The 115,263-nt window shown below is 43.5% G+C and overlaps 5 protein-coding genes across 9 annotated transcripts; 3 read left to right on the forward strand and 2 right to left on the reverse strand.

Moving 5' to 3' along the window:
• The first annotated feature begins 3,663 nt into the window (after positions 1-3,663).
• On the forward strand, positions 3,664-44,074 carry fryb (furry homolog b). 5 transcript variants are annotated; one of them, XM_084565397.1, is made up of 65 exons: positions 3,664-4,579; positions 14,747-14,940; positions 15,647-15,700; positions 15,850-15,989; positions 16,176-16,266; positions 16,661-16,740; positions 16,888-16,968; positions 18,292-18,460; positions 18,678-18,770; positions 19,193-19,291; positions 21,226-21,327; positions 21,761-21,864; positions 22,079-22,187; positions 22,580-22,666; positions 23,037-23,208; positions 23,291-23,423; positions 23,625-23,732; positions 23,858-23,984; positions 24,109-24,222; positions 24,363-24,527; positions 24,792-24,878; positions 24,974-25,233; positions 25,342-25,531; positions 25,818-25,942; positions 26,733-26,790; positions 27,040-27,131; positions 27,305-27,477; positions 27,619-27,779; positions 27,875-27,985; positions 28,125-28,279; positions 28,538-28,637; positions 28,731-28,902; positions 29,198-29,448; positions 29,537-29,683; positions 29,766-29,934; positions 30,077-30,167; positions 30,412-30,485; positions 31,363-31,513; positions 32,008-32,111; positions 32,915-33,006; positions 33,171-33,264; positions 33,359-33,578; positions 33,769-33,890; positions 33,997-34,184; positions 34,282-34,376; positions 34,605-34,803; positions 34,893-35,114; positions 35,275-35,473; positions 35,568-35,665; positions 35,792-35,962; positions 36,128-36,268; positions 36,360-36,545; positions 36,653-36,817; positions 36,939-37,013; positions 37,143-37,313; positions 37,905-38,099; positions 38,245-38,382; positions 38,482-38,696; positions 38,892-39,096; positions 39,194-39,343; positions 39,434-39,532; positions 39,640-39,723; positions 40,269-40,379; positions 40,490-40,725; positions 40,915-44,074. In XM_084565397.1, exons 1-65 carry the CDS (start codon positions 4,297-4,299, stop codon positions 41,171-41,173), a joined length of 9,306 nt encoding a protein of 3,101 aa, XP_084421523.1. In that variant the 5' UTR covers positions 3,664-4,296; the 3' UTR covers positions 41,174-44,074. The 5 variants fall into 5 exon arrangements, 4 of the variants coding, with proteins under 4 accessions (XP_084421523.1, XP_084421520.1, XP_084421521.1 ...); XR_014699563.1 differs by lacking the exons at positions 38,482-38,696; positions 38,892-39,096; positions 39,194-39,343; ... (3 more) ...; positions 40,490-40,725; positions 40,915-44,074 and having other exon boundaries at positions 33,739-33,890; positions 37,514-38,160; positions 38,245-38,365; XM_084565394.1 differs by lacking the exons at positions 37,905-38,099; positions 38,245-38,382; positions 38,482-38,696; ... (5 more) ...; positions 40,490-40,725; positions 40,915-44,074 and having other exon boundaries at positions 30,020-30,167; positions 33,739-33,890; positions 37,143-37,462.
• A 683-nt stretch (positions 44,075-44,757) lies between these two features.
• Positions 44,758-46,633, reverse strand: zar1l (zygote arrest 1-like). Its single transcript, XM_084565351.1, has 4 exons — positions 46,043-46,633; positions 45,438-45,530; positions 45,273-45,347; positions 44,758-45,119 (listed from the first exon to the last, which is right to left on the reverse strand). Exons 1-4 carry the CDS (start codon positions 46,616-46,618, stop codon positions 44,976-44,978), a joined length of 888 nt encoding a protein of 295 aa, XP_084421477.1. The 5' UTR covers positions 46,619-46,633; the 3' UTR covers positions 44,758-44,975.
• Positions 46,634-48,009: 1,376 nt separating this feature from the next.
• On the forward strand, positions 48,010-76,901 carry pds5b (PDS5 cohesin associated factor B). Its single transcript, XM_084564100.1, has 35 exons — positions 48,010-48,076; positions 55,331-55,458; positions 55,837-56,040; positions 56,468-56,554; positions 58,842-58,939; positions 59,854-59,980; positions 60,411-60,491; positions 60,901-61,041; positions 61,872-61,987; positions 62,350-62,444; positions 62,659-62,804; positions 65,070-65,221; positions 66,760-66,873; positions 67,008-67,089; positions 67,183-67,231; positions 67,396-67,535; positions 68,183-68,298; positions 68,396-68,501; positions 68,831-68,991; positions 69,140-69,263; positions 69,550-69,708; positions 69,844-69,912; positions 70,092-70,228; positions 70,471-70,594; positions 70,806-71,010; positions 71,241-71,355; positions 71,580-71,712; positions 71,836-71,955; positions 72,289-72,351; positions 72,454-72,599; positions 72,859-72,931; positions 73,848-74,281; positions 74,374-74,454; positions 75,871-75,967; positions 76,058-76,901. Exons 2-35 carry the CDS (start codon positions 55,351-55,353, stop codon positions 76,088-76,090), a joined length of 4,236 nt encoding a protein of 1,411 aa, XP_084420226.1. The 5' UTR covers positions 48,010-48,076; positions 55,331-55,350; the 3' UTR covers positions 76,091-76,901.
• A 2,427-nt stretch (positions 76,902-79,328) lies between these two features.
• Positions 79,329-85,814, forward strand: kl (klotho; the record flags this gene model as incomplete). Its single annotated transcript, XM_084565558.1, has 13 exons — positions 79,329-80,054; positions 80,547-80,977; positions 81,066-81,145; positions 81,298-81,460; positions 81,690-81,795; positions 82,389-82,538; positions 82,700-82,935; positions 83,464-83,659; positions 83,872-84,050; positions 84,329-84,436; positions 84,545-84,650; positions 84,767-84,893; positions 85,480-85,814. The coding sequence occupies 13 exons, from the start codon at positions 79,329-79,331 to the stop codon at positions 85,812-85,814; spliced, it is 2,943 nt and encodes a 980-aa protein (XP_084421684.1).
• Positions 85,815-87,136: 1,322 nt separating this feature from the next.
• rfc3 (replication factor C (activator 1) 3) lies at positions 87,137-90,102 on the reverse strand. Its single transcript, XM_084564170.1, has 9 exons — positions 89,934-90,102; positions 89,239-89,376; positions 88,822-88,889; positions 88,623-88,720; positions 88,322-88,503; positions 88,102-88,238; positions 87,911-88,009; positions 87,628-87,697; positions 87,137-87,527 (listed from the first exon to the last, which is right to left on the reverse strand). Exons 1-9 carry the CDS (start codon positions 90,018-90,020, stop codon positions 87,336-87,338), a joined length of 1,071 nt encoding a protein of 356 aa, XP_084420296.1. The 5' UTR covers positions 90,021-90,102; the 3' UTR covers positions 87,137-87,335.
• Between the last annotated feature and the right edge of the window lie 25,161 nt (positions 90,103-115,263).

The raw sequence follows: 115,263 nt of genomic DNA on the forward strand, positions 1-115,263 counted from the left end.
AGATTTTTAAAGTAATATGTATCAGTAATAAAACACGATTAAAGAGTGCTAAACAAAAGGTTGCACATTGGTACTTGCAACATGTTCAATCAGCAAAGCCACAAAGATGTCACACTAAAAATAGTCATCTTATTTTTATTGTTACTGGTGTTGACAAGCACTCAAAATGTCTACTTGATCATATGTTCTCAGAATAAATCAGGCTCCAACTGGGAACAAGTATGCTTGTGAAGCAGAGCTGCATTGTTTGTCAAAAAGAGATGGATTCTTGTGGGGTGGCGCCGCCATCATTAATTTGATCCTTCATCCCAGTGAACCCCTGAACTGGCGTCTTACATCGGCGCATAAGCCTAAAGTAAACTTGTTTATCCCCTCGGTTCTCCTGTTAGACCGGGTTGCTGAGCGTCCGGGGCGGTCTGGGCAACTGTTAACATGGAGACATATTTGAGTGACAGGAGAAATAACAGGTTTTCCATTGTAGCTGAGGGTGCAATTTAAATGATGAAGATGGAGTGGTGGGATGATGATCAGAGAATAAAAGTTCTTTTATGAGCTGAGGTTGAGTCAAAGACACATAGACCAAAAAAAAAAAGGTGTAAATCATCAGTTAACCATAACAACTTAATCTGTAAAGTCAATAATCAGTGAAGCAGAAAAAAAATCTTTGAGAAGCATGATAATGATCATATAAAGCTGCCAAAAAGCGATCGTGGCACATTCCTTGCAGCTTCCTTCAACCTTTTCTGTGTGGGAGAGATAATAGTTTTATATTTCAGACAGTATGTGAGACTGGATGGCAGCACTCTGTCACCCTCCTCTTAGCTCTGGCTTCAACTCTCCATTAACACGGACCCAATTCTGTTTGTTAAAGAAAGGCGCACAAAAAAAAGGGTGATTGGTGGAATAAGAGGAAAAGCTTCAAGAACTACATAAAATGCCACAAATAGAATAACACGGGTGAAAGAAAGGGTGCAGAGGCAGCGGAGGAGCCATTAAGACGTTGTGGCTGACTGTTTACTCAGCATTTCAGGCTAAAAACAGGCCGTGACCCTGTGGTTTGTGTCTCTGTCTGGGTGTGTTTAGTCACCCCAGCCAACCAAACCATATCCATACAGTGAGGAGAAGGCCTCACGTGGCTCATAATTCATGTTCGGCTTGATTAGTGTGCAAAAATCTGCTTATTAATTCGTAAAGTTAAGATAATAAAATGGAAATAATTATTGTATGCCTTGGGTTAATGTGTGTGTTTGAATAAAAAATAGGAATGGACGGGACTTCCTGTGCTTATATACAAATGAACTCGTGTATTTGAATGTTGTGACTTATTTCACCTATCTGAGCACAAATCTTATCCACATCCTACTCAACTCATGTAAAACAATCAAGGGACTACTTTACATGAAAAAGCTCAGGAGGCAGACTAGTCTATGTGTATGAGGCACTGAGATTGGCAGTGTTTGACCAAGTGAGTACAAACACGACTGACTAATCAGGTCATGCAAACAAGAGAGAGACAAACCTGAGTAGCTTGTCTGGGAGCCATTATCATCCATCAACCTCTGTGGACCTACCAGGGCCAAGTTTTAAATGATAGCGATAAATAGATTTGTAGATTTCTTTTTTTAATTGTAACCACTTCCTCATCACACCCCTTTGTCTCGTCCTACCAATTTCCCCAAGATGATTGGTTAACCTCTGCGCCGCCTTTGATTGGTCGGCCGTAGCTGTCACTTAATGGAGGGACAAAAACAATCTGCTGTTTGTGTTTGTGTAAGAGTGAGTGAGTCTGTCTTAATACTTGGCTGTTGTACTCCCCTAGGGGATGGCACGCCTCTCTAACTGACTCTGGCACCGTGCCTCCATGTGCTTCTTTGCCACCCTTAACCGTTTCCTTGCCAGACGGTTGGCGTGAAGTAACACCTTAAGCAGCGCATGTGGCATGTTTGAAAGTGTTTTTCAGCATTATAGTTTATATTTGTTCGGTTTAATTCCTCATGTTTAGTAAAGCTGCATTGGACAATAACAGCCAGGTCCAACCCTCTTTCTCTGTTATTGACTGTGTGCATTTTGATTTACACATGTTCAAATTCAGCTTGTATAATGTTATAAACAATGGAGAAAATAATAGAATTGATGCAGCAGAACCAGAGATATTTTTATTGTCTTCAAAACACCAATCAGGCATAACATTATGACCACCATCCTGATATTGCGCAGGTCTCCCTTGTGCCTCCAAAGCAGTTGTGACTCATCAGAGAATGGACATGGTCTACTGAAGGTGTCCTGTGTTGTCTGGCAACAGAATGATGTTGTGTGTGGGGGCCTTTGGGTCCTATGGGTTGAGGGGAGGGCCCTCTGTGGCCCTCTTGAGATACTTGATCAGTTGTCACAATGCCACAAGATGGTCAATGTTATTTACTTCTCCTGTCAGTGGTTTTAATGTTGTGGCTGATCAGTGTACGTGTGCGTAACATGTGTATCGCAATATATATATATTGTCAGTAGTCCTTACACATGTGCAGCTACAGTGAAAGGCAGTCACAGGTCTGGACATGTTCAGTTATGTTAATTAAACCTGTCTTTTCATGGAGGATGTTGAGGTTTTGTTGTTTTCACACCTACACGCACGACCTCTTGGGCGAGGGACTCTGCGGAGCTGATGTCATGACAATAGCGGCGTAAACACACAGGAAGTCACCGGTCGATACCTCCCGAGAGATATAAACAATCCTACCTGTAGAGAAAAAGACAGGCAAATACAGGACGGACAAAGTGATTCAAATGACTGACAAACGTTCTTCTTGAAGAATTTATGCCAGTTACTTGTTTGTCTGGTGTGTGAAAGAACTTTGGCATTTTGTAAGAAGGATTTTTGTGGTGTATTTGTTCATTGTTAACTGAGTTTAAAGTGTTGGGAGTTGAGATTTCCTGATTACAGCATGTAATTAGGGCTTGACCTAAACATTTCACTGTACTTCCTGCTAGATTTGTTTTTTGTAGATAAGGGGCTGGGGGGTAATTTGCGTTTTAAAACCTGGGTAAATCCCTGATCCCTTTTCAGGATTAGTTCCAGGAAGTTTTTGCCATCAAGTATAACTTTTAACACAGCTTTATACATTATGATATTGTAACACTTCTGCATATTCATTATTTTTTTAAACCAACTCATCCATAAAGTATTCAAATGTATATTTTTCTTGCTGCTTGACATTCTGTTTATCTTTGACATGCATCTGCTAATGAAGACTAACAGCCTGCTTTCACAAAAATATGTTTTGTCTGCCCCGTGCTCGTGATTCTTCCTGTTTGTGTTTGGCTTTGTTTCCCTCCTCTGTAAATGGGTGTGTCTGCCCTCAGTAATCCTACACCATTAACACATTGAGGTTACTGTAACTGGCTAAACAGCCTCGACCAGTGAGTACAGAGACTCCCGAGTTTTACTCACACCCACATGCCTGGTATTGGCTGTCTGCATCAAGCAAAGAAGCATGACATTCTGCTGCGCTTTGCTACCGAGCAAGGGGAAACAAAAGGAAGGAAACAGGTGTGTGAGAGAAGACGCTAGAAAGAAAGACGTTTCTATTTGCCTAACTGTTTTTCGTAAGAGGAGTTGGGCAGTCTAAAAGTGATAGAGAAAAAAATCCGATGAGGGAGAGGGCATGTAAGAACCACCCAAACTTCCCAAACCACCCAATCAAGCTGCGCTCATGGAATTGGATCCCTCCCTTGTTCACCACCTGAGAGCGAAGAAACACAAATGTGCCTCAGAGGACTGAGGAAGGCAGAGAGGGAAACAACCAAAAGGACAGGTGAGGCTGAAAGCAGGGCATGTACAGAGAAGACAGTCCAGCTTTAACGGAAAAATAAAACTGCCTCTCAAACTAAAACTAAAGGACACTGAGGTAGAGTTGGAGAGGGACTCTAAGAGGGGAGAAAGAATCTGAACTCTCAGGAGAGGTGTGTGTCCGTAACAACAAAGCAATGAGCTCACCGTCTCTGGATTGAATGAACTCAACATAAAGAGAAGAAACTGTGAGAGGAAACTGGATACCAAAATGTGGACAAAAAGGAGATGAAGAAAAGGAAAACTGGGATTTTAGTACTGCCTGAGCTTCCTGTTTAAATCTCCTATCTCCCCAAAGTTTGACTTTTGTTTTTTTTCTGGTTCCTGCTGAGTGAGTACTGTTAAACCATCATGTAGGGTCTCCTTAATCGCTCTGAGGAGGGCCACTTTGTGACATTAGACTGCCAGGAGTGGGTTGAGCTCCTGCAGCTTGTGGATCTCATAGCGGAGCCATGTCTCTGGAAGATGTGAGGAGCACTTGCAGCCTTGGGGTTGAAAGCGTTGCTTCAGACCACGGCGATGGCCTCTCTCTGGGCAAAGGTCAGGACCAGGATCTGGAGAGCCAGAGCCAGAGCCAGACCCAGAGCCAGAACCAGAGCCAGAGCCAAGGACAGGATGGGATAGTTCTGGAGCGCATTGCCTCGCTGTCACTGGACATGTTTGAGCCCAGTGACTTCACAGGGAGGTTTGCAAAGATCCAGTCTAAGTCCAGAAAGAGGACGAGGATCATTGGAGGTAGGTGGAGACGAGCTCTAGAACTTTTGTTTTTAAGATGCTATATTAGAGTGAACAAAACAAGACACGACAAGGAGAGTGCTACTTTGGTAATAAACCACAATTCTTTGAATGTGAATGCTAGTTTGTCATGACCCGAGGGGCTTTTAAGGCTATAAAGGTTCGAAAGGCTGGTTGAACATCCAGCTGGAATAATGATCCTCAGCTCCTCAGCTGGAATGTGGGTGTGCTGGGTTTTTATCCAGCCTGGGATTTGAGTTGAGTTGAGTTTCAGATCTCTAACTACCTGTTTAGACCCCTCTGCCTCTCTCCATGTATGCCCTAACAAAGGTTTTCCTTGCTGTGACTTGAGAACTAGACTTGACAAGTGCCTTTGTTGTGGCTTTTGTAGACCCTCTGAAAAGTGATACCTTGTGTGTCTTGAGAAAACAGCACGAGATTACTCCACTAATCCTCGTGCTGCACAAAGACAGAAGGACTATGTGGTTCTGGCCTCAGATGGAAACCGAGTATTTTTGTGTTTTCCCCCCCAAACCATTTGTTCTTTCTCAGCTTACCTTAACTTCTGGGAGTTTCATGTCCAAACACTTCCAGCTGTGGGAGAGTGCAAAGACCTGAAGCAGTCAGTCGAAGTATAATAGAACTTGGAGGAGGGTTAAAGTCAAAAGTAATACCACAGAGTTTTATTTGGCAGTCATTACACAACTGGAACGCATATTGCAGTTTAACATTTTGGCTTTTCTGTGCCTGAACTTGTAGCCTTTTAGTTGCATGATGATCTGTTTATCTGTGTTACTTGCCCTCTGTCCTTGTCTCTTGCCTCTCCTTGTTCACAACTACAATAGTGTGTGTGTGTGTGTTTATTCTTGGAAGATCACAGCCAGGTCCAAATCGAGAGCAGGCCTTGCAGATGGCACAGTTTAACATTTATTAACTGGCTACTTATAATGGAGGGAGTACTAAGGAAATGCTCAAGAGTTCCAGGTTAATCGTGTCTTCACAGTAAACCAAAGGATCACGTCAGAGAGATGTGTGAGCTAAAGTAATTTGGAGATCATAGCATATCAGGACAAGTAGACTACATATTTTTTGGGGGGGATTTAGCTGAACTTCAAAAGAACAGAGAAAAGTGTGCGTACTGTGATCAGTGAGAGGGGAAATCTGGGGTGAGGTAGTGCCTGCGTATCAAAATACCACCTGCACAAACACATCTTAACAGTGACACCTTTATAAATGAGCTCATAGTTTACGAAGGCCAAATTGTCGACACGAGAAATTCCATGAAATTAAATATTACGGCGCTTCTCTGCTGCGGTGCAGTGCACGACTGAGGATTTGATATTAAGGAGACAGGTATGCCTGGCATGAAAATATACACACACACATGCATTCTTCACCAGAGTCATCTGTTTGATCAACCCAGCTGTGTCAAGGAGACACTAGCGTGTGAACCCCGAGCCTCAAACAGTCCCTCTGTGGTTGTGTGCAGCTATTTATTTACACACCGTTTTTAATGTGAGAGTGTGTAGTGTGGTCAACACCGGTCAACACCCGCGTGAACAGATGACGTTTTAGTAGCATTGTCTTGCTTTAACAGATGTTCTGTCGTGTTTGCAACCGAGTTAGTTTGATGCCGAGCTGCAGCAGATATTGAATAAAAAGGATTAGATGGACAGAAATCTAAACTGGCAAGTAATGTGATAATTGACACTCAGAGTTCAGAGTTTCTATCTTATCCATCATGTGAATTTCCTGCCTTTCTGTGCCAGATTTGACTATAAACGGTCTCTTTTTGTGGTTTTGTTCATCTCACTGGGCGTTCCTCATTTCAGCGGAATGATAAAAAAAAAAGTTAGCTGCAGCTGTAGTGGAGTCAAAAATCTGCCTGAATGATCAGATTATGTACGAACCTAGAGATCTATTTTCACTTTGGCAGTAAATATTTGTATGTGTTTAAAAAAAAAAATACGCTAACCATGACTCCATTTATAAAAGGGGAACTCATCTACAGGGGTGACTACTTTTTATAGGCACTGTACAAAACTGTTTGTACATACATGACTCTAATGCAAAGATGTTCTCCTTAAAGACTGTATGACATTAGCAAATGTACATTCAGGGGCATTTTAACAAGAGAACGTTTTTGACTTGTTCCTTGGGGACTATGAATGATGGCAGGTGTTAGTTAGTTTGTCCCGAACTAATACAAAACCTATATTTATAGTTTTTATTTTAACTTTATTTGCATTTCCGTATAATAGTCAAAGCAGAGACAATTTGAGATGCTTTCAAGTAAAATATAATCAAATAGCTTTTCTGCTTTTCTTAAATGACTAAATATCAATCTGACAAAGCAGATGACTAAAAGAGGAATTAATCGGATTAATGTATAAAGGAAACATTAGTGGGAAATCCCTTTGAAGCAAATGGACTGCAATGGATGCCTTCTTCATTTGCCTGTGTGCGTGTATGAGTACACATGTGTGTGTGTGTGTGTGTGTGTGTGTGCATGTGTGTTTCCCTGTGTGTGTGGAGGAGTCACATTCCAACAGCTGGCATGCCCAGGCCCCTGCTCAGAATGTGAGGAATCCTAGGGGCTCCACCAGGGTGTGTGTGTGTGTGTGTGTGTGTGTGTGTGCGCCTTTATGTCCATGATTTTCTTTGATTTAAGCTCGATAAATGTGTGTCACCGTGACTCCGTGGCAAACATGTGCCCCCGCTTCTAATTGTAGGTCAGTAATTTGAATACATTTTCATATTTTAAGAGTGAGCAGCGCTCCGGCGAACGCTTCACACTTGCACTTTTCTCCGTCCGGCCAAACAGCTGCTCCCTCTTCACCGAGAGAGAGCCTCTAGCAAAGCAGGTCAACTGCCAAGGAGACAAATTGCATATCAATTTGGAAAGCTGCTTTTTGAAAATTATATTCTGATTGTCGACTTGGTCTGATTGGCTGAATTGTCTTGATTCGCTGTGCAGGCTTAGACAGAACTTTTGATTTGCTGATGCTGATGAGTGCCGAGGGTCTGTTAATACACTAATGTAGGAGAAGTTGCAGACAGGAATAGGACTGCAGAGGTTCTCGGTTAGATTTCTCCTCCCTTGAGATTCGACAGTAATTGTCTGTTAATGTGAACCAGGCCATCCTGTGCTCGGTAGCTCTCTTGCGAGCAGCAGCTTCGCATGGTACCGTGTCTTACGCACTTTCTGTCCTTCCCTTCACTCTCTTTTTCTCTGTCCCCCCCCCCTCCCTCAAGCTTTCACGTGTCCTGTGGCACTTCCGCTGTTCTTCCGGGGAATTACATGATGACCCTAATTATCCACTTGTGCTTCCATTCTCATTCACTCAACCATCGCCATACCTTTCTGCTTAGATGGTTCTTTAAGGTGGAGCGAGAACATGTGTATTCAAAGGAGAGGAAGGAAGAACAAATGAAATACTTAATGGGAAACAATGAAGCAAAAGAGTTAACCCGAAGGATGTTTCATTCATTATTTATTTTTGTTTTTTTACACAGTAAGCTCTCTAATGTGATCTTAGACAACAGACTGCTTTGCTTCGATTTAATTTCTTGGGTGATATTTCACAGCCGAGGCGCTTTACTTACTTTACTAACACAAAGACTTACTTCACTCTGCACTTAGCGACATTAAATATTGATTGTTTGAAAACTATCATGTATCACGGCGCCACAAATGATTCCAAAACATTAATTTACTTGCTGAGCAGTTGATGTAGACAACCAGGTAACCAAACCCTTAATAGTGATTGCAAATTATCGTACAAAGTTAATTTTCTGTGATCCAAACTATCGTTGTTTTTTAATTTTACTGCCATGGGTGTAAATCAAATGTACAGGTTAGAGCTGGACTGATGCATCCAGGCCTATACATCAGTGCGTGTGTCGGGAAGACAGATCAATCGGTCAAAATAAGGAAAAGTCAAATGTTTGTCTACGATCACCTCTAAGTATTAGTAGTTTGTATTGGTGTCAGCATAATTAATTTGTCATATTTTATCACAGAGCCTTATAATTCTGCTTGAATGAATTGAATATTAAATATGTCATCCTGTTAGCGGGTTGTCGCCTAATGGTTGAAGAAGCAGATGTTGAATTCTGTCCCCATGTTTACCAGATAACATCCAGGCTCTTGTGTCACGTTGGGGTAGCGGGGAATGGAGTTTAGGACCCACATGCAGGACTTAGGAGGCAGGAGTGGGCGAAAAAAGATATTTAATACAAAAAAACAAAAATCAAAACACTATCAAAACTACAACTTGGCATTAAAATCTGTCGCAAGAACAAGACACTATGACCTGGAACGCTTGGCAGACAAACAGTATGACACAACAAGGAACAAAGGGGAAGGCAGGGCTATATATACACACGAGGAACAGAGGGGTGACGAGACACAGGTGAAGCAAATCAATAAACAAGACAAGGTGAAACCAATGACCTAATCAAAAGGAAAAAAAAGACATGGAGTAACACAAACAGGAAATCCAGAACTTAACAAAATAAAACAGGAAACAGAAGAGAAAAACTAAACACTAACCATGACTATGAAAAACCAAGAACTTAAAATACAATAAACAGAAACCCAAGAAACTAAACCGTGACAGAAAACATGACATCTTGTTCATTTTTACCTTCCACTTTGCCTTAGATTTTACAACCTGGTGTTTCTGTGTGTCTGCAGAATTCAACATAGTTTAACAAGTTAACAAAACGGCAGCTGCAAAAATCAGCTGGCAGCTGACTCAACACCTGTGTTTATAACCTTTAATATGTTAGGATTTATTGCAGGAATGTTCCATTAGACTGGATCAATTTTAGACTCATAAACCAACCCTGTGTGAATTTGTGCAGTTATTCCAGTAGACGTTGCTATTTTGCATTAAGAAGAAGCTTTTATCAGATCTAGAAGCTCAAAGGCACAACCAAAAAAACGGCACTGTCACATTCTCAGCGTGACACATCCTCCAAACCCAGTTCAAATTGGTTTGCAGCATTAACGTATGTGACGCAGTGACGCCACCGACCAGCTGTTCCCGGCCGTTCGCTGGTGCAGCCTGCCTGTCACCGCTTCTCTGAGCTCTCATTGGTCGGGGCGGGCTCGCAGCGTGCTCACTCAGCACAATGCGGAATAGAAATGGACAACAGTGATGAGGACATTACTGTTATTGGTCTGCTCCACCTTTTAGACCTCGCCATCCCCTCTGCTCTTCCTCTTCATTGTCCCTCACACGGTAGTTTTCATCTCCCCATCTGCACAGACCCCCTCCATGCAGTAGTCCCTCTCCCCCTCCCTCTCTCTCTCTCTCTCTCTCTCTCTCTCTCTCTCTCTCTCTCTTTCTCTCTCTCTGTCTCTCTCTCCCCATCGTTCCTCTAAGAGGATTGGCTGCCTGCGTCTACCAACATCTGTGTATCACTGTCCTGAGAGAGCAAAACAGAGAGGGGATGGGGGGTGTTAGCCAGCGAGATAGCAACACAGAGCTCAGGCAAGGCTGAGCACCGCTGTCTTTCTCTCTGACACACGCACACACACTCTCTTTATCGGACACTCACACAAAACAAACGCACGCACACGCTCGTCGGCAGACAGCCGCAGCATCCGCATCGCTCGCTGCCCACCCGCTGCATCCTTCTTCCCCCCTCTCTCCCAGCCTTTCCCCCCCATTCGGAGCGCTCTCCTCTTTCTCTCACTCGCTCCGTCCGCAACGCCTCATCCTGCCGTCCTGTCCCCAGTCTGCTGTCTGTCACCGTGGCGACATTGGCTCCGCAGCCATGGCGACCAGCCAGCAGGATTCAGGCTTCTTTGACATCAGCATCAAGTCTCTGCTCAAGTCCTTAGGAGGCAGTGAGTACAGCTAACATACCACAGTTGTTGTTCTTGTTTGGCCAGTCATCTGTAGGTCCTGCAGTGTGTAGACAATGTGTGAGTGTATCTATGTGCGATGAGACTTCGAAACAGGCAGCATACAGCATGTCAATATCCAATAATATGACAGTATTTGTCAATATTACGTAACGGAACAATGGAAGACAAGTAGTGGAGTAAGTAGATAACTGCTCCAGGGGCTGATAGAGAATCTGGCGCCTCAGCAGTTTTCTCTTTTAATTATACACGACATTACTCAGCAAAACTCAGCATTTGACTTTGGTATGAGCTTTGTGCCCGGCAGAAATTGTTATCTCTAAAGCTCAGCTAAAATATGATACAGATCTGTACATTTATCATCCTGCCAATCCTATTAAATGTGTTGTTTACATCCCGAGAGACTCAGATATGTTAATGAGCACCTCGGCCAGTGTTTACCAAACAGAAGGTAAAGCTACTGTTTGTCGCGCTGAATCCCTCGCTGCATCATCCCTGACACTCTTTAACTGGACATACTGTACTTTCCAGCAGTGGGCTTAAAGATCTGAGACATGACAGTGAGCAGAAATCACTGCTGTCTTATTGCCCCACTGGGACCCATTCAGCGTTTGCTGTTGCTTCAGTTGTTTTCTTGTTTGATTTAGAGGATGCGGAGGCCAGTTGTGCTGCGGCGATTTTCATATATTGACTGAGCGCCGCTCGCACACTATGTGTGAGTAGCCATTAGATTTCATAACAGGGTTTTGGTGTGTGCGCGCGCTTTGCAGGGCAGCTGTGGGGCGCTTGTGTTTTGAAGGTTACTGTCAGCAGGGGTTATGTTGGTGTAAGGATAACAGAGGAATTTAATGGGACGTTTTGATGGTTCCTCCTCAGCCATTTATGATGATGTAATAAAAGAAAAAAAACATGATGCGAGCGAGCTGATTCCTCCTTTAAAGTCAAGCTTGTTTCAGCTATAGCTCCATTCTCAGACGCATGGGGTTCTCTGCTCCAAGGTCACGACAATGGAAGCCAAGAAACAGGCTCGGTTTGAGATTCAAGCCTACGTTACTTAACGAGTGAGCTCACCAGATAAATAGCTGACCTCATCAAGCTGAACTTGTTACAGCTCGTTCCAACCTTTTGACCTATATCAACTATGTAATCTATCAGCAAACCGCTCAGGTGTAATAACAATATATTAATTTTTCCACTGCTCTTAAGGCTTTCATTTGTAATGTTTGTAGCAACACTGTTTGCCGTGTTTTTAATTAAAGTGGAGGAGAAACTCTACAGTTTGTCCGACAATGCACAGGTTTGCCTCTGCCAGGTCTTGTCGAGAGCAGTCAGTGTGTGTTTGTGGAAGCTGTCTGTATGTTTAGAAGTGACTCATTGCAATCCACGTTACTTAGACACTGACAACAAACTCCACAAGCAAGCACGTACAGGACTGATGTTTCTTTTTACGACTCAAGAAAACATGCTGGAATTAATCCCGGCCTTAATTTCAACCTCTAAAAGAGGACTTGTGTGTTGGTGATGCGTCACATGTGCACTGTCACTCTGTCTCACGACGCCAGTTAGCCAATGATTCATCTCTTCAGTATGTTTGTCTGTTAACATGACGTGATGGATGAAGGTAAACTTGACCCCACGCTGTGAAGCCTTCAATTTCCCACAGTCGAGTATAGCCAGATGTCTTCCTCTATCCAGCTGATAGTCCAAAACCCAGAGAATTATTCACACACAAGAGAGAAACTGTTCCTTTCTCAGAAGACATTTCTCAAAACATCAAATTTACACATTTTAGAAGTTGTTTCTTTATTTCTTAGAATTATTTTTTCTCAGTATGTCACAGAAAAGCCTAAAATTTACACATTTCCGATGCTTTTTTCCTTTCCTCTCTCTTTTGATCTTTCTTAAAAGAATATATTTCTTTGTCAAAGAAAAGCATCACATTCACATCATTTCAGAAGCTTTCTTTCCTTCTTTCTTTGTGTCTTTGTCGCTGTCTTGCTCACGCAGTATGTTAAACAAATGTTTTAGAACACAAAATGTGGTAAAACCAGGAGTATAGCCTTGTATTGACTAGACACGACAGAGTTTTGCTGAATCATCTCTTAAAATGCTGACTCTTGAGATCCCCTACAAGAGTCCCAGGAAGTGCTCCGGTGCGTTACATTAACAGCTTTATTGGACACTGACGTCTTCCTCCTGTCTTCTCTCTGCTGACATGCATAAGGTTCAAACACATGCTCGTACACTTTCACGTACTAAAACACGCACACCTTAAATTTGTGTTGCTGTGGAGCTGTAATGGATTATGTCTGTTTAGAGTCTGCCGTGTGTTTGCTGAATCAGATTGGTGCCATTTGCTTTAACTTAGTTTTCCTGATATACCCCGTTGTGCACGTGTGTGTGTGTGGATTTGTAATCGTGTGTGTGTCTGTGGGTATGAGTAGGGGTCAGTGGGAGTGGTGGGTATGTAAGAGAGTGACCGACAGCGGCCTATATATAGCACCTCCCTCCTCCCCTCGGCTCTCTCTCGGAGCAGTGTTGAAATTCCAACCCAACTCTTCTGGTCAGATCAGACTTTACTTAACTGCTACTGACAACTTAAAGACAGCCACAGAGCCACTTTCAAAGACGCACTTTATTTCAGTACTTTTTTCCAATGGGCTTCAAGGATTCCAAGGTCACAGGAACTGTTGTTCAACGAAACGATGGCAGGTCGGAGGCGGAGCAGAATTTGAAACTGATAGTTGGTCTGTAGGCTCATATAGCTCTCAAGCATGGGGCCCTACGCAGCTTCTGATCTAGCCAAGCGTCTGCTGGAGCAGGACAGTGGAATATTTCTCAATCCCTGCTGGTAGAGTTCAGTCACAACAGAATTGGTTGGCACCGGTCGTCTCTTCTTTTATCCCGAGAAGACTCTCTCACACCATCTCTTCCTCTGTGATTGCACCTCTGTCAGCTCCGAGGCGCCAAGTCATCTTCACGTGGGCAGTTTTTTCTCTGGCTATGGCTCCTCCGGTCTGTGGATACACAATATCTTCCAGTTTGATTTGGATTGAATGCGGGATACAGCTGTGATGCTGCTGTCATGACAGTTTCCTTTCTCGCCTCGGGCACGCGTCTTTCACTTTACCTGGCTGTCCTTTTTTGAAGGATGGAGCTTCACACTTTTAGCTTTGGTTAACCCGGCTTGGTGCCAAAGCTGTACATTACTGGGACGTCTCTGTCTTGTGGACATGGTGGAGTAGGTGGATAATAAAGAGAAGCAACCTCTGTGCCTCTAATCTCTTGAAAGGAATTACATTTCTGTGTCATGGGAGCTGTGTTTCACACTCTGTAAGGTCCCATTCCTCCACACGATTTCTACCCATTTCACCCACTATTTATCTGCGTCTCCCTGTCTGCACTATGGAAATGCCAACTAAATGGAGCAGGGCCAGTGTCATCAGCTTCATCAAGGGCCTTGGTAAGCGTCCGGGGGTGCGCATTCATGTGCACGCATGTTTGCATCATGCAAGTGCTCAGGTTTCACTCAAATAGACTGCTGCGTATGAGGCCTGCAAGGGGCCTGTCTTGTTCAGGAATTAATATTTACATCTCACCTCTGCTGTGAGGTTAGGCCACATGGTCGGGAAAGGTCAGCTGGTTCACACGGACTAGACATGTCAGCGGTGAAAGTATTTATTAACATACTTGTTCTTGTCAGTATTTTCTAGGAATCAAACCTTTACTTTCCTGTCTCGAGCCTTTACTCTACTCAAAGAGTATGTGTGTGGGTGTGTGTTTGGGTTATTTGTAAAAGGTATCTGTTGACTTCTGATTCATTGTCGGCCACTCTGCAGTGCAACGTGTGCATATTTTAAGTCTTGCTTATAGTGCATAGTCACTAATGTTCTGCCTGAGAGTGACGAGTTTGTTCTATTTTAAGGTAATGTCGATATTCCCTGAGATGCATGACAGGAAAAGCCTTTCCCATATTGGCCTGTCTGCTTGTTGTCAGCCTCTCACTTAGACCCCTTCTAAGCTCAATCCCTCTCTTGTTCTTTCTGTTTATACATTTTCCAAGTATCATTAGTGCCCGGACTTCCAAAAAGCAAACAAAAACCGACTGGACGCACATTATGTGTGTTATTTACATTCTCCAAACGCTCTACATCATAACTGTAGTCCCACAAGTTAAATCATTTAATTTAAAAATTTCCCCCGATTAGAAGAAACACAGTGATACTGATACGTTGGGTGGCACGCTTGTAGTGTCTTTACACTAACTAATCCATCTCACCTCTCGTCAGCCTCTCCAGTGGGACTGAAGCCACCCATCCCGCCAGTCAGTGGAACCTTGGGAGAGAGGAAGGGTCCTGTCGTCATGGCGCCCGTCAACGTGGACCCAGAGAGCAAGCCGGGCGAGTTCGTCCTAAAAAGCTTGTTTGCCAACTTCACCTTGCTCTCCGAGCGCAAGATTCGCATCATCATGGCCGAGCCACTGGTGAGTGACTGTGCATTGATTTTTTTATTTTGTTTTGTCTCTTGTCTCGCTGCTCTCAGCTTTCAGCACCACTTAGGGATATAGTCCATTTTATTTAGTTTGACTGTGTTATTCAGAGGGACTTTTTCTTTAGACAGTACAGTCGACTGTTCAGAGAGAGTGATGTCTGCAAAATGAAATCCTTATTTAACTTAAACGGTCCTAACAGATTTTCACAGTGTCTGGTGGATTTTATCCCCAACGTGGACTCAGCAAAAAGCAAGGACAAGCACATCAAGCACAGCTCAAAACACTCACAACTATTGTATTTCACCCGAGCTGGAAAACTTCAAAAAAAATGTGCAGACTGAAGGATCAAGTTCAGTATTTGAGCAAAGATCTTTTTCCTTGTGATGCCAAAACCTTACTGATCCAACATTTTGGCAAACAGATTCCTGTTTTTTACTTTTGTTATTATTGATTCATACTGTAATCCAATTGCATTTTTATTATTTACAATGCTACTGAAGGTATATTTTCTTTCAGACAGATTCCCCACCTTGTCATTGTTTTTTCGGGAAACAAACTCAGACAATTATGTCTTTAGTAGCATCACGCTTGTGTGGAATTTGAACTTTGAGTTTCCTGTTCTAAGGTTTCAAAATAAAATATCTTCCTGTCTCTTCTGACATTCAAGCTATCCCCTCTGTCTGTTATTATCTCACAGGAAAAGCCGCTGAACAAATCTCTGCAGAGAGGAGAAGACACGCAGTTCGATCAGGTATGTGTCCTGTCATCAATAAGTCCCGCCCCTTTTTGGTTTGTAGTCAAAATTCAGCCCTAAAATTATTGTGTGAACGAGACTAACCTCTCTCTTTATTCTCCCGCTCTATCTCTGGCTCTCCTCCTCCTGCTTTGTGCTCTGTGCAGTTGATCAGCTCGATGAGCTCTCTAGCAGAGTACTGCCTCCCATCTATACTGAAGACTCTGTTTGACTGGTACAAGAGGCAGAACGGCCTGGAGGACGAGTCCCATGAATATCGACCTCGGGCCAACACCAAGTCCAAAAAGTGAGAACACAAACAGCACACTCACTGAATTTGGAGCTTTTTTTTTTTGCACCATCACTGCGCTGAGTACACAGCGGACCAGATGGCGCTTACAACACATTGATTAATGGAAATTTAATAAAAGCCGATAATCATATGTGACAATGACAATAATGCCTGTCTGTATCTGTCTCTTTTCTGTCAAAGTGATGAGCAGCAGAAGGACTACTTACTGGAGCGGAGGGATCTGGCAATAGACTTCATATTTTCTTTAGTGCTTATAGAAGTTTTGAAGCAGGTGAGCCTTATTTTACTGCGATTTATTGTGGTTAATTATTTGACTCTGGGCCGCATGTCTCAAACTAAAAGGCAAGAGAAAAGTCTGTATTTCAGTCTCCTGATACAAACCCACTCTGGTAAACTGTCTGTTTTAATCCTGATGCAACAATGAAATGGTTAAAACAAACACAGGAGTAAAAAATGAGGAAAATGTAACAAGATCTCCTCTGATTAACATCTCGCTTGACATCAAGTGCCCAGATCCAGAATTTCCTGCTCCACTCATGTACAAGTGTAAATGAAACCCCATACAGTTGAATATTCCTGACCTAGTCATGCTACCAAGAAAAGGCTCCCCAGACTCAGTATATGAATGGAAAATAACATTCTTTTCTTTTTTTTTGTCAATCCAGATCCCCCTCCATCCTCTCTTAGATGGACTCATCCAAGAAGTTGTAAACCTGGCCTTCAAACACTTCAAATACAAGGAGGGGTAAGAAGGATAACCAGTCATATGAAGTAGACTAACATACTATAGTTTAGATTTTCAGTTTTACATTACTAAGAATTTAATGTGCTACCATCATAGTTCTACACACCACTAAATATGGTTGACATGCTTGCGTTTGCTTTTTTTAAGGTATCTGGGTCCCAACACAGGCAACATGCACATCGTGGCAGACCTCTATGCTGAAGTCGTGGGGGTTGTAGCTCAGTCAAGGTACCGTAGACCTCCACTTATTGCGCAATTTCACGTTTTGTGTCTTTTGTGAGCATAAAATGTGTATATCTCCAGTCGGCTAATTGATTCTGGTGTCGTGTAAATGCATTGGGTGTTTCACGAACTTGCACGTAAATGTCTGGACACACCAAGTCGAAATCCAGTGACAAAGAATATTTAAATAAATATAGACTTGGGTTTGGGTTTGACACCCTAACTAAAGGTATGTGTGGCCTCAGTCCTTGTGTTGTAGTAAAATTATTCATAACTTCAGTCTGAATTATAATCCAGGTCACGTTGCATCCGTGGGTTTATATATCAGAGTGGAAACTTTGTAGTTACAGTAGCCACCTGTCCTCCTTTTGACCTCATATTCAGCAGAACCAGCAATTACAAACGCTCCCTGACTTCAGCGCAAGCGAGGCAGTAATGACCGTCATCCTCTGTGGCCTGCTAGTCTGCTGGTGTGCGTTTGTGTGCTCGTAAACACGCGTGCGTGCGTGCAAATGAGGATAATGACACTCGAGAGGATGGTCCTCCAATTGTGTAATGTTGCATGTAACGAAAGATGAACACCGCTCCTGTTTTTCCAGGAGGTTATCACGGTGGGGCGGGGGCTCACATGGCAGCCCAGTAACCGCCGCTACACTCACTCACTCACTCACGCGCACGTCACTTAACGCAGTCATTTGTCAAGTAATGGTCAATACTCTGAGATGTATTTCTGTGGACTCTCCTCTGCGTGAATGATAAGATTTTCCACTTGATTTAGCTTCTTAGTTGAGCCCTGTGTCGGTGTCATTTATTTGTAGCGCATTATTTACAGCCAGGGCCATAAAGAGGTTGAGTACACACGCTCGTAAATAATCCTTTATTCTTGGCATTTTATGCATGTTTCTCCAGCTTGCGTTTATGGATTACAGTATTTACGTGTGTCTTATTTATGCTACACGCTAGACTGATAACTCTTCCACTCACTTATCCGCTGTGGCAACCCCTGAGAAACGCTGAAGAGCGTGTGCAAAGAGCATGCACGTACATACTGTATTCCCTCCACGTCACCCCTGCAGATGCCATTCTAAATATAGGCCTGCACAGAGCTGTTGGTCAAATATATCTGGATAGTGGGTACACACACAAACACACACGCAAGCACACACACTCGCGTCCGCATACAAAAATAGAGGCGCGCACAGATTCAGCAAATAAACAGAGAAGAGGCAAACCTTTGTTGCAGAGTTTCCACTGAAGGTAACACCTGGTTGACTGAAACTCAAAGGGAATAAAACAACTGTTCACATCTGGCTGCCATTTCCTCGGCAGGTTCCCAGCGGTGAGGAAGAAGTTCATCTCTGAGCTCAAGGAGCTGAGACAGAAGGAGCAGAGCCCGTACGTCATCCAGTCCACCATCAGCCTCATCATGGGACTCAAGTTTTTCCGCATCAAAATGTACCCGGTGGAAGACTTTGAAGCTTCCTTCCAGTTCATGCAGGTAGAGGCTGTGGTTTAGAAATCTCGCTACGGTTCAGTGCTGTTGTAGAGATACTGAACTTAAACTGAAGTAGGCTGGGGTTAAGAGTCTGTTTGTTGATAAAGATTGTTTCTGATTTCCTTCCCCCATAATGAAACTATGAACTAGTGACCTCAAATGCACAGAATTAACATATGCTGTTGTTGTCTCTGACTCTTCCCCTCTCCTGGGTCTGCAGGAGTGTGCACAGTATTTCTTGGAAGTGAAGGACAAAGACATTAAGCACTCATTAGCTGGACTCTTTGTGGAAATACTCGTACCTGTAGCCGCCGTAAGTGCATTTCACCTTACTGCTCGGAGCATCGCAAATATACATTAAGTCGGAGTCAGACTGAAGTTGTTGTTTGGCTTTTTAAAGCTACAGCGTCGTGCTTTTACTAATGTAAATGAATGCCAGTTATAGTCTAGCCCTTGCCAAACAAGTTCACATCACACAATACTGGCTTACACAAACGAGCGGCAGGTAATCACTTTGTAATTTGCAGTATACCAGAGTTTTAAATCTATTAATTTCTATCTATAGTATTTCTGTTTAATTTATTTCAGCCTGTTTCAGTAAAATCCACTGAGTCAGTTTGTGCAGAAATGTGTTTATATGTAGAGAACAATATGCTCATCAGTATGTAGCGTTTCGTCTGTCTGAACCAACTAAAAGGACACTGTGTAACTTCTCCGGTCCACGTCTTCCCCCAGACTGTGAAGAACGAGGTGAACGTGCCGTGTCTACGAAATTTCGTGGAGAGTTTGTACGACACCACCCTGGACCTGTCCTCTAGGAAGAAACACTCTCTGGTAAGTTTCTCCCCATATTCTGTTCCCTCATCTCTCTTCATTTCCTCCCCATTACCAGCAATTGGTGAAAGCACTTACTGTAACTGTCCAGCATGTGGGCTGGGCTTTTATCTCTCCACAGTTAGGGAGACCAGAGTGCAGTGCGCAGTACAAATTGTAGGCACTGCCAGATGGGTAATATTTGCCCACAGCATAGAAGCAGGCAGTACATTAAGTGCAGCACAGCTCTCTTATTAATATAGTGACCTCATAAGAACAAGCATTAAAACTACTCAATATAATTGTCAGAACTGGAATGAAAGTCATTTTTGCCACTGCTGAAAAGTTTGAATCATAAATGTTATTGCATGGCCATTAAAGGTCATTAAAATCTAACTTAATTATTTCGCCATAAAACTTAAATCCGTCCTACGAAGTAAATTTTCTCTCTAATTTGACACTTATTTTAAGCAGCACTGCGCCCTTTTCTAATCAACTTCTGATTCACAGTGAAAAGGAGTTGAAGAAAATCAGCGTTTTAGACGAGAATAAAGTATTGTTTTCCTTCTTCTTTCTTCCTCCACCTGTGGAACGTGCTCCACGGCCGTTTAGGCATATTTGATAACAAAAGCTGTCATCAGGCTGCTGCGTTGCATTATTGCTGCTGGCTGTTGATGCGCTATTTGTGAGATGTGCACGGGTTCCTCCCGCTGCAACAAAGACTCGTGTCCTCAGGGCTGCAGACGTGCCACTCTGCGGGTATGCACGCTTCCCTTGACGGATTCTCCAAATACTCCGGCTCCCCACCCATGCAGTCGAGGCGTAGCGCGCCCCTCTTCACACAAAAGCCTTTTTCACTTTTTCCAAGCGAACATCGCACAGGCATGCACACAAACAAACAACAACCTGGCATGACAGAGAGGGGAGAATGGACTGACGCGGTAGGAATGGCAGTAACGTGATGTGTAAACGTGATAATTGTTATTTGTCTTGCGGTCTGAGTGGCTGAGAGAGAAGTGACGCTGAGATGGGTGTGGGACGCAGCGCGTATCTACTTTGATAAGGAGTGACACCTAGCATAGCTAAACCATTCTTCAGCCTGCCTGATCATTAGCAAAGCATTCTTGTGAAAGAATGATCTGCATGCAAACCTACGTTGCCTTTAGGGGATGGTTAAACAGACTAGACAGCAAGTTCACATTCGAGCACATGACCTTCATGGTTTAAATGTCTTTCCAATGGCCGTGTGGCAGTGTTGTTTACACTGTTGTTGCTTTAATTGTATTCGCAAGTGGAGGATCTGAAATAAAAGGAACTCAGTAATAAGATTCAACAGTCTTGCACGTTTCAGTCCTGGTTATTTTATTAACATGATTTGATACTGCAGCTCTTTCTCGCCAAATTCTGGGATCAACAAAACAATGCTGTGCGAAACCATGATCTGATTTTATGCTGCACGGGAGCATACGTTTCCCGCAGCTCTTCATCTAGTAGCTCACTGAGGCTGCTTCTTGAGGGATCCATTGATCCGTTGTCAAAAAAATGGCCGTTAGACATATTTATACTAAGCAGTTAGCTCACAGACATGTTATTACTTAATAATAATTGTCAAATTGGCATTCTTCCAATTAAATGCTTTTAATATGAGGCTGCAAGAAAAGCTTAGTTAGCATTAGCGGCAGTCTCTTAACTGATTGACTTTTGCCTCGTATGAAGGTTTAGCATTCTGCATTCATATCCGGATGACATTATCAGAATGCAAATGTATAAGTATTGCAATCCTTTTATCAGTGGGCCATAGTCAGCATTGTGCTACCTAATGGCAAAGACTGACGCTTTAATGTAAACAGAAGAATCCTTTGTTGTTTAAATCTGACTACATGATGAACTTTAAGGTCTGATCATCACGCGCCTGTTTTTAAATGTCTCCCTTCTGACTTTTCTCTCCACACCAGGCTCTGTATCCTCTGGTGACCTGCCTGCTGTGTGTCAGTCAGAAGCAGTTCTTCCTCAGCCGCTGGCACATTTTCCTCAACAACTGCCTCTCAAACTTGAAGGTCAGCTTCCCTGTCTGTGCAATGCAAATGCCAGGATTCGTCCGGCGGTGTATTTGCGTGACTCTCACACTCCTACCTACTGCGTGCGGATTGTGTAATAGATTTCTGCCCTCGGGGAAGGACTTTGACAACGTGACACCGCACGACTTCACACGACTAAATCTGCAGTAGCATTATCCAGCACCTCTTTAGTTATAAAATTAACCATCAGTATGTATTGCCTCAAGGGGAAACAGTGCAAGTTAGGAACTTAGTGATTGATGGGAGGCTCATAAACCCTTAAAATGTTAATGTCAGTGCTTATGCTGTAGGTGTTGAGAATCCAGTGTATGTTCTGGATACAGTAAATCATCATGCGTTTGTAAGGTGTTAGAGAAATATACTACTTGAGGAGACTTTTTTTTTTTTTTTAAATCTGTGTGTCTGAATGCAGAATAAAGACCCCAAGATGGCACGCGTGGCTCTGGAATCGCTCTACCGCCTGCTGTGGGTGTACATGATCCGAATAAAATGTGAGAGCAACACTGGAACACAGAGGTAATAACCACATGCTATTATATTCCTCGTGAACAATATGAAAGATGGTGGTTTTCAGCATCAGAACGTCATTGAACAAATGAGGCTACGACAGAACCAAATATCTTTAGCTTTGCTGCTTCTTTGACGTACGAAAATTTGCCTTAAAACACAAATGAAAACCAAAATATGTAATAATCATTTTATATTTAACCAACATCTCTTCTCCCCTCAGCCGTCTGACGTCCATCACTTCGACCCTGTTCCCCAAAGGGAGCCGCAGTGTCGTGCCCAGGGACATGCCACTCAATATTTTTGTCAAGATCATCCAGTTTATTGCTCAGGTGGGTATGTCTCATGACGACTCAGATGTAGGCTTGAAACCTGTGAACCTGAAACCTTGAAACAAGAGAAATGGAAACATTTGGTGTGTTGACAAAGCTGAACCGTAATCAAAGTACAGGATGACGAGGAATGAAATCCACTAATATAATTGATTACATTTCATAATGGCTGGATTAGAGGTTTTGAACGGCACTCTAATATCGTCAGGTGTATTAGTTGCTCTTGTCATTTGCTGATGCGTATGTGTTCATGAATCTGATGTATTTCAGATAAATAAGACCCTACATGTATTTTTTTTATATATATTATGTATTATGCTTTACATAATCTGCTGGCCCGCACTGCATTAATGCGGAAAAGCTGTAAACACCACTGTTTATCTTCTTTTCAGGAGAGACTGGATTTCGCCATGAAGGAGATCATATTTGACCTGTTGAGTGTCGGGAAGCCTGCCAAAGCCTTCAGTCTCAACCCAGAGGTAAAGAGAGCACAGAGACACAGGCATTCAGTCAAACGCACACACAGGTCAACAGTGTATCTCCCCTGGCCATGTTACAGGAAGATAAAGATGAGTGAGGAAGATAAAGAACAGAATTCTGCAGAAAAATAAATGTTCAGCTTTTTAGCCGTAGTGAAGAGATGCACCGTAAGTCTGATGTGTAAATGAGACATAAGGATCATAAGATTACAACATGCGCTGTAAGTCATACTGATGAAATATGATTCAAACACTGTAGGATCAGTCGCACCTCTCCGATTACCCTGCTACACATTTGCTTGTGCTTCTAATAAACAGACTGACTGGCGTGTGTAGTAAGGATGCTGTTCTTTATCTTTTTGTCTTCTAGCGTATGAACATAGGTCTGCGGGCCTTCCTGGTGATAGCGGATGCTCTCCAACAAAAGGATGGAGAGCCTCCCATGCCCAACACAGGAGCTACTCTGCCCTCTGGAAACTCTCTAAAGAAGAAGAAAACGTATCTCAGCAAGACGCTCACAGAGGAAGAAGCCAAACTAATAGGTTTGTGTGCGCTTGCATTCAAGTGGCTGTGATTTCGGTGTCGTCACCAACTCCATGTATCATCTGTGTTTGTTCTCCACAGGCATGTCCTTGTACTACTCCCAGGTGCGTAAGGCTCTGGACAACATCCTGAGGCACTTGGACAAGGAGGTGGGTCGTTGCATGATGCTCACCAGCGTCCAGATGCTCAACAAAGAACCAGAGGACATGATCACGTACGTATATAGAAAGTGCAGCAGCTCGGCTTATTTTTCAGTCTTTTATTAAATAAGGAGGGTTACCCTGTGATAAATTTGCAAAACCAAAACGCTACTTCACTGTGTGATACATACAGACGCATTGCTAACTTTTGCAAATATAACACAGAAGTGTTCTGAGTTAAGAAATATACAACTTAATGTCTCCATTGTCAACAGAGGTGAGAGGAAGCCTAAAATTGACCTGTTCAGGACGTGTGTGGCTGCCATTCCTCGGATCCTTCCTGACGGCATGTCCAAACCTGAGCTCATTGACTTGCTGTCACGGTGAGTTTCAGGTTCATCCTGTTAATTTATCACTTATAATCTTTATACGTATTAGCTGAGTTGGAGCCTGTATGAAGATTTCATTACTGCCGATTTCACTGAAGTCATTTTTGTTTGTGTTTTAGACTTACGGTGCACATGGACGACGAGCTTCGTCTTATTTCCCAGAACTCCCTTCAAAGCCTCTTACTTGATTTCTCTGACTGGAGGGAAGACGTCCTGTTTGGTTACACGCATTTCCTTTTACGCGAGGTACAGCAGAACCTGACAGAAAACCATTCATCTACACTTACCTGCAAAGAGCATGGACAAAAGCAAGAAATATAAAGTCATCAAAAGTGTTTCTTAAAGCTTGTCCCTTGCCAACCTCCTCCAGGTCCAAGACACCCATCAGGGTCTGCAGGACGCGTCCGTGAAGCTCCTTCTTCAGCTTCTCACCCAGTGGAGGCTAGCTCTGCAGCTACAGGGGAAGATGCGAGGAGGAGTTGAGGTTGGTACTTTGCTGCTAAACACACACTGATGAGCTAAAAGGACATTTTGATGCTTTGTGTTTTTCAGTTTCATACGTTTAATTACTGGAGAAACAATATTTGTTAACCCTCCTCCCTCTTTGTCTTCCTTGTCCATCAGGCCAGCCCCAGAATGCCAGAGCGAAGCCCTCATTGCTCAGTGCTCCATGCGGTTGAAGGCCTGGCTCTGCTGCTCCTCTGCTCGTGTCAGATCAGCACAAGGAAGCTGGCGGTCGGAGTGTTGAGAGAAATACGCTGCCTCTTCACAGCGCTGGGACATGCTGAGGTACAGTACTCCAGAAAACTGGAATGGAAGGAGAACAGCTCAACAGCTTCTATCAGCTAATAGATTAATGCACGGTTCAATGATAAATACATTCCTCTAAGAACCTGAGGAGGGAGAGAAGACGAGGAAATGTCTGCAGGATGGTCGGAGAGCCATCTGACTCTAGCTGTGATTAGTGATGCAGCATAGGCAGCCTGTGAATACTTTCACATTGTGTGACGCTGTTACAAAAATAGCCGATTCTATAAATGTCTCACCCTTCAGGACGATGACAAACCCATGATAGAGGTCATGGACCAGCTGAGCCCAGCTGTAATGGACAGCTTTGTTCACGTGGCTGTTTCTGACTCAGTAAGTATTCTTGCATTAAGAGCTGAACAGTAACATTAGTATATCAGATTCATATAATAATAATATAATCAAAATTCTTCTTTCCTCTCCCTCAGTCCACCTTGCCACTCAACCACCACGTGGACCTCCAGTGGCTGGTGGAGTGGACGGCCCGGCTGGTGAGCAGTTCATACGACGTGAAGAGCCCCAGCCACGTCTGGATCTTCGCCCAGTGCATGAAGGACCCATGGGTGCTCTGTCTGCACATCTTCTTGCGTCAGGAGCACCTTCCCAAGCACTGCCCTACCGCTCTGGGATACGCCTGGCCATACGCTTTCACGCGACTGCAGCTGCTACTGCCGCTGGTCGACCCCAAGTACGAGAACACATTTATTTTATTGGTCTTTTTTAAACTTTAAATTTAACCGATCCTTAAAATATGTGACCGAATGACTCTTCTGCTTTTCTGTTTATCTTTCTGCAGCAGTCCAGTGAACGCTAAGAAGACCAGCACGGCAGGCTCCAGCGACAGCTACATCTCACTGTGGCGCAATTACCTCATCATGTGTCTCGGCGTGGCCAAGCCGAGCATCATGTCGCCCGGCCACCTCAGAGCGTCTACACCCGAGATCACTGCCACCACACCCGACGGCAGCGTCACCTACGACAACAAGGTGAGTGTTTGTACTGAAGAAAGATACCAAAGGCTCGAAATGCGACATTTTAAAACAAATGAATTGCACAAATAGCCAAGAAAAAATAGGCCCCATCACAATTTCCAAGGACCCATGATAACATCTTCAAACGTCATCTTTCTCACAATAGAAAAGCAACAAATCCTCACGTTGTTGAGGCTGGAACCAAAGGATGCCTTACATTTTATTTTTGTTGACTTATTAACTAATCACCACATCAGATTTAGATCAGTTTGTTAATGTTGTTGATCTTTTTCTTTAACAGGTGATAGGCACTCCCTCTGTGGCCTGGCTTTTAAAACAGCTCGTCCCGCTGATGAGGGCTGAGAGCCTGGAGATCACGGAGTCTCTGGTGCTGGGCTTTGGATGCACAAATGCTCTCGTCTTCAGGTACATCAACAGAAACATGAACAAACGCACACCTACATTTAAAGCCTCTTTCTTGCCGCGCAAAATATTGTTCTTGCATCGGTAATTTATGACAAAAATGCAAGAGATGAGTGTTTGAGAACCAGTTGTTTGTGGTTGCCCATCTGTTAGTTTTCTGGTGTCCATTAGCAGAGAATAAACACACAAAGCCGGGGTAGATTTAGATCACAATACAAAATGGGCGATGTTCTAGATTGAACCTTATCTCTTACATAAGAAGGACATCTTTATTGGCTTTTATGCTCCCCTCATCTATTACTTTCCCTCAACACTGAACATTGTCATCATAACTTGGAATGTCTGCGTGCCTTAGTGACATTCAAAGAAGAAGGAAAATGCGTCACTGATGTAGGAGAAGAATTCTTAGAGGGACAGAGATGTATCACATTTCTTCTGAGGACAGAGGTTCCATTGTGAGCGGGAGGTGTTTCATTTTAAAGGAGATCATCTATTTTTAACCCAGAATGTTTTCTGGAAAAAAACAAGCTCTCATTGTTATTAAAGAGATTAAGGTCTGCCCTGACAAATTGTCATTACTGTGTTTGAGGATTAGTGGTTTTAGGGCATGTGACATTTAGGTCGGAGCAGATGGATATCGCTCACCGACTACTTCTATTCCCTTCAGCGCGAGCATCCTCCTTCCTTCTCCACAGTGACGACAGATTTTAATTTGATTAGTCTAGCACGGCAGTTCATTGAGGAGGTTGAGAATCGATTGATTTTTGCTTCCTCTTAATTTGTGTGTTTGCAGGGAGCTCGTCGAAGAGCTCCATCCACTGATGAAGGAAGCCCTGGAACGTAGGCCTGAGGTAAAACACACACTCAGACACACTCAGGCAGAGAGTGAAAGCAGCAAGATTAGATTAGTAAAGTTGCATGCTGTCATAGCTATTAGAGTCGTTTTCCGTTGGTCAGTCATTTATTATTTATGAAAATGGACTTCTAATGTATAGTTAAGTTTCTTTCCATGACTTTCCTTTCCTTTTGTATATTAACAAGCATTTTTTTTTTTTTGTGCTTGGAGATGCGGTAAACTGAAAACCTGTCTGTGCTTTCAGAACAAAAAGCGTAGAGAGAGGAGAGATCTGCTCAGGCTGCAACTCCTGAGGATCTTTGAACTGTTGGCTAATGCAGGAGTTATCAGTGACAGGTAACACACACACACACACACACACGTAATCTGCTGAGTAATCTCTGGTCGTTGCACTTACGCAAATTGTCTTTAATTAACGTAAATGCACTTCTCTCATTCGCTTCCATCAGTAACCTTGAACCTCCCTTTGATTACCAAAGTCACATTTCTATCAATTTCTTTCTCTACAGCACCAACGGGGCTCTGGAGCGGGACTCCCTGGCGCTGGGAGCCTTGTTCCTTGAGTATGTGGACCTGACCCGGATGCTCCTGGAGGCTGAGAATGAGAAAGAGCTGGACGTGCTGAAAGACATCCGAGCCCATTTCAGCGGGATGGTGGCCAATCTCATCCAATGTGTCCCTGGTAAGTCCTCTCAGTTGCAGTGGATGTAGTAGCGTGGATTTAGCGGAGTTTGACAGCCACAGGCTAAATATGCTGTAAAAATGCTCATAGATACAGAGGTCTGTTTCTGATTCTCACCCTCTGTGTCTCTCTTCTGCACAGTCCACCACAGACGCTTCCTCTTCCCTCAGCAGTCCCTGAGGCACCATCTCTTCATTCTCTTCAGCCAATGGGCCGGACCCTTCAGTGTTATGTTCACTCCCCTCGACCGTTACAGTGACCGCAACCACCAGATCACTCGCTACCAGTACTGTGCTCTCAAGGTAACTAACACAACCGTGTCCCCAAACTTTACTACACAGCAGGAGTTATTTTATATTTTACTGCAACATTGATGTGATTATTTTTCTCCTCCTAGGCCATGTCAGCAGTCCTTTGTTGCGGCCCAGTTTTCGACAACGTGGGCCTCTCTACTGACGGATATCTATACAAATGGCTTGACAACATCTTGGCCTGTCACGACCTGCGGGTATATCTATCTTTAACTTGTTGCTACTGTGCTTTCTAACTTCATATATAATAGAAAGCACAGTGTGTAGTCAGGACAGATCTTTTTTTTGTATCTGTGGATTAACATGTCTTCATGATGTTTGCATGTGTGCCATCAGGTGCACCGTCTGGGGTGTGAGGTGGTCATTCTGCTTTTAGAACTGAACCCAGACCAGATCAACTTGTTCAACTGGGCCGTGGACCGCTGCTTCACTGGATCCTACCAGCTGGCGTCCGGCTGCTTCAAAGCCATCGCCACAGTCTGCGGTAACAGGTACGGGATCTTGCATTGATTATAATCTTCCCCGCTGATATGATCTCTGTCACTTCAGGACACATGCTCCTAGAACTTTTGACCTTCCTTATTAAAACAACATATCTAGAAAGACTAGAGATCTAGAGATTACTCTCTGATGGGAGTTATTCACAGAATCATTCGTATATAGTATGAACATCCACTTGTTTTTCTAACATCTACTGTGTTAGTTCTGACTGTAACCTGGAACTAATAACTGTTTCTCTTTTTTGCCAGGAATTACCCATGTGACCTGGTGACTTTGCTCAATCTGGTACTGTTCAAGGCCTCAGACACCAGCAGGGAAATCTATGAAATCTCCATGCAGCTGATGCAGGTACGCACACACACGCGTATGCACTGTTAAATATGTATGAGTTGCATACAAAGAGGTTGAAAAAACATTAAAAGTTATATAATATGTCTGCAGGTGCTGGAGTCTAAGCTGTGTGCGTACTCTAAGCGGATGGTGGAGCAGAAGCCTGGTAATATTTTGTATGGAACACACGGCCCTCTGCCTCCCCTGTACAGCGTCAACCTGTCTCAGCTCTCCATTCAGCTCGCCAGCATGTACCCGGAGCTCACTCTGCCTCTATTCTCAGGTAAAATCTTCATGGGTTCATGTCACAAAGCGCTTTGAGTGCAAGACTAGAATAAAATATACTGGAGTGCTTCACTAGAAAGTGCACCAAATGGGACCAAAGCAAGAACTTACTGACACAATTGGTAAAAATAAAACTAACCCGCACTTTATTAAGTCTCCCTACACTGTACCAGCACACACTGCATGTCAATGAAGTTCACCCTTCATACTCAAAATTCCCAAGAATCCATTTTTCTTCCAGAGACACTTAACTTGCAACTTTAATCCCCTTAATACTTTTTCTGCCGACGCAGAGGTGAGCCAACGTTTCCCGACCACCCATTCCAACGGCAGGCAGATCATGCTGTCCTACCTGCTCCCCTGGCTCAGTAACATCGAGCTAGTGGACACGGGGCTCCTACCCCCTGCTTCGAGCCCCTGCACGCCTGAGGAAGAACCTCGCGGTCAGGGGCAGGGTCTGTCCCCGAGTTTGAGAGGAAACGGCTGGGGCTCCCTGCAGGCCACCTCGCTGGTGCTCAACAACCTCATGTTCATGACCGCTAAGGTGACATGTTTTGTTCTCCTAGGTGAAGTTTCTCATTCCCTCCCAAAGACATGTCTTGATTCGTAACTGGATTTGTTTGTCGGATCAGTATGGAGATGAAGTTCCCGGGCCGGAGATTGAGAACGCCTGGAATGCGCTGGTGTCCAACGAGAGGTGGAGCAACAACCTGAGGATCACCCTGCAGTTCCTTATCAGCCTGTGTGGAGTCAGCAGTGATACCACGCTGCTGCCTTATGTAAGTGAAGTCCGTGCACAGAATAAATGTATTTTTATACGAGATATCAGTGTGACCTCTAATTAATGTGCACCTGTTTTAGATCAAGAAGGTGGTGATCTACTTGTGCCGCAACAACACCATCCAGACGATGGAGGAGCTCCTGTTTGAGCTGCAGCAAACAGACCCAGTCAACCCTGTAGTTTTGCACTGTGACAACCCTCCCTTCTATCGCTTCGCTGCTAGCAACAAGGCCTCCACCTCCCAGACAGGTGAGAGGATGAGTTCCTGTCATAAGTCCTGATGTCTATTGATAGTCTGATCTTGACATTTATGTTTTTTTTTTTTAAATGACAGAAGGTTCACTGTGGAGTATTTCTAAAAACCAATCTCTGAAATGTGGAATATGTGCAGGCACCACCTCCAGCAGTAACACTGTTGTGGCTGGTCAAGACAACCTTCCAGACACAGATGAGAACAAGTTGGTGAGAGAGAATGAAGAGCGGTGAGTATTAACACATTTGTCATACATAAGGCTTTGAGAAAAAAAAAGTGACATCGAGGCCGTGTTTGAAATGTCAGCAGTCTCCCAAGAGGCTTGTGACATATGTCAGACGTGTCAGCATGATATATATATTTATATATTTATACAGCAGCATTTACATAAAGCTTTCAGACATTTCAGTCGTAGGACTGCGAAAAATCTGGAAACTCTGAAATTCACTTTGAATGTCGTGTGTGCGTTTCAGCAGGGCCAGGGCTCACAACAGACTGGAGTCTCGCTACAGCAACAGCTCAGGAGGCTCCTACGAGGATGAGAAGTGTGAGTTGTCTTGGTTCTCGTGAGAATGAATGCAAAAACCTGTGTGATGTGACCTCACACACAGCCTCTGGGTTTTTTTTTTTTAAAAGACCTCCAGGACTTAGATTTTTTTTAGTCAGTTTGAAATGTTCAACATTCTCGCCTTAGACTTTAATGCTAATTGCCACTTATCTCCTCTAAGCTATAAAATAAGATAAGATAATACTTTAATTTTACACTGTGGCCAAGCAGAAACCTGTGTTTTACATTTTATGTCTCATTTTGTCTATATAATAACTTCAAGCACCTATGTTGTGCAAAGTTATAACCATTTTTTTTAAAACCAAGGAAGTGTTTAATACAGGTATTTTAAACAAAAGCATGATAACTAATATTTTTTTACGTGGTTAAACACTTTAAAAAGTTGCCTCATAATATGTGCATTGGCTTTCTTGCTGCCAGATAAACACGGTAAAACTAACGCCACTGACCAGCTTTCTTAGCTTAGCATAAAAACTGGGAAAATGCTATCTTGGCTGGAACAATATTCACCTGCAGCATCGCTAAATGACGCTCACTCTCGTTTGTTTAATCCGTCCAAAAGATGTAAAAATAATATGTTGCAGTCTCTGCTTGTTGCCTTGCAGCTGGTTCCAGCAAATAACCTCCCTTGCTGTTTGTAGGTTTTGTCAATTTGTAACATTGCAGATTAAATAAACAAGATATGCGGTGTTAATTAGTGAGTTACAGTGGTGTTGGCATTGTTTTTGTTACTTGTCCAAAGAAAGTAGAATTAGCTGTTTTTGTTTGCAACTGATGAACTGTTTCTCACCACTTCACAGACTTCAGATGTCCATGTGTGTATTTAAACAAAATCTTGGGTCGTGTGTTTTTGTAGCGGACCCCCTTCCGCCTTATGCCGGTTGGCTACTGAGCGTCCTGGAGACCAACCGTCCTCAGCCGTTACCCATGCCCGTTAACGGAGGCTGCTGGGCTCCTCTGGTTGACTACCTCCCAGAAACCATCACGCCTAGAGGGCCACTGCACAGGTACACACAACAAACGCACACTGCGCAGACGGTTTACTCCGAAACAAGCCGAACACATGAGCAGAGTCGGCAGAGAAACACCGCTCTTCTCGCAGACTTCGACACACCCGCTCACAGATGGTCTGATAAACTCGTGCGTAGAAAGAAACCCAGTCAGTGTCTCTGCTATGTAAAGAATGCATTTAGAGGGAATTTATCACATTATGTTCCTGGGCTATTCTCAAATAAAATTTACGAGATATGAGCAGCATATATAGTACAACACACCACAGGGGAGTTGTGTTATGTATTAGCAGAGATATATGTTCAGATAAATACAGCTTGTGTATCTGGAGTTTGTCGCTTCACAGTCACACATACTGAGAGCCAATAAAGAACAGCGACAGAAAAGCAGGAAAGGTCAAACTTACTGATGTCATGCGGCTGCACTGAAAGATCAGATATTGTTGATTTTACTGTGCTCTCCTGAGATTTGTGCGTGTGTCGGTTCTCAGGTGCAACATTGCAGTGATCTTTATGACTGAAATGGTGGTGGACCACAGCGTGAGAGAAGACTGGGCTCTACACCTGCCCCTGCTCCTACATGCCCTCTTCTTGGGTAAGGCATACAAAGCACACGCCCATACGGTTACCTCAGATTTAGTCAGTTTCTCGCTTGGTACAGGTGGGTGTTTATGATCTAAAGAGTGTAATTTAAACAAAAGAAACGCACCCTAACACCATGTGCACAGTTACTTTAGTTAAAAACTGGATTAGCTGGATGGCCAACCACATAAACTCCTCTGTCTCTGTCTCCAAATGATGGAACTTGAGGTTGACTTTACGTAACGTGATCCAAACAGATAAGATTGAAAATCAGCTTTCAGGGGGTGTTTACACACACAAAAATAACCCTGAGGTGTTCAGGTATTTTCTGTGACGTCCAGTGCGCTGATACCGTGACAGCATGTTTTATCTCCATCCCGCGCAGACGTGCATTTCAGGACACACCGTTCTCTCGTCTCTCCGCTGATACATTCCCAAACGCGCCGACGCCTACCAGCCCTTTCATCTGTGCAGACGTATATTATTATTACCGTATGTTCTCTGCGCATTCAGCACATTAACCCTCAGGCTGCTTATTATGATCCAACCGTTGTTACTGTTGTCTAAGAATTAACGTCGTATCGTGATGGAGAGATAGCACAAGCGCCGCGGTTGGGTGTTGCCATAGCAACCAGTGATGCACAACAGACCTTGCACAAGCGGGTAGTTTCTGGGCACGGCCACGGCATCAGAGAAGGCATTGAATTAGGCGAGGTTTATTTATTTATTTTTTTCTTTGTCATTGTTTGTGCTCTGCTTTTTGCGCAGAATCCTACTCCTCTTGTTGTCTTACTGGATTTTTATTTAATTTGTCAGGTCTGGACCACTACAGGCCAGAGGTCTACGAACACAGCAAACGACTCCTTCTCCACCTCCTCATTGCTCTCTCGTGCAACAACAACTTCCAGGTGCAGTATGGGATCCAAATACCTTTTATTATACACCAGTTTAGCCTCAGCATTGCACTGAACAAAGAAGGAGGAAAAGGATAATTTGTTTATCTCTTGACTATGAAGAATTGAGGACTTCTGCCTCATTTCACTAGCCCCTCCCTCCATTTTTGTGTTTCCAGGTAATAGCCTCAGTTCTGATGCTCACAAGAGAGATTAGTGACAACAAGACCCTCACCATTAAGTCCAGCTACCACACGGAGTACCAGCAGTCCCGTAAGTATAAATAGAAATACTCTTCTGAAGCTGTGCGTTACGTAACAATATAATGAACAGGTCTTCTGTATACTCTGTTATCATGTTCCCTTAGATGCTCCTGATTTTTTGCGAGAGTGGCAGGCGTCTCCCGTGGTGGACTCCGGACTCAGCTCCACCTCCAACTCGTCCTCCGCTAGTCTTGGCGGCGGCAGCACTGCAGGCAGTGTTGGAAACTTGCCCCTCGTCACACCCGATGACCTGGAGGATCTCGAAGATACACCCAACGAGACGGACGAGAAGACAAACAAACTCATCGAGTTCCTCTCCACCAGGTAAACACAACTCCAGTGAATCAGCGCAATTCTGGAGGGGAGTATGTTTGTGAAGCGTATGGGTGTGAAATTTTCACTCGAGTGCACGCTGTGTGCACTGTGCACGTGTCTTAAGTGCTTGTGTAACTTGTATGTGGTGTTACTGGTGGTGGGTATACAGTGCCTGGAGTACTGTTTTGTCGTTGCTCAGAGCGTTTGGGCCGCTGTGGGTGCATGAAGACATCACGCCAAAGAACCCCAACTCCAAGAGCACGGAGCAGCTCTCCAACTTCCTACGGCACGTCGTCTCTGTCTTCAAGGAGTCCAAATCAGGTGAGAAACATCATATTAAGGTCTCCGAATAACAGAATTCAGAGCTCACTGCACTGTCACTCATTGAAATCAATAACACTTAATCTCCGTCTTTGTGTCTATTCAGACTTCCACCTGGAGCAGCAGCTGAGCGATGTGGCCTTGCAGACGGCTCTGTGCAGCTCCTCGCGTCACTATGCTGGGCGCTCTTTCCAGATCTTCAGAGCCCTCAAACAGCCAATCAACAACCACGCCGTGTCCGACCTGGTCTCACGCCTCGTTGAGGTGGTGGGAGAACATGGAGACGAGGTGCAGGTGAGACGGAGAGCTAAAGATGATGGGGTTGGTTAGAGAAATATGACTTTAGACCCTTTTTATTTGGCAAGAGATTTTATCAACACATCTGTTTCAGGGCTATGTGATGGAGGTGTTGCTGACGCTGGAGTCAGTGGTGGTGAATCTGGCAGAGTGTCTGAAAAACAGCGACCTCATGGCGGCTCTTACCAGGTAGACCTCTCAATCTGTAGGAGTAAGACGGCAAAAAAATAGCAGAGAAAGTGTCCAATCTCTATTTTTTTCTACTCAGAAATGTATTTGTGATAATGATTGATTAAGATTTTTGTGAATGTCATACAAGAACATCATATTTGACCCTTTTAACCATGTTCAGGTATATCTACATAGATGACTGAGCATATGCGCGTATGTTTTAATTTTACTGTGTTTGACTCCTAGGACGTCCTCACCAGACTTTGTGACTAGTGACAAACTGATGAACAGAAAGAGCACAGGTCAGCTGAACTTCCCTGGTCCAGGATTTGTTGGTCTGTCGTCGCAGCGCCACCAGCGCTCTTACTCCGTCCCCAAGAAGTTTGGCGAGTGTGGCTACCAGTCAAGTGACCCTCCTCGAAGTGCCACTCTGGATCGCATACAGGCAAGAAAGGATTGTTATTGTCTTTACGATTTAAGACATTGTTACGGGTATTACGTCTAACTAATCCGGTGTTCGTCTTCAATCTACAGGCCTGCAACAGCCACGGCCTCGCCCGGACAGGGAGGACGCCGGGGTCGTGCACGTCGTCAACCAATCGCATCGATCCCAGCGTTCTGTCAGACCCCGCACACGTTTCCCATCCCTCGTCCATACTGGCCACGGTCTTCTGGGTGGCGGTGTCGCTCATGGAGTCGGACTTCGAGTTCGAGTATCAGATGTCGCTTCGCCTCGTTCACAAGCTGCTGTCGAAGGTAGATAAGATGAAACTTGCTGATCTTGGAGGGAAAGTTACGTAATCGTAGAAATGATTTGCGGTAGATAAAACACTAGAAGCAGAAGAATGTAAACTGACACAGAAGCCTTGCGCTGTTGATATTTTAAAATTCTAAATGTTAAACTCTTGTTTTCCAGGTTCCCTTAGACAGAGCGGAGAACCGCGAGCGCCTGGAGAAGCTGCAGGCTCAGCTGAGGTGGAGCGGCTTCTCTGGGATTCAGCAGCTTTTGTTGAAGGGTTTTACCTCCCAGGCCACTTCTGACCTCACCTTACAGCTCTTCTGCCAACTCACACCAGTCTCCCGTGTGCCTGTTGTTGACAGCTCACAGTCTATAGGTAGGCACTGAGGGTCAAAGTCAGTTTTATCTTTTTTTGTAACCTTTTGATCCTTGTGAGCCGCTGAGCTGAAGATCAAACTCTTCCTGCACAGGCTTCCCTCTCAATGTGCTGTGTCTGCTGCCTCACCTGGTGCAGCACTTTGGCCACCCAAATCAGTTTTGTAAGGAGAGTGCTGAGAGGATTGCACAGGTACTATCATACAATGAATTATTAAATAAGGCTCAGTCTGATTTACTATAGTTCCCTTTCACTTTAAGCCTAAGATGCACTTTTTAACAGTTTAGGATCCTAATGCTTTGTCTTTCCCTGTCTCAGGTGTGTTTGGTGGAGAAGAACACTAAGCTGTCCCACTTGGCACATGTGATGACTCTCTATAAGACACGTTCCTACACTCGGGACCCTTTCTCCTGGGTCAGTGTGGTGTGCCGCTACCTTCATGAGGCTTTCTCTGACATCACACTCAACATGGTCACCTACATGGCTGAGGTGAGTGCTGATAAATATAAATATGCTTCATTTCTCCCAGGGCGGTTACAGATATGCGCCCCACATTTGAGTAAAAAGTTTAGTTTCTAAGAAAGTTAATAAATTGTGGAGCCAAACAATTAGTCAGGGCGTGTCGCTTAATGAATGTCCCTCTCTGTCTCTCAGCTGCTGGACAAAGGCCTTCCCAGCATGCAGCAGTCTCTCCTCCAGATCATCTACTGTCTGCTCAGCCACATGGACCTGACTGCTGTACAAGTCAAACAGTTCAACGCGGATGTCTTGAAGACCATTGAGAAGTTTGTCCAGGTAGGTGTCCTCAGTCCACTGCTATTCTGTTGTGTTTCTGTGTGAAAAGTCTCCTATGTCACTTCCTGTTTTATTCCGTGTCATTTTACAGACAGTACACTGGAAGGATGCTTTGAACATCTTGAAGCTGGTCGTGTCCCGCTCTGCCAGCCTCGTCCATCCGGTCTACGGGCACTCACAGGGCGATCTTTCCAATCTAGAGGTCAGCAGAGTGTGGGACGGTTCGGCCAAAGCTCTGCCCGGGAAAACACTCGACTTCACTTTTGATATCTCTGAGGTGAGTTAGGAACTATTTTTAAGCTTTTATTTACAGTAGAAAGCTTTTTTTTTTAGCCATAAAGGAGGATGTCGTAAATGCATGTCGCTCCGCGTTTCTAAACACAGACACCAGTGATCGGGCGTCGGTTTGACGAGCTCCAGGGGTCCGGGGGCAGAGAGGGGAAGGCCAGAGCCATGGCTGTAACCCGCAGCACTTCCTCCACCTCCTCTGGATCCAATTCCAACACCATACTGGTACCTGTCAGCTGGAGGCGACCACAGTCATCTCAGGTAACATTAATCATTTTAACAGTTTATGTGTATTTCTAGATGTAGCTTTTGTTCTATATGTTTTTGGGGATTTCAGTTAGTCTTAGTGTTGTAACACACGTTTATTTTCTTCTACAAACAGAAAAGAACCAGAGAGAAGCTGGTGAACGTCTTGTCTCTTTGCGGACAAGAAGTTGGACTCACAAAGAACCCATCAGTAAGCTATCTGTCGCAATAATAAACCTTTACAGTCATCAAAAATCTGTATGATATGCACAATCGATGGACGTTTTATTTTGGTTCTCTTGTCTAAGATGAGTGTAAATACCATTTTTTTTCTCCTCAGGTGATCTTCTCATCCTGTGGCGACTTGGACATGATGGAGGTGCGGGAGAGCGGCGTGTCGTCCGAGGAGGGGGGCACCAGAGAGGACACGCTGGACGACACCGCCAGCGAGCAGCAGTTCAGGGTTTTCCGAGACTTTGACTTCCTGGACGTGGAGCTGGAAGACGGAGAGGTGAGATTCATATGGCACTGTGCTTCATCCTTTGATCTGATTTACCGTGTGTATATTGGAAGCGTCTGTCTCTTTCCACCACTTTATCTTTATTGTATCATCTTATTCGCCCGTTACGATTGAAATGTATATATCTCTGTCCCCCCTCGTCCCTCTCTCCGTCTAACTCTGTGTCTCTCTCTCTCCCCTGCGCTGCCTAGGAGCTCCAGGTAAGGTCTCTCACACTGAGCACTTAACATGAGCTTTGATCAGCGCTGTGGTGTTGCTGGCTCTTTTGTTTCTCACTGAAAAACAAAAAACAAAACAGCGATTGTGCTTCATTTTGCTCTCACAGCTTGGTTGCAGAACATTTCTGACAATACTGCTATTTGTCATAATAAAGAGAAGTGGTATAGTCTGTGGGATAAAGATTATCATATCAGATGCAAGCAGCCATGCCATGAATAACAGTTCATTCTGCTTTTTTTTTGCTTGTAACTAAAGCAGCTCTTACTTGTTAACATGAAAATTCCCACCGCAGTGAAATCGACTGCGACCGTCGCCTCTGCCCTCGTCTTCCAATGTGCATGTGTGTGTGTGTGTTTTATCTAGGGCGAGACTGTCGATAACTTTAACTGGGGTGTGCGTCGACGGTCTCTGGATAGCACCGAGCTGGGAGACCTGTTGGAGGAGAGCCAGCACTCGGGCAGCACCCCCAGCTTGGGTCACGAGGACCCTCACGACTCGGACGAGTCCTCGGAGGAAGAGGAGTCGTCAACTAGCCAGAGCCTCTCACACTCACAGCTCGTGCGTAGCCTTAACAGTTGGATCAATACAACATTAACATCCACTGAAGCCTGAAAAAAACGTAATTGAATGTTATTGCAGTGACCCAGTTTAAATATGTCAGTCAATCAAACCAGTAGATATCTGTTTCCTCTTCCTGTTCCAGACTAACCCTTCTCCATCGGAGGAAACCAATCACACCGACTCTCTGTCTACATCTTACGACACATCTGCCGACCCTGTCTCCCTCACTGCCACCACTCCAGGCCAGGGAGCGCTCCACGATGATCACATCGGCCTTAATGTGAGGGGAAAAAAAATACACATTTATATACAGATGTGGTCACGTGTCGGCGTAGATACATTTATCATCATCATCTGGAAAAAAATAATGTTTCCTCAGGTTAGAGTGTGTGGTGAGGACGAGGACACGCAGGCCCAGGACGATGAGCTGTCACTGAGCGCCAACGAGCTCCCTCACGGCTCAGACTGCGGCGAGAGCTTCACTCTGGAGTTGCCAGGGCAACCGATGGATCAGCTGGTCAATCTGGACCGCGGCCTCAACGCAGACTACTGCCAACCTCCGCTGGACTTTCTAGACCCCAACTGTCTGCCCAGGTGAATGTGACAGACGTAAAAACGCGTCACTTTAGCTTTTATTCCAGGCAGTTTCTCTTTACTTATTAAACTGCTATCATATTTTTTTCAAATACCAGATATAAAAGGGCACAGAAGCACATTATTCCTCTCCGTCTTTTAAATACTTCCTGATTTATTTATTTTATTTATTTTTTTCCATATCCATCGTGACAGCTTACGGGATGATGTAGATGATTTGGAAGACCTTGGGTTTCCTCCTCCCCCCTCTCCCTTTTTTTCCGCCATCCTGGCAGCGTTCCAGCCCACAGTGTGTGACGACGCTGAGGAGGCGTGGCGTTGTCACATCAACCAGCTTGTGACGGACTCAGACGGGTCTTGCGCCGTCTACACTTTTCAAGTCTTCTCATCTCTCTTTAAGGTTAATCAAATTAAATTTAAATTTAAAACTTACACACTGAAGATTTCTGTATACATTTAAGTGGATTAAATCCTTATGTGTCCTTTTTTTCCCCCAGAACATTCAGGGAAAATTCTGCACCTTGACAACGGATGTTGCCACCTACCTCGGTGAGGGATTGAGGGGCATTGGATCAAAGTTTCTCAGGTCCTCACAGATGTTGACAACATGCTCAGACTGTCCTACTATCTATATTGATGCTGACACGGTGGGCACTGCTTAAGAATAACCAGATCATGGTAGCTTTCTAAGAGTAGAATACCGATCTAATTATTCACCTTTCTTTTTTTGTTTCCAGATCATGTCCTACGGTCTCCTGGAAAAGATGAAGTTCAGTGCGCTGGAGCTGCAGGAGTATCTTGATACCTACAGTACCAGAGAGGAGGCGGCTGTATCGGTGAGTCTGCACATTTCTTCTGTTTATTTGTTTCCATGCAAATATGTGACTAACAAAATATTCCTCACTTCTTCTTCTTCTTCCCAACTCTACATTTTTTCCTTCAGTGGCTGAGAAACTGTAAGGACACATTTCCCAGGTGTCCTGGTGACAGCGTGGTTACGTGCCAACCTGGAGACTCAGAGGAGAAGGTAATTTTTTTATTTAGTCGTTTATCAAAACTTAAAAAAGTGTAGAATTGTCTCTCTTTGTGTCTCTGAGACTACACTGTTTGCTTTCTTTGCATGTCTGAGGTGTGTTTTCTGTTTCACCCTCCTGCTTTCTCTCCTAGACACTTAGAAGTAAAACTCAAAGATGCTGATTTTTACACTGTTGCCTAATACCTGGTTGCCTGACCGTGAATAGTGACGGTTTATACGGTGCTATGCATGTGTCTGATTGACGCTTTGTCTTCCTCTCACCTCACTCTGATGCCCTAACATGCTCTCTCGCTGTCTAGCAAATGGAATCTCTTGCAGTAAGTTCTCAAGTTTCTTCACTTCACTGCTGTAGGTGGCTCTTAAATAGCTCAATTTACACGAGACAATCAGCTCGTAGAGTGTGTTTGTAGTCCTTTGCATGTGTGTGTATCTGTGTATCTGTGTGTGTGTGTGGAGACTACAACAAAACTGTGTTAGTGTGTGTGTTCACCGCTGCCGGTTAATCTGACCTTGTTTGCTTCGTTAACGTCTTCTAGCAACTGGAGCTTTGTCAGAGGCTCTACAAGCTGCACTTCCAGCTCCTCCTACTGTTCCAGTCCTACTGCTCGCTCATTGGTCAAGTTCACGCCATCAGTTCTGTGCCTGAGGTGAGCCAAGTCGAACGTATAAAAATTATTTCCTTGATTATTTAGTCTAATTATATAGGTTCCCATGAAGCTAAAACACTGTTTGTATCTGTTGCCCTCCCACCTCTTAGCTGCTGAACATGTCCCGAGAGCTCACTGATCTGAAGACCAGCCTGCAGGCGGCGGAGGCGGCTGTGGCCAGCGACCTGGAGCACAAACACTTGGCCCACACTCACGCGCACGCCACCCAGGTGGCCGCCATGGTTGTGCCCAGCTTCCCCAGCTCTGAGGCCGCTGTGCAGGCCATACTGGAGTGCCTTAAAAACCACGAGTTCACCAAAGCTGTGCGTTACATCCAGGAGTGCAGGTGCGTAGATATTCTGTCTACAAGATGGCTGCCGTACACAATAGTTGCCAGTTGTCCTCATCATTCAGTGCTGACGTTTAAAATTGTTAAATATGGGTATTTTTGTGTCCCCCTATTATTGGAGTATGTTTTAAAATGAAATTGCAACAATACACGTAATCAAAATGACCTATCTCACACTCTTTTCAGGAGGCAGTGGCCCACCGGAGTGTTCGGCGGCAGCTCTGAGACCGAGGTCCAGACGCTGCTCAACGTCTACTTCCGTCACCAGACCCTGGGCCAGACCGGCACCATCGCCCTGGTCGGCTCCCGGCAGGACCTCAGCCTGATCTGCTCCAAGCTCCTGGAGCTCAACGGGGAGATCCGCGACATGATCCGCCGCGCCCAGGGTTACCGGGTCGTCACAACCTACCTCCCCGACTCCAGCGCCTCCGGGACAAGTCTCTGACAGGAGCTGAGGAGCCCCCCTCCCCCTCCTTCCCCACCTCTACCTCCCGCTTCACTGCAGCCACTGACCCTCCCAAAACTCCCTCCTCATCCTCCGCTGCCTGCTCTCACAGAGGAGGCCCCGCACCCGCACACCTGGCCCCTGCCTCCTCCCGTGTGTCTGCTGCCTCGGCTGCACAGCTCCAGGCAGTTGCCCGCTTACCGCCCGGCCCAACACTAGAACCACAACCATATTTAGGCCACGACCTGGACCTGCTCTCCTCATCCACCCTAAACTCCGATACCTCTTTGCTTGAATTCCCGAAACCTCCAGACCTGTTCTCGTCGCACAGCTGCTCCAACACGCCAGACTTTACACTGCCACGCAACAAAGCGCTAAGGAGGAGTTACCTCGATGAGAACACAAGCCTTTATTGTCCTTTCAGAGGACATTCATCTCACAGTTCGCCACTGTCGCATTCACACGGCAACAAACACCCGGTGTCGTCTCTTACATCTAACATGCTCCCGACCGTTGCCTCGGAGCCCACCTTGCTCACACACTCTTACGCGAGCGAACCACCCATTTCTTCTCGAGGATCACATCTTCCCCATTTCCCCCACTCCCCGTACAAACACCCGAGCCCATCCTCAGTCCCCGACTGCGACACAGTGTTAACCCACGGCCCTGCTCCGTCTTCATCTCTCCTCCCTCCCCCGCCTCCTCCCCCTCCTCCTCCTCCTCCCCCCTGCCCCACCGGCCCAGGAGAAGCTGCAGCTTGGGGTTGTTGCTGCTCATTCGGTGGTGCTGCTGCGCCCTTATCGCGCTACCTGGGGAAGGTGGGGCACGCTGCCCTGCCCCTGCTGAAAGTAGGGGGGCTCCTGAATGCTGAACCGTCAGACGTCCAGACTTGAGACATTGATGTTACCGCACCTGAGGACCTAAAACTTCTATCGATCCAAATGCCTGAAACTATCTATTCCTGAACAACTTTTAGATCTTCGTATCTGAAGAGGAGTCAGCGACAAGACAGAGAAACACGACGATTTTACACTTTAGGGACAGGGAATCGCATCCCACACACACGGTGGAATGCATCTCTGAACCCACTGGATACTACTATTGCTGCCTGCCGATAAAGCTGACCTGATGAGATTCTATCCGAGCTCTGCTTCACGGCTACACGTTGTAAAATGATGTGCTCCTAGCGTACGCCCTGCTTGATGCTCATCACTCAGCATCTAATCCGTTCTGCACCTGAGGACCAGCGAAGGCCGTCAGCTTGGATTTCGAGCTCGCCTCCCAGAGGAACTCGAGACACGATCGAACCCGACTGACTGTCACTGCCTCCCCGCGAGGATCATGTCGGCAGAGGAAAGTACCTTGTGACACTACGTAGCATCACTGGAAGAGTTTCCTCTATTGCACTAAGTGGAGTTTTGGTATTAGTTTTTTAAATAATGTTACAGAGAGGGCGATTGTGTTACTGTTCGTTTTGTTACTGTGAGAGAAAGAAAAAAAAAAAACAAAAGGCCGTGACTTTCGCTGAGAAGGAAAAGCCAAATGCTGGAGTAACTTTTCTCTCCCGCCGCGTCTACTGTTCTGAGAAACTGTGCAATGCATGACCCAGTTGAATGCTTTCTACTGTACACGAGCGTCCACTTCGCACTCCCCGGGAAAAAAAAAACTCTGACCTCAGACTGACTGACTGACGGAGCGGATGCGGACTATCCAAGCGTAACTCATCATGCTGCTCTAGCCCTGATTATATTCCGTAACAGTGAACCAGCTTTTTTGTCTGACTGCTGTTGTAAACACTGGTAGGCTAATCACGCCATCACCCGTGCCGTACACTCTTCCCGTGGCTAGTGGTAGCGTCATTAGTGGGTGTGCACACTAGAATTCTCACTGTCCTGCACTGTCACACGTCGTGTTCACATGCCAAGAGAGGACGGCGCATGTGCACACGAGATACTTTGTCTTTTTGTCTGTATAATAGTTATCGTCACACAACCATAGTAGCATATGTTTGTGTGTGGTTTGTAGTTAAGGGAAAACGCTGACATTCAGCGCTCATTGTTGATGTTCGAAACCTGTGCTACTACTGAACACTTCCCCGTCGTCGGCCCTCTTTTTCGTGACTCTCCCTCGGCTCGCCTCTCAGCGGTCACGTCTCGCCCCTTTTTGCTGTACAAATGTCTTTTTTCCTATTTATATCCGCTATGAATCAACACTCATTCGACTTAGGTTTTATATCGATGTTTGCTCTCTCGAATCAAACTGCCATGCATGCGTCCTCTGTGTACCGTATGGGGTGTTTGAAATATTTATTAACAAAGTCATATTTTATCTGAAAGATACGTTTGTATGAGGTGCAAAAGGGAGCTTCAAGCTCACGCGGGTGTGCTGTTTTTTTTTTGTTTTTTTTTTTTCTTGTGTGTGGGAGAACGTGTGTTTGCATGCCAAACAAGAAGTTGCACATTTTTAAAGCTTTTTAGATGAAGAACGTAGTTTTTTTTGTTTTTTTTTCCACCTTGTAAATACTTTTACAGCCTTTGTGAAGTTGTTTTGAGTTGATGCTCTGTACAAGTTGGTGTCAAAGTAAAGACATATCAAAATTACTTCTTGTCTATTTCACATCTCAGTTCTTTCTTTTTACTACATGTGTAAATATATCAGCCTCAACATTATAATCACCTGCCTGGTATAATGTTGGGCCGCTTTTTCTGCCAAAACAGCCCAGACCTGTCGAGGCAATAACTCCACTAGACCTCTGAAGGTGTGCTGTGGTATCTGGCACCCAGATGTTAGCAGCAGATCCCTTAACTCCTGCAAGTTGCAAGGTTAGGCCCTCATGAATCAGACATGTTTGTCGAGCACATCCCACAGATGCTTGATTTAACTGAGCAAAGCCTTCTCTAGCAAATCCCAAAGATTTCCAATGGGGTTAAGGCCTAGAAAATGATGTCTCATGCTCTCTGAACCACTCTTTCACAATTTGAGCCCCATGAGTCCTGACATTGTCATCTTGGAATATGTCCGTGAACATCAGGGAAGAAAAATTCCATTGATGGAATAACCTGGTCATTCAGTATATTCAGGTAGTCAGCTGACCTTATTCTTTGGTCACATAGTGTTGCTGAACCTAGACCTGAGCAACTGCAGCAACCCCAGATCATAGCACTGCCCCCACAGGCTTGTACAGTAGGCACTAGACATGATGGGTGCATCACTTCATCTGCCTCTCTTCTTACCCTGATGCCCCCATCACTCTGGAACAGGGTAAATCTGGACTCATCAGACCACATGACCTTCTTCTATTGCTCCAGAGTCTAATCTTTATGCTCCCTAGCAAACTGAAGCCTTTTTTCCCCCCAGTTAGCGTCACTGATTAGTGGTTTTCTTAAGGCTACACAGCCGTTCAGTCCCAATCCCTGGAGTTCCCTTCACATTGTACGTGTGGAAATGCTCTTACTTTCACTATAGCCCTGAGTTCTACTGTTGTTTTAAGTATAAGAAAAGTATTACTTGTATAGGTAGTATTACTTGCAGCGTGAGTCAAACCAGACAGAGCAGCACCAAGAATGTCAACATGAGGCACAAACTATAATTCACAAACTTTATTTCCTTTTTACAAAAATATTTTTCATGTTAAGTACCAGGATTAATGGTGGGAAAGCGTTTACAGAAGCCAACCTCGAATAATCAATCGAGGTGGAGATTCAGCTACTTGGCGAGTCCGTTTGAAGGCATCAGCTTCCATTCGTTAACGCGCGACACATCGGAAAGGTAACCAGACGCACGCGGCGACGCTTCGCGCCGCTCACACGATGTATTTGAAGCTGTAGGTGGCGTCGCAGGACAGCCTCATTCCTTTGCAGCGACAGCACAGGTCCTGACGGTGAGGCCTCTTCATGTTGATGTGCCTTTGCTTCTTCTCGCAGCTGCAGCACGTCTGGGAGCAACCCTGAGAGGAGAGAGAGGGGAAGAATCAAGAACACAAGAAACTGTTAGAAATCCTGTCTGCTTGAACACAAAACAGTTTAACCATAGAGTATTAATACCTGAACAAAGTGATCCAATGATATTGTGACATTTCCTCTTAGACAGGAGTACGTACCTTGCAGAGGATGGCCTCCACTCGGTAGGGGTTAAACCCCACCTGACACTTCCGGCAGAGCTGCTTGTAGTACACCTGCCAGAATAAGGATTACCCCGAATTACTATTATTAATTATGAGACACGAGTTAGTGCACGGAATCGTCTACTCCAGTGGCCAACTCACCTTACTGGTTCCAGAGATGCACCACACATAAGCACTCTCCCACCGGATGTTGCACTTTTTACAGTGGAAAAATCCATACCTCTGCTCCAGGAACTACATTTGAAATGTCAGATGTCATTTGTGCACAAAATCTTTGCATGCAACTGCAGAGTTTAGGGGTTTGACATGACATGCAGAATGAAAACAAATGCGGCTTGGACACACTTGTCATACTCAACTAGGCAACCTTGTGAGACCGGAAGACTCCAGCGGCCTAAAATGCTCTAGGTTGGCTGCCTTTTTGTTAAATTTAGGAACAATCAAATAACTTCTTGCACCATTGCTGTCATTTTTATTCTTCCGTTTAACTCACATTTAGCATATTTGGATCTGCATAAGGCTTTACCCTTTTAAATTCATATTTATATTTGTTCCAGTGTATGGAAACCCTAACACAACATGCAGATGTGGAATCAGAGGTGACTTTAAAGAGTCCTAGTTGTCATTTTTTTTGCACATTAATCCAGATGCACCATGTGCATACTGGAGATCTGGCCTTAATGAGTTTCTTAACTGGTGGACATGTTTAAATCCTAAATCTCTTCAGGTTTTTCTTGACAACCCACCTGAAATATGGATCCCTTCGAAGACTGGTGGAAAGACTTCACTGCGTCCTCTCCACCTTGTTCCCCGTCAGCGTCAGACTCTGCCTTTTCAGTGGCTTCAGCCTCTCCTTCGCTTCCACAGTCATCGCTGAGCTTCTTCATGAAGATCCTGCGGTCGAACACCGGCGAGTAGATGGAAACGGGTCTCAGGAAGCGCAGCTTGCTGACCGGAGGAGGCGGCGTGCTGTACTGCAGATTCCCGTCCGGCTTGCACAGATCCGGACTCCTGGGGGAGTTTGAGGAGGCAGGGTGTTCGTCGCAGAACAGCGTTTTGGGACCCAGCGAGCACTGCACGATCTTGTCCACCTTGGCGTTCACCTGCACGCCGCACTCTTTGGTGTCGGCTTTCTTGAGGGGAGGCGGTAAGCCGGGGTTGACCTGGGACAGGATAGCCTTGCAGAGCTCCAGGTAGTTGAGGCCCTGCGGGGTCACGAAGCGGCCCTCTCGCTTTCCCCAGCCGCTGCCCTGAGCCGGGGGAGCGCTGGCCGGGTTACCGTAGACGGCGTACGGTGGGAACGTGGAGAGGAACCCCTCCATCCTGGAGCCATGAAACCGGTGCAAGTGCTTCTTCTTGGGATTTAAACTAGTTGCACTGATTGGCCGATTGCAAACAGCGGTGTGCAGGCTCCAATTAACAAACATTTAAATATATAAAAAACAACAACTATGTAATACTTCGTATAGAAACTTAAGAATATTACACTTGAAATTGCAAACTTATAAATTGTGTAGCTCATGTTAAATAATTGAAATGAATTAGCCTAATATATTAGTGGTATGAATATTTATATTTATATATATATTCGCTATTATTATCAATTATACTTTTATTTTTTTAATTGTGTGGGATGTTTCCCCACATATTAATTAAATTAAATTATCTATTGTTACTATTGTTCAGAATTAAAAGTGAAAACAGACAGCACACACGGGAATTTTCTGCAGCGTAGTGGTTTCGGTTTGAGGGGTGCAACTCCGAAATATTATATTGGAGCTCCCCCTATAGCTCATGTTGGCCAGAGACCCGTCAGAGACAGAGACAAAGCAAGCAGCAGATATGTGAGGCATCTTTCTGGTCATGTGCACCCACCTTGACAAGAGGCTTTTGTTGATTTTCCGCAAAACCTCTAAAAACGAAAAAAGTTCTTATAACATTTATGAGGAACAGATGTGTTCAGATGTGTCTAAATATGACTCAATAGGTCGGTGCATAAAGAAAATAGGAAAATAAATGGCTCCTTGCCTGCTTTGATAGTAGAACACTGAATTGAAATAAGCAAGGAATGCTAAAAAACATGAATAGTGCAATTGAGAAGCAGATAAGTAGATTGTAAATACAGTTTACAAGGAGGAAACATGAATGTGAGCTTAATGAGTACATCATTTTTATTGTGTCTAATTTATGAGATCGTTTTCACACACAAAAAAAAGCCCTCGTTCGAGTCACGGGTTTTTGGTGCGTTCAGGCACTGTCGGAATGCTAGGTGTTTCGAATTTAAAGAAGTAAAGACAGCAATAAAGAATTGCTGTTAATTGTGTAACAGTATCTGTCTGTGTAGCTCTGTAAGTGCTATTATATTATTGCCTCAGTGTGTGAGTTGTAGTGCCATTGTGACACATTTTTATATAATTAAAATAAATTTGGATTTTCTCTACTTCGTTTATTTGTACCACTGCATTTAAAAACAAATTATAACACGCAAACTAATGTTTTATAAATTTAAATATAAGGTAATAAAGAATGAGGTCTATTTTTATCCACAGTCGATATTTTTTAACTTTTAAAACAGATGTTTTACAAAAAAACAATTGTTCCGACCTTCACTTGAAGGCCTCAGTAGTCGTACGTGGACTCGCTCTATAGGTGGCGCTACTCGCTCGTTCATGGTTTGTACCCATGGGCACTCAATCTATACATATTGGCGCCATTTTGGAGCTAGGAGGGGGAAGAGAGCTGCAGAGGAGGACACGATTTATCACAATTCACCGTAACAGGTAAGAAAATGCACATTTTTTGAAATCGTTTTGGTTGGAAAGTGGCAATATTTTCAGGCGCCGCTGCGAAAAAATAGGTACGATCCAGGATGAATCCGTAGAGCAGCCGGGTTTCCAGCGCTAAAAAGGCGGAGCGCAGCCCGCCTCGCTCCCCTCTGTTCTCGGCAGCCTTGTCCGATTCGCAGCGCTGGCTGATCTGGTCCTGCGGCGCAAAAACGGTTAGCTAGTTAAATACTAGCCTTGTTTGTTTGACTCAGTGTCCCGGCAGCTCGGGAAAAACTTTGGCTCGACTTGGTTGTACGTTTGGGTCCTGGGTATCGCTAACGATATAACGGTTGTTAGCCGGGGTGTTTTGTTCAGTGCAACGTTACTATGTGTCCGCCCTCTGTCACTGAGATTGCTGCTGCTAGCGTTAGCTCGGGCACGCTAAGTCAGTGAAGGCGCTAGCGTGCGTAGCAGCAGCAGCTAGCTAACGGCAGCTAGCTAGGTTAGCCATGGTCAACATTACAGCAACAAGGCTGTCTGGCTTTACTACAGCCCTGGCCTTGACATGCTGTTGCACCACAACAATAACCTTTATTCATAACGTGTTTCCACTCAATAAATGTGCCGTGGGAATAATTTAACCATACTCTTAATATTAATTTACACGGCTATTCCTATACGAAATTATTTTCGACGTGACTACTTACTGTGAGGTATTGTTATCAACAAGGCTCATTGTTATTTTTATTGCAGATTTATCGTTTTTTTTTTGGTGCGGAAATTGTGTATTCACTCGTGGCTCAGATGCATAATTCATATCTCTACCAGACAGCTGAGTAATATCTACTTTTTGTCTGTGCTGTATGATTGAAAGTTGGCACACATCCTATGGCGCACACTTACTTAATATTAATACTGTGTCAGCGAAAGTCAGAAGGCTTTGAGCGATGAAGTGGCGCTTTGAGAAACAAAAACTTGGGGGATTAGTTGTGATTTAATTGTTTTAAAGAGCAGGGACAGACACCTACCATGGTGCTGCAGTGTTTGTGTTTTGGCAGCCTGTGATTGTTGGATTGTGTCACCGTCAACACTGCGGATTGGTCTCTGAAACATCTGATCATATGGCTGTGTAATACTGTTTTTTTAGACACTTGTTTCATTGGGAGTTGACACTTAAAATCTCAGCTTTGAAAGAAAAGAATCCTAAAAGCAATAGTGGATTTTAATGTCCTGATATAGGCATATTTAATTTGCAAATAAAATTCTGTTAAAGTGTGTACACTGCTGTATGTCCTGCTTATTATACATATTTACTAGTGTTTCATTTAGAATCTGTTTGGTTAAGATTTTCCAAATCTAATGCAGGTTGTAATCCTCCAGAATTACTTTTCCCAACTAAATGGAAACTAAGTGAAGTTTTATTTTCTTAAATTCTTGCCATAATAGTAGTCTGTTTTTGTCTGATAGTTTTCTTGTGTTGAACGGATACAAAAATGTCTGCACTGCCTCGTACCCATAGACACGTGATTCAGCGTTCTGTTTTTAGATGATACGGTCATGCTACCAGTGTTACTTGTTGAAGGTTCATCCCCAACCTGGTGGTGGTGTTGTCATCATTACCTTTGGACTGATTTCAACCTTCCTCGCCTGCTTTGTTGTTGCATGTGTGAACAGCCTTGGCTGGTGTAGATGTGCCCCGCTCAGAAAATGTCTGTTTCATTTCACCTGGGGGGGGGGAACCAAAGTCTTGGACAGTGCTTTCCTGTTCAGTCACTTTCCTTCACTTTGAGTTTGTGTGAGTGCCCATATGGAGGTCGTTGAGTTCGCCGTTACAACCAGCTGGTGTCGAGTCCGCCCTCTGTTTGCTGATACTCGCCCCCCTTCCCATTGATCAGCCACGGGGTTAAAACCGAGGATGTCTCAGCGTAGGCTCAGATTAGGTTACGGGAATACCTCTGCATCTTCAGATTTGTGCTGGCAGCTGTAGTTAAAAAGGCTAGAGGGGGGGGGAGCAGAAGCAGTGGACGCGTAGAAAACCCCCTGTGGGACAATAAATGTGTTTTACCGTGATAAACCAGTGATGAGTTGAACATAGCCCCTGTTGAAGAGATTGAGTGTATGTTAAAGCTTTCCCCTATGTGATTAGTTACCGCTGCATCTTGTGAAATGTTCCCTGGTGCGTGCTACCCACATAGACGCGGCAGGTTGAGAAATAATCTACTCTGATTGGCTGCCAGGGCTCTCTGTGTGTCGTTGTGGTAGAAAGAGAGAGGGATGGACTCGAATCTGGCAGCAGCTGTGGGGTGGAAAAGAAGGTCAGAATCAAGCAATTTGGCTGCCAGCCAGTGTCCGGTGTGTGTGTGTGTGTGTGTTTTGCCCTGCATGTGTTTGTAAAAGCTCAAGTACAGCTGCAGAAATTGTTTGGTTGTGATTCATAACTCACTGCTGCGGTCTCGCCTCTAAATCAAGCGCCTTTGTCAGACGGCAGACCTACTGACCCAGACTGCTTCATCGCAATCAATTTTTCTTCTCCGTCAAAAGCAACACAAATTAAAGCGTCAAAAAGGCTAGATGTTAAAGAAGAAGAAAAATCTAGTCCATTTATTTAATGCTTTATTACCGGTATGCATTTAATTGTTTTTTTTTTTTAAAAAGGTAGTCTAACCTTGAATTAAATATTAGTCTAGAAGGAAAACATCATTTTATTGTGCAGTTTTACGCCACATAATCAAATATTCTGTTGTTAAACAAATGAAAGCAGTTATCATGACAGGCCAAGTTAAAAAAAAATCTTAAAGGAAATTGTGGTCTTAAGTTTGAGGAAGGGCCATGCATTTTTCTGTCATTCAAGATATGATGGGTTTCACTTAGAAGTTATGAGAAGTCACTGTTGACTTCTTTACGTTGTTACACTACCGTTAAAACACAGGAGTCAGAATTAGACAACATGTTTGTTATTAGTTGAAATGACCTGTGAAATGACTGCATTTATGCCACTCTCATGGCAAAATAAGTAAAGAAATAAATGTGAATGTGCCAATTGCTTTCTTGATAATTTTCTCTATAAACTGTAAGAAAATCGTGAGATCTTTGTGTGACCATAAATCCCAAAAATACTTTCAATAGTGCAAGTTTGACAAAAAGCATCCTCGCGTTAGAGGATCTGGAGCTAGCGAATGTTGGACGTGCTGCTAAAAAATTCCAACATATGCGTTATTTGCTTATAAAGAATGGATTTAATGAATTTGTAATTTACACATGCATCATGTTATTGCCGGTCTAAAGTGAGTCATGTATTTATGGATTTCTTGGTAGCGCAGCACGTGGGATATGTTTCTAGTTTGATTTCCATTCCTTCTTGAGTTACTGCCTCTAAATCAAAACTTAAACAACTTCTGTTTTGAAATCACAGCTAATGTAATAAACGCATTACAACACACTTGTCCGGTAATTATACACCAAGTAATAAATCTCAGAACACCGCGCAAAAACAAACTTTCATAGCATTTGTTTTTATATCTTGGCATGGGAAAGGCCCTGTGGCCAGACCTCATCATCCAGTCATTCTCCCAGCTAGGCTTGGCTGCATCTATGCGTGTCAGTGTCTCAGGGGAAAGAGCCTGTGGACTGTCATTCTTAAAAAAAAAAAAACTCCTTTCTTTATGAGGTGAAGTTCAAATCTACATCCTTGACCCTTGTCTTTTTTTGGATGTCTTGTATACAGACGTGGTCACTGGCCGTTTTGCTCCCTGCCTGAACCGTTCTTTGAGAGGACTGGTTTTACATGACTGACATTAAACGGCAGTTTGAGCTGCTAATTGCAAAGACTAGTGATGCAGTTTACTTTTAGGCAAACAAGGCAGCAATGCTTACAGCTAACCAAGATAACACTAGCCACATCCGACTGACATTGCAGAGTTGCAGTGATCCCCGTTAAAAGGCTTCTGTACCCTGCTCCAGACTGCTGCATCGTACCTTCAACACAAACAGCCCCGTTAATGTCCCTATCCACCACTACAGATTGGTTTATACTCCACACTTTAGTGGTTTATGTCTACACAGAACCGACGTCGTAGTGGGCTACTTTGGTGTCACAGAATTGTTTCATAATCTTCATACTTTTCATCGGGTATTTCCCACAGTGATGAACAAACTGAGTGGCTCGTGTTGGAGGAAAAAAATATGAAAGTTGAGAAATTTTAATGGAGGGCGGAGGGGTGGATTTTCTGTGCTTTCCCACCCACTGAGACACGTGAACAAGGAAATTAATGTTGAACCAATTGCAGCTGTTGTGGCATGCATCGCCGTGATGTGTATCTTAATCTCTGGGGAGATGCGCGTCACACTGCACCATACTTACGTCGTAGGTGTGACGTAAATCTGGCTTAATGCACCCACTTTTGCCCATAATATATCAAGCAGGACTCTGGGTAGTTTGGTCGCTGAGTTGCATGTCAGAACAACTTGTTTGGCGGTGCTAGCCAAGAGGTTAATCACCACGGAGAAAATTCCTGATGCGTAATCTGGGCTAAATTGGAGCGAACAAGTTCAGCAACTTAATGTTGTCGGCCCACTCCTACAGGAATAGATGCCCGGCTCCTTTTTCGGACGTGTCGACATTATATTTGTGTGGCAGTGTGCTGGCCCTTTCCCGACTCTTATGCCCAGTTTCTACACTGCTAACTTGATGGTCAGTATAGAGATGAGATGGTTGGTTTTCACTTTTTGTCTTGCCTAGTAATCTGGGAGTTAGCATTTTTCCTGCGTGAGACAGAAAACAAATGTTGTAAATGAATGAATGAATGCTACGTAACTACTGATTTCTGAGTAGGATGAGTGAGCATGTCACCAGACCGACCTCCTCGCTTAATATTAGTAAGAAAGAGGATTTTAAATGACTGTCAATCATGTGTATTGGGGGAGGTCCTCTGCTCTCTGTGACACTGACACACTTTGTTCCAGCCAGTCTTGACTAGTGTGTTAGTAGTAGTCACACCGAGGGCATTCCTGATGTCCCCTCACTCATGTCACAGCTGACAACCGTGGTTACAATAAATAAATACCCCAAAGTCTTGAGGCGGGCCGTGCTTAACACCTCAGCTAACCAGTTTCCTGTGGGGGGGGGGGAATCCCTGTTATCCATGCAACGTTTCAGTTTCTTGGTGTTGACACTTGTATTGTGTGGTTTCTGTGTATGACTCACCACATAATCATTTGCTCTGTAGCTTTGATTAATCATCTGATTTCACTGCTGACTACGTGCAGTATCTACTGTCTGTTTTAAGAGTTTGGATAAGGATTACTTGCCAAAACATTACACACACGTGTGAAAACAATGCATTGTAATACAACAGTCCATTGTTGGTTTTCAGTTTATGTTGGAATGACGTAAGAAAGGTATTAACTCAGCTGTATGATTATTTTGAAGGATGTAGTTTGTGACGTTAAATTAAACACATAAGAGTTTTTGTTATTTAGCCTGGCCCACTGACTAAAATGGGTTTTTCAAAACAACAGAAACATGTCGGTAAAACACAATGCAACTCAAATATATTACAAACTAGGGAAGTTTCTTTGGCCTCTGATCCAGTACCTCCTCCCCTTGACGTTCATAAAGGCTTTCCTTATCTTACTTGAATTGTCCTACATCACATATGCACCGTGCGGCTGGAGGAGCACTCCCAAAGCCAATGTAGCGTGGAGTGGGTACCTCCCCTTGGCTCCAGAAGCTCATACAGACTGTAAACACTGGTGTTCCACAGAAATGCTCTGGTCATCCAGCACCATAAACTCCATAACCCTCTCTGGAATATTTTTTGCATTGACGCTGACACTTTTTTTTTTTTAATGTAGTGTGCAGTGTTGTTTACAACTATCTGTCTGACTGACTTCATTTTCCACAGTAAAGTACTTCCACACAGTAGACATGTTTAGTCACATGATTTGGGGTCATCTTATTCTTCTTTATTCAGTAAAACTGAAGAAGAAGAAGAAGAAGGCGTCTACTTCTTTGTTTTCCTTTTAGCTTTGCCGATAGCCAACTACCATTAAAACAGAAGAGGACGAAAAGGCTTTGACGTTACAGGGACGTGGTTTTGATTTATGGCGGACTTAAGATAAATAACTACAAAAGATCGGGTTTAGCTGAAGCCCAATATCAATCCAATCATTTAAAAATGCCTGTATCGGCCCTGATACCGATCAGGGCATCCCTACTACAAACCACAGCCTCCAACATAAAACACAGTTGAATGTCATAACCTTCATGAAGCTAAGATTCAGAGCAGGAAGGCATCGTATTCACTAGTAAATCTAATAAAAATGACCAATGAATGTAAATTATCTTGATAAATTAAGATATGAATCGAAAAAATCCCCAACACACGTCGTCAGAGACAAAGATGAACTCTTCAACTTGGTTATTTTGTTGTTGGGGCCAGCAAAACCCTGAAATATTCATGCTGGTGGTGGCATCGCATCAATTTTGAATTTGTGAATGAGGCACATTGTCTCGTCCCAGTTCTTAGATTGTGGTATTCTAATATATTGGTAGCAAAACACTATCACACTCCCAGATTGGATGGATTTTTGTATTTAATTCTTCAGATATTTTCTGAACATCTTCTGCAGTGTATAAGATGCATTTCTTTTTGGAAACATTACCTGCTCAGCTCACCATGCAGACTCTTGTGTATTTATAAACCATGAGTCAGGCTTGTGTTTTTGCCTGACAAATGGGGATGTAGGTAAGATGTAGGAGGAAAAAAAGAAGTCATCTTCCCGTGTGGACACATTTCTGATGTTTTAATATCGTTAATGGACACAAATCAGTGGAAGGGTGAGACGGGTTAGTTTAGTAGCTGTTGCCAAAGTGCTGCGTCCCTGATGAGGCCACGAGTGGTGCACCAAATTGAACGCCAAAACCCACTCTGCGTCATGTGAATAATCTAAACTCAAATTTGGTGACATGCTAGTTGCCGCGGTAATGAAAAGTGGCACACACAATGGAAGCTGCGGCACACGGTGAATATTCAGCCGTGCTCTCTGAAAAGCAGTCATTTCATCCTGCACTTACTGTGCCGTGAATACCTCGCTGAATATTTCAGAGGTTGCTCTGTTGCAGACTTCTTTGGTAGCTTTGAACTGTTTAGACTTTTCTTGCTTTCGGTTGGGATTCAGCAATTTTTCAAGGTTTGTTTCTCTTCTCTCTCACACAACTGCCAAGATACTCTCCCGGTTTATTAGAAATATTATTTTTTCCCTCCTCAGGCAGTGAAGAGCTAAAGAGGATGGCTCACTCTAAAGCTCGAGCCGCAGACGGGAAGGTGACCTACCCTCCGGGGGTCAAGGAGATCTCTGACAAAATCTCCAAAGAGGAAATGGTCCGCAGGCTCAAGGTCAGTGTCTTTCTCCCAATATGCTGCAGCCATGTCTCCTCTGTTTACGCTGTGCTTACACATCTGGCTTCTCAGTATGATATTATCACATTGCTGGAGGCCTTGCACGATTCTTCTTTTAAAATAGGCATGGGCTTGTTAAGAATTAATATTGTTTCATAGTAGGATATTAATTAATAAGACTTTGTTTGGGTCTGTTTCATATTGCTCCAAATGTTTAATTATTACTGATTTATTATTGAAATATTTACTTTTCATGCTGTGCCTGAAGAAACAGAAAGGATTTCAAGCCTAATTGTCTTGGATTGATGTCTGCTATCCCCCAGCTAGCTCTTTGGCAAACTCAGCCAGTAATTAATATACCCTAACCCTTTCCAGATGGTGGTGAAGACCTTCATGGACATGGACCAGGACTCTGAGGAAGAGAAGGAGCTGTACCTGAATCTGGCCCTCCACCTGGCCTCAGACTTCTTTCTCAAACACCCAGACAAGGATGTGCGTCTGCTGGTAGCCTGCTGTCTGGCGGACATATTCAGGATTTATGCACCAGAGGCGCCCTACACCTCTCCAGATAAACTCAAGGTACGATGATGAAGATTTTGCTCACTCATATTAAAAATAAATAAATGCAAAATTACATTACTGTTTTAATTACATAACCCCACTGCAGCTCCTCTGGAGTATTCACTAACAAACTGATGTTCCAAATTTGTGCAGCATTTGGCAGAATATGTGACATGATTCACACTTTATTATAGAGCTTACATAAACACATGCAGTTTAGTAGTCAAACACAAATCGGCATTCATCAACAGGTCTTAACATGCAGCACATCGTGTCAGTGTTTTCACAGTTGGTGTTGAATAAAGAGGTGTCTCTTGTCGATCACTCTTAACATTTTTCTGCATGTGTTTCTTTCTTTCTCATGTCTAAGTTCTGTCAGTGACTGCAGCTGCTTGTATAGCGTACTCACCGCGTGTGTCTTTGTTTGTTTTTTTTTTCTCTCCAGGACATTTTCATGTTCATCACCAGACAGCTCAAAGGACTGGAGGACACGAAAAGTGCACAGTTCAACAGATACTTCTACCTGCTGGAGGTAGGTGACTTTGATTATTTGAGGTTTGGTCACATTTTATACTGATGCTAAATCCTAAACTAATTTAGCTCGGCTTTGGACACTGGTGCAGATGTCTTCACGGACATATTTATATCCATTAGTTAACCCTTTGAAATGAGTATTTATAGACTGAAATATTGTAATATTAAAAAGAATTGTATGCATCGTGTACTTATGTTGTGGGAGAAAAACTCCACACGCAGTCATTTTTATTTCTTAGGAATGAATTGGAGCTAATCCTGAAATATTGTGGATACGTTTCTATGGTAACTGGAAGTCCAGATTGATTTAATCTTAAACAAGGTTTCCCTGAAAAAAGTAAGCCTTTATTTAAGAGTAATCTTTATGAAAAACCCCTCTGAATGATGCCACCTGCTTTTGTGTCAGGTCATTTTATGTAAACATTCATCTACTCCTGCTTTTAATATGATTTCGGTGAAGCAATCGGCTATATCTTCATTAGGAAAGGGAAGCCAGTGATATTCTTTTTTTTTTTTTTTCTATTTTCTTGCTGGTGGAACGATATTTTATTTAACAGCTATAAATGGCTACAGGGATACTTACTCGTGACGTTTATGTGAACAATTTAACCTGTGCAGAACTTCCAGAGGTTAATTTGTTGCATGTGGGCGTTTCTAGATGTTTTATTTCACTGAATTATTCATTTTTTCAGCATTTGATCTCTTCTCTGATTGTGTTTACTAATGCTTGTGTGTGTGTTCAAGGGCTTATGTAATTGCATTGTATTAATAACGCTGTGGAATAACTAAGAGTGTAGAGATGAAGAGAAGGAAGCAGTGGTGATTCCAACACACTGTGAACTCTTCCTGGCTGTGCAACTGAACTTAAAGGAAGACAAGTTTATATCTGCAGTGATCTAGCAGCTTTTTTTTTACTTTAATTTAATCTCCTTCAGGCAGCAGGAGACTGAACTCTGCTAAACACCAAGTCAGAATGGATAATGACAATGTTCAGTATTTTTAGCAATTTCTTTTTAAGAGAATCTCACCCTGATGTTCTTCATCAGTGGTCTAATTTGTTTTTCAGTCTCCTTGCGTGTGTCATTTGTTTTGCTTTCAAGGGGTTTATGATTATTTATGAGTTTGCACCAAGAAGCCATCTCAGATTGAAATCCAAGGACAAATGGTCTCTAATTGGAAGTCGGTGGCTCTTGTTTGCAAGTGGGAGATTATTAAAATTGTGATTTTAAAAACATCTGTTATAATCAGGGAATAAATAGGAAGCCTGAAGCTATTTTGAGATATAGGAAATGGTGCAGTTTTAATGATTATAATTACTGTGCACTCACAATAGCAATTAAATTCTAATCATTAAATGCAGTCATCATACAAAGGATGTTTATTTATTTTTTATTTTTTTGGTTTTATTGTTTTTTTCCAATCTAACATGAAATGGGAACATACCCTTCAAAGAATGATCACCTGAATCTGCAGCTTCAAATGTTTATACTGAGGTTCTGCTCATTATTTGGCCTGCAACTTCTCTCTTTAAGCAGAGTTTATGCCTCTGCGGGACCTAGACGCCGCAACCTACACGCGTAGCCAACGCTGGCGCGAGCCATTTGTACTCATGTACTTGTGCGCTCGTCAGGCTGGCTCGCTCTGTAACAACGCCACCCAAACGTTAGTCGGTGCTCTGTCTTTCTTGACAGTTGTCACCTTCTATGAAATTTCGGCTGAATTTCGGCTGAATTTCGGCGAACACGAGTCATACAACTCGTTGTCTGTATCTCTAAACATCCTCAGTCAACCTTACCGATTCTTTATTGATCCAAAACAATCAATTCGAAAATTGCGGACATGGAGAAGCAGCTGGAAATACCAAAGCAGAATTACACTACTACCAAACAGACCAATCACAGCTACTTTAATTTCTAGGGAGGTGCGCAGGTGTCTGCGTTGTCGCCGTAGCCCCTGCGTCAACTTAACGCAGAAGCATAAACCGCCAATTAGGTTTACTGTCACTGCAGCTGTAAGCACTGGAAAGGTTCTGTCTACTCAGCACCAAACTGAACACAGTTAGCAGCTAGTTAGTGAACATAATGGACCATTTAACAGCTAAAGACGCAGACCGTTCCCCCAGAGATTGGTAGAGACCAAAAGCAAGGGTAAAAGGAGAATAAACATTCAAGAAAAATATATAAAAAGTGAATGTTACTTTATAATTACAGAGGTACCTCTTCCGACATTCATCTCTCACCTTCCTGGTTCCGTCGCTAACATCTTGCCTCCTCTTTTTGTTTCAGAATATAGCGTGGGTGAAGTCCTACAATATTTGCTTTGAGCTCGAAGACAGCAATGAGATATTCACCCAGCTTTACAGGACACTCTTCCAGGTCATCAAGTAAGTGCTTTGATCAGAAGCCAACCACTGTGTTCGTCATGGTTTGTGCCCAGATTTTTGTGTTTCCACATCTCTTTGTTTTCGTCTTTGGGCTGTGGCGGTCTTTAATGACAGAGATGAGCTGCTGCGGCTCTAACGTCTCGGTCTGTCTTTGCTGCTACATCATGAAGCCGCACAGTAGCAGTCTGGCTGTTTCTCTGTGATTGCTCTCCCTCTCTTCTCTTTCCTCCACTCAATTTCACTCTGCTGAACACAACCTTGAGGGCTAAATCCTGCAGTACAGAATTTGGCTCTTTGCCATTGGGAACAAATTGTGGTAGTGTGTGTGTGTCAAGTCTGCCAACACCGTGCTTTTTCTTTAAACTACATGCTGTTAAAGGATCAAAAGAACTTTCTACTTGACATATTTGCAGTGAGCCAATAGGGTGTAGGTGAATGCAACCCTCATGTTTGTGTAGGTATATATGTGTAAGTGACTCTTCCAGTGAATGGGAGGTAATGAGACTAGTAATGCCTGGTAGCGTTTAGGAAAGCAGTCGTTGAGATACAAATCTAGGTAATAAGCTTTACTTCCTGCTGTAATGCACATCGTTACGAGCACACTAGAGCCACTCTGTGCGATCAATTCATTTGCACAGTCGCTCAGACATTTTCTGTGTGGTCAGGTTTGTTTTCATAATGAGGTAAAAACACAAATTCCTACAAAATGCCTGCTGCCGCCAAGTAAACTTTAGATGCCGTGCAATTAAACTGTTACAGATTCTTGCACACACACCAAGCACTGTCAATGAATACTTGTCATTTAGATTTAAAAATTTAAAGTTGTTGCCCCAATAGGAACCAGTGTTGAATACTTTTAACTCATGCAAAGATGCCCTTCGTGGTCTGTGACCTTTGATGCCTTGTTTCCCTAGCAACGGCCACAACCAGAAGGTGCACATGCACATGGTGGACCTGATGAGCTCCATCATCTGCGAGGGAGACACTGTATCGCAGGAGCTGCTGGACACCGTGTTGGTCAACCTGGTGCCAGCACACAAGGTACGTGCACAACGTGTGAATATGCACAGATACGAGAACGTTAGTAGCAGCTGTGTGTGTGTGTGTAAGTAAGTAAGTCGGTGAATGAGAGGCATATTGGAAAGTGGATGAAAGCATTTATCATTTACATTCAAATATACACACAAATAGTACCAGCATGAAAGGTGATACAAGCAGAAACTGCACAGTAGGGGACGTCTGAAGAGAGCTGATGTTGTCGGTGAACTGAGGACAATATAATTTTCCATACCCTGTAATTCAGTGAGACCCCTGCAGGTGAGAATAGGTAAAGCAGCTTTAAGCAAATATGTGTGAACATCTGTGCCTTCTGTATCCTAATGGGACAAGAAATAATGAACTACTCCCTTTTTTTTCTGCATATCTTGCTGACCTGGTGTTTTACTTTTTTTCCCCACCTCTGTCTTTCTAGAATCTGAATAAACAAGCATACGACCTGGCCAAAGCTCTGCTGAAGAGGACTGCACAAGCAATCGAACCCTACATCACCAATGTAAGATCACATACTTGACCCACTCCTATTTAAAGTATGTCTTTACACTTTCATATTGCTTTTGTGTCATGTAGCCGGAAGTAATCGTAAGAGCGTTACATCAACACGGCCACTATTTAAACCTGGGTGAGCCATGTTAGAAAAGTCTTGGCCGAAACAAAGCTTGGGGAGCATCACTTCCGGGTTTCATTAGCTATGTGGTCAAACCACAGAGCCCATGCACATTAACTGCATTAAGAAAAAATGTTGTTAACTTTGACAGCCCTACTAAAAACCCAGACTAATACAATCTAAACACCTGTGTGTCTGGAAAAACAAGCCACGTCTTTCAAAAGTTGCTGTTTGAGTTGTAGAATGATGGAGGATTTTATCAGCAACCTTATGCCTTCCTCTCTGTCTCCTTTATCAGTTCTTCAACCAGGTGCTGATGCTGGGAAAGACCTCAGTCAGTGATCTCTCCGAACACGTGTTCGACCTCATCTTGGAGCTTTACAATATCGACAGCCACCTGCTGCTCTCGGTGCTGCCACAGCTGGAGTTTAAACTCAAGGTAAAGAGCGTCAAACGTCGCTTTAATCAAATATATAGGCACTAAACTAATGAATGGATTTTTAGACTTAATGTTAAGTAGCTTAATAATTAATATTGGTATCTTAAAGCTGTCATATTAAGCGCAGAACGCCTTACTGAACCTAATTAGGACAACTGGCCGAATGACAATTATTAGTCTTTGCTGTAATATTAGTGGCAGTTGTGGCAACAATGCTTACACTAGTGTTGGAGGTTATACACACTCCACAACAAAGACCTGAATTCTCTGATCAGTACCCACAGAACTGCCCTTTTTGTCTTTCTCTGCAGGTTTGTTGTTTCATATTAGAAAGATAAAGCAGTCAGCCAGTCAGCATAATGTTGCCTCTGCAGCGTCTCATAAAGGCGTCCTGCTGATGGATAACGCTCATTAACTGTTCAGAGGGAGTGTAGATCACTGCTGTCTCCTCCAAATAATAGCTGCGATAAAAATCTCTCTGCCACAAACCGCTTTCTCTCCCTCTCTCTCTCTGCGTCTTTCTCGCTCATGTTCGTTCATTTTTTTTCCTCATAATTTTATTCATCGTAATCTCTCCGGGTTCTTTTCTGCTCTGCTATCCATTGTCCTTGCTCCTTACCTCATTGTGCCTTCCTTTGTTTCTGCTGTTTCATCTTTTCCACGTCTCCTTCTAAAAACAAAATCGATACCAAAACAGCTGCCATTAAATGCTACAAAAAATGCTAATGTTTTCAATGTGGTTAATATAAACGACTTTGTGCGTCTGTCCAGTTGACGCAGTCAATTTCGGTGCATCATTTCTCTCTCTCCTTTTTTTCTTATTTCTGCAGAGTAATGATAATGACGAGAGGCTGCAGGTGGTGAAGCTGCTGGCTAAGATGTTTGGAGCCAAGGACTCAGAGTTGGCTGCGCAGAACAAACCACTCTGGCAGTGTTACCTGGGCAGGTGGGTTTAGGTGTTTTGGCCCTGGCATTCACAGATCCTTAAAGCCTGAAAATATGTTCATGTGTACATGAACAGAGATCTTACTTTTTTTTTCCAACATGCATTGGTTGAGTGTTACTGATGGATTAAAGCATAACCTTTTATTCTTACACATAGTGTCTAGTCTCAACATTATCACTTTTTTTAAACAATGATTTAAATTAGATTTCTTTTTTGTGAGTTTGATGCATCTTAAAATCCTAAACTTGACTTCCTGAACACTGTGTTTGCTCTCAGATATCTGCTGACTTGTTTTTGTCTAAATGATGAAAATGGAAACAAAAAACAATCTTTTAAAGTTGCTGATTTCTTTCACCCAACAGGTTTAATGACATCCATGTGCCTATCAGACTGGAGTGTGTTAAGTTTGCCAGTCACTGTCTCATGAACCACCCCGACCTGGCCAAAGACCTCACAGGTAAATATATTCACGCAGTGATTTTGTGTGGTGAGAAATGTACGGGCGTGAACCCCATTTCTACAACTCCTCTTAATAAATTACTATTACCGTGTCTTTGAAGTGTGTGCACGCTCTAGATCAGATGAGAAGTATTTGCCTGGTATTTTAACAGTTTTAGATCCCTGGCCAGTTCTCTCACATCCCACTCATTTGTTCCCGTTTTCTTTCCCAGAATTCTTGAGGGTCCGGTCACATGACCCAGAGGAGGCCATCCGCCACGACGTCATCGTCTCTATAGTAACCGCTGCCAAGAAAGACTTGTCTCTGGTCAATGATGCATTGCTGAATTTTGTAAAGGAGAGGACCTTGGACAAGAGAGTAAGTGGGCAAATGTGAAAGTGTTGTGCAAGTGTCAATATTCTGTATATAGATCTAGGTTTTGAGTTTGGGGGTAAATGTTATAAAATCTTAGTTCCTTTCAGTGTTTAAAGATCCCTTAGTAGTGTCTGAGACATGGGGAAAGGCCACCGTGTTATGTTCACCTTGCTAGTACCAGGTACGACCCCCTTTTGTCATCAGAATGGGTTTAGTCCTCTCTAGCATAGATTCAACAAGGTCCTTAAAACATTTCTTAAAGAGTTTGGTCCATATTGACATCATGGCATGGTGCAGTTGCTGCCTTCCTGTTTCCACCATATTCCAAATGTGCCCTAATGGATTGAAGTCTGGTGCATGTGGAGGCAATTTGAGTTCAATGAACTCAGTGTCGTGTTCAAGAAACAAGTCTGAGATGATTTTAGCTTTGTGATAAGGTGCATAGTCCTTTAGAAATATCAGTAGATGGCTATATACTGTGGTGATAAAAGTAAGCTCATTGTCCGCAACAATACTCATTGTCAGCAACAATACTCAGACAGGCTGTGGTATTTAAACGATACTGAATTGGTACTGAAGGGGCCAAAGGTTTATTAGATGGTGGTGCTTGTAATCTGTGCTATGTCATCTTTGTTGACATATTATATGTTGGGTTTAAATTATACTTCACCCCTGTTTCATATGGTACTTAAAGTACTGTTAGCCTGCTGTCATTTGGGACTGTCATCCCCTTAGTGGACAAATTGGCTGTGGTATTTAAACGATACTCAATTGGTACTAAGGGGCCCAAGGTGTGCCAAGAAAATATCCCCCACACCATTACACCACCATCAACCTGAAGTTCAATGAGCCGTGGCAAATTGACGCCTTATTTTCTATCTCCATCTCTAAGCTGCAGCAGTGTTGTTTTATCTGTCTGGCTTTCTGCTGCTGTAGCCCATCTTCTTTCCCTGTAAACCCTAGAGATGGTTGTGTAGATCAGCAGTTTCTGAAACACTCAGCCCAGTCTGGCATAAACAACCGTGCCACATTCAAACTCCCTGCAATCAACTTTCTTCCCCGTTCCGATGCTCGGTTCTAGCTACTTGCCTAAATGCGAGTTAATGCAATGTTATTGGGTGATTAAATATTTGCGTTAATGAGCAGTTGGACAGTTGTACTTAATAAGATGGACAGTGAGTGTTTGAGGTGACCCTGAGAGCGTATGTTGTATATGCTTCAACTTTGCGTCCTTTTATTGGATGGTGATGCTTGTAATCTGTGCTGTGTCATCTTTGTTGACATATGTTGCGCTTAATTTATACTTCACCGCGGTTTTATGGCGGACATCAAGTCCTGTAACCCTGCTGTCATTTGGGACTGTCACCCACTTAGTGGACAATTTGCAACCAAAGTATCTTCCCATCACAGTGTGTTGTTACCTCATTATCATAACAGCTCTGGATGTTTAATATTGCAGCTACTTTCTGAGGGAGCCCTTCTCTGTCATGTCTGTCTTCTAGGATTGAGTGTGATATTAAAGTGACAATTGCCAATATATTTGTTTAAGTATACGCAGCATGCTTATTGGGATTTTATACCCCTGCCAAAATGGCATTATTGTTGTTCATAGTTTAAGCAATAACCTACATCAGCCGTGTTGTTGTGTGATTTATTATTTTTTTTTTTGGATTATGTTTTGTCTGACGTCCTCAGACATCCACAGCTACTTAATTTATGTCATCATCAAGTGTAACATTACAGCCTATAGGATTTTCTTTCTCAGTTAGACGTAGTAAATCAAGTTAAGATCTGGGGCGTAAACACAGGCAGAACATCTGTCTGAAAGTTTTGTAAAAAGAGGCTGATGGTGTCAAACTGAGGACGCGTCTGCTCGCAGCCTCTAAATGAACAGACAGGTGAAGGGAAACAGATGTTATCGGAGTGTCCAACTGCACTTGCAGTTTTTGGTATAGTTCTCAAGTATGGTTTATGACTTGCTGTTGCTTTTCAGCACGAGTTCATTGGAGAGAAACCAATTGGCAAAATAAAATGACACCACCAGATATATTCCTCCATTAAAAGCGAATGCCACTTGTTCCTATCTTGTAAAGCAGGCTCTCTGATCAGAAAGGACGGCTTTGAAAGTTCTTCATATTCTTATCCGCAATGTTTCCTATCACAGTCAGTGTTTTCACTTTTTTCTGCCGTGCACTACAGCTGCTGTAAAATGAAATAATTTACTTTAAACTAGTTTGAATTGCAAATGTCTCTTTTATCTCCAATCAGTGGCGCGTACGTAAGGAGGCCATGATGGGGCTGGCGTCTATCTACAGGAAGTACTCACTTCAGGGGGAGGGAGGCAGGGAAGCCTCTAAACAGATATCCTGGATCAAAGACAAGCTGCTTCATATCTACTACCAGAACAGCATTGATGACAGGTTTGTGTGCTTGTTTTTCCCCCATGTGCTACATTTAAAAAAATCCAAAAAAAAAATCAAAAGACCTTTATGAATGTCAATGAAGCCTTTAAAATGTGGGAAGTGTTTAAAGGTAAAGCAAATCAGTCTCCCTTTAGAAGCAGATTAGACTCTCTCTGAGTTCCTTGAATCAGTTGCTTTTGTGTAATTTGTGTGAGCGCTGAGCCGAAAGCTTCTGTTGACAATGCAGCTTAGATTTAAGCGTGTAATTACGTCAGACAAACTTGTTCTTTGGATAATCAGTTAAATGTAGATATTAGCATCACACTGAGGTGTTTTGCAGCAGATTTTGGCAGTGTACCAAACACCTCTTTCAAAGACATCCTTGTGTCGGCTGCAGTTATGCAGCCATATGAGAGAAAATATCATTAAAGAAGCATTTACAGTTGTTTTCATCTGCAAGTTGTTGTGCTTGATTTGTCTTTGTTATCTTTTAAAAGCCAGATGGCACAGCTGCAGCATCGCTTTCTTCACTTTGAGCCAGAATGTTTGGTGTATTATTGTTTCTCCACCTACACATGCTCATCGTGAAGGGCCTACAGTACCTCTCTGGGGTCTGTTCAGAGTCGTTATGCAAAATGTCACCAGCTAAAGTAGAAGATTAACTATTTAAAAAGCCAGGGTAACAACCACAAAGATGATAAGAACACCTCCAGGAGACATCACCATCTCGGGTCGAACAGCGGGAGAGTGTATGTGGGTGTAGTTTTCCTTTAAATCACTCTGCTGTAGTGGAGCTGCTCAGCTGGCAACAGGAAAAGTCTGCGTTGTAGCTGGCAGTGTCTTGACTGTGTAAAAGTTGAACAAGGCAGTGCTGATATACTTGTTCAACAAATTCTCCCCAAAAAACCCTGAAAATAGGCTTTTTTTTATGCATGAAAGATCTTTGCATTGTTGTTGTTTTTTTTTTGATAATGAAATAATTTATTTTATTCTTAATTTTGGAAGGGATGTTAGATAAATAATTTTACACAAATATAATAATAATAATAAAAATAATATTATTTTATTTCTATGGCACCTTCCAGTTCTTTAACAGGCTTTGCACTCTGTGTGCAAACTGAACAGACTGATGTAAAAAGAATAAATTAAAACAATGTAATAATGTTAAAATAACTGACCAGTTAAAAGAGGCAATAGTAATGTGATGAGTCTGGACTTCTCAAGCAAATCACCCCTTAGCTTTGGTGACTGAAAAAGGCTCGGCCCCTGTCTGCTCTTGAATCTAAACCCCAGGAAAAACCAGCACAGCCTTGTCTGGGGACCGCAGGCTGCATGCATATTAATAGAGGGAGAACAGTTCTGAAATATAGTCTGGAGCCCGGCTGTAAAGAGCCTGAAAAGAAATCGATAACATTTTTTAAATTAATCGTAGAGCAAATTTGTAGCCAGTGAAGTTTTCCTAAGAATGGAGAGATGTGATGTAATTTTTATTCTGCATAATGTGTTAGCAGGAATACTTAACACTTGTGTAATTTGTTTTCCTTTGTATGCTTTAGGTTGTTGGTTGAGCGGGTCTTTGCCCAGTACATGGTTCCTCACAACCTGGAAACCACTGAGAGGATGAAGTGTCTTTACTACCTGTATGCCACCCTGGACACGAATGCTGTGAAGTAAGTTGTTTTTAAGTTCGTTAGTAAGCGTCTTTAAGATAACACTGCTTGTTGAAGAAAATGTCCAGAGTGAAAGCTTGTTATCTTTCTACTGTACTACAACCCTTTCTTCTTACCATGTCTGTCCCTCGCAGAGCTTTGAATGAGATGTGGAAGTGCCAGAATCTGTTGAGACATCATGTCAAAGACCTGTTGGACCTGGTCAAAAAGCCCAAGGTAACTCTTGACTGGCGCACACAACGAAACCTTAGGTTAACAGATAAACCTTGTCCTGTGTTTCTGAACTGTTCTCTGTTTTGTTTTGTTTAGTCTGAGGCGTCCAGCAAGGCTGTATTTGCCAAAGTCATGGTGATCACAAGTAAGAGATCTCTCTTAAATGAGTTAAACAAATTGAATTTGTTTCAGAAAACTGACGCTAATGGGTGAAATATATTGAATACTGAGGACTGCTGTAACATGTGACCGTGCCACCCTTATTTCAAAAGCTTTCCCATATTAACACAAGCTTCTCTGTGTCTACAGGAAACCTGCCAGACCCGGGTAAGGCTCAGGATTTCGTGAAGAAGCTGGCTCAGGTCCTGGATGATGACGAGCGAATCAGAGATCAGTTGGAAACCTTGGTCAGCCCCAGCTGCTCCTGCAAGCAGGCTGAAGTCTGTGTGGTGAGTGTTGACATTTCTAGGCACGGTCACAGTGTACTCTGATTGAAATAATGTCATGTCACCATTGGTTTTGTTCTTATTTGAATTGTTAGCCTTTTATTGGATTTATTTTATTTTATCATGAATTTGACATTTTCTCAAAAGTCTCACATTGACACATTGTTTTGTTGTTCAGCACTAGTAAAGAAACTCTTAACTTAAAGTCTTAAATATTTCAGTGTGGGTTTGTTTGTAGCAGTATGTATTGTGACAGTATATGCTCTCTGTATACACCAATCAACCACAACATTAAAACCACTGACAAGCGAAGTGAATATCATTGACCATCTTGTGACAATTCAGTGTTCTGCTGGGAAATGTATTGACCTGACATTCATGTGGATGTTACTTAGACATGTACCACCCACCTAGACCAGACACCCCCACCCCATAGCAATGACACTCCATGATGGCAGCAACCATCCCCAGCAGGATGTAGCCTGACGTAGTCACACACACAAAAACGCTTTAGGAAGAAGCTAACACTGACCTTTTCTGATCTATGGCCAACAGCATGGGACACATAGCAAACCTACACCTGCACAAGTATCACTTTAGAGTGGTTATGGTTTAACAGTTCTAAAAGGTTTGTTTTGTCATATTTTCAGCGAGACATCACTAAAAAGCTCGGCAGCCCCAAACAGCCCAGCAATCCATTCCTGGAAATGGTGAAGTTCCTGCTGGAGAGGATTGCTCCTGTGCACATCGACACAGAGTCCATCAGGTACATCACGTGTGTCATTAATTAATAACAACTACGAATAGCAGTGATTGTTAATTCTAATGTGATTTGTTTTACCTCTCTCCCTGTCATCTATCAGCGCTTTGATAAAACAGGTAAACAAATCGATAGACGGAACAGCTGATGATGAGGAGGAGGGCGTTCCCACTGAAGAGGCCATCAGAGCAGGGCTGGAGCTACTAAAGGTAACACCCAGTTTATCTCTAAAAAAAAATATCTGGTAGCAAGTTATGATATGAATGTTATATATTTCATTATTTCATGACTTTGCACAATTTGTATAAAATGGGGTCGGAAAAAATCTAAATCACAGGATCAGTTCTGCTTCTGTGGTGTTTGTATTGCAACACTGAAAAGTAATCAGAGAAGTAAACGAACACGGTTTTATTTATGAGTAAAACTGCTGAAACAGGAAAAATATATTCAGCACCTCTTATGAAGATTTCGATCATGAAAAAAATGTTGATTCATCAGCAACCAGTTGTTTGACCTGTTAATCATCACACACACACAGGTGCTGTCGTTCACACACCCGGTGTCGTTCCACTCTGCAGAGACGTTTGAGTCTCTGCTGGGCTGCCTGAAAATGGACGACGAGAAGGTGGCCGAGGCCGCTTTACAGATCTTCAAGAACACGGGCAGCAAGATGGAAGAGAGTTTCCCTCATATCAAATCGTATGTTTCTTGCTTTCAGTCATTTTGTTTTTAGCTTATAGTGCAACACATATAGTGACACTGACCAGAACACCCTGCACTCTGAGAGAGAGAAAGCGTTCTACCTTCTCCTGGCTTTTAATGGTGTTTTCCTGCCTGCTCCCCCTAGTGTTTTACTGCCGGTACTGCAGGCCAAAGCCAAGAGGGGCCCACCTCGCCAGGCCAAGTATGCCATCCACTGCATCAACGCCATGTTCACCAACAGAGACACACACTTTGCCCAGATCTTTGAGGTCAGTCAGCTCATCGCTTTGCTTTTATAAATGACAAAAAAAAACATGTGAATCAATAAATTACACAAGTCTAGGTTGGCTGTTTTAGATGGATGATAAATGTGCCCAAATTAGTCAAAAAATGTTAATTAAAAAGTGTTCACGTCCTGAATAGTAAACATTAAAACATGGATGCATATGAATTTTGTCCTAAACTATTTGTCAGATATGTTTTCAAGTGGTTTTGCCCACAAGTAGACCTGCATCTCTGACTGTGGATGAAATTAAATGTTGCGTGTTCCTCCAGCCACTGCACAAAGGCCTGGACCCTGCTAACCTGGAGCAGCTCATCACTCCTTTGACCACCCTGGGTCATCTCGCCCAGCTGGCTCCAGAACAGTTTGCTGCACCACTCAAATCTCTAGTCGCCAACTTTATCGTGAAGGATCTGCTCATGAACGACAGGGTACGCATGTCATAAAAAAAGCCCTAATGTTAAACAGCTGGGGCTTCTTTTTTTTTAGGATCCAGATAAAAGCCCTGAGACCGTTCTGCCCTGTCTATATCATGTGAAGTAGGCTTAACGGATTGTTTTCTTTAGGTCCCGGGCAAGAAGACAACCAAACTTTGGGTTCCTGATGAGGAAGTGTCCCCAGAGACTCTGGCCAAGGTCAGTCTTTCACCCTTGTAAAGTCTACTGCTCTGTCTTTATCATGATTTAAACTTAAAAATACATTCAGAGAGCAGCCGTAATCGTCTGTCTTACTTTGTGTGTTTACCTTTGAGGTTCATTTGAATAGTCATTGACATAGAGATGAATTTTGACTCTTACTTTTGTCCTCCATTCAGATCCAGGGCATAAAGCTGATGGTGAGGTGGTTACTAGGTGTGAAGAACAACCAGAGCAAATCAGGCAACTCCACGCTGAGGATGCTCACAGCTATTCTACACAGTGATGGAGACCTGACTGAGCAGGGCAGGATGGGGTAAATAAAGAAAAACACTTATTAACCTAAGCTGATGTCCTGGGTGTGTCAACCCCCTGAGCATCTTAAAGAAAGCTTTATCTTCAAAGTATAATCATATTTCAGTAGCAAGTGCTGGATTTTAATTTGTTTTGTGGACCCTTGGGGGAAGTCGGGGTTTAATAGTAAACACATTTTGTAGATAAATGAAGAAATCCTTGTTTACACGAGTCTCCTTTGCCTCCTTTCTCCTCATCCGACAGTAAACCGGACATGTCCAGGCTGCGGCTTGCGGCGGCGTGCGCCCTGCTCAAGCTGGCACAAGAGCCTTGCTACCACGAAATCATCACACTGGAGCAATATCAGCTGTGTGCTCTCGTCATCAATGTAAGAACTGGCATGTGTGCCTTAATTTAATGCAAAGCTCTCTCGCTTCTCTGGGTTTTATATCGTTTTGCAATGATGCTCAACTACACGCTGTCATTTTCTGTCAAAACACCCAGCTCCCTTCCTCTTCTTCTACTACAGTTTCATCATCTCCCTCCTCCTTATAATCATCGCTACTGTTCTCTGTGCATCCCTCTCCCTGCTCCTTTAGGACGAATGCTACCAGGTGCGACAGTGTTTTTCCCAGAAGCTTCACCGAGGCCTGTGCCGCCTCCGTCTGCCGCTGGAGTACATGGCAATATTCGCTTTGTGTGCCAAGGACCCCGTCAAGGAGAGGAGGGCTCACGCTCGCCAGTGCCTGGTGAAAAACGTCAACATACGCCGAGAGTACCTCAAACAGCATGCTGCCATCAGCGGTAAAGAAATGAAAATTACAATTTTTATCAATCTCAACAGCATCCACAAAATTATAGTAGCACGAAGCAAATAAACTTATCTAGTAAAATGCCTTTTAAAGCATAATATTTAAAATCTAAGTGACATAAAGAGGAAATGTTTTCCTTATAGTGCACCGCAGTGCAAAGAGAGCAGGCGTCAACGCTGCAGTCATTAGGTATTATAATATTTACCTTGTGTGTACCAACAGACAAGCTGTTCTCTCTGCTGCCGGAGTACGTGGTGCCCTACACCATCCACCTTCTGGCACATGACCCAGACTACGTCAAAGTACAGGACATTGAGCAGCTGAAAGAAATAAAAGAGTGAGTAGTGTACTGTACGTTTGTAAGATCCCTGGCTGCTAATAGCACTGACCATAAAGGAAACAAACACTAAAATGATTCATAGCTCCATGGTTATGCTCCAGCTCTAAGCATTGAATTAATTAAAAACGTCTCCTCCTGAATCAGTGCTGTTATAAAGTTATTATTGCAATGACTCATTAATTCTTGGATGTGCTGATGTCAACCTTTCTCTTTCTTGTTAGGGCTCTGTGGTTTGTTCTTGAGATTATCATGGCCAAGAACGAGAACAACAGCCACGCCTTCATCAGAAAAATGGTGGAAAACATCAAACAGACAAAAGACGCCCAGGCCCCCACAGATCCCAAAACTAATGAGGTACGCATTGCACCTGCCAAGTCCAAGTGCACTGAATTGATAATATATTGATATATGAGGTCCATTATCTTGTTATCTTTAGTACCATCTTGCTGAGCAGATGTTGTTGTCTCCCCTGTGCAGAAACTCTACACAGTGTGTGACGTAGCCATGCACATCATCATGTCAAAGAGCACCACCTACAGCCTGGAGTCCCCAAAAGACCCCGTGCTGCCCTCAAGCTACTTCACCAAACCAGACAAGGTCAGTGTTTATTAATTAGTAGTCATTAATAACAAAAGCTGGGATGCATTTTGTTTTCTTTGACTTTGTAAATGAAAGTGCAGCGACGGCCCTTTCTTTATTTTTAATTAACGCCTTTTTATAGTATACATTATAGTAGCTGATGGTGATGTTTTTAGTGTCTGCACCGCAGTTCTTTTGTTTCAAGAGGAAAGATCAAAACATGTTTTACTAATGAGAGCGTTTGGCAGGAGAAACCCTTCTCTACATAACCCCCAGCTTGGGTTTCAGTTTTAGTAGTTGCTGTCCCCTCTACACGAACAAACTCTGACATGAGATCGCTCTGTGTTTCAGAATTTCAGCAACACAAAAAATTATCTCCCGTCAGAGATGAAGGCGTTTTTCACACCAGGAAAGGTAAGCTTAATGAAACCTCTATAATGGATATGTTGTTCATCTCATTTCTGTATTCTCCTGGATGGCATCCAGTTCATGTCACCTTCCTCTTGCCTCCTCTAGCCTAAGTCGGCTAACGTTTTGGGTGCTGTGAACAAGCCGCTGTCGTCGGCGGGCAAGCAGCTCCAGAGTAAAGCTTCTCGTATGGAAACGGCCAGTAACGACGACTCCTCGTCTAACCCGGGCTCCCCACAGCGCAGCAAGACCAGGTATGAAATATAAAATGTACCAACACGCACACTTTACCATGTTGATCTGTTGTTAACCCGCTTAAATCCTTCCAGGTCCAGTCAACCAGGCGCTCTAATCACTGAACTGACTCACACGCTGTATCTAATAATTTAAAAATGATGTTGAAAGCTCTTAAACTAGACTTCAGAATCAGTTGTCTGTTTGTATCTCATCTCTTCTCGCACCGTGATTAGTGGTTCTGTTTTTATATATGAAATTAATAATTGTTTTTTTCAGGCATGACAGCACAGAAATGGATCACAGTGAAAATGAGGACATCAGCCTAAAGAGAGCAGACAGTGTTGACAAGGTAATGAAACCTTTTTATGTGCTGATCCACTACCGTGATGTGAAAATAAGATTATAATTTAGTAGCAGAGCTTCTGTTCTATGCGACTGAATTACTAATATTACGTTACTAATGAGAGTTTCCCAGACTGTCTCGCCTGTAAATAACTTCTGAAATTCAATAATCATCCTGAAAATGTCTCATCATTGAATTATTTGCTCCAAACCATTAGATCATCGCGTCTTGTCGGAAACTCTCAGATGTAATCCTCTTGGAAAAGATCATTCCCAGTAGCAAAGAACACTCAGACTTTTACTTTTATATTTTTACTTGTTCGTTTCAAGGAAGAAAAGCTTCATTTTCTTCTTATTACAGCAATTTAGTTGAGATACGAGCACCCACAACACAACAGGATGTACAGGCAAAAGCAGATTGCCTTTTGTATACAGGTTGAGTTTAATAAGAAGAGCTGAACTATTACAAATAATAAAAAAATAGCATTTTCTTTCTGTTCTCTAGTAGTACTAGAAAAAAATAAAACTTTACAATCTGGAATTACACAGTAGTTGATAACAAGTAGTAAACGGTGTGTTGCTGAGGTCCAGTTGAGGGCTGCCAGTCATAAATCCCTATGTGCCCGTGTTTAGGTCCCACCGTGCAAACACCAGCTGGATGTTAGTCAGGACAGGATTAGAAAGAACAAATTGTCTAAAGTATCATAAATAACAACCTCTAAACCTACTGCTTATACTGTTTTTTTGTGTGTGTTTTGTTCAGAATCAGTTTAGCAATGTTAAAAATAAAGGTGTAGTATTAATAGTACACATTTTCTGATCAGCTGGTCAGTTGACAACATTACTAGGTTGCTCTCCTCATGCTCTCCTTATCTTCTTCTTTTGCCTTTCTATCTCTGCACTGATTGCTTCTTTTTTTCCAGGATATTGAAAAGCCCCGCGGTCGTAAACGGGGCGTGACCTCCACCGACGACCAGGAAAGCAAGCCAAAACGCGGCCGCAAGAAGGCGGCTGCCAACACGACTGCAGCGCCCGAGTCCGAGGACCAGTGGGACGAGGACAACCGGCCGGAGGACGAACAGAACAGCCCGCCGAAGAAAGGGCGTAGGGGCCGACCTCCAAAGTCTGCTACCTCCAGTCAGGACACGCCCGTCAAGGGGAGGAGGGGGCGAAAGAAGGCAGCACCTCCACCAGAGGATGAGGAGGAGGAAGAGGAGGAAGAGGAGGAGAGGGGGGAGGAGGAAGCAGCAGCAGCAGCAGCAGAGGATGAAGAGGAAGACGACGACAGGAGCAGTGAAAATATGGAGGTGAAGCCAAAGGGAGGAAGGCAAGCCAGGGCGCCACGGCGATCACAAGGGTAAGAAATGACAAAGTGAGAAGTCACTGCGTTCAGAGAAGTTGGACCGGCTTCACAGATGAAATGACAAGATTTATTCTTGTCTTCAACAGCTCAGAGTCAGCAGAGTCCACACCACAGAAGAGGAGAGGACGTCCACCTAAATCAGCTCAGCCAGCGGCCAAGAAACCAGCGTAAGTACAAACGCTATCACCGAGGTCATAATCTCATAGATCAGTAAACGGTGAATCCAGAAACACCGAACCTTTGTAGCACCGTAATGAGCAGCTGCTCTGCTCAGGAACCAAGTCAGGGATACGTGTAAAGCGATTCATTTGTCACGCTTTGTACTTAAAACCTGGTCGCTACTGGATGATCCCAGCTCTGGTTACCAAGGCAACCCTCTTGTATATTTCCACCCCCAATGTTTCCACATGAAACAAGCAATTTCTGAATTTCTTTAACGTTTTAGTCTCTTCCTGTGTGTATGCCTCTTAAAGTTTGTTACATACTCCGCGAGAAGCAAGAAATTTGTTCTTGCTCCTAGGGCTGCGAGAACAAGAAAAAGGTTTCGTCTGGTCAGGAAATGTATACTTTACGAGAAACTCAATTTCTCACCATTGTCGGATGTCGGCCGGTCGTTTTGACGTCGTTGTTCGCCGGATCACGCCGTTCATTCAGCATGCACCCACACACAGTGTGCCGATCTCTGCCTAGATTAACGGCCACTGTGCGAACATTAGCATAGTGTCTGCTAGCATTTCCGCTTTTCTGCATTAACCACACCCACTTCTAATTTCTGACCAATCAAAGAATAGTTGCCGGACACGACAGGAGTAAAAAGTTCTTGATGTGCCAAGAAGAGAACAAGCGCCTCGCTTCTCACGGAGTATGTAACAGCCTTAACTGTTAGTTACAAGTAAAAATTACTTGTCCACGTAGGACCCCTCTGTCTGCTAGCTTGATGCTAGCTTAATGCCATTAGAGTTAAGGGACGCGACTGAAAATGGATCAAATGGAGTGTTTTCTATGTATGATGCATGTTCTGTGATTTGTCTTGTAGTAGTGTCTTCCACTTATTCTGGTCCAGGATGGTTTAATTTCATTTACGATGTTATTTAGAATCGTTGCTGTAGCATACATCATGACACGCAACAGAATCTAGGTTATAGGTTAGCATTTTAAAGCACTACTGTATACTACCACAGGGTTTCCCATACAATGTTAATACTACGGCGGCCCGCCAGGGTCTAATTTACTCCGCCATGGCCATGAATCTGAAACATCTCAAACAACATTGTGCTGGCGTTGTGTTTTTCCTATTGCTACTGGAAGCATCTCTCCCTCCCAGTTAAATTCACTAATACTTAATTCAATCTTACATACATTTGTCCATAGAAAGCCATATAAGTATACTGCTCAGGCTGCTGCTAATTGTCGCTACATTGTACCAGTCAGTTTAGTGAGATATTTCTTGCTAACATATGCCTCCTGGTGGGTGGTCTTTTGTGACCGTGTTAGACCAGGCTGTGGGTGGTGCTGCTGTGTAGCCCTACAGTTTCTTTATACTGTTATTTTTATTTGGTGTGTAACCCCTCTGTGGTATCCAGACGCGGTGGGCGATCGAAGGCAGCCGCTGCAAAAGAGGACTCTGAGGAAGAGGATGAAGAAGAGGAGGAGGAGCAAGAGGATGAGCCAACACCGAAGGTACAGGTTCAAGTGTGACGTCAAGAATTTCTGCCTCTTGAATGAATTTAAGTAGTATAAAGTTTTCACCTTTTCTCGCTGACCTTCTAGGGTCGCAAGAAGCCAGCCGGGCGAAGAAGATGAGCTAAAAAAAAAAAAGTATTGGAGGACAAACGAAGACCGCACGTCTCCTCTGAAGTGATGGAGGAATGACGCAGGAAAGAAAATATGGACATTGAACTTTTTAAACTTTTCATATGCCGATGCTCCTACTGTTACACAAATTTACACACTTGCGTAAGCCACATGCACACTACATCAGTACATCCGCATCGTCAGCTGTGGGTCGTCGCTTCGTGTTGCATTGTGATGATGTTCGCCACATTACGTAGAAACAATTTTAACAGGAAAAAAAAACAACAAAAGAAAACAAAAAAAAAAAAAGATCACCCTTGTAAATAGTCTCTTATGTCTGTTTCATGTTCTGTTGTTGTGTTTGATGCTGACTGGGCGGATGCTGTAAAGCCATTACCCGCGCTGATATTATTAAAGTGCTCCCATAAAGCAGTATTGCTTATCAAACTTCCCTCTTGTGTCCTGCTTTTAAAAACCGAAAGAGATTAACCATCACCTTTTTTTTCTTTGTGACGTCAGTCGTGTCATTTTACTCTAAAAGAAAACATTTTTGTTTACAGCTCTGTATATTAATACCCTGTTGTTGTTTTTTACCATTGTATTGGAAAAACTTGTCAGAAACCTGTCCAAATGTAGAGTTGCTTCTGGAAATGATTGTAGTGTTTGTCTCATTTTTAGTTTATTTTTTTTTTTTCTCCTTCGGGTAGAAACAAGTCCTGAGCAGCTGTGGTTGTAGTGTTTGTCACTGCTGATGAACTTGGCTTCACATCCACCCAGTCACATCCTCCGTTGTATCAATATAATTCTCTATAAAACCTGACGCGCTCCATTGCTCTTTATTTCACTCTGAACTTCTGATTGAAGCTGTTTTCATGTCCGCGTGTCGACGTAATGATGCGTACAGGTGTGTCAAATAGTGTCAGGAACAGAACGTTTAGTTGAGTTAGATTTATTAAGTCTGTTTTTGTTAGAATTTTTTTTTTCTTCACATAATTAATTTGGATCTATTTTCTCTTCTAAACAGGTAGATATACTTCCTGGGTCTCAGGCTCCCTGCTCTGTGTGTGTTGCTACATCTAAACAGGAAGTGATTCACTCAACTGAGAAAGAGGTGTACTAACTGCTCTCAGTTGTCATGGAAACCAAGGTTAATGTTTTTTTTAAGCCCTATATAACACTTGAACTTGAGGGAGATGTTTATATGAAATATGTTCTATGTCAAGACTCAGTCTGTTATTGACAGCATGTTTTAAATACAATTTTTAAAACACATTAGCACCAAAGTGGCAGACAAAAATTCACATATGTAAAATGTAGATAGATAGATAGAGGGATAGGGAGATCCTGTGTCCAAAAACATCTCCACAGATGAACTAATTAACTTTATGCACCTTAATTGTGTTGTTAAAACCAGAAACAGCTTCTCAAACTTTGGAGCCAGAAGAATTGTTAAGTTAAAAACAGCTGAACAACAAAACCTCTATTTTATGAATTGCATTTTTGTGCAAACTAAAAGTTTAAAATTCTTTCTAGACAAATGATTCTATCCACAGTAGACATCCTTGTATTTGAATGATCAGTGGAGTTATTGTTTGCAGTGTGCACAGCATTGACATCTAGTCTCAGACTGTTCGTGCTCTCTGGCTGCTAAGCTTCTCTGAGTGACGTTCTTCCTGTGTCGTATTTGAGACTAGCCGTTCTCTGCATTGCTTGTGCACATCCACTTGAGTTTTGAACTTTCCAGTGCGGCTCGGCTCGATGGAAAAACACGCCCACGCACCGCGTTGTGATCCGTGATCGGACATAATGGCACGCTGCTTGACTGCCGGAGGAGTCGGGGCTTCCTGCATCACTTGGAGCACCTGCCTTTCAGGGTGAATTCACTGGTCTCTTACTGACACTGAGCACCACAGAAGCAGCAGCATCATGACGTTCAGAGTCATCGGAATGAGTGACAATGGTCTGTAAAAGGTATAATTACACAAACATGGTTCAACTGCTGCGCGTTTGTTGGAGACATTTCCAACAATATTGGTCAGGTTCACTATTGATGTTAGTTCTCTGGATTTCAGTGAGAGAATCTAAATCTCAAGATCTTTAGCAAATTTTCTGACTCTTGATTATCCAGATTAATTGTTTAACCTTCATAGGAGGTTAGTCTGCAGTCAAACAGGGATCAACAGTTAAACTATATAGATGAAATTAAATTAGCTCATTCCTTTCACACATTGAAAATTTTTATTTCCAAAAGTTAAATATCTGTTTTCAAATAGTTTACTGCTGAACACATTAACTAGTCATTGTTTCATTACTGATAAATCTGCCAGTTGTTTCTTTTATCGTTTGTGGTCACATCTTTGTCTGAATATCAAACCCCACTTATTAAATACCGAGTTAAAAAGGCATTTTACTTCATAAATGATCTTAAAAGTTAATCCATTAGCTTCCATCTATCAATTATTAAACCATTTTCGCATTAGATCAGACTGGAAATTTTAGATCTCGACTGTCAGAAGCCCTGCTGGCTCCTCAGATATTTATATAGATGCTATTTGGACCAAGACGGCCAACAGTCAGAGGCCTGAGTTTCCAAGCAACCGGGCTAAAAGCGGGAAGATAAGGAAGTAATGTGAACATGGTGCAGAAGGGTGCACTGCCTGCCTCTGCTGTTTGCCTATCCTCGCCCCCTCCTCTCTACCCCCATCATCCCCCGGCCTTTATGGCACCGTGACTGAACTTGATCCGGTGAAATATGTAGATGGGTTCTTGGTGTACCTGTCGTGTGACATTTAAATAGAGTTATGAAATTATGTGGCAGCTGAGGCTGTATGATAATGGTGCCGTTACTGGAAACATTAAGGTGTTCCGCACCTGGGTCACTCTCCTTTAATGTCCTGTGAATAGATCATCAAATTCATGTAAAATGGCAATTTTAAAGAAAGGGGCATTAAAGGCCTGAGTAAATAAATAAATGGTTGTCCTTTTAGTTGTTACTGAAACTAAAGTGGCCCTTCTATGCAAAAGATTGATCATTTGGGGCTCTTAACATTGTGTTGTGCCTGGAGACCTTCGTGCGTCAGGTGCTTTGGCTAATAATTGACAGATTTGGAGAGGCGGCGTGTGTTGGGTTCACAGCTGGCCGCCTGCACTCCACAGTCCTCTGCCTCGTCCCCGAGAGCCTCCAAGCATGGTCAAGTGAAGACCAGCTCCAAGAACTGGACGCCCAAGGCCAGTAGCGACACGCACCATGAGGGCTTTGCTCGCCCTTTTGACATTTCTCGCCGCCACCACCCCCACCCCTGCGACCGCAAAGCCCAACGCTGGTTTGAAAACGTGGGGACGCTTCAATAAACTGCCCTACCCCAGAGACAAGGCTTTCCTTTACGACACCTTCCCCAACGACTTCATATGGGCGGTGGGGACGGCGGCGTACCAGGTGGAAGGCGCGTTCGAGAAGGACGGCAAGGGGCTCTCCATTTGGGACACTTTTACGCGCGGCGGGAACCGCATGGCCACCGGGGACGTGGGCAGCGACAGCTATCACAACATCCACGCCGACATCAGAGCGATCAGGCAGCTCGGGGTGCGCCACTACAGGTTCTCCCTGTCCTGGTCCAGGATATTTCCCAACGGCACCCGCGGGAGTTACAACGAAATCGGCACCAACTACTACCGGACGCTCATCAAGAAGCTGAAGGAGATCCGCGTGCAGCCGGTGGTCACGCTCTACCACTGGGACCTGCCCGACCACCTCCAGCAGAGCCTCGGCGGCTGGAGCAACCCGGAGCTGGTGGGGATTTTCAGGGACTACGCCGACTTCTGTTTCCACACTTTCGGGGATGACGTGAAGTTCTGGATCACCATTGACAACCCGTTTGTGGTGGCGCGCCACGGATATGGCACCGGAGTGGTGGCTCCCGGGATAAAGAACGACCCTGATCTGCCTTTTAGGGTTGGACACAACCTGCTCAAGGTGAGTACCGAGTCTGACAGCATCCTCATCATAATAATAATATTTCCTTTGGCATCACATGAATGCAACTTAGATTAAAATTAGAATAAAGAAAATCTGTCCCTGAAATTGAAATTCTGCTTAAATACCCAGACTTTTACTTTTATGTCTATTACTATTTTGATTATCATCCCTTTTTATTATCTTATATTATTGTAAGAGAGGACATTTGAGACAAATTGGATCTTAATGGCTCACAATTAATGTGTATAGTGCATTTTATTGTTGCAGCTTATGGATTAATGACGACTGTTGAGTCATTTAATTGATTAATGATGTATAAGAGGATCCAGGAGTTGCCAAGGAGTAAAAAGTAGAACCTTTTTTGTGATTGCTGTTAAAATAAAGAAGTAAAAGTTGGTGTGTAAAACAAGAGAAGACAGCCTACTTGAATAAATCTCCCCATCTTCTTCCGTTCACCATCTCTTTTCCCATCCATCTCTCCTCTCCCAGGCTCATGCAGCCGCGTGGCATCTCTACGACCGCCGCTACCGCCCCAGGCAGCAGGGCAAGCTGTCCATGGCGCTGGCCTCTCACTGGATCAAGCCCAGCCGCACGCGTCTGGAAAGCCTGCGAGAGTGCCAGTGCTCCCTGGACCACGTCCTCGGCTGGTTTGCCCGGCCGCTGTTCACGGACGGAGACTACCCGCCCTGCATGAAGGCCAGGCTGGGCTCAAGGCTTCCCTCCTTCACCCAGGAGGAGAGGGAGCAGGTGAGAGGGACGGCCGACTTCTTCGCCCTCTCTCACGGGGCGGCCCTGAGCTTCCAGCTCATCAACGACAGCCTCAAGTTCGGGCAGCAGGAGGATCTGGACCTGAGGATGCTGCTCTACTGGGTCAACGCGGAGTACGACAAGCCACCCATCTTTGTGGTGCAGAGCGGTTGGTAGGTTTTGATCCTGTGCCTCTGTGTTCACGTGTTTCTCTGCTGTTTGCTGCATTTAATTCCTTCTTCTGCCTCATGCTCAACACAGGTACGTCCTCGGCAACACCAAGACAGAAGACCCAAAACACATGTACTACCTCAAGAGGTTCATCGCAGAGGCGCTTAAATGTGAGCTCAGTGACATCGGTTAACAACAACTGCCTGACCTCAGCTCAGCAGTTTCCTGTTTCTGATATAAAGATAAAGTTTGAATGAAGTGTAGTCTGACATCCTGACAGTGGTCCGACCTAAACATGGGCCTCAATGTGTCTGTAATGCAGCCATCATCATAGACGGAGTGAACGTGATTGGATACACAGCCTGGTCTCTGATAGATGGCTTCGAGTGGCACAGGGAGTACGGTATACGGCGGGGGCTCTACTACGTTGACTTCAACACTCCTGACATGAAGAGGGAGCCAAAGACATCCGCCACCTTCTACAGGCACGTGGTGAACGGTGACTTTGGAATATGTGCAGATATCTGTTGATTTATCTGGTAGAGTTTTCCCCATGCAGGATTCAGATTAGTAGTTTAACTATGATATATAAGGGAGAAATCGATTCGCTTCAGTCATCAAAAACTGTATTTAATATAATCAATTCCACAGTGGATGCTGTTTTAACATATATTTTCAGTCTTCTCCTGAACTGAAGCCTCTCTTTTGCCACAGGAACGTCATCCAGAGGAATGGTTTTCCAGAGCTTCCAGAGAACAGACCAGCTCAAGGAGTCTTCCCGTGTGATTTCGCCTGGGGAGTATCTGCCAACTCCATACAGGTCTGTTTGTTTGTTTGTTTGTTTGCTTGTGTGTACAAGTATGTTGGGAAAGGAGTGCATCTGTGTATTAATGTGAAGCCATGGAGAGACAAATGTGCCAAAAGGGCAGAGGTCGGAAGGTGAATGAAAATCAACTAGATTGCTTCCTCGCAGATGTAAAAGTGAGAAAATATTAACTGCATTAACTTTGGTTCAGTGCAGACTGCACTAATATTTAGTGAAGCTTAACATCAACTCTGTGAGCTGCTGAATAAAGAAAGCCTAGGATATATGACTCACAGCTTTGTTGGACATAGTAAAGTCCCTTTATCATTGTTATTTTATTTCATTTCATTATTCTGTAGTTTGTCTCCTCTATTTCCAAGTTGCACGACATTATTTTGAACGCGCAGTTGTCGTGGTGAAAGTCCATCCCAGAGACAGATCCTCTCTTAATCATAAACCACATCAACTCACACAGACTGCCAGCTCAGCCCAGCGCCGCTGTCGCCACCGAGTTGCCCCATTTGGCCCTTATTTGCGTTGGTTTGTATTAAATAAGCCCAGTGAACGTTGACTCTGACGTGTGCGTCTCGTCCTCGTGTGGGCAACAGGTGGAGACCACACCCAGCCAGTTCGCGGACCCCAGTGTTTACCTCTGGAACATCTCCAACAACGGAGAGCTGATGAAGCTGGAGGGCTTCAACGCGCCGCCTTTACGCCGGACCGCCCACTGTGCCGATTACGCCACCATCCGGCAACAGGTCAAAATCTTACCTATTAATTCTAATTCTAACATATGTTTTTCATTTATATTAAACAAAAATCTATACTTGCAGTGTAAGTGTCTTTGTGTATTTAAATGGGAATCAGTCCCGGTATCTCTTGGCATCACATGACATACTTCTCTCCTCCGTCCCCTTAGGTGGATGAAATCAGGCAGGTAGGTGTTAGCCACTTCCACTTCTCCCTCAACTGGTCAGCCCTGGTGCCCACGGGCGACGTGGCCCGCCCCAACGCCACCCTGCTGGGCTACTACCGCTGCTTCACCCGCCAGCTGCTGCAGGCCAACGTCACTCCCGTGGTCACCCTGTGGCACCACACGCGCCAGCGCAGCAGCCTGCCGGCCCCTCTGGACGCCGACAGCAAGTGGCTGAACAGGTCAGACGCAGCTCTGTTTACTGTATTTCCATCAGGGTTTTATGACTGTTGATGCCTCAGAGGGGAGGAAAAACAATTAAACCTCGAGTAAACGTCCTTATATATTAAATATGTTCCAGTTTATGACGGTCTGGTGTAAAAGTAAACACGCAGCGATGTTCCCTGGAACAGTCCGTCCTTTTTCTCATCTCAACTGTTGTCGCTTGCTGCTGTATCTTTACTTTTCATGTCATAAAGAGATAATAAACCCAGTAATCATAATATTTGAAATGTCTTTGAGAATGGACCAATCTGATGTACTGGCATTTTGACACTGATTAGCAACAGTCAGCCTTGTCGTTACACATAAAATCTGCAGTGAATTTTTGGTATTTCGGCTTTAAAAATTGACTCTGTTGACAGAATAGTTAATTTTATGTTGTCTGACGTGTATTAATGAGCTGATGTTTTCAGGTCCACTGTGACTGATGCATCCTGACTGATCCGAGTGCATAAATAAAATAAAAGTATCTGACTTTATTTCTACAGGGAGACCCCGGAGGCCTTTGCAGACTACGCCAGGCTTTGTTACAGAGAACTGGGGGCCCACGTGAAGATGTGGATCACCCTGAACGAGCCCAACGATGAGATGGTGAGCTACCAGGAGGGCCATCAGATGCTGAGGGCCCACGCCCTGGCCTGGCACGCGTACGACCGCGAGTTCAGACAGGCACAGGGAGGGAAGGTCAGTATAACAGCAGCCTTGAGGCGCTTTAGGTTCCATCTGTACAGCAACAACATCTTTTAATATCCCATTTAGTTGTTTACAGGATTCAGTTTTATCACTCCTTCTAAAATATAACCCTTCCTTGTGCACGAGAGGACCTGATAATGTGTTTGAAACTGTAAAGCTTCTATGCACCGGATTTGGAGATTGAAAACATCTTGTGGCCTCAGGTGTCTCTGGCTCTGCACATGGACTGGGTGGAGCCGGCGTTCTCGTTCAGCAGAGAAGACGTGGAGCCGGCGAAAAGGGTTTTAGACTTCTGCGTCGGCTGGTTCGCTGAGCCGATCTTCGGCAGCGGGGACTACCCTCTGGGAATGAGGAGCTGGCTGCGTCAGCTCAACTCACTCGAGTACAAATATTTTATATATATTTTTTATAACAGCTTAATAAGATCACTTTGTTGGCTTTAGAATGAATAAACATCATCTGTAACTGTTGTGCAAAGAGGAACATGCCCTGCAACACTAGCATAACTGAATACTAAGTGTTCGACAATAGATTTTTGATCCTGTAAGTCAAGATTTTAATCACAGTAATAATTGCAAAACTACTGCCTTGAACTCCTCAAATATTGCATTTTGTCCTCTCCTACTTCAAACTGCATCTTTTCCGTGTGCTTTTCCTCAGGCTGCCAGTTTTCAATGAAGAGGACAGGCAGCTGGTTAAAGGGACGTATGACTTCTTCGCCCTCAGCCACTTCAGCACCAAGCTTGTGACTCACGCCAAAGAAGACTCGTAAGATGAAATCACTTACATTGATAGTGACACAGGCGCTCATCTGTTTGGTTCAGTTGGAGACAAATTTGATGTTTTATTTTTTATTTTTTTCCTCCGTGCCTGCAGATACACCTACACAGCAATGCTTGAGGTCCAGCACATGATAGACACCACATGGATCATGTCCCCGAGGCCTGTTGTGCCCTGGGGCTTGAGGAAAGCCCTCAACTGGGTAAGACTGAAGGAACCTGATACCAAGAGGATTAAAAGGTGTAAAATCAATAATGTGTAGTGTAGTAAACTTTCATATAAGATAAAAAAAACAAAAAAACTTTCTTTCTGTGTCAGGTGAAGGAGCACTACTGTGATGTACCCGTCTATGTGATGGCTAACGGCGTTCAGGAGGACCCGGCCCGCTTCAAAGACAGCCTCAGAGTTTATTATCTGTACAACTACATTAACGAAGCCCTTAAAGGTGAGCCCGTGATCGCTTAACGCAAAGAGCGACGCACGCTGTGGTGGCTGCTCTTGTTACTGCTGCAGAGATGACTGAAGTTTCCTCCTGCGCTGGCCCCTGGAGCTTAATTATTAGACAGGTATTTAGGTCACTGACCCCTGAATAGTCAGCTGACTCACAGCGCACACATTCGCAAACATAAATATCAACTCTGATCCGAACTGCTGACTCATGTTTGTTGCTATCCAGTTGCCCGTCCTTGTAAAGTTTATGAGGTTACGCTTGGTGAAGACCTCCCAGAGTCGCTCTTTCATGTCCTTACTGTATCAACATGTTGCAGTGCGTCCTGTCACCACTAGGTGGCAACCATGAGACTTTAGATACCTGTTCAGATATATTTATAAAGTTTACCCAAAGTAACCCTAAATCTAAAATAAAGGTAACTTATTCTGATTTTATTTTAATGCTAAATGCTTTATTTAATCTTAAATACAACAACTACAATGATAGTATAAACATTACTGTACTGCTTATAGATGATAAATGGGGGGTTTAAAGTGTGTTTTTCTATGTTACACTCAAACGTTGCGCCTTTCCTCCGCAGCGTACACTCTGGACGGTGTAAACCTCAAGGGCTATTTCGCCTACGCCCTGAGCGACCAGCGGGACCCGGGGTTCGGCTTGTACGGCCAGGTCCACGAAGAGGTCATCGTCAAGGCCTCTCTCTCCAACTATCGCAACATCATCCAGCACAACGGCTTCCCCATCCAAGGGGCGGAAACCCAGCAGTGCCCCAGTGCGCCGCAGCCCTGCCTGGGCTGCCACGTTCTGATCAAGAGGCCCGTGCTGGGCTTCTTGAGCCTGGTGGGATCAGGGGTGCTGATCACCCTGGGCCTCATTATTTACTACACAGCCAAGAGGCACAAGGAGTGCTACTGACGACGGATTAGTTTAGTGTGCTGTTATAAATGATTCTCAACGGACATTTTACTTATTGGTCAACAGTTTGTGTTAAGCTTCGATTGTAATATTTCTCTGGATTTCAAGATAACTGACGTCTGAATAAGGGTGGTCTTCTCATCTTTGTATTTTAGCTTTTGTATTAGATTTAATGTAAAGCTGGTGTTACCAGCTGTGTTACCCACATTTCCAGATCATCTGTTGAAGACTAATGGATCTCCATTTATTTTTAGGATACTATGGAAAGACTGCAGTTAACAACTTCTGCAAGACATGATTTTCTGCAAGTAAATTATTTTTGGCACTTTACAAAAGGTGCAGATTATCAACCCAGAATTAATGTAGTTTTTAATTTCTGGGTAAAAAGAAAGGCTACACACCATTAAGTTCTTTAGAAAGAGTTCTGTCTTGTGTTAAATGTAATAAAGTGTATATATATCTCCATAGAGTAACATCAGACTTTTACCATGCTGTAAACAAAGACATTTTAAACTTATGTAGATTTTTAAGGAAACATCTCTTAACCTTGAAGTAAGTTTTTAATAAAAAACGTCATAACGTCTTTAAGTTTCTTTACGCTGGCTACCTGTTGACTTCAGGGTATGTTTAATGTTATTTATTATTAACAAAGCTCCCATCATCAGCTCTTTTGGTGCCTGATGTTCCTTCCTGTGCAATGAGATCGTCAGATTAATCTTTCCTTGTTGTTCTGAGGTCTATACTACTTCATGAATGTGTAAAATCCACTTCTGTGTGTTTTGTTCTATTGTAAACCACTTTGTAATTATAATTCCAGTGATTCCTGTGGTGTCTGGCAACAGAATGTTGTTAGTGGGGGCCTTTGGGTCCTATGGGTTGAGGAGGGGGGTCTCTGTGGATCATCCCACAGACACTAGATCAGGTTGGGATCTAGTGAATTTGGAGGCCAGGTCAACACCTTGTTCTGTTTTTGTGTGCGTGTCTGTGTCAGGCTGCATCCTGCTGGGGATGGCTGCTGCCATCAAGGAGTGTCATTGCTATGGGGTGGGGGGGCCTGGTCTGGTCTAGGTGGGTGGTACATGTCTAAGTGACATCCACATGAATGTATGCCAGGTCCAAAAGTTTCGCAGCAGAACATTGAATTGTCACAAGATGGTCAATGTTATTTACTTCTCCTGTCAGTGGTTTTAATGTTGTGGCTGATCGGTGTATAAGGTCAGAGACTCTCATCACTTGTGTTTAAATCTGCCACAGTGTCATTACTAGTGCTACAGTAAGAATCCTGCTTCATACCTGTTTAAGGTAATATATTTTACATTTGGACGTATCCATAGAGCAACATCAGCCTTTAGCATGTTATAAACAAAGTGATTTATTTTAATGTTATTAAGCATCAGTATATATTTGTAATACAAATCATTGCTTACCACGGCTGCTACTATCAAAACTGCTCTGTTGTTATTTCACACCACCTTTCTTCTCTTTTCCGTGAGCAACATCAATATTTAAGTCCATTCAAAGTCAGAACATCATGGCATCCAGACCGTCTTCCATAAACTTCTTGTAGATGGCCATGAACTTAGCGATGAAAGCCTCTATGTGGTAGATGGCCTTGTTGCCCAGCTGTAGTCGGTGCTCGTAGAAAGCTGCCATGTGGGCCACCTCCGTCTTCAGCTGGCCGTCACAGTTACTCAGCAGTTCTCTAACCAGGCCCTGTTAAATGATTGGACAAGGAGAATTAACACTCTTTACCGTACAATGGACCGTAAACGGTTTCAACACTTGATGGAGAATGAGGTGTGACAAACATTACCTTCATGATAATGTCAGGAGGGATGCAGTGAGTCATGAGCTCATACACCCGAGCTCGAACCTCGAACAACCTGGAACAGAGAAAGACGGTGATTCAGCAAGGGTCTAGTTGGGTATAAAGGGGCGACTCTACAGCTCTGGGTGTAATCAGCCAAACAGCTGCTGTGTGACTATTTTAACTTCGGTTCAAATGTTTAAAACCCCCCACATATCTGCATCACATCTTCTTTCATGTGTTACATAGCCAACTAAACCTCCTCTCTTCCTCTTTGCCTCTCTCGTACCTGTTAGGACTCTGCTGGCTGACGATGGCATTGGCTGTTTCTCTGAGGTAGACCTCCCAGTCTGTCTCAGGGACGTTTTGGTCCACTGAGAACGGATACCTGGAAAAGATCAACACGGGCTAAATAAGCAAATACGTTGTGTTTATATTTGACACAAACCAACAGATTAAGTAGGCACAGTCACAACTTACTGCTGCACTCTGCAGGCCTCACACATCAAAATGGCTTTGCGGAGATTGCGGCCAGACTTCTCGCTGATTTGCTTGGCCAGCTCGGGTGGGAGGAGCAGACCCTCCTTCTTACAGACGGATGTCAGGACACTGCACACCTGATAAACAAGAAGAAAGGTGAAAATACTGCCACGGTCACGAGTTTAGATTAGCGTCTAAACCTCACCGTCTTCTTTTTTACCTCTTCTGTGCTCGGCAGAGGAACTCTGACAGCCAGGCAACGGCTCCGAATTGGCCCAATGACTTTGGAGGTGGAGGTGGAGCAGAGAATGAGACGACAGGTGGCCATGTACTTTTCCATTGTTCGACGCAGAGCGTGCTGGGCATCCTTCGTGAGTCTGTCCACCTCCGTTAGCAACACCACTGAGAAGAAAAGTATATGAATAAATCTAGTGGGTTTTTGGCCCTAGTTAGGAATTAAAACACCATCAGTGTGTGGTACAGTTAAACACGGACGTCTATTCACTACTATCGTCCTCTACCTTTGAACTCTCTCTGGGTGCTTGTCTGGATTTGCTGGGACTGAGCCATAGTTTTTATCAGCTCCTGTATCACCACTCGGTCCTGGTTTCCCGCATCACTGTACAACACAGAACAGAAGCACTTTGTAAGAACTTTATCTGCAGAGAAACAGTAGCTACACCCGTCAAAGGCACGGGACTAAAGACCGAAATGAGTTACCTTGGGTTGACTTCCAAGTGATAGTTGCTGGCTATTGTATTGATCTCAATTCTCTTCTTGGAGGGAGCCTGAAGTCAAAAACCAGAGATGCAACAAAGCTTTTAAACAATTTATTTGTACTCAGGGATGCTCTGCTTAAGTTCTTTGACCCTCAATCTGATCCTGATCATTTAGTATTGAGTATCGCTGAGCCAACTCTCAGTTTGATCCTAAATGACTTGGTTCTTCTTCTTCTTCTTCTTCTTCTTCTTCTATTACTACTTTTTGGCAACATTGACGCTAGGCATTAAAATAGAAGAACTGTTGACGATACAGGGACGTGGACTGGAATGGACCTATCTCTCATACCCTATTTGTAAACTCACAAAGACCGAGAGCAGATGTGAGACATTTTTATTTCAGTATTTCCCCTCTCACCACGATGGTCTGGTGCTCTATGCGTAGCTTCTCCACCCCAGCTCCATACAGCTCCCTCAGCAGACACATGATGCGGGTCTTCTTCCCCGCACCCGACGGGCCGTACACCAACAGGTGTGGGAAGTCGCCACATTGAACCTGAAACAAATGTTTTAGTTTTTTTTTGGATCATGCTGTCCTAGAATAAACACACCACACTCTTCAGATCTGTTTTGATCATTTGAAAGACAATGCTTCATAAAAAAAAAAAGGCAACAATACAACAGTATAGTGGTATTAACACCCTATTCTATTTGTATTATTGATCTGCCTATAACTGATTTCAATAACATTTAGATTAGCTGGTGGTAGCATCTGTCCAGTCCCATAAGTCTCTGTTTATTACAGAAAAACTGCCAGGAACAATAAGACAACATTGAGACGAATGGCACATTTGGTAAATTACAATTTTAATACCTTTTAACACTATTAACTCAGACAAGCTAGCTCCACTCAAACTGTTGAGCAAATATAATATTCAGAAGCAACTTCCCGCCAGTAGAAATGTTTTCTCTTGATAACCTAGACTAGCTAAACTAAACTTGTTGTCGTTAGCATATATGCAGTATTGAATACAACGCTACTGCTAGCATGACGACGGTTAGCATCATAGACTTGTCTGTAGTTAGCATTCATGATGTTGTTCATCCTCTTACCAGGTTTTTCAGCTGAGCCGCTTGCTCTTTATGATAGTCGAGCTTCGAGAGGGACGTCGGTCGATATTTGTCCACCCACAGACTCATTGTGTTTTGATTTTTGTAGACGTTAAAGCCCTTGTTGACAACTGACAGCCTGCCTGCTACTCTCCCGCGGAATATAATTCACACTCAACGCGCGCTGCTGTTCACTTCCTGTCAAGCTACGGCGAGTCGAAGGGGTCAGAGAGCTGCAAAAGGCGAATGGTAAATCCGCAGTGTTTTCGCCGTGACAACACAGGAAACTGTAAGTATACTCCTAAGGATAAAGTGTTTTCCATCTTTAATTAAGATAACACAGAAAGATAAATTTAAACTTTTGTTTTTTGTAGTATTAATTATCATACTATATACTGTGCATTAGTTTTGTTGATAGGAAACAGTTGGGCCCTGTTCAGCCTTTGCTTCATGATCATGACCTGCACTAATGTCCCTCTTGCATGACATCTGTTGTGTCCAGTTAGAAATCTGTGTGTGTGTGCAGCTCTGTGCAGCTCAGGATGAGTCACTTGTACTTTTGAGGCAAGGAGGATAACATCTTTTTTTGGAAACAGTCTGATACCACATAGGAATGTGAGACAGATAATCCCATGCAACACAAACAAAAGCTCACAGTGTCACCATGCTGTCATTCCATGACACAACGAAAATGTGTGAGCAGCTTGTTTTTGGAGGCGCCAGTCGTTTTGTGCAGTTTGCATCATTAAATACTCTTATTGTATCACCACAAGCAGGCCAACCCGTTATTTCATCCAGATATCGGCCATGCAAGAAGAAGAGCTTGACACAAATTCCATTTTTTCTGTCAAGCAGAATTTTTTCCATTTGCTTATCTGATTAAATGTGAATGTTGTCAAAATTAGGATTTGCTGTTCGGGGCCTCATATTTCAAAGAGTATCTACATTACACACTGTGGAGATAACACAGCTTGCATTATTCAGTATGAATGTGTTTTCTCTGCAGCTACATTTCATAAATCTTTGATATATATTTTACTTCTGCAGAGCTGTCAAATTAAATCGACAGCAGTAACGTACCTGAGTTGTTATATGTGCACATTGTATTCTATTTTCCCTTCCCTAATTAGAGATTTATTCATCTCCCAAATGTCGCCCTGTCTTCTGCTCCCTTCTTCTTTTTTTATCCCCTCTCTTGTTTTTTCTCTCTGCCTTACTTTTCTTCAACCTGACCCAGGGTAAGTATACCTCTCTGCTCTGGGACAGGAATGCTACACATGGAGCGTACGTGCCTCGGCAGGTTAGCGTAGCTTGTATTGAAATCCATGCTCGAGCTATATTAATATCGATAAATCACGACGGCTATGTGGAGCAGTGTGACATCTGGGGCATGTCTGTCAAGTTGTTTCAGGCCAGGTAGCTTTAATTTATGTAAAGTTCATTCACAAATATCAATTCGAAGTAATTTATACGAGCCAGTTTGTTTTTTATTCGTGACATGTGCTTAGAGCTGATTGTAAAGACTGTTAACAATTTTTATTTTTTGTTAATTTGGTTCAACATCAGCATGTCTATTGATGATAATATCACAATTACTGTTTATAGTAAGACAGCCCTCTGTGGAAAATGTATTGTGTTGGTGAGACATTACTCATATTTTGCTCTCCACCTTGACCGCCTCTCTCACCTCAAAGAACAGGCCTCAACAGGCAGACTGAAGGTCAAAGTACAAATAGCAGGTCTTCACCACTGGCCGATGACATTCCCCATTAAACTTGAAACTCTGTGTTTTCTGGCAAACCTGAGGAATTCCTCAGCCTGTCGACATCTCTGTAAGGACCCCGTGTCCTTTAGTTGTTGATAAGAAGCTCACAGACAGCTTTGCTGCAGGTACAACGAGTGGGGAAGATTTACGGAGGAAAGGAACAGTTTAAAGCATTACCTCATGCGTTGCTGAGGAATGTGCTTTCAAGGTGAAAAACTTTTCGCCCCGAGCCATAGAGGACAGCGGTGAGTGAAAAGGAGGAACAGGGAGGGGGGTAAAGACCCCGAAGCTGTTTAATCCAAGTCCCCAAAACTAATGTGCATGAAGCGATTTAATCTGCGTCATCGTTTCACTTCATCAACAAAACCTCGAGCTCACAAGTATTTTTTTTTTCCCTCACTTGCATTTACACGTGTTTGCATTTACAAAATAGCAGGCATACCTCGTGCACACATACACACACAAAGTACAAACACCTGCCCCTGGATCTCCCCGTCTTCTTGCTGAGGTAATGTAGGAGGGGAAAGCATTCCAGTCCTCAGCCTTTTCTTTTTTTTTTCTCTCTCTCTCTCTCCTCCCCTTTCAGCTTTTCACATCTTTACTGAAATAAACTCACTCTTTCTGTGTCATCGGCGTCATGTGGCACATGAGCGCTGAGTTGCCTTGGCTGGATACATCTGCTCCATCCCAGTTCTTCGAGCTGCTGGAAGCGTTCTTGGATGATACAGCTTCTTTAGAAAAATGTCTGGTATGTTAAAATATTAATACTATATTTCTTAATAATTCAGTTTAGAGTTCTTTTCTTTTTTCTTTAAGAACCAGGTTACTGTTAGAAATGCTTCCATATATGTAATTTATAGTGTTAGCAAGTTACTCTACGTTAGTATTGTCTTCACATCCCAGTTGACGCATGGAAACAACAGTGTTTTTGTTTACAAGTGAATGAAACTCCACTTTGGAAAGGATTTGTATCCTTACATTGTTCATGCCTTCTATTTTTATTATTGTTTTAAACTTAAATAGGCATAGAGAATACTGAGCTTTTGTCACTGTGTGTTTAAAGGACCAAGACCAGGCAAGGAAAGGGTGGGTTGGCTGCGGCCAAAAATAGCTCTCTACCAGGAAAAAACAATGTGTTTGAGAAAAATGCACTTGTCACAAACAAAAAGGAGACCAGCATTGTTGACATGGACCGCTCACACTTGTGACTGTTTTGGACATTTATTTGCCCGGATTTAACTCATTCCACAAAGCAATTCACACTGCAGTGTCAGGTTTTGCATTTCAAATGCACTTATTTCAAGTATTTTAGATGACATGCCAGGGTTTTTAAATCTCTGGGACCCGCCTTCGTCTCACTGCTCTAAGGGTTACATGTTTAGAGACAAAAATAATTGTCTGAGTATGATGTGATGGACACCTGAAAACCTGTTCCTGCAGGATTTTCATCCTTCTTGAGCACTTTTCTTCAGTCTGTCAGCAAATCCAGACTTGAATCCAGACATACGTCAATTTTCAGAGATACATTATGCATGCATTTATTCTACATACTTACAGTGGTGCACATGTGTGAACACGAACCAGTTTGCCCAAATTTACATTCTCTGTCTCGTCCTTTCTCCCCATCTCTCTTCCAGGTGTCAAAGGCAATTTGGGAATTCGGACTTGGATCCAGTTGTGAATATAATCCATGCATGGCTTCATTTTAGCAGCTTTATCTCCGTGTAAAATAACTTACAGATGAGGACTGGTTTGACAGTAATGCATGAATGTCCGTTAGCTGCGTTGCATGTTCAAGGGCAGGCTGCGGGTGACCCTTTAGGGGACCAGCAAAGTCAAGTTCCTCTCTTGACTCGAAGCTCCAACAACCAAATCATGTCTGAGCCTGCTCCTACGCCACCCTGCCCTCTACATCCTGTGACCAGTCATGCTAAAAAATGTAAGGAGCTGAGGATGGACAACAACTCCCTCTGTGAGTCAGCCGAGTCTGACTTCAAACAGAATGGACACTGCGAGTGCAGTTCAGACATGTCGCCTGGGGCAGGTCAGGACACGGAGGTGTCAGACCTGGATTGCAGAGCTGCTGTTCACAGCGATGCTCAAATGGAGGCACGGAGTGTAAAACACTGTAGAGCTGCATTACCTCTGCAGCAAGAAGGAAGCTCCACCTTGACCTTCTCCTGTCCTGCTGAGATTTCCTCTGCCTTTTCACCAGGCCTAGATACTTGGCGCAGTAATCATCTGCCATCTGTGTCTGTGAATGGAGACTGTTCACTGGATGTGCTCAGAATAGTAAAACACAAGCCCAGCGCCATTGTATTCTGCGATTATGACAGGCAGGTGATCATATTCGACGAGAGCTCTGACGGCAGAGAGTCCTCATCGTCCGGCACCGCAGAGGGAGAGGATGATTTTCCCGAGACGCTGCAGTATAAGGAATTCCTGGTCAGCCGGCGGCGTAGGAACTTGAGCAGGAACAGGAAGTGCTTGAGGAGGAGACAGGATGTGCAGCCTAATGGCGCGGCATGTGACCGGCAAGAGCCCACTGACGAGGGTAAACCTGAGTTCACAGGTAGTGAGGAGGAAGAGGATACGCAGCAGAACAATGGGATACAGGTAAGAAAAACACATCAGGGGTAGTGTGATGATAGAGATAAAGACGTCTTAATCTCTGTCGCCAGATGAAGCAGCTCAATAGCTTCATATTTGTGTTACACTGTCCTGCACCAAAAGACTTTTTAACAGGAGACACATTAATGATCCCTCCGTTCTGTTCAGGCAGTAAACCAGGACATGGCTACAGTGAGCTAAAACTCTGAGCTAAATGAAATTCAAACATAATTCATTCTATTATGTACACCTGTGTTCTCAGTGCTGTACCATGTCTCAATGTTTTCAGTCAAAAAGGTCACATTTTTAAGAGTGAGCTGCATGTGCACCACTAGAGGGCAGCAACGTCAAGTTATTTCAGATTGTTCAACAGGCTGCTTTTAGTTGAGTCTCCAGTGGGAGTTGACAGTATAATTACAAACGCTTCTCAAGTAACAGAACTCTGTTCAACTTTATTAGCATTTACTAAACTGACACAGAAGTGGTTTTAGATAAAAATGTCAAACAATTACAGCTAAATATTCCAAAAAAAAGTTGCCAGAGCAGCCGGTCCCAATGCTACCAAAATGTCTTGCACATAAAGGTTACACAGTTTTCTTTTATATATGAAATTTTTAAGTGGGGAAAAAAATGATCTAAATAAAATGAATACTTTGGAACGTTATACCTTCCAAAATAAATTCCTCTCCTGGCCCGGCCCTGCATGCCCAGCGTGCACCACACTGGCAGGCGTTCTTCCAGTGTGAGCGCGCCCCCGACTGCGTTCTCACACCTGTCAGAGCAGCCCTCGGCCGCTGGCACGTTCCCATAACGGTCCCTCTGGCCGCCCTGAACGCTGTTCTCCCCTTCTTGGCCTGAAATGAAAGGGTTGCCTGTGCCTGGTCTCCTTTTTTTGTGATGTCGTTCTCAAAGTCTGACCAAGTAGCTTTTAAAAGTCTCTTATTGACAGGACAATGTTCATTTGAATACCTGTCCAGTCAAAGAGGCACCGTTGCGGCTCCACATTCCAGGAATATTGCCAAATGAAATGATTTGAGAAGAAAAAATGCTAATGTCATGCCTCGGTGGTATAGTAGGTGTATAGTCTCTGGTCTTTAACACCTAAGAGTACTCCAATTTGTTTCCTTACTCGAATATTTAATTTTAGGGTCTGTTTCCATACTGAACATTTATCCTGTGACAAAACTGTCACTGTCTATTTTTATGAATTGCTAAGTCGTGGTATATTTAGCTGGCTAGCAGAAATGTGCAGCATGCTTTTCCGAATTTAGATGATCATCAGAATTAGTTTGCAGTCCCGCTGTTTATGCTTTGCTTTGACAAATGTTAGATCTGGTCCACTACTCCTGCACCTACTACAAGTTAAATTCACCTTGTTTGTAGTGTTTGGGATCATGGAAGCAGACGGCGTACCACAGTGGAATTAGAGCTTCGGGCTCAATCTTCAGTGAGACTAAAATAACACTTTAGAGAAATACAGTAAATTATTTAACCAAAACCTGAAGGGGAATCTACACATCGGTGAGGTTCTGCTGAAATGATACACCTCTCATATTTAGAATGAGTTGCCACCGTCATTATTTAGTTTCGGTTGAGTGCAACCGAGCACACTTGAGCACCAAGATGACACTTCGTAAACTATTCATACCGAGCGGTGTCACAATAGCAAGACCTTTCCAAGACTGTTCAGGGGACTAATGAAATGCTCTTTTAACCCAGACACCGTGATGCATTAAAGCTCCCTCCTCTGAGAACGCTTTTGACAGAAACATAAAAAATTCATGAACTGTGAGAGCACTCTGATGTGAAAGTGAGTGTGTGCACACGTGTGTCCGTATGTATGCTGCGGCGAGCATTTGTATTCACATCTGCGCATTTTACTTGCCACTCCGTGTGTGCTCGCGTGTTCATGTTTGCAGTCACTCATGCCACTGAGCAGCCTCCGCTGGCTGTGTTCTCCCCTCGCCCCGGCTCTGTCCCCCATAGTGAGGGTAAAAATAGCACCCCGCTGCACATAGACAGCCTTCTGTGTTCCTGTGTGTAGGAATCTGGAGATGTGGGGGCTGTAACACACAGGAAATGGCTTTACTGCCAAAGCCGTTACTGCAGATATTTTTTAAGCTGGTCAACACGATGGGTTTGGGAATGGGAGGGGACGGGAGTGTGTGTTTGTGTGCGTGCGTGCGTGCGTGGGCGGGTCGGTGGGTGGATGGGTGAGGGCATGCCTGTGTGTATGCATGCATGTGTGTGAGTGAGGGGGCTGTTTTTGGACTTCGAGCTCCTCAAAGGAGTCTTATGTGCTGCTATCAGCCTCTGGGACTCTGGGATTGGCAGCGGGGCTCAGAAACAAAGCGGTTTGTTCATTTCCTGGAAGGCCAGCGAACAAGTGTCTCAGTCAGAGCCCGCGACCAATGGGTGGAGAGGGAAAGCGAGGGAAAGCGAGGGCTTAGATATGTATTGGCATGGACATATCTGACGCATTTACATAACATTCACCGGCAACATTGCCGTGAAGACATCTCAATCCTCAGCAGCGGCCATCTTTATCTTTATCTTTCGGTATTTCTCTTCTATCAAAGGCTTCTGCCGTCCACGCTCAACAATAATCTCATTGAGAAGGTGTCACCTCCTCCATAATGAAGCGTACACTGTGTACCCCTCAACAGGCTGAAAAAGCACAATGTTCAAGGAGCTGAGAGGCAATGAAGGGTGGAGTGGTCTGATGAGGCAGAGGGCTTAGATTCAGAACACTTTCCTTGGACCCGTGTACACGAAGGGCCTCAGTGCAAGACTTTGCCCCTTGAGACATATTTACCTACATTTGTTTTTATATTTTAGGCTGCCACGTGTGACTCCATGACTTTGCTGATGAAAAAGCTGGATCACCTCAACGAGGAGATCCAAGGAGCTCTAAGTGCTAAGTCCTCCCACTCATCCGTGACCGGCCAGGAGGAGCAGAGCACCACGGTAAGTCGAGTGCACTCAACTATGATCTGTTGATGGGGTGCTGTCTTTAGTAGGAAAAGCCATTTAAACAATGATGATTCTTAACTCAAAAAAGGGTTTCTCAGATTTGCGGAGGATTTAATTTTATAGGGACATCCTATATAGTGGTTTTCAGGTATCTTCTGTCGTCTTAAAGATACTCAGTCATCATGAAAACTTGAAAAGGCGGTTCTCAGTAACTGACGTCACACCATTTTTTTTTATTATTTGTTTACCCAAAGACTCATCCTAGCTACAACAGGATTCACCGATTGTCTCTCCTTGCACACTTCATGTTGTTATTTTCCAAGTGTGCATGTCCTACACTGTTCATATTGAGTTGTGCATCAGTAACTTCCGTACAGTATGAGGTGCTTTTAAAATCGAAATGCAAATAAATGCAAGAGTTTTCAAATAGGACCTTTAACTAACCACTGTTAATCAAGATACAGGTCATACGTACACCGTGCATCATTCACGGCCACACACGCTCCCATAATTCTCCATTAAGTCATCACACAGCGTGCCACACACGTTAGACAGACGGCCTACTCAGGTGAATGTGTCTCACCCCGCTAAATATGGGGTAGAATAATTGTTTGGAAGCTCTCCAAGCCTGTTGTTTTTCCGCCATTAAAGCATTTCATAAATCAAGCGGTTTCTGACTCGTATGGCATCCATCTGGAAAAAGCATTATCCCTCCCGCCACCACAGACGGTGAGGGCTGAGCTCATCACAGCTTGCTGTTATTTTAAAGGTGTATTAAAGATCATTTTTTTTGGAAGAGGAACACAGTCTGGGGATAGCTCATGCGCCGTTCGCCGCTGCGATCCTCTCACAGGACATTCCAGCTGCCTCATTACGCTTACTGAGTGTAAATCTGGTAACCTCAAATAGCTCTTAAACTAACAGCCAGAACGTGAGGAATTCTTATAAAATGGCTGCGTTTAATCAAATAAATGTTAGCCAAACTGTCTGCAAGTCAGGGAAACGGCAGTAAAACACACTTGTGTTCACATTTTTAGCTTTGTGTGTCCCCTTATGTAATGCTAAACGCAGTAGGTGTTTAACTGAGGATGGTCACATTATAGATATAAGATATGCTGATCAGTGATAAAAAAAAAAACATGGATGGTCAGTTCAGTTATACACAGATCAGGCGTAACATTAAAACCACTGACAGGAGAAGTTAATAACATTGACCATCTTGTGACAGTACAATGTTCTGCTGGGAAACGTTTGGACCTGGCATTAATGTGGATGTTACTTGTAGCACCCACCTAGACCAGACCAGGCACCCCCACCCCATAGCAATGACACTCCTTGATGGCAGCAGCCATCCCCAGCAGGATGCAGCCTGACACAGGCACACACACAAAAACGGTTTATGGGCCTTTCTGTGTGGAGTTTGCATGTTCTCCCTGTGTCTGCGTGGGTTCTCTCCGGGTACTCCGGCTTCCTCCCACCGTCCAAAGACATGCTCATTAGGTTCATTGGTGATTCTAAATTGGCCGTAGGTGTACATGTGAGTGTGAATGGTTGTCTGTCTCTCTGTGTTAGCCCTGTGATAGACTGGAGACCTGTTCAGGGTGTACCCCACCTCTCGAACAGTGACAGCTGGGATACGCTCCAGCCCCCCCACGACCTTCCAGAGGACAAGCGGTTACAGAAAATGAATGAATGACGTTCATGGTCACGAGAGGATGAATCATAACGACACGATTTGACTTTCACTTTAGAAGGCCGCCATGAGTTTCACATTCATGGTTTTCAGTGAAATAAAACAGCAACAGTTGGATGGATTGCCAAGAAATGTGGCACACATGTTCATGTCCTCTTCAGGATCAATTGTACTGAACTGGTTGACCTCCTATATTTTAATCTAGCGCCATCTCATCGGGTCAGAATAGATATATTTTCTAATATCGTGACTGAATGCCTGCACATTTCCATTCCTTAGCTGCATTTTTGCTGCAAGTAGTTGTGATGAACGCAGCAAATTGGACACTTCGCGTTTCAGTTTTATGAGATATGTAAGATGGAGGAGCACAGGTCAAAAATCATCTGCATTCTTTCTAACTTCAAAACATTTCTCTGACCTTCATCAGGCAGTATTTTGCCTCATTAGTGATGCTAACATGATAAACTAAAAGGGACGACATAGTAGAGATTATACCTGCTTTATCTGAGCATGTTATGTTGTCATACAGATGTTAGCTGCTAACTCAAAGCAAGGAGCTTCAAGGAGCCACTGTAGCTTCCAAACTACAATCTTTTTTTTCATACAGTTCCTTGTCGTTAAAGAACAGAAAAAATAAATTTAAAGAATAGTAAAAAGAAATAGATATTCAAACGAGAAATGTACTGACTTTCAGTTTGAATATTCTTTGTTTTGGGGACACAGTGTCCTTGATGTCATTATGTAACCGTGACCACATCTACGATTTGTACGATGGAAATGCTGCACGGGGTCAGAAAGGGAATTTTCTACACAGACAAGCATTGTGTGTTGCAGCGAAGAGAAAATGCAACTCTCTGTGCACGCTCTGGACAACTGGATTCCTGGTGGAAAAGAAGTGTGCTGTTTACAGACATTAGTGCCATTCCTCTTTCTCTTTCAGTTCCACACGCTCGTATGTGCCCACACAACGGCGTTATTAGCTCAGTGCTGCACAGGAGGCAAGTCCAGAAGTTGAGTCATGGGGTCAAGCTGGGATGGACTTTCCAGTGTTGTCGGCGAGCAGAGATACGCAGGGGAAGGGGGGGCAAGGATGGTCTGGATATGACTGGAAGGGGGGGAGATTTTTTCAGAATGAGAGAAGGGCAGACACGTCGTCAGCGGTGTCTTATGTCTCTAATCACTCCCCACCAACACCAGCTCCAATAAATACTCGACAGAAATCAGAGATACGGAGAGCTGATGAAGAGACAGGTGACACGAAGACAGGGACTGGGGTAAGAGACTGAAGGAGACGCAGGTGCAGAGGAAATTAAATTTAGCCTCAGGAAAGCATTCGTTTTGAGACATAGAAAGATTGATGTTCTTACAGGTTTAAGGATGGCATTTTGTGGAAATAAATAATGTTTAAAGCAATATTAGACTGTATGATATCTTGGTGAAGTCAACAACGGGAAGAAGACATGTGGCGTTGTTTAAGAGAAGCTGAAAAATACCTTTAAAGTTACTGTATGGATTTGGATTGTTTTTTTTTTTGTGAAGCTGAACTTTAAATCTCCGTTTCTTTGCCTTTACTTTGGGTTGAAACAGCCTTTCCTGTGACTGACCGCTACTCTCCTCTCTCCTTCCAGGGTGCTCCGCCTGTGCTCAAGACGTCAAGCCGAGCCGGTCAGGATCAGGGAACCTGCAGACCTCCAGACAAACCTGAGCCACCGACCAGGCGCCGCCCGCGACCTTTGACCCGCAGCAGACCGCTGACTCGCTCGTCCCTCTCGTCCCCCACGCACCTCCAGGCTCGGAGGGCCAGGGTGAGCCGACTCTGTTTTGTGCACGTGTCAAGACTTAACAGCAGCAAGTAGTTTAGCTGCGTGAGTAACTTTGTGGTGACTCCTGCAGTCAAACTATGCGCAGAATTATTTGTGAGCGTTGATTCTTATTTACCGTCCTCATTATAGGAAGTTGTTTGGAAAGACACAGGGAAAACATCTGCATACATATTTGTGGCTGTACATAAAACAGCAGCTCCTCGCACGAGATCCCCTCCGAGGCCTCCTGATTAGTATTACATCAGGTTTGCACTCGCAATCTGCTATGAAGCCTGGCCTTTATCTGACTTTGATCAGATTGCAGACTCAGTTCAAACCTGCAGTTCTTCTCTGCAGCTAACTCAATCTGATTTTCTAAACGACATGAAACACTTTGCAGCTGACATGAGACATGCTGGGTTGATGTATGCTGATCAGTTAACCATCTGAGCAAAGGTTTTTGATGCCAAACTTGATTTGCAACATCTTTTGAGGCTGTGATGTGTAATGATGAGGTTTTGATGACAGTTGTTTTCCAGTGGGCTGAAATAAACTGCACAAATATTTTACACGGGGAACTTCAACCCAAAAATCTAACCCTTTACAGGAAAGACAGCGTTTTCCTAGTTTTGTGTGTTTTGACTATGTCGTTACTAGTCACAATTTACTCCCTCCGGTTCTTCTGTCATCCTCCTCCTTCTGTCTGGACCTCTGCCCAGTCTGCATGTCCCCCACGCTGTTGTGGTAAATACGGCACAAGTAAAAGGATGAGGCAGCTCTTCCCCGTCCAGTATGCAAGGTCATCTTTTTCTCAGTCAGCACTGCGGCAACAACGCAAACTTGTGTGAGACAGATGGAGAGAGAAAACTGGTTTCCGAGAGATCAAAGTCAAAAGCTGTTAAGCATGAAAGTTAATTCTTTAAAAAAGGAAGCAGCGGTTGACGAAAGGATGCAAACTCAAAGCATATCCTGGACCCCGCTATTAATCAGTTAATTCAGGCTGTTCATATGAAAGCTGTTAGCATTTTTACAGCTTCTTGTCATCGCTGGTGTAAGATTTAAATCTGAAAGTTCAAGTTTAATTTGGAAATCATTGCTTGAAGAAATCTGTATTTGATACATTTGAAAGCTTGGGGAAAAAGACAAGTAGACCGCCAAAAACTGAGTCTGATAACACATCTTTTGGATTTCATCATGAGGCGTGTTTCAACCGATACAGAGAAGCAAATACCTCTTCATGTAGCTGGATAGTCCTGCAATCAATCAGAGCCGCTTTGTTTTGTACACAAATTCTACATCACTGTTACTCTTCTGTCCGTCACCAAACAACCCAGCGATTTAGTTGGCCCGGCCGATCTTTGCCGGAGCATGAAAGGTTTCGTGGACACATTATATCATCATCATCTCAGTAACCTTGTGCGCACATGTTAACGTTTTAATGCTGTTAAACAGTGGCGGGCCGTGATTTTCCACCTAGGTCTTCAGTGACCTCCAACCTAATTTAAAGCACCTCTTAATACGATCATTATGACGCCACTGCTATAGAACCCATCAACATCATATGTATACGCAATAAAACATCATGTTGCATCATAGACAGATATCTCATATAGCGAGATGAATGCCATTACTAGATAATAGTCCACAGAGGAGTGCCATTACAGCTGTGCACCAGTGCCATATACGTTAAATCCGATCAATGTCGATGCAATAAAATGGAAAAAAATATACATAACAGGTGTAAATACAATTTGTTTTAATCACCAGACCTTAAGAGACAGTTTAGAGTTCTGCTTGGAGCCTGACAGCCAAGAGTAGCGCTCATAGCTGCTGACCTGAAAGTGGCGGACACACCCTTTACCCGGTTGGCCAGGCCAGCTAGCTACAGGGTTGGGCGCCCTTTCCTCGCAATATCCAGCTTTTCCTTCAAAGTCTGCCGTGAAAATGTCTTTCTAAGAAGATCTGCAAATTAGAAACGTTAACAGGGACGATTTGCTTGTGCTGCACGCAACCGATGAACATGAACTGCTAGCTTGTCTTAAACGGAGCGGCTCTCTGACCCTCCAATCAGAGGACGGGAATACTGACGCTACCATAGGCCACAGACAAGGCCTTGAAAATTGGTTTGGTTAAAGGAACAGCGTCATTACAGTGTGTTTCAAGCTTCAGGTTGCAGTCCGCAGTTTTAATTGTGAAGGCCCAGGCAGATTTCTTTGACTCTGGCAACATGTGATGGCTGAAATATGATTGGATAAAAGCTCTAATGCAAAGTTACACTGCCAGAAGCACCGCAGCTCAGGGACAGACAAGCCATAAAATGAAAAGAATAGGCTATTAGGAAATATTTAATAAGGCTAATGGGAAATAATGTGAGTCAGTGATTTTGATAAAGTTTAACCCAGCAGAGAAGGCTTTGCTGGCTCAGACGGCTCACCACTGGTGTTAAATAACAGCTGCATTATACTGCATGCTCTTAGCTGTCTGTATTTTTCTTTCACGAAACAAAGAAGAACTCCTGGTTTTGATCTGCAGACCACTGAATCAGTGTAGGTGTAGAGCAGTAGCCGCAGTGCAGATTGAAGCCCGTTGTCTTGTTTCCATAGGTCATGATCCTCAAGTGTCAGAATGATGAGTTGTGCATGTTCCTGTGTGTGTATGTGTGCTAATGTGTGTGTGTGTATAGGCAGGTAGACGGAGCAGCAGGGGCCGTGGGATCAGGCTGATGCTGAGGAGTGGGTTTATTTTCCCCTGACCGTGACTGATAAAGTACAGCTGTCCAAACTGACTGACCCTCTCTCTCTCTCTTTCTCTCTCTCTCTCTCTCTCTCTCACACACACACACACACACACACACACACACACACACACACACACACACACACACACACAGATACATAGCATTCTTGTCAGAGAGCACTTTTTGCATCGAAGTTATTTGTAGAAGTTTTTATTTTTATTTTTTATTAGCGTGTGGTTATTGAAAGCATAGACATACACGATATTTTCATTGTTCAGTTCTGCTCTTTGACCGACCTTCAACTCACAAAACAATAAAAGGTTTAATCAAGGAGGTTGACGATTGGGAAGATGTTGTAATTTTCCACTGTTACTTTTGTACACTTTCAGGTTTTCACTGGCGTTTGAAGAAGAGATGTGCGCAAAATTTACTGATTGATTAGGAAGTTGTTACTGGGGAAAGTTCATTTTGCCCCCATCACTTCCATTAAAAGCACACATTTACCGGTTTGAACAATAATAATGATAACAATAAGGTCAACCTGGTTCAGTGGTCACACCATAGACTGCATAAAGATGGACAGTGTAACAGCTCCTCAAAAGTGAAGTAGAAGCAAGTAGAGCTCCCCCTGGTGGTTGGCTGCAGTATAGCTCATAAGCTCCACCCCCTCCATGTTACTGGATGGGACTTGTGCCAAACTAAAACACAAAAATATGCGTCAAATATTTTTTTTCAAGGATGGTTTCAGTCATTTTAGGTAGTTTATATAATGTTCATGCATGTTCAAGTGTCAATTTTTTGGATAAGTTCCAGAGTCGCAAGATGGCGCTGCTCATATTCCCGGGAAAATAGTGCCAGTTTGGCCAGTGCTAGGAAGTGGGGACGTGTTGTCCATTTTTATACAGTCTATAGTTCACACAGACAAATTGAATTTGTTTTAAGACTGATTTGGGGAAAAAAATTTGAAATATCCTTTAAAATGGCAGTTTTAGACATAAAACTAAAATCTCACTGTTTGTTCACATTAGTTTTATAGTATCTCTCTCTTATTAAAACTTGAACTGACTGGTCAGATGGGAAAACCCCACAGATATCAATCTGAATTTCCTCTGTAATGTCGAAACTGCAGGTGCATCATTTGGTGAATTCCAGCTTCTCCTTCTCCTTTGTGGATGTGGGGTTTTCCTGTGACAGTGGCAGTATTCATGATACAGTGTCTGTCCTGGGATGATGTTTCACACGCCGGTTAGGAAATTAATCTAGCGTCCAGACTGTTTTAATCTCATGCCCATGTAAATTTGCATCACGTTATGTACTGTCATCTATTTCCTTTTTCTTCTGTTCTTTCCAAAACGACTCTCATGTCAACACAGGCAAACGTCTACAATATCCTTTCCAGCTTCCTTCAACTTAATTGCGTCATTTATTGTGATTCGATTAGCTTATCCGTGATGGGACACACATCAAATGAATGTCAGTCTCTGGCTAATATTAACAAATAAGCCGTTAGAGCCGGGTGGGTTTTCATACGATCGTGTGACATAAACACTCAGGAAATCTGTTTCTCTTGGGGTCAAACCAGATTTTGAATTCGGGTCATTTTCCCAGCGTGGCTACTGTTGCCGTACGAGGAGAGTTTACATTCTCCACCGCTAGGAAGTTATTCCACTAAGTACGTTTGTATGTTTTATTGCATTTTTCTTAACTTATCTTGTGTTTCTTTCTCCTCTCTTTTGTCATTCCAGACTGCTGCGAAGATGACCAGTGGGTCAGCAGGTAGGATAACCTTTGAAGTGAGAGTGTGTGTGTTTGTGACGCTTGTGTTGGATTGCTTTACATTCCCACTTTGGGATGAAACTAGACTTCTGGGAATGTCTCCCACAAGATTTGCAGCCAGAATGTCAAACCTCAGGAAAAAAAGCAGTGATATACTGTTTCTGTTACAACACACAGACACACATTACACATGCATACAAAAACACAGTAAAGAAAAACACAAGCCACATTAGCTTTGAAGTCATGGTTTGTTGGAATCTTTACCTAAAAATATATGTCGCTAAAATTTATTCTGTTCTTTCGGATTTTTCTCTCTTTGACTCACATTCCCAGAAATTGTGATACAAGAGTCTATGGAGATGATTAATGAGTCCAACTCTGACCCCGTCCATATCTCTTATCCTCGGAGTGTCTCTTTTGATTGACATGCACAGGCGTCACGGCGATTATAGTTAAGTGCAGCGCAGGGAGACGTCTTGGTGACAGGGTCACATTCGCTGCGCCGTGGGATTGTTTATTTTCGTGTGTTTTGTCTCTATGTGTGTGTGTGCGCTTGTGCGTAGTAAGCGTTGGGGTGCCTCCGATGCGGCGCTGCCGCCAGTCGGGGTCGCGTTACTGCCAGTGATAGTCCACTGAGGAGAGGTGCACTGTGGGTAATGAGGCCCCAGAGGCTGCAGAAGGGTCAGGGGCGATGCCGTCGGTGGCATGCGACGAGGGCAAGAGTGTGTGTGTTTGTGTATTTTTGAGAGCAAGAAACTTTACATACAAACACGGCAGTGATGAGGGAGGAGTGCAGATTAGATTCATTGTTTGGCCTTTCATGCTTCGAGTTTGTTTTCTCACTCGAGGGTGTTTATTTTTTCCTCTGATATCAGGAAACACTTTGGCTGTTTGACAAAAATCCTTTCCAATCAATCAGTGTTTGCCCGTCTGTGTGGTCCGCGCAGTCCTAGCGGCATCGCGGCAGGATATGATACGGTCATATCTCCACTCACATAGCTGACATTCATTCTGCTCCCTGCCAGATAAACGGGGAATTCCTCCCAGGAGTTTTGACCAAACCGCTGGTGTTCATGCTGTGCTCTCTGCTGGGTGTCTCCTTATCGGATTGTAGATTACTGTAATTACCCTCTGCATGTATCTTTGATGTGTCTGTTTACTGTGGTGGTTTTAGTGAATGTCTGTGGCTGTGTTTGAGAGGGAATCCATGGCATGACAGAATATGGTCCAAAAATGAATCCGGCCCCAAACCACTGAGTAAAATTGTTTCTTCGAAGATTTATTATCAAAAGGAAAACGACAGCGACAGAGGAGAATTTCTGTATAAATGTTGAAACACTTTCCCTGAATTCATTTCATAGGAATTAATGGGCGGCACAGTGGTGTGGTGGTTAGCACTGATGCCTCACAGCAAGAAGAGGGTTCTGGATTCGAATCCATCGGCCGACTGGGGCCTTTCTGTGTGGAGTTTGCATGTTCTCCATGTGTCTGCGTGGGCTCTCCAGGGTGTACCCTGCCAGTCGCCCAATGACCCGCAGGAAAAGGAATGAATGATCCTCTAGTCTGCTTGTGGTGTCTTACTGCAGTATTGCACAAATTGATTATTGAGCATCTTTAGATGGCAATTTATTTTACGTTTACCATGTTACTTGTCAATTATTTGTATTTTTCTTAAAAGAAATAGACTAACAGACTACAGTCCCTGACAAAAGTCTTGTCACTTATCCATTTTGTAGAAACAACAGTTTATAACCTGACTTTTAATTAATCCATTGGTTTTAGAAATGGCTCATATGAAAGCTAAAACCCTCCCAAATTATGTTTGATATACTAAAATAAATTTGCTTCACTGAAGAAAGATTGATCATTTAATGAACACAGAAAGGTCAGATTTTGGCAAGACAAAAGTTTTGTCGCCTACAGAAAGTAATGTGAAAATTGAACGAATCATTTACTTCAAATACAAAAATATGATGCATAACATCAGTGAATGAAGTACTGGTGCTGTGAGATCCATATTTAATATCTTGTATGACTTCCATGAGCTTGAAGGACTGCATCCATGCGGTTCGACAATGATTCATACAATTTATTGATGAAGTCATCAGGAATAGCAAAGAAAGCAGTCTTACAAGAATAAGAAAAAGATTTGAAGAGACTGGAGATGTTTTTGACAAGCCCAGGTCCGGCAGACCCCGCAAGACAACTGCTCGGGAGGACCGTTTGTTGGCTCGAAAATCCAAGGCCAGCCCCTTTTCCACTGCAGCAGAGCTCCACCAGGCCTGGTCACCTCAAGTCCCCGTGTCAACCAGAACAGTTTGTAGAATCCTGTCTCGAAATGGCCTCCATGGTAGAATCAGTGCCCAGAAACCAGTACTAAACAAAAGGCAATTAAAAAAACGTGTGGCATTTGCCAAGGCCCACAGCCTGCTAAAAGGATGGACGCTGGAAAAGTGGCAGAAGGTGGATTTCTCAGATGAATCTTCGGTTGAATTACATCACAGCCGCCGCAAATATTGCAGGAGACCTACTGGAGCTCGCATGGATCCGAGATTCACCCAGAAAACAGTTAAATTTGGTGGCGGAAAAATCATGGTCTGGGGTTACATCCAGTATGGGGGTGTGCGAGAGATTTGCAGGGTGGAAGGCAATATCAATAGCGTAAAATATCAAGAAGTATTAGCTACCTCTTACATTCCCAACCATAAAAGGGGTCAAATTTTGCAGTAGGATGGTGCTCCATCGCATACTTCCATCTCTACATCAAAGTTCCTCAAGGCGAAGAAGATCAAGGTGCTCCAGGACTGGCCAGCCCAGTCACCAGACATGAACATCATTGAGCATGTCTGGGGAAGAATGAAAGAGGAAGCATGGAAGACGAAACCAAAGCATCTTGATGAACTCTGGGAGGCATGTAAGACTGCTTTCTTTGCTATTCCTGATGACTTCATCAATAAATTGTATGAATCATTGTCGAACCGCATGGATGCAGTCCTTCAAGCTCATGGAAGTCATACAAGATATTAAATATGGATCTCACAGCACCAGTACTTCATTCACTGATGTTATGCATCATATTTTTGTATTTGAAGTAAATGATTTGTTCAATTTTCACATTACTTTCTGTAGGCGACAAAACTTTTGTCTTGCCAAAATCTGACCTTTCTGTGTTCATTAAATGATCAATCTTTCTTCAGTGAAGCAAATTTATTTTAGTATATCAAACATAATTTGGGAGGGTTTTAGCTTTCATGTGAGCCATTTCTAAAACCAATGGATTAATTAAAAGTCAGGTTATAAACTGTTGTTTCTACAAAATGGATAAGTGACAAGACTTTTGTCAGGGACTGTATTTAAGCTTCACGTTATCTGTTAGCATTGATACCAATCAGCAGTAGATTTGATTTGTTTTAGGAAACCAGTGCACTCGTGAAGATGTACCTACAAATGAGATGACATGACCTCAGGTTGAGGCGTGATCCTCATAATTTCTTTAGAGGGGAACTACCGTTTTTTACAACCTGGACCTTATTTCTGGCAAACAATACGATCGTTTACTCACCCATATAACTTTGGTGTCATCTGGAGTCATTCAACGATATTTACATCCGCGTATATCCATATAGTGGGAGTGACTGGGGCACCGAAACACAGCCTCTAAATAACGCATTATCTGCCGCGAAACTCATTCATTTCACCAATATTTTGTTATGATACGCTAGTGCTATTCTCCATTGAGTCCGGAATTACTTGTTATCTATTCGTGGACGTGCAGCGGTTTGTTGTTCTTTGGCCAGCTGTTCCTCTCTCTGCCTCCGCATCCTCCTTTTAACAAGCTCTTCATCCGTATACTCTGGCTCAAAACGGTAAGGACGTCCATCATAAACAAAGTCGTCACCCATGACCTCAGAATCGGAAAAATATTCAGCCATTTTGCAAAAAACTAGCAGTAGCAAATTTCAGGTAAACAAGCTGTGCGGGGTGCGTGCGGCGCTCAGAGATGACATCATCCAGGTCAGAGTTAGTAGGTCAATCTACAGACCCCGGATGATGATAACAGGTAACTCTGGACTCAACGGGGAATAGCACTAGCGTATCATAACAAAATATTGGTGAAATTAATGAGTTTCGCAGCAGATAATGCGTTATTTAGAGGCTGCGTTTCAGTGCCCCAGTCACTCCCACTATATGGATATACGCGAATGTAAATATCGTCCGAATGACTTTAAATGACACCAAAGTTATATGGGTGAGTATATAATCGTATTTTATGCCAGAAATATGGTCCAGGTTGTAAAAAAACGGTAGTTCCCCTTTAATGTAATAGTTTCAAATACAATCAAATTCACAAGATGGTTGCAGTTTTATTCCCCCGTCGTGGAGCATATGTGGTAGCAAATGGTAAATACAGTAGTGAAATATTTGATTTAAGGTGATTATTTTATCATATTTATGAAATGATCTCTGTGTTGCACCATTTTTGTGTAGATCTAGTTGTCTGCCATACCTTCAAACACACGAACGAATGTGCTCACACATTTGGGTTAGGTGTCTGTAGCGTCATATTGGCTTCTAATGAAAATGGCTTGTTGTTTTTTTCGCCAGCAGTGTGAACACAACAAAACATGAAACTCCTTATGCACAATATATCCAACGTACTCACTGCTGATGTTATCATTTCTGCTTGAAACTTTCCCGTCTTTCATCACTGAGTCACTGAGTGCAGCACGTGAATGTACCGGATCTTCATTCCAGCTTTGCATATTTTCCGCCCGTCTGTACACTACTACTGCTCTGGTAAAAGTATTTTATAGTGCTGCTATTTTAGTGCAGCTGATAAGCTACAGATGACCGCGGTCAGAAAAAAAAACAAACACACGCTGACACACATTCTTCACTCTTTCACTGCAGTCTGGGATTACAAGAACACATATAATCCATCACAATTTTCATGTTATTAGAAAGAGCTCAGGCAAGCTGGGAGTAATCTCAACCTATGCCCTGCGAATCCTTTTAGTGTGTCTCTTGCATGTCTGTAGTGTGTTTTTAACGTCCGATGGTAGGGATTCAGCTGATCTGCACCTCCAGCAGACTTCGTGCACTCTCCTTGAGGCATTCATGCCAAAATTTAAAATCGCAGACTTTCTCTTTTGACTTGACTGAGACTGGGAAAATATGCCAGCGCTGCCGTTGCTGTGTGTTACGCATGAAATACCTCACACAGAAAAGCAGTTGGCTCAGCAATTAACTTGCAGTAAACCTTTGTAACTTAATGACGGTGGCTTGTAGGGGCGTTCACATTTGTGTATGTGTGTGTGTGTGTGTGCATGTGTGTGTTAGTAGCTGTGATGTGCAGACCCACCTGGGTGAAAACATTAAAAATTGCTTGGAGGCCCCTTATTAACTGGTGCTTAGTAAGTGAGCCTGTGTGTGTTTGTGTGTGTGTGTGCGTGTGGTAAATATTGTAGGAGTGCTTTAACAAGTCTGGAAGTGGATTTGGCTCTGGTCCCGGTTTCTCTTCCCGCTTCCTCCCTTTTCATTTTTCCTCTGTCTTTCTGCCCTCTGCTGCCTCTTCTGACCGTTTGAACTGTAAATCGACCACCAGACTCCCCGTACTTGTTTCCGATGGCATGCAGCACAACTTTTCGAGTGCATTCGTACAAAAATAAACACATGCATTTCCTGTCCATGTTGAATATGAACTGTAAACGTCAGAAATGTTCAGTTTTATCCATTAAGGTTGCGTTACAAGATTGTGTGGTGTCATTTTTGCATCTTTACTTTCAAATAATTGTGAAGTGATGTTTAAAGGATGATTCGGCACAGAGCGCTGTATATACTGTATTTGCACAGGAAACATGAGCAGACAGACTTCCAGATAAGTCAAACCTATTTGAAAGAGAAAACAAAGGTCCAACCTTAATATGCATTGTGTGAGTCATTATCAGTAATATTTCCAATGTGTATAGTTTTGGTCAATTCTGGTCAATTTGGCTAAGGGGAACTACTGTTTTTTACAACCTGGGCCTTATTTCTAGCATAATGACATGGGCCATGTCATCTTTGAGTGCGCGCATAATTTGCTACTGCTATGGTTTGTCCACAACCTCAGAATCGGAAAAATATTCAGCCATGTTGCAAAGAAACTAGCAGTAGCATGGTAAATATGGATTTACGTTGAGTTCAAATGACACAAAAGTTATTTTGTTTGAGTAAACGACCGTATTTTATGCTGGAAATAAGGTCCAGGTTGTAAAAAAAAAACAGTAGTTCCCCTTTAAGTGGTACGTTTTTGGGCAGTATAACAAGCAGTAAACATTTAAGCTGACATCATCTCCTTAAATGTTATATGTTATATATTGTATAATGTTATATATATATAGTGAACACTTTAGTTAACAAATGCCAGGTTACACAGCAGACAAAACAAGCATTCATATACTTTATGTGCATATTTTTGGTCACATGATGCATCTGAGTCCAACCTGGCTTTTTAGCTGCTAAATACTGAATGGTGCAGTCATGTTGCCGGGAAGCCAGAACAACTTTCCCGCCTACAAACGTTTTTGCGGTGGAAAGTTGGTGTAGAACCCCTCCACTGGGAACTGATTATGCTCTGGCTAAAATCTGTTGGGCCAATTAAATGCCGTGTGTCGTGACTAACAGGTGTTAGAAGAGTAGCAACGACGCGGTCATACTCGTCACCGGAGTTTGGATGTCGCTGCCTACTGTGGCCGCAAGCAATCCAGATGAGAGCTGTGAGATGGAACCACCTTGGTTTATACTCCCACCATGTATCTATCCAGAGTCCATGCCATATTGATCTGTGCTGGTGTAAGATTTTATACCTGTGCCTGGTGTGTCAGCATTTTTTTTTTTTTGCAAATGACGTCACTAAAACACTAATTGGACACAGGATAACTGTTGAACTCCAAACAATTCCGACTGACTCGACTGAGTGACTCGTGTTGGAGTTAAAGTTAATGCTTTTTACTGAAATCTCTGCAACACAGAAAGCAGAGAAGATGTCTGAGCAGATGGTTTGTAGGAGTCCGAAGGAGAGAAGCACATTTTCTGTGCTTGTCAGAGACTGTGCCAGATGTTGTGGTCTGGACAGGTAGTTACGCTTTTAGGGAGGCGCGCATAAGGCTTTGGCATCAGGTACGGAGCTATGGCGTGGATCTGACGCACAACCGTAAATCTCACTTAACTCTCACAAACACTGGAGTGGGATGGTCACTATCTGTAGGACCGCCACCGTCTTTCAAATACACAATGCAGTTCGATCCACGGTGGGTTTATCCTCACAGTTGTTCAGACATTTAGCCAATCTAGCAAAGGTGATGACCACATACTGTACATGCAAGGTAATGGTGCACTGATTCATCTCAAAGCCTCAAAATAGTAAATGGAGCAAAGTTAAAAGATGCTTTCAGTGTTTCTCTGTAACTATACACATGTTCTTCACTATACGGGAGCGTCATGCCGATGGTTTAATTGTGCCAGAAGTTCCGTCACGTTTTTAGCACCACTAGTTTAAGTATTAGACTCTCTTTGTGCATTTGTCCGTGTATGTTTTGGTATGTGTTCTCGCTGTACACCATATTTGCGTATTTCCTGTACACACACTCGTGTGTTTGTGTGTGGTCCTGCAACCCTATACCGACACAGAGAAAGGGCCCGAGGAAGGAAGTTGGCCCTTGAGGATTTTCCGAGTCCAATGCTTATTTTAACAGCTAAAAACCTCACTATATGTGTGCAGCTCCTAAGTGCCTTTAAAATGAGACACTCAGCAACAAGGCGCTCCTATCAGCATGTGATCTGCACTCCCATGACCCGCAGAGTTTCCTCCGTGTCCATTAGCTATTGTTTCCCCTCCCGGTCCTGCCCCGGGTCCATACCAAAGTCTGCACCCCGTAGTCCTCTGCACTCAGCTTTCAAAACCCCCTGTCTGTCTCCAAATAACATCGTCTCCCCCTCCCCGTCCAGTTTCATACTTTACACCTCAGGCGGAGTCTGCTTCCCATACCCCAGCCACGATTTCCTCTGTTTCCCATCTATATCATCTCTCCTCTTTGGTCTGAAGGCCGAGACCTTTGCTTTGTCTTCCTGGCCTCAGGTCGACCGCAGCGATAGCCATCTCCGTCTGCATGCGATCCAGTCTGCTGAACAGGAGGTGGACGATGTCAGCAGACTTATCTTCACAGACTGAACAAGGGAAGTTGTTGTTGCTGATTAGGGTTGCAAAATTCCGGGAATTTTCAAAGTTGGAAACTTTCCATGGGAATTAACGGGAATATATGGGAATTAACGGGAATTAACAGGAATATATGGGAATAAACAGGAATAAATAGGAATAAATAAGAAATTTACAAAATTGAAGGTTGGCCCTTAACAGGGAACTTAAATATAGTTGGGGGGAATATATTGTAGCATAGTCTTGGCTAAAACAACCAGATTTAATGCAAGTACACTCCTCAATCACATGCACACAGCACACTGCTTACTGCAGGGCTATTGAGGCCACGCCCCCTACATGCACTGTGCATTCCTCCATCACATGCACAGGTGATTTCTTGAAGCCTGGAGGCCACACTTTTGAGCTCAAAGCACAAGACTATTGAAGCCACACATTTGAGCCCGCGGACTATATAAAGTCAAGTAAGTTTTGATAATATCATGGGGTAAATATATTTGATCTATAACGTTATTAATGTTTAACTTGCAAATATTAAATAAAAACGTATTAATACAGTAGCTAACTATCTGGTAAGTTAGGTGCTAAATGAAAGATTAAGAGTATGGGCAGCACAGCCAATGGTTGTTATATATGACAGGGGCATTCTCTCTGGAGAAGAGATTGTTGAAATCTCGGCTGTTGAAATGTCATGTTTTTGTATTATTTTGCATGGATGTCTGCTTATGACAAAAAATATTTACATTTATGTTTGGATATGATACAGTTAGTTTAAATTACCCCCAATTTCCAGTTAATTCCCATAAATTCCCAATAATTCCCATAATTCCCATAATTCCCATGGAAAGTTTCTAATTTGGAATATTTCCAAAATTCCCCAATTTAACTTCCCATGGAAAGTTTCTGGAAATTTACCGGAAATTTACCGGAAATTTTCCACCCCTTTGCAACCCTATTGCTGATACTGGGGAGTGTGTGGATGTGCACTCAGAATTAGATCCTGACCCACTTTCTCCACTGGCCCATTTTTTTTATTTATTTATTTTATTTTGAAGGAACTGACCACGGTAGCATTCTTCAACTACAGGTGTAGAAATATTGATGGAGACACGCTGATGCTGTTGGTTTAAGCCAACGTGAACAGATGGCTTAGATTGCTGGCTCTCTGCAACGCTGCTGAAGTTTATAACCTCTCACGATGACGCACGATGAGCATATGGATCCTAAAAATCTCTTAATCATCAATCAATCTGCTGTAAGATATATTAAAGAGTAAAATGTCAAACAAGAAGATCTGAATCACTTCCACTCAGACTTCTAGCTTCGAGCAGAACTGATTTAACGTCTTTGTTACGCTTATGTTGGGTCGTCTCTGTTCGGATCTAGCGTTACACCATCTTCTGTCTGTCCCCACTCGCTTCCACTCCTGCTGAGTCTTCGTTGCCTCCGCTTTCTCTGGGGGGGCACCCGCCAATCACAGCGTCCCTCTGATGTGTCAAATTCCAGGGTCAAGTTCGCAGTATCAGCTCTGAATACTAAACATCAGTTTATTTTGTTATTTTTATTTCCATGACGGATCCATAAGAAAGAACATATTTGCTTTCTGCAACGGAGACAGTTGTCCTTTGTACTTTAAACTTTTACTTACCTCTGTGTTTTTTCTTCTAACAAGCTGCTGCAACAGTGCAGTGTATAGTTCTCGCTCCATGTTTGAACTGATAAACTGATAACTGAACACACAAACAGATGTTTTGATCTGAATCCTGTAACTAACATATGG

Source organism: Chelon labrosus (genome assembly GCF_963514085.1).
Source record: "Chelon labrosus genome assembly, chromosome: 17".
Classification (NCBI taxonomy): Eukaryota; Metazoa; Chordata; class Actinopteri; order Mugiliformes; family Mugilidae; genus Chelon; species Chelon labrosus.

Coding starts and splice junctions, on each gene's coding strand:
- fryb (XM_084565397.1), top strand. CDS start 4,297: ATGTCTCTGGAAGATGTGAGGAGCACTTGCAGCCTTGGGGTTGAAAGC. Junction 28,638..28,730: donor TCTCCATGCAGCTGATGCAG/GTACGCACACAC, acceptor ATATGTCTGCAG/GTGCTGGAGTCTAAGCTGTG. Junction 37,014..37,142: donor GACTCACAAAGAACCCATCA/GTAAGCTATCTG, acceptor TTTTCTCCTCAG/GTGATCTTCTCATCCTGTGG.
- zar1l (XM_084565351.1), bottom strand. CDS start 46,618: ATGGAGGGGTTCCTCTCCACGTTCCCACCGTACGCCGTCTACGGTAAC. Junction 45,531..46,042: donor CGAAGGGATCCATATTTCAG/GTGGGTTGTCAA, acceptor TTTCAAATGTAG/TTCCTGGAGCAGAGGTATGG. Junction 45,348..45,437: donor GCATCTCTGGAACCAGTAAG/GTGAGTTGGCCA, acceptor TTATTCTGGCAG/GTGTACTACAAGCAGCTCTG.
- pds5b (XM_084564100.1), top strand. CDS start 55,351: ATGGCTCACTCTAAAGCTCGAGCCGCAGACGGGAAGGTGACCTACCCT. Junction 68,992..69,139: donor AGTTTCCCTCATATCAAATC/GTATGTTTCTTG, acceptor TGCTCCCCCTAG/TGTTTTACTGCCGGTACTGC. Junction 69,709..69,843: donor ATCTGCTCATGAACGACAGG/GTACGCATGTCA, acceptor TGTTTTCTTTAG/GTCCCGGGCAAGAAGACAAC.
- rfc3 (XM_084564170.1), bottom strand. CDS start 90,020: ATGAGTCTGTGGGTGGACAAATATCGACCGACGTCCCTCTCGAAGCTC. Junction 88,890..89,238: donor TAGAGCACCAGACCATCGTG/GTGAGAGGGGAA, acceptor TTTTGACTTCAG/GCTCCCTCCAAGAAGAGAAT. Junction 88,504..88,622: donor CACCCAGAGAGAGTTCAAAG/GTAGAGGACGAT, acceptor TTTTCTTCTCAG/TGGTGTTGCTAACGGAGGTG.